Below are 144,179 nucleotides of genomic sequence, written 5' to 3'. Positions count from 1 at the left end.
AAATTGGCTAGGCTGGGGGCAAATTTTGCCCCCATAGCCACGCCCATAGCCTGTAGATAATATTTACTCCCAAACCAAAAGTAGTTGTGGGTCATGGCAAAGTTAAGTAGTTCCAAAATAAATGTTTTCTGTGGTTTAGGGACATTCTCTGTTGCATTAAGGTAAAATTCTGCAGCATACATACCATCACTATGTCTGATGTTACTATAAAGTGCTGCCACATCAGCTGTGACCAAGTATGTTGGTTGATGTATATCTATATGTTTGATATCAACTAAGACTTGTTTGGTGTCTTTAAGAAAGGCCGGTGTTTTAGTAACTAGCGTTTGTAAGTAATAATCGGTATATTCCCCAATACGCGAGCAAAGGGAACCTATACCGCTTACTATTGGCCTCCCTGGTGGATTGGTGGAATTCTTGTGTACTTTAGGTAGGCAGTATAGGATAGGTAGCTTAGGAGCCACTGGACAGAGATAGTCTTTTTCTTTTTGGTTAATGACTCCTGCATTGAAGCCCTGTTCGATTATGTTTTTTAGGGCTTTTTTATATGGAATAAGTGGATTACCCCTTAATTCCAAATAGGTGTCTTTATCGTTTAAGATGTTATAAACCTGTGTCAGATAATCCTCCTTATCCATCACCACTACTCCGCCCCCTTTGTCCGCGGGGCGGACTACTAGGTCATTCTCCTTTAGTAACCCGTTAATGGTTAAATCAAGTTGTTTTGGATTAAAGTTATTGGGATTCCTTATTCTTATATTATCAAGGTCTTTAAGCACCATACTTCTAAAGATGGTAATGTATGTGTCAGGGCTCCCGGGTATGACCAGAGGTGTGTGACTGACGCAGGGAAACGCAGACTTCAGATATGTTATAAACAATGTAATTTATTAACACTAACCATACAAACATAAACGCAGTGCAATACTAAAACATAACACAGTGCAAACAAACCAACCAACCACCCACAGATAACAGTACATACAATGCAAGCGTCGTGAGGCAGGCTGGGTCAATACCAGTCGGGCAGGTAGGTACAGGGGGAGCAAGCGGAGAATGGTCGGGGTCACAGGCCAGGTTCAGCAGGTAGCGGGCAGCGTGGTACAGAGGGTCAGGCAGAGGAGAATGGTCAGACAAGCCAGGGATCAGAGCAGGGTCAGCAGAGAATCAGACAGGAACAGAGAGCAGGAACAGGATACAGGGCCCAAGAGAAACACAACACCAAGGCAGAGTCTGCAGGTCTGAATGTCCCTTAAATACACCAGTATAATTAGTTCCAGGTGTTTGACTGGCTGCAAGGTTGAGTCTCTGATTGCTGGGAGCACCTGCTGGCCAGCCCTGGTACTGCAGCTCATAAGGAGTCCCACTATTGCTGGCCAGTCCATTCCTGACAGTACCCCCCCCCTCAAGGAGCGGCCTCAGGACGCTCCAAACAGTCCTAGCTGGGCAAAATGTTCCACCGCCCGGGTCTGGTAACTGGCGGGATATCAAAGACTGGCACACCGGGCAGGACTCCGGGCAGCGGCACACCGGGCAGAGGCACATCGGGCAGGACTCCGGGCAGAGGCACATCGGGCTGGACTCCGGGCAGAGGCACATCGGGCTGGACTCCGGGCAGAGGCACATCGGGCTGGACTCCGGGCAGCGGCACACCGGGCAGAGGCACGTCGGGCTGGACTCCGGGCAGAGGCACATCGGGCTGGACTCCGGGCAGAGGCACATCGGGCTGGACTCCGGGCAGAGGCACATTGGGCAGGACTCCGGGCAGAGGCACATCGGGCAGGACTCCGGGCAGAGGCACATCGGATTACCAGGCGAAGCAGCAGGCAGCGGGCCACCAGGCGGAGCAGCAGGCACCGGGCCCCCAGGCGGGGCAGCAGGCACCGGGCCCCCGGGCGGAGCAGCAGGCACCGGGCCCCCTGGCAGAGCAGCAGGCACTGGGCCCCCGGGCGGGGCAACAGGCATCGGGCCCCCGGGCGGGGCAACAGGCATCGGGTCCCCAGGCGGGGCGACCGGCATCGGGCCCCCAGGCGGAGCGGCGGGCGCCGGGCCCCCAGGAGGGGTGACAGGCATCGGGCCCCCAGGCGGGGCGACAGGCATCGGGCCCCCAGGCGGAGCGGCGGGCGCCGGACCCCCAGGCGGAGCGACAGGTCTCGGGCCCTCAGGAGGAGCGGCGGGCGCCGGACCCCCAGATGGAGCGACAGGTCTCGGGCCCTCAGGCGGAGCGGCGGGCGCCGGACCCCCAGGTGGAGCGACAGGTCTCGGGCCCTCAGGCGGAGCGGCGGGCGCCGGGCCCCCAGGCGGAGCGACAGGTCTCGGGCCCTCAGGTGGAGCGGTGGGCGCCGGACCCCCAGGCGGAGTGACAGGTCTCGGGCCCTCAGGCGGAGCGGCGGGCGCCGGACCCCCAGGCAGAGCGACAGGTCTCGGGCCCTCAGGCGGAGCGGCGGGCGCCGGACCCCCAGGCGGAGCGACAGGTCTCGGGCCCTCAGGCGGAGCGAGGGGTGCCGGACCCCCAGGCGGAGCGACAGGTCTCGGGCCCTCAGGCGGAGCGACAGGTCTCAGGCCCCCAGGCGGGGCGGCGGGCGCCGGACCCCCAGGCGGAGCAGCGGGCGCCGGACTCCCAGGCGGAGCGACAGGTCTCGGGCCCCCAGGCGAAGCGGCGGGCACCGAGTCACCAGGCACGACAGTGGGCTCCGAGTCAACTGGCATGACCGCTGGCACTGGGTCAGACATTGGATCGTCTGGCTGGACAGCGGGCATCGGGTCACCAGGCATCAGGTCATTTGGCTCGACAGCGGGCACCGCGTCATCTGGCAAGGCAGTGGGCTCCGAGTCAACTGGTATGACCGCGGGCATTGGGTCAGACATTGGATCGTCTGACTGGACAGCGGGCATCGGGTCACCAGGCATCAAGTCATTTGGCTCGACAGCGAGCACCGCGTCATCGGGCAAGGCAGTGGGCTCCGAGTCAACTGGCATGACCGCGGGCACTGGGGCAGACATTGAATCGTCTGGCTGGACAGCGGGCATCGGGTCACCAGGCATCAGGTCATTTGGCTCGACAGCGGGCACCGCGTTATCTGGCAAGGCAGTGGGCTCCGAGTCAACAGGTACGACAGTGGGCACCGGGCATCAGGTACCGGATTGTCTGGCTCGACAGCGGGCATCGGGTCACCAGGTATGACAGCAGGCACTGGGTCACCAGGCATCAGGTCATTTGGCTTGCCAGCGGGCACCGCGTCATCTGGCAAGGCAGTGGGCACCGGGTCACCAGGCATTGGATCGTCTGGCTCGACAGCGGGCATCGGGTCACCAGGTATGACAGCGGGCACTGGGTCACCTGGCATCAGGTCATTTGGCTCGCCAGCGGGCACCGCGTCATCTGGCAAGGCAGTGGGCACCGAGTCACCAGGTACGACAGAGGGCTCTGAGTCAATTGGCACGACAGCGGGCACCGGATCAGGTACCGGATCATCTGGATCAACAGCGGGCATCGAGTCAACTGGCCTAATAGGATCGTCAGGCTGTATCAGTTCACCATGCTGGGTAGAGGCATCAGGCTGAATGCCGGCGTCCGGCTGAATAGAGGCTTCAGGCCGAGTAGAGGCTTCAGGCCGAGTAGAGGCATCAGGCCGAGTAGAGGCATCAGGCCGAATAGAGGCTTCAGGCCGAGTAGAGGCTTCAGGCCGAGTAGAGGCTTCAGGCTGAAGAGAGGCATCAGGCTGCGTACAGGCATCAGGCCGAGTAGAGGCATCAGGCTGCGTACAGGCATCAGGCTGAGTACAGGCATCAGGCTGAGTAGAGGATTCAGGCTGAGTAGAGGCTTCCGGCTGAACCACGGAAGGCAAGTTCACCGGTTTGGATACTGGCAGGATGGTACTGGTTGGAAAGAATTTTCGCTTTTTTCTGGTTTTAACTACTGGAGCACTGCAAGTAAACGCAGGTCTGCAAACGAATGGAGCAGCTGGAGACAGAGAAGAACTGGAGGATGGAACAGGAGAGGGAGCAGTTGCTACAGAGGGCTTTTTTACAGGGTTAAAGGCAGGATAGGTGCAGCGAGTGGGAACAGGGTACTGACATGCGGTAGATAGCAGGGCAGGAGGAGCTGTTGGGAATGCAGGAATAGAGTTTTGAGGAAATAGATTAGAAGCAGGACTGGGTTTTTGTAAGCTGACTGAGGCTGGGTGTAACAAGTCTGTCCATGTCTGCAGTATGGGTTGAACAAAGCTGAGCTTACACAAAGCCTGTCTGGTCAATGACTGCACTGCGTTTATACAATCTCTTAGTGTCTGTGGTGAACATGTGGAATAACGCTCCAGAAAGTAACCCACATCATCCTCTAATAACCACACCAGGGACTCTACCTGGTCTGCACTAAATGGTAGCAAAAATTCATCCCTGCATTCGGGGGTACCAGATTAAACCAACTCAGCACAAACCTCAATCAATGGCTGCACCTCAGAGAACTCTGTGCCCTGATCTACTAGAACATGAGCGAGCCGTATACATTCTAGCAGTTCATCCCGGGTATACTCCTTCAGAATTTGATAAGCATACTCCCTGTCATCAAACACTAGCAGATATAAATACGCAACCTCATCCAGATCCATCCTTCCCATCAACAAGCCAAGATGGCTTCCCTTTGCAGCCACTTCTGGTCAGGATTGGCCTTGGTGTAATGTCAGGGCTCCCAGGTATGACCAGAGGTGTGTGACTGACGCAGGGAAACGCAGACTTCAGATATGTTATAAACAATGTAATTTATTAACACTAACCATACAAACATAAACGCAGTGCAATACTAAAACATAACACAGTGCAAACAAACCAACCAACCACCCACAGATAACAGTACATACAATGCAAGCGTCGTCAGGCAGGCCGGGTCAATATCAGTCGGGCAGGTAGGTACAGGGGGAGCAAGCGGAGAATGGTCGGGGTCACAGGCCAGGTTCAGCAGGTAGCGGGCAGCGTGGTACAGAGGGCCAGGCAGAGGAGCATGGTCAGACAAGCCAGGGATCAGAGCAGGGTCAGCAGAGAATCAGACAGGAACAGAGAGCAGGAACAGGATACAGGGCCCAAGAGAAACACAACACCAAGGCAGAGTCTGCAGGTCTGAATGTCCCTTAAATACACCAGTATAATTAGTTCCAGGTGTTTGACTGGCTGCAAGGTTGAGTCTCTGATTGCTGGGAGCACCCGCTGGCCAGCCCTGGTACTGCAGCTCATAAGGCAGCTGAGTCCCACTATTGCTGGCCAGTCCATTCCTGACAGTATGAATGCGCAGGGGGGTTGAACAAAGAAGCATTTTTAAGATGAGAATTCTTAATTGCTTTCAGGTTTCTAGTTTCACGAGTAGGAGGATTACTTAAAAAATGTCCTTTCAGGGCCAATCTTCTGGTGAACTTGTGAATGTCTATAAATGTGTTAAACTTGTTAAGTTTAGCTGGTGGGGCATACTTAAGTCCCTTACTTAAAAGGTTAATTTCTTCACTGGTAAGTGGGTGTTTACTTAAGTTAAAAATGCCTTCCTCACTCACATTTTCCTTCTTTTGTCTATTGCACCGTTTTCCTCCTCGTCTTCCTCTGGTCTTATGCTTCTTTTCCTTATTGGACCTTTTCCTAAAAAATGTCCATATTGCTGTTGTGGGTATTGGTTCGGGTTCCCCTGATTGTAATCATTGTTCCAATGTCCATTATTTTGGTTATGAGTGTAATTAGAAGGTCTCTGTTGTTGGTAATGTGATTTGTTATGATTCTGGCCTTGTTGTTGGGAGCGGTTAGTATTGTGTTGTGTATTTCTTACAGGGGTACGGTAATATGGTTGATCATATTGGTTGTTGTCTCGTGAGTAATAATGACGTTCAGGGTAGTCATCATAATCCCTCGAATATCTCCTTGTGTTATGTCTAGAAGGTGACCTAGATCTATATTGTGTGTTAGGTTTATATTGTCCTCCCCTTTGTTGAGGCCCATTGCCCCCCATAGGGTGTGTTCTCATATTCCTGTCCCCAAACCCTGGGCTGTTAATATTCCGCAGGTTTTCAAATCTATTCTGAGTAGGCACTCGGAATCTAGGTTCGGGCGTGCCAGTGGTGTGATAACTTTGTTTCTGTTTTGAAGGGTTAGGGGGTCTGTGGGAATCCCTCCGTGAATGCCCTTTAGAATTGATATTCGGTGGGGCCTGTATGTTCTGTATGGTAGCAAACTCATATTTGGAGGTTTCCCATTTAAAGACCTCCTTCTCTTTATAGTCATTCAGGTCTCTCATGTATTTCTTCTTCTTTTTAATCTTTTGCTCTTTTTCAGTTTTGTCTAGAAGGAGTTTGAGTTTGTCTGATTCAAGTTTATACTCCTCTTTGTCCATATAGGGAATTAATTTATCTTTGGTTTTGTTTATTTCGGTATCTAGGTAAGTAAGTTTGTTTCTTTTTCTAGAATTGTTGAACCTGTCTAGAATTGTTGAATTCGGGCTTATATACTGATTTTAAATGGCTTGCAATTGTGATATTAAACCATATCGGGTTTTTATTATGATGGAATATATGTCTACTCAGTTTGAGGGTAGGTTCTCAATATATGTTATATTCATCTTAGATCTTGTCTATGGTATTCCACCCCAATTACTGGGACGCAATAAGTTCACGCACCACCCCCTTTACTGAGTACATAGACACATATATCGCACTCGGTTAATAGAAGTCGGTGCGTTTTATAAGGGATTGTTTTTGCTTATTTTAATTTTTTAATTTAATGTCTATAACATATATATATATCTTGAGTTTTGTGCACTGATCTTTTAGCAATAATTTATGTACTATGTACATCCTCACCAATTAAGAGGTGAGGTTGTAATAGTATTGAGGTTGTACTATGTTTTTTGCGACAACCAATTTTATTAATACATGTAAGCTGTGTTTTTTACTTTAATTTATCTTATTTTTAGTGATTTGGTAATCCACCAGTGAAACTGAGTTTATGCAGCCTATAACCCCCCCCCCCCCTTTTGGGTGGATTAGATGGCTCAAGATCCCGGGCATGCAATGTATCAATCATCCCATTGCCACTGGTAAGCTATATCGGGCTCCAGGTTAATGGCCGGTATCGGCGCTTACTGCGCATGCGCGAACCGCTCGTAATGAGCGTAACATTATATCTTCCCCTTTTCCTTATATTCCCTGGAGGATGATATATTCATTGTGAGCCCTTTTATCTAGTAAAGTTATCTTTGGAAGTATTATCACTTCATCCCCTGGGTGATTGATTCTGCCCAGCAGCCAGCTTACATGTCCTGTTATTTCACATACTGCTTGTTCTTCTATTACTCGCAATGTGCTCCAGTAAAATGGCCGCCGTCCGCACGCATCGCGCATGCGCGAACCGTCCGCGATGACGTGACACGGCGGGACTGCATACGCTATTTAAGGAAAGCTATTACAGGAGGCACACTCCCTTTGATAATGTGCCATCGCACGAAACGCGTTAGGGAGGTGCCTGCATACCCTGTGACGTCACTCTGCTTGGCCCCTGTGGACGGCCGGCGGCCATTTTGGAATTCCCTGCTACCAGCTGCTCACTACACATGTGAGTAAGATTTTCAGCTATTTGTTTACTGTTCTAATGTGGATAATAAAAGTACTACACTATCACATCATTAGTACTCCTGGACTTTTTAGATAACTATTAAGATCCTTTCTAATATCAAGTGGTGTTCACTTCACTAGTTATTACCTGCACCAAATGATTATTTGCATGCATTATTGTACGTATTAGCGCTGCATGGTTGTTGGATATATATTACTTTTGAGGCTCCTGGTATTTGCCTTTCATGCTAGCCGCTCTCTGGTCGATTATCCAGCGCTCGTATTTTTTCTATTTCTATTTATTTACAAGGACTTCTGCTTTGGGGGTTGGCAGTTCCAAAGCTGTTCTTAATATGTCCACAAAACCTGGGATAACTTTCTTCCCATCAGCAACTGTCTCTTTGAATGTTTCTTCAATTATATTATAGCCGATAACACTGTTCAACAGGTAAAAAGTTTTGGGCATAAAATTAGCTAATCTTACATAATTTTGGGGTGCTGAAAACGAAAATGACCCTAAAAAATGTTGTTTGGCTCTAGTTTCCATGATATATTCACCCATCTAATGACGTAAGCCATTCAAAATTATGATGCAACTTCAGCTGCATATTGCGCAATTGATACTGGTGACCAATAGAAAATTGCATGTATACTGAGATGATGCAATATTAGCCTTTAATTGCATCACTTCACTGCATAAAAGCTGCAGTATCTGTAGCTGATTGTAGTTCGACAGCGTCTTTACATTTCGTTTTATGCTTATATAGGCTACTCAGTAATGCCTCGAACTTGTGTGAATAAAGCAGATAATTTCTGCTATATCTGCGGTGAAATAACTTTTATCTCACAAAAAAGGAGGATAACAGGAATGATTAAGAAAGCCTACAACTTGTATTTTGGCTGCAAGATAGGAGACCAGGACAAGAGCTGGGCACCACATATATGCTGCAATTCTTGTGGGACGGCACTGGAGCAATGGTTGAATGGAAAAAAGGCATCTATGCCTTTCGCTGTGCCAATGATTTGGAGAGAGCCAACAGATCATGTTAGTAATTGTTACTTTTGTATGGTGCCTCCAACAAAAGGGCTAAATAAGAAGAAAAAGTTATCTGTGCACTATCCAAATATTCCATCGGCAATACGTCCAGTTCCTCATGGAGAGGGGCTACCAATTCCTAAAGCACCAGAATCCTTCCTGATTGAGTCAAGTGAGGAAGAACCTGAAGCGTGTAGTCATCAACCGTCAACCTCACATGACCCAGACTTTCTTCCATCCACACCCACTGAACCACACCTCATTACACAAGTGGAATTGAGCGATCTTATCAGAGACCTGGATCTTCCGAAGAACAAGGCAGAGCTTTTGGGGTCAAGACTACAACAGTGGAATCTCCTAGCAAGTGATGTTCGTACGTCTTTCTACCATCATCGTCAGAAAGATCTGATCCCATTCTTCGTCTAGGAAGGTGATATTGCTGTATGTAACAATGTTCATGGTTTAATCTCAGCCATCGGCGTATGCTATGATCCCGATGAGTGGAGGCTGTTCATTGATGCTTCAAAGGCAAGTCTTAAAGCTGTTTTGCTCCATAATGGCAATCAGCTGCCGTCAGTTCCAGTTGCTTACGCAGTTTCAATGAAAGAAAGGTATGAAAACTTGAAAGAGCTTTTAAGGTGCATCAACTATGATGAACATCAATGGTCGATTTGTGGTGACCTGAAGGTGATTGCTATCCTACTTGGACTTCAAGGTGGATATACTAAGTACTGCTGCTTCCTCTGTGAGTGGGACAGTCGTGCGAGAGAAATGCACTATGCCAAAAGAGACTGGTCATTACGCCAGTCATTGCAGCCTGGAGAAAAAAATGTTAACTATCCAGCACTTGTAGACAGCAATAAGATCTTATTACCTCCATTACACATCAAGTTGGGATTAATGAAAAACTTTGTTAAGGCAATGGACAAGAATAAAGCAGATTTCAAGTACCTGATTAGCAAATTTCCAGCACTTAGTGCTGCAAAAATAAATGAAGGAGTCTTTGTTGGGCCACAGATTCGTAAACTTATTCATGATGATGAGTTTCTTTCTCTGTTGCGTGGAAAGGAAAAGGCTGTCTGGACAGCATTTGTATCAGTGACATCAAATTTTCTTGGAAACAATAAAACACCAGACTACAAGAAAGTGGTAGAAAAACTCATCCAGACTTACAGAAATCTGGGTTGCAACATGTCTCTAAAAATTCATTTTCTACATTCGCATCTGGATTTTTTCCCACCAAACTGTGGAGCAGTGAGTGATGAACACGGAGAGCGCTTCCATCAAGACATTGCAGCTATGGAAAGAAGATATCAAGGTAAATGGAGCCCATCAATGCTTGCTGACTATTGCTGGACAGTTGTAATAGATAGCCCTTTCCTCAAACACAAGAGAAAAGCCAAGAGAAGCAAAACCGACACAAACTGAAGACAAAACTAGTGAGAATCCTAAGTATTAAAATGATTCAACTTAGCTTATGGCTATAATTTTTCTTGGTAATCCTATGCAATATATTATGCCATTTAGGCTTTGTTATGTAGTCAATATCACTTGCTTTATATTTGTGGAAAGACATCTATCTATATAATTATTGTGCATTATGTAGTCATTACGCCTATAGTAGAAAACTTTCCGTTTACAGAAAAACTAGAGCCAATTGACAAATTTCATTGTTATATTTGAACTCAGAATGTGAAATTCATTAAGAAATGGATCCTTTTGTTTCCAAAACTGGCAAAAAATAAAAATTTGTTGAACAGTGTAATTGGCTTCTCAGCTACTTTCTCATCCTCAGAGACTACTAGTGATGCTAATAACTGTTTGGTAGTATTACTGCTCGATGTAAGCTGAAAGGTTACCTCAATCCAACCTGAGAACGGAATCTCTGTCTCATTGGCTGCTTTCCCTTGGAGTACCCCTGGTCCTAGCAGTTCTTCAAACGATCGGAGCACAGTGTGTGGCAGTACTCGCTGTCTCCAACCCTCATTGATAATGCTAACCTGAGAGCCAGTATCCCATAAGGCCTGGACAGGAGTTTTGTCTATTTCACAGTTCACAAGGCATCTCTTTCCAATAAGACCCAGTAGCTTGTTGTGCTTTTTCAAAGTGATGCCATTCACACTGTTTGGCAATTTTTCAGCTGTCGGGGATAGTCTTTGAGCAGGGCAGGTTGGCGTTTTCCTCCAGTAGTCTGCGTTTAACTTTCCAGCCAGGGCTCTGATGGTAGGTTGGGGACTGGTTTCTTTACTACTGACATTTGCACTTTGGGACGCAGGTGTGGTTCTGGCACAGGTTACTGTCGGTCCCTTAACAGCAACCTTCTCCCGTTTAACTGATTTTGTTTGGCCGCTCTGCATTGTCTCGCCCTATGTCCAGCTCGACCACAGTTAAAGCAATGGTCACATGCAGTTCTTTGATCAGTCTTTTCACAAGATTGACAAGTCCCTGTCCTTCGTCCAACAGTTGTTCTAGGTCCTCCAAAGCCATGCTCTTGTCGAGTTCTCGAACCTTGGAGATGTGTTTTCTTATCGAATATTTCTTGTTGCAACTGTATTACTATCTTTTCAAGGTCAGAGTTACTCTTTGAAGGCTGTTGGATTGCCAGACTACTTGTTTGTGATGGAAGCAAAGGGATAGTGCCTGGTACCTGAGAACAATGGAGGATGTTGGCCTGGCACTCTCTTCCCTTCGTCAGGTGACTGTGCTCAGATTTCTTTTGTTTCTGCTCCCTTTCCATCTCCATGTTTGTAGCCTCATTCATCTTCTCTATGAGCAACTCATCTGAGACTGTAGGATCGTCCAAGTGTTGTTTTAGTTGAAACTTGATATGGTCACTTCTCAGTCCGGTGCCCACTGACCTTAAGAATTTCTTTTGTATAAATTCAGTGCCAAAGTGTTCATCTGAACCTTCCCCTTGTGAAACGAACAGCAAACGGTCTTTCAATGCAATGGCCCTAAATAGGAAGTTCTGGGGAGTCTCTTTACTATTCTGTGATATATTGATCAATTGTTGGTATAGTTCGGAAGCATTTTCCTCTTTATAATGGCTTTTTAGGATTCTCTTGAGTGGCACTAGGGTCAGTCCACTCTTCAGATCTAGCATGCCTCTGAGACTTGACCCAGGACTAATGGCATTCACCACAGCTTCCACAAGCTCTGACTTGGGATATCCCTTTTGCAGTCCCATGTCAATCTGGTGCATGAGGTTAGTATAGGACAGCTTATCTTTCTGTTCCTTTTCACCTATCTGACCAGCAATTTTAAAGTCCTTTCTGATTGTAACTTCTGGCAAGTTAGTATGGGAAAGTCTCTGAGCAACTAGATTAGGGTCTTGATTTGCAGGACTTCCTTTTGAATCTTTGTCTTTAGTGCTAAGTTCTTTCATCTGTCCCTCTATCATCTTGGCCGTTTCTTGAAGTTTTTCCTGGATACTGTAGTATTGCTGTTTTAGATCCTTTAACTGTTGTTCTGCTTGAGGGTCTTTGCCACTATCGCTTGGTGCTTCCATGTTATCTCTCTTCTCTAACTCACCAATGAATTTGTTAGTTGCCTGCAGAAATTGTGTCACCACTTCTTCACTTTCAGTCTCTACCAGTTCATCTAACACCTCATTCACTATCCGCATGTAATGGCGCCGGGTTTTTCCTTTTGCCATACTTGCTTCGGAGGCCTTTATAAACTGGCAAGTCTCCATGAGATCATCGACTGTCATGTGAATCAGATGTTCACTGATTTCATCTTGCAACTTTTCGATATCCATACTCCTAATGTTTTTCTTTAACTTCACCACGGACAGTGTAGTCACTCCTTTTCACTTCCGGACCTTTTGGCGTTCCTTTCACCCGGCCCCACATTGGGCGCCAATTTTGTTGCACATACGGTAAATAATTCAACTGTGCGAAGGATGGGTCGGGTGAAACCAGAAGTGCTTTATTAGGAATGGCTGTAACAAACACAGAAAACTCTTAATTACATGTGACTGGATATGTTCACTGTAATCACTGTCCTCTATACCTTACTAAATATTTCCATATACATTAATAAGTTGTTGTGGTGGTTTATGTAAGGATATATATTATTTATAAAGGGCGTGTCCCTTTCCCTTAGATGAAATATTACAGTGCCTCCAGCCGTTAAAATACGGCAAATATTTAATAAACCAATAATTTGGACACTTTGATAATTTGATCACCACTTATTATTATACCTTGAATTCTTTTAGCCAATATGATTTCGTACCATACACACAAAATTTGCCTTATAATAGATAAATATAAAAATTTATTTATGTACAAAAATTATATATATATTAACACAAAACGCAAAAGACTGGTGATAAATGAATATTGGTACACACAATCAAAAATATATCCTACCAATGTAAGACACGATAATAAGGTCTCTAACTAATTACGTCAATCACAAATTTTAAATGATATGATATTTATTAAATTTATTAATAATTAATAATTTCGAATATCTCAAAGGTTATATTCTTACAAGCCGTGGCCATAGGATTGCAAGAAGGAATCCCTTGATATATGATACTCTGGTTATTAATATTCAATAAATTATGAAATATGAAAAAATTTATAATATGGCAATAAACAATTTTTAACAGTAACACAGTATCTTTCTACATATATCTAACTACCCAATATTGTTATGATACACTGAGGTAATTTTATGATTCCACACAACAGAGAAAATAATTAATACAAAAATCAAATAAATATCTCACCACACCCGGAATTCAGACTAGGCAACTCTCCCGTGGATTTAGCTGGCAGTGGAACGCCTTTAGACTGATTTATAGGGCAAGTGAAAGATTCTCAGTAGGGGAGAATGTAGGGAGTTATAAGATTAGAGGTTTAAAGTTTTAGGAAGTTTGAAAAAATGGAAGAGTAGTTATTCAGCAGATCTTCTTCAGATGTCAGGTCTTTCCATGAGGTTTTTTTATGAGGGATCCCTTTTTCCTTAAAGCACATGGGCTTTTATATCCACTAGTCCATTGTTCTAAGATACCTTCCCACCAGGCTTCCTGATTGGCTAGTTGAGAAATGTGTGTACATAAGCTATTTCTCACCTGCCCGCCAGGTGGCGGTCATGTATCACAGAACAATGTGAGTATTTGAGATGACTCATACCTTGGGTGGAATCTTCAGGTAATTTCAGGAATAAAATATACGGCTCTATCCAGATATAGCAGTGATACCTATATTATTCTAAATAGGGACCATGGAATATAGGTGTATATTCGGTTATTCCTCCTTGAAGTACCATCCTGTTTGTTTCCTGATAAGACATGTAACTAATGCTAGTCTATAATACATCTTACTTCCCATCATCTCAATACTCAAATTAGTGATATATAGTTCCCATTGCTGAGTATTTAGTGGTGTTTAAAATCTATAACATCTTATTTATGATAGGTTTTTGTAGTATATTTTTGTCATGATATACAGTGAACTTTTAAACTTAAATGTCCTGAATTTCACCCCTTTGTTTCAGAATCAACATTTTCTCTGTGTAGGGAAAAAAAAACTCTCTATTTGCATGGCCCTTGTATTGGGCTCATGGTAAACAATTGTTAATGCTTTCACCCTTGGTGAACAATAGTATATGGTAATAGTTTCAGAGGTCTGTTAGTTCATCACACTCTACAAGGTTTGGGTAAGCTCTCAGACAATCAGTTTGGTTCCTCTATTGTCATGTCCAGACCTTGTATATGTTTACCTGCTTATTGAAGTCTGAATAATGGTGTTTGATCACCTGTAGAACTTCAAAATAGTATTGTCTCTAGGAGGAAAGAAAAACAATCCCTTCACCCATTACATTTCTCTAGCTAGATGGTCATTGACTTTCCAACCAAGACAAATTAACCCCTTAACATCCGGCTATGCTGACTTGATGTTATATAGGATTATGTCTTGATAAATCATGTTTTTGAGACATAATTCAAAAGCCCACAACAAAGTATTTTCATATACATTAATAAACATCTTTAATTGCAATACTGAATATCTAGACCTCTGCAGATATGCTAGTAAACTATTCTGCATAACAATAGCGTATTACAATAGAGAAATCACATTCCCTGTATCTTAACGCCAAATCACATACAGTAGCTGCAATATATATTCACATTTATGCTACAAGTAATCTGATTGCATAATAGTAACAGCGACATTTACTAACCACCAGGGCACATGTTAAGTCATTTTGTCCTATTTATCATGTTAAACAGCCTCCTGCTTACCTGTAACAAACAGAAAACCCTTAATTACATGTGACTGGATATGTTCACTGTAATCACTGTCCTGTAGGAAACAAAGTGTTAGACTTTTTGTTCCTACTTCTGTGTCTTCCTATTATCGCAGGAAGTAGTTCTGCCCTCTTGTGATGGTACAATAAAAATGCAATCACTAATATCTTCTATTGACAAAGATAGATTACTGTTATATTAGGCTTTGGATTTAAATTTTATGGGGCTGCCTATTTTCTACACCTCTTACACCCGCGATCACCGCGGGAGCGAGAATTACATATATATACATGATTTTGCGCACCGCCCTGTAGCAGTATTTCTGCTATAGGACGAACGTGCTTTAATTCCAGCCTTTAGTCTGTTGGGATATGTTGGGATAGGTCTCTACTAACTTTGCACATCTAGACTTTGCAATATTTGTCCATTCTCCTTTGAAGAAGTGCTCACGTTCAGCTAAATTTCTAAATTTGATGGTGATCATTTGTGGACTGCAGTCTTCAAGTCATTTCACAGATTTTCAATGGGTTTTAAGCCTGGGCTCTAACTAGGCCATGCAAGGACAATTCACGTTTTTCTCCTTCAACCACAGTGTGAGCATTTTTTGCTGTGTGCTTTTGGTCATTGTCATGTTGGAAGGTACACCTTCTTCCCATTGACAACTTTCTGGCAGAGAGCAGCAGATTTTCCTCAACAATTTGATGGTATTTTGCCCCATCCATTTTTGCTTCTATTCTGACAAGTGCTCCTGTCCCTGCTGCAGAGAAACCCTCATAACAGGATATTACCACCTCCATGCTTCACTATAGGAATGGTGTTATTTGGATGGTGAGCTGTATTGGATTTTTGCCAGACATATCGTTTAGTGTTGAGGCCAAACAATTACCGTATTTGCCGGCGTATAAGACGACTGGGCGTATAAGACGACCCCCCTACTTTTCCTGCTAAAATTTAGTGTTTGAGCAGGGGACTGACATGCGGTAGATAGCCAAGTATACTGGGCTGTAACTGGAGGAGCTGGTGGGAATACAGGAGTAGAGTTAGAAGCAGGACTGGGTCTTTGTAAGCTGACTGAGGCTGGGTGCAACAAGTCTGTCCATGTCTGCAGTATGGGTTGAACAAAGCTGTCTGGTCAATGACTGCACTGCGTTTATACAATCTCTCAGTGTCTGTGGTGAACATGTGGAATAACGCTCCAGAAAGTAACCTACATCATCCTCTAATAACCACACCAGGGACTCTACCTGGTCTGCACTAAATGGTGGCAAAAATTCATCCCTGCATTCGGGGGAACCAGATGAAACCAACTCTGCACAAACCTCAATCAATGGCTGCACCTCAGAGAACACTGTGCCCTGATCTACTAGAACATGAGCGAGCCGTATACATTCTAGCAATTCATCCCGGGTATACTCCTTCAGAGTTTGATAAGCATACTCCCTGTCATCAAACACTAGCAGATATAAATACTCAACCTCATCAAGATCCATCCTTCCCATCAACAAGCCAAGATGGCTTCCCTGTGCAGCCACTTCTGGTCAGGATTGGCCTTGGTGTAATGTCAGGGCTCCCAGGTATGACCAGAGGTGTGTGACTGAAGCAGGGAAACGCAGACCTCAGATATGTTATAAACAATATAATTTATTAACACTAACAGTACAAACATAAACGCAGTGCAATACTAAAACATAATACAGTGCAACCAAACCAAACCAACCACCCACAGATAACAGTACATACAAGCAAGCATCGTCAGGCAGGCCGGGTCAATATCAATTGGGCAGGTAGGTACAGGGGGAGCAAGCGGAGAATGGTCGGGGTCACAGGCCAGGTTCAGCAGGTAGCAAGCAGCGTAGTACAGAGGGTCAGGCAGAGGGATGGTCCGGGTCACAAGCCAGGGATCAGAACAGGTAGCAAGCAGCGTAGTACAGAGGGTCAGACAGAGGGATGGTCAGGGTCACAAGCCAGGATCAGAGCAGGAGAAGTCAGCAAAGGAACAGAAACAGGATGCAGGACAGATACAGGGCCCAGGACAAACACAACACCAAGGCAGAGTCTGTGGGTCTGGCCATCCCTTAAATACCCCAGCATCATCAGTTACAGGTGTTAGCTGGCTGCAGAGTTGAGTCTCTGATTGCTGGGAACACCCGCTGGCCAGCCCTGGTACTGCAGATCAAAAGGCAGGTGAGTCCCACCATTGCTGGCCAGTCCATTCCTAACACCTCTGGTCACAGTGGAACACCGATTGTCGGACGGGACCTCGCAGAGATTGGCCAATCAGTGATCACATGCAGAGTAGTAAACAAGATGTCACTTGTGACATCATTGCTTGCTACGTATGAAATCTGTGAATGATCAGAGGTCACATGGTACAAGGCTATTCACAACAGCCTTGTACCGTGTGACAAGCTGTGACCAATCACAGCTTACACAGTAGTTCTCAATGGCTGCAAGAATGCAGCTAGAGAGAAGGAGGAATGATTGCTTTTATAGCCTTTATGGGTGTAAAAGTAACCAGTGTAGAAAAAAAAAAAATCTTCATCACCCCCCACAAGTAGTACAGTGTCACCAGTGCCAGGGTGACAGTATGTAAAAAAAAAAACATAAATAATAATATAAAAAAATATATAAAAATTATAATTTTGGTTATAAATTAATTTGGGTTTTTTTTTTTTACTAAAAGATAATGGAATACATTTTGATTAAGATTTATGATGAAATACTATTTATTTGCAAAATTTTATAAGAAATTTTTTTTTCAAAATTCTTGGACGTTTTCATTTACATAGCAAAAAAAATTAAAATCCCAGTGGTGAATAAATACCACGAAAGTAAAGCTTTATCTGTCTCAAAAAATGCTAAAAAATTCATATGGGTACAGTGTTGCATGACCGCGCAATTGTCATTCAAAGTGTGATAGCGCTGGAAGCTGAAAATTGGCCTGGCAGGAAGGGGGTAAGAGTGTCCAGACTAGAAGTGGTTAAATAAAAGCTGTGTATGTGTATATATATGTACACTGTGTGTGTATATATATATATATATATATATATATATATATAGATATATACAGACACAGCATATATTGGACAAAATTATAGAAACACCATGTAAAAGAACAAAATTGTTACCTAATATGGTGTTTGACTGCATTTTGTATCTTGAATTGTGGATAATGGAATCTGATACCACTCTTCATGCAGAAATCGTTCCAGTACCCGCAGAGTTGCTGGAAACAGAAAACGGGCCCGAACCTTGTGCTTCAAAATTGACCATAGTGGCTCTATGATATTGAGGTCCATCGACTGTGGGGGCTCAGGGAACTTCATCTGCATACTTGTCAAACCACAATTTGACAACATCAGCTGTGTGAATTGATTCATTATCATCGTGGTAAATTATGCTGTCTTCAGGGAACAATGTCTGCACAGTGGGGTGCACATGGTCGCACAAAATTTGTACATAGTCACTGGCAGTGACTCTACCTTTCAAGATGATGATGGGGCCTGCAGAATACCAAGATATGACAGCCCAAACTATGATTGTGCTGCCATCATGCTTTACCATTGGCACAAGACAGTCCTGGTTGTAAGATTGGGATGTTGTTTGCCACAAGTAAACACGACCATTGGTTGGGAACAGTGTGAAACTTGATTCATCGGACCATAATTACAGCTCGATAGTGAATGTTTTGCATATGGAGATCCCTCTGCAGTTTTTGTGAATATGGGTTTTGGAAGACTGAGCTCTGCAGTCACTTTTGCAGCAGTTGCTTTCTTATTCCGGGTCCCAATCCTGCTCAATGTCCTTTTGTCTCTTTATTCAGTTGACCATGTCGACCGTACGTATGCTTATCAGATGTCATTTTCCTGGAAACTGTATATGTCGTTATAACCTCTGATATTGTACCTCATGACACAGTAAATAAATTGGCAACATCAGTCACAGAGAGTTCCAGCTAAGTGGACACAAAAAATTTGTCCTCTTTGAAGCTCAGTAAGCTCTGACATGACTGTATTACTAGCAGCGCGTGCAGTGAATGACAAAAGTGAGTTTTCCCACCACTTAGCTAGCTGTCTCATCACACAGTGGAAGCAAAAGAATGTTAGATCACTTCCACTTTCAACTTGAAACATGTTGTCACTTTCACACCTGTCACTTTCGCAGCAATCATATAGTGTTTCCATATTTTTGTTCAACCCCTGTAAATGCTGTGTATACTGTATATACAAATGTTTTGCATTTCACATATACTTTAAGGCTATGTTCACATTTGTACACTGTAGGAACATACACAAAATCGTGTGCTTTCCTACAATGCACAAAAACATGCGACAGTGCCATTAATTCTTATAAGCACCCCCACGCACCTTGAGTTGCGTTGACGCATAGGGGTTTATTTACTAAAGCTGGAGAGTGCAAAATCAGACTCCCTTCTGCATCGAAACCAATCAGCTTTCAGGTTTCATTGCCAAAGCTTCATTGAACAAGCTGAGGTTAGAAGCTGATTGGTTTCTATGCAGAAGGGAGTCTGATTTTGGACTCTCCAGCTTTAGTAAATAAACCCCATAGTAACAAGATACCATGTATTATGATGCAGCATGGTTTGTGTTTTTCATGCATAGGGCAGCCCATTGAAATTAATGGGCTTCCCTAAACACAACATGTGGGAAGGCATGGAAACACGAGTGCGTTCTGTGGCACCTACTTAGATGAGAAGGGAACCTAAGATTTGGGTAAACCTATAAATGTGCTGTTTTATCACCTTTCAATAAAAATTCCTTAGAAGAAGGAAGTAAAGGCAGCAGATCTACAAATTTGCCTTTCCACTTTTTTTTTCTTTAACTGAGAGCGGTAAATGAAAACCTAATGGGGAAATGTCACAAGAAACAACTTCTTTAAAACTTGTTCCAGGAAATCTAGGTGGTTTACTAATAACAATATTTTCAGGCGCCACTAAAGGATGTGGTAGATTGACAGGGGAACTGATAGTATTATCCACAGAAACCTTTCACATTTGCATGGGAAACAATAAGAACATTAGAAAGAGCCTGAACAGAAGAAAAACTTTCAGCAATCTTGGATAGAGAACCATTTAAAAAAACCATAACCTTACGGTCCGAGGGGATTTTGCTGTGGAAGGTTGGGGGGGTTCTTGTGGGGGGTAGCTCTTTTGCAACAGGGAGACGGTTCTGCTGTGTGTGTGTGTGTGTGTGTGTGTGTGAGGCAGCTTCTGGTGGAGAGCTCTTTCTTGGGTGGGTTGAGTTTCTGCAGTGTGTTGGGGAATCTTGAGGGGAGGAGCTCTCTGCTGGAGGGGGATTCTTGTGGGGGTTAGTTCTTTGCAAGAAGGAGACAGTTCTGCTGTGTGTTTGTGGGGGGGCTTTTTAGTGGAGATCTCCTTGTTGGGGGTAGGAGTGTGCCCAGGGCTGGTGCTTCCACTAAGCAAACTAGGCAGCCGCCTAGGGCGCACTGCCACTTAGGGGCGCTTGGACGCAGCACAGGCCAGCACTCTCCCTGTGTGTGACGCTGCCACGTCATGAATGATCCTACAGCTGACAGGAGGGGCGGCAGAGGGGAGCAAGAAAGGACAGAGGAAGATGCCCGGTGTCTGGGGCCAGTGTAGCAGCTGAGCTTCAGCTCCTTCCAGTGTTCCTCTCAAACTCAGTCTCTTTCTGCAAGCCGGCTGGTGGCTGCTGATCACTGTGGAGTTCCAGCCCCCATCTTCCCATTCATCAGCAGAGGCGGAGCTGTGCCTGCGGAGGAAAGTAATGTCTGACTCTGATGTCTTGTGTCTGAGTCAGTGTGACCCTGCTGGCCAGCCATCCATCACATGTGCAATGTGCCAGTGAGTGATGACATCATCACGATCCCAAAGCCTGCTCTTCTAGTGCCTGCTGATCTCTGTCAGTGTTGGTGATGGTATGTTGGGTCAGACCCGGGCCGCACCGGGTGACACCATCACAGGGGGTGCAGAAGCAGGATGCCGGCAGAGTGACAGCTGCCCCCGCCCCGGTATAGTAGTAAAATGAGTATCCCCTGATGCAACTGTGCATGTGCTTGTTTCAGGCTGAAGAAGGCGATCGCCGGCTCTGTGCTAAAGTCGGAGATCGGCTTCTTCGGCCTGAAACCGGCACATGCAGGTTGCTTCAGGGGATACATATATTCAAGGGATACTCATTTTACCGCTACACCGGCACCGCTCCTTCCTCTCTGGAGGGGTGACAACATGTGTTACTGTACTGGGTGACACCAACCCTAGGGACGCCTCTGGTCGGTGTGGGATCGATCAGTTCAGGTGTTCTCTCTGTGTGTGTGGGCTGGGCTTCCTGCTGTCACAGCATTTTATCTCCTCCATTGCCTGGGGAATTCCAACCTGGGATCTGTTTAGAGTGTGGATCCATCATCCTCCACTCACTGCAACTGTCACCCTGCCACTGCCAGCCACAGATACAGTCCATCCATGAAACTTATTTTGTCATTAATATTGGTTCTGGTGGCATCTTACGGCACTTATTTTATGGCAAAATAAAAGAAATTTACCAGTTTCATGTTTTGTTTATTTATTATTTTTTACTGTTTTTAACAATGGTAGCTGGTCTTGCCTGCCTAGGGTGCAAAATAGTCTAGCACTGGCCATGGTTGTGCCTCTGCAGTGTGTTGAGGGGTTCTTGTAGGGGAGGAGCTCTTTGCTGGAAGAGGGTGGTTCTTGTAGAGTAGAGCTCTTTGCCTTCTTGCTAGGGGGTTTATTCTCCTTGGGGTGGGGTGGGGGGACACCTTTTTGCTCAGGGGTAATTTCTGCTCTGGGAGTTCTTGTGAATAGGAGCTCTTTGCTGGGGTGGTATTGCTGCATGAGAGGGTCTTGAGGGGAGGAGCTCCTTGCTGAGTGGGGTTATTCTGCTGTGGTTAAAGATTTTTGTGAGGAGGAGCTGTTTGCTGCGGGTGAAGGTTTTTGCTGTCATGGGTTATATGTGGGGAGTAGCTCTTTATTAGAGAGAGATGATTTTACCATGGGGGGTGGTGTGTTCTTTTGGGAAATAGCTTTTTTTTGGGGTGTAATTTTGATGCATGTTGGGGACCACTTGTGGGGAGGAGTGACAAACATGGGTCAGACCATTGCCCTTTTCACCAACAAATGGCTGGTCAGCCCCACACTGCAATGTCACTGATTCGCAACCAAGACACTCTTAGCCTCACCCTGCACAAAGATTTTCCAGCCTGTGGGACCACAATCTAAGTGCCAACAGACTGAGAAGGATTGCCACTGAGTTTAGTTAATTAATCATTTAACCCTTTAAACCCCAAATTGCCATCAGATAGCTTTGGGCCTATCAACCCTTAAAAAAAAACAGCAATGACAATTATGAATCTAAATAAAATTCTGTAAACACACTGTCATTGTAGACAGGTATATCCAGAGATTTACCATGTAGTAGTGCTCTTCAAGATACAGGGATTCTTTATGTTTTGTGTTAGTGCATTAGAGACAATTGTAGTTCTTTTCAAAACATGATTTATTAATGAAAAGGTAAAGAATGGTGCAAAACAAAATATTTACAGATAAAAGGTATTCCAAAGGTATTCCAAAGGTAACAAAGAGACATCAATGCAACAGCAAACCAAAAGGGTTGAAAAATGAAAAGCTTATTGAGTCCTATTTCAGCAGACTTCAATCACTGGACAAGATGGTACAGTGACCCTCATAAAACTTGACAGATTTTCCTTTTTTTTAAAGGTACACAAGAGCTGACACCTTTTTCTTGTCCGTGAGGGGTGTAGCTCTACTCCCTTATGAGTTGCTGAAGTTTAGTTCCCCCCATAGTCCTGCACAGCCAGGCAACATGCATTTCCTTCACTCAGACTTGCAGCCAGGAGACAGTAACCAGTTCTTGAGCTTTGTTTTGAAGTTTTATTAGGAGATTTGAACTGGGATAGGGGTGTACAGGGTGCACAATGGAACTGTGAACCCGAGGACAACTTCCTGGAACTAATTAAAAGTCTTTAAAGCAAAGAAAAAAATATCCTCTTCTTGGAGAGCTAGCCAGCTTCTCCAGCTGTACCACCCCAGACCCTAGATACTCCTTATCCAGCCATTTTGGGTGAATCCCTGAGCAAGGGATCCAGTACCTGTCACTTTAAAGCAAGACATTCCCAGGTAGTTGCTAATCTGGTTTCCCATCAGAGTGCTCCCTCCTCTATCTGGCTCAGGGGGTGCATGTTTACTCACTCGGTCCTTCTCCTGTGTTGCAGGTGGATTGGTGGCTGCTACCAGGCCCTCTAGCTGGGCTGCTCCTTCCTTGCCTCATAGGTGGTCCGCTATCAGGGGGACCACCTATGCTTCATGCCTGGATGTGAATCCCTCTCCATCTGGGCTCCCTCCCAGGCTCCTGCTCTCCAGCCTCACTTCCTCTCTATCTTCCTCACAAACTGTCCTGCTGCTGAATAGGCTTGGTTACTCTTAAAGGCGTGTGCTTGGCATAATTGTCCACAAGATTGTCCTAAATTAGGACTATGGCAAAGCATCAGGAGCGTGAAATGCATCATCATGGTAACCAGGACATCTGCAATTTAAGCCTTGCTTCTTTGATTGGCAGCGGCTCTCTTCCACCAGTTCTCGGGCTCTGCAAATGTCACTTCCGGTGCGCCGGGTTGGCAACAGTCGTTTCCTGCCTAGCAGTAACTGTATTATTAGCACCAGTCTGACATCTCTGGGAACTCCACGGCTGACATCTCTTTTGGCTGGAATGAGAATCTTTTCCATCTTTGCCTTCACAGATCACATTAGCTTGTGCTTGCTGACTTACATGCTTTTTTTCCTTTTTTTTGGAAATTCTTTTTATTCAGTGCATTTTGTAATGGATTACAAAGCAGAGTCATTGGGCATTCCCTGGCTTGGCACACATAATAGACAATACATAAAACAACCAGGGGCGGACTGACCATTTGGGTACTCGGGCACTGCCCGAGGGCCCGGGGTCAGTAGGGGGCCCCATGAGATGCCCCTGGTACCTTTCATAGGCTTTTTTGGGTGTGGTTTGAGTGGGGGTGAGGACACAGGGGCTCCCTGATCCCCTATTGCCCGGGGGCCCCCATGAGTTGTCAGTCCGCCCCTGAAAACAACAATACACAGGTAAAAAACCTTAAGAACCAAACCATAGCAGTTGCTCAGCATAGGAAGAAGGAGTAAAACACCTGGGATTATCATGTGGAACACCAACTCCTGGACTCAATGTGCAAGGGAAAGGGGCAAGGTAACACCATAAAGCGCTAGCAGTAAAGGAGCATACCACTTATCCCTAATTGACTTATATGCTTTATGATGTTTCTTATGACTGTGGATTTTAATCATGATTGTTCTGTCCATGGGATCTTGAAGCTTTATTAACAAAACAGGGTGGGTGAAACTGTCAAAAACAGATGAGAAATACAATCAATAAAAGAATGTACAGAAAACACAATTAATGGTTAGGCTATAGATGGCGATAAGTGATTCTCACCAGCGATGCTCCCATTAGTGGATGCAAAAGGATGTAAGTTCCAGTTCAACATGTGACCTGACAGCTGGCTCCTTTTCTCCTAGTCTCTAAGATGGAGTCTGGATTCCCAAGAAGCATCTCTTCCCTTTCTCTCAGAATTATGGGGATTTTTTAACTCTTATGCCCCGTACACACAATACGAAAATGTTCATATGAGGACCGATCGTCTGATAATCGGATCATTAGTACACAGCTTTTGAGAGCCAATCACGACAATTTGTTCTACAATATCCGAAGGGACAAGTGTGAAAATTGTTCTCGTACGATACCAGATCGTACGATTTTCGTTTTAATCAGTACAGTAGGCGTCCGAAAATACAATACAAATACATGATATCAATTTCAAAATTATTTTCTTTCGTACAAGAATTTTCATATCTTTAGTAACCTTTTCAATTTCGGTGTGAGACTAGCAGGTGAAAAAAAACGGATGATTTTTTTGTCCGATATTCTCATTGTGTCTACGGGGCTTTAATCTTATCTAAACAGTCTCTAGTTTCTGTAAAACAGTACATTTATTACTGGCTCTATCTATTGGCTGAATTTATTATTTCAGGCTGAATTATTCCTGCTGGAGACAGAACAATGATTGGAATTTGTTTTTTTTAATGTAACAAATGCAGCCAGGGATTACATTGGTGAGACTGGACAGGAATTACAAAAAAATTAAAAAAACCCTACATAGACACACCATAAAAGAGCACAAGAACATTACTGCAAACCTTCGGGACATCATTTCTCACAACAAGATCACTGTTTGAAAGACATTAATGTTTAGGTTCTTAAAGGAAATTTAAAGAATATTCAGGAAAGGAAAACCTTTTAACTGTGAATGATGATTCTGTGTGACACAAGAAAGAGTGAATGTGGACCTCAGTTTTCTAAATCACTATCAAATAAAATACTGTAGTCTTTTGACCATTCTCACCTCTGGAATTTTTTTCCCTTCCTCACATTCCACAGCCCACCTGTCTAACCCTTTTTTTCTCAGAAATTGTTGTTTGTACAGTATTTTTCATAACGACTTGCTAAACCTTTCGTGTATCATTAGTTCTTGGACCTTAGCTCGAACGTTTCTCCTGAAAATGTAAAGCTACATACACAGAACAGTAGGTGAAGTTTGAATAAAGTTGTTCTATAGGATTCTACAAGTGAAAGTGTCCATTAGTACCTATCTATATCCATTTGCATCTAAGGTGTAGGAAGCACCCAACCTAACTGATACGTTTGATGTAGATAGTCCAGATACTCATTTTGACATTATAAAGAAACCAGTAAAGGGATTAGATTGAGAAGTCCAAATAAACAAATCCTGCTAGGACTGGATCTAGTGAAAAAGAAATAATTCACTTTTGTAAACACTAGTAGACAATTGGCTGCCCTGTAGCTAGGAGGATGTGAACGTGGAAGGAGGATGTGAACATTGTTCTGGAATCAGATGCATTTATTGTAAACAGCTGAGCCAGAGACCATCCCTCTCCTTTAAAATGGCTATAAAACTTCAATCAAGCTTCCTTCCACATTCTGCACAGCAAGACGACTGTGAGGTACAATAATCAGTGAATGTGAACACTATTGTATATCATGTCTTGGAATGCTGCATTAATGTTTTTGTTTCTTCTAGGTATTTCAAGAACACAAACATGAGTTTTTTTACAATTCTTATTCTTTCCACTGTGGCCAGTAAGTACAGTAAATTTAATAAGGTACACAATTAGTTTATTTTTTAGTCATCATCTGTAATCAAATATGTAGTGAAATTTACAAATCTAAAATGAAAAAAATGCTCCATTACCATTGATATACATGTACATATGCTTTGATACTGACAAAAGGAAACGGGTATAGCAATGAACTGTTTTAGTCTTGGCTTCCAGGTTAATAAAGCTGAATTCTAGGCAGGGCACAAATGATTTGTCACATATTCCATAATTATGTGTTTGTGTGTATGATGGAATCCTTTGCAACCTCTCCCCACCCACAATGATAGGACCACATTCCTGTCTACAGAACATCTTCAACAGAAGTACTTCGCAGAAGCCTCTGCACTCACCTAAGCCAGTTAAATACAGTCCAAACCCAAATAGGGACAGCCTCTTCCACCCTAATCCATTTAGTCACTAGCCACACAAAAACACACAAATATATTTTTTTAAATAATGCAACTAACAAGGTGTAATAAGCTCTATCGATTACTCAGAAATCATGTGTTTGCTCTGCACACCTAAATATTGTTGCTTTCTGCATGATGTTAATCATCTTAGTGCATATGCCTAGGGTTGCCACCTCATCCCTTTAAACCTGAACACATATTAATTACACAGGTTCTGTGGCTGATTACGGTGGTAATTAAACTCACTTAGTGCCTTACCTGCGTTAATTTAGCTTCACAACCTGTGCAATTAATATGTGTTCGGTTTTAAAGGGGTGAGTTGGCAACCCTACAAACACCCCAAGATGTTTTCTACCTTTTAAGGTCCACCAAGGATCAGAGTATAAAGCCTAGTAAAAGTGCACATTAGCATGATTAATGGCAGCCTTTGCCACCCCTCTGAAAGCAATCTGCCCTGGACCGCTTTCTAGAGAGCATTATGAGTGTTCCTGCCCAGTCCCCATACATCAGGTGCTATTCCATATTTCTAATAATCCCCTGATCTCTATGCCAGCCCGAAAAATTATTAGGGGGGGGGGGGGTGACACCGTGTTTTATCACACCAGGTGACACGAACCCTAGTGATGCCACTGCTTGTGTCTTTCTTTCAACCTGATTAATTATGTTACTAATACCTTTGGGCAGCATAATCTCTAAATGGAGATTTGACCGTGTGTGTTTTCTTTTCTAGCCACTGTATACACATCTGGAATCTATGGGGACATCAATAAAGTTCCCACGACTGGTGCTACTTGTGCAACAGCCAAGCAAGACAAGTTGAAATCTTGTGGTAAGTTATTACTAATCTGATTGTAGTGACTAAGGGGGCTACTTATATTATAAACCGATAACATTTTCTACAGGACACTGCAGCATTTTGTCCATGCTGCGTGCTGCATTTTACAAATCATTCATAAAATACAGGCTGTCGTGTGGAGTCTGGGGGGTCTTCTGCATAACTCTGCAGGGAACGCTCTATTATAGGTAACAGTCATGCCTTTCCTAGATATTTTCTTTTCTTTCCTATTCAACAAAATGAGTGGAGCTTCTGTCCCAAAGCAAGCAAAGTGGAGTGCTATAAACTGGCAGATTTGCAGTCTATTAACAAAACAATGGTTGAAAAAGGCAAGAAAACAAATATTGTTAGTAGTGCTAAAAGAGACCAGTACTGAAAAAATACGTAGGCTACTATTGCTGAACTCTTCTTTTGAAAATTATAATATTTTGTCTTTAGGCTGATCCTAATACTTTATGAGTTGCTAGTCTTCATTTGCTGATGACATACAAATTATTGACGCCAAGGACAGCATTTTCTGCAAGAGGTCAGCAATGGCATATTTCTCTCAGTAACTTTCCTTTTAATCATCTCAGCTGTCTATTTGTTGGCTGGAGTTTCACATCAATTTTTCTCCTTTATCTAGTACAGTGAATATATTATGTGATATTAAAACCCAGCTCTTGGAAACTTGAAAACTTTCCCTTGTAGTGGAGCTGCACCCATACTGCAAGGATCAATTGCTTGTTTAGTCTAGGGGAGAGTAAAAGTGCTTTTACTTACCTGATCCTCCTCTTCTCCAGCAGATGGAGCTTCCCTACTCTGTGCTGGTGGACTGTCCTTTGGCGTCATCACATCCACTGCAAGGCTATGAACCCTGCATTGGTCTTGATGACATCAGGACATTCAAATATTAGAGCAAAGGAGAGAAGACACAACAGGGACCAGTCTAGCAGCACTGAAGAGCCGAGGATTGGGTTAGTAAATCTACTTTAACAAGTCCCACTGCAAGGGACAACTTTTTCCTTTTCCGGAGTTTAGCTTTAAGTAACAGAAGGGTTAAAAGGTTAAGCAATTGCGTGAAATTTGCAACTAAATAGAGGTTGCCTTGCTAGGACTGATAAGACAGTTACAGTGACCTAACTTCCTACTGGTGACCCAGAGAGCAATCAGATGCTGACAGAGCTACTAACTCTTCTTTTGCTCTGTCAAAAAGTAAAAAATACGTTTTAGCTGAGTTCCACTTTACCTGTAATATCATGGCCTATGAATATGAAATGTTTGTTATTGCATGATACTACTACTACTATGATGTAAATTATAGCAAACATTTTCTCCACATGTGAAATATCCTGTTACTTAAACTGCACAGTCACTGCCATTGCTACAAAAGTATTTAAAGAGCTGGTGCTGATTCATTTTGCTATATGTTACTCACTACTACTGTATTAGGTTTTCATTGCATTTCCAATACCAATATAAAGATTACTACTGACATATTTTCATCTTTTCTTTGTTATGAAGGAGTTGAGGCTTCAAAAAGTCTGGCCCGGCATGACTTAGGACAAATAAATAAATACAAAAGTAAAATTCTCTCAGTGGCTAGACAAAAACAGATGGATCCATCTATCATTGCTGGTATTATGTCCCGGGAATCACGTGGAGGAAGCATTCTGATAAATGGTTGGGGTGACCATAACAATGGCTTTGGCCTGATGCAGGTACTAGGATTATGTCTACTTATAGAACATGTGAAGTGGTGCTGCCTTTGTTCTATATCTTTATTCATTATGCTCACTGTTTGATATTTTCATATGTAAAATGACATTTTAAATGTGTATACAGGTTTATTCAATAAGCAAGTTATAAGATGTAATAATTTTGTACAAAGATTTGTAAGTTCTGTCAGGTAAAGAGACTTTTCAGTGTCATTGGTTCCACACACTAGCCCCAGAATTGACGCGGGGGTTGACAGACTGAACCTATGAAGGGGACCAGGAAATTGACACTCCCAAAAGTGTCAAATTTTACAATTCTCCAGGTGGCACTTTCTCTTTACTAGAGTAGAGATCGGAGGCAGCAGGAGAGGTGAGTATTACATTTCTTATTTGAAGGGAGTCCTCTATTTACACTATATACACAATTTTGCTCTACATAAACAATTTTACTGGTGGTCAGTACACAAAGTAAGCAGGAGACCAAAAATGACCATGCATTACAAATGATATTTTAAACATACACAAATATGCGTGCAGCCTCACAAATCTGGAAGAAATGTCTATGTATATCACTAATGAGGCTGATTTACTAAGAGCTCATTTACACTGGCTGCCAAGCAAGTGGAAAAACAATCAGCTGAGCCCCCAATCCCTGGGCAGCAAGTTAACCAGGCCAGTGGCCATGTTAGTACACAGCACTAGAGTTGGGGCACAAGAATATTATAAAGCCTAGCATGTTTGGCAAGCAGTACAATTGCCAAACATAACCAATTTAAGTGCACGGGACTGCTCCGCAACTGCTATGCAACAGCAAATTAGTACTGCAGGCTTTCACTAGTCAAAACACTCAGGATCACTCCATAATTTGTGTGGACATTTATTCAATAATGTGAACGTGTAAATAAACAGGGATTTGCTTTTCACGCCATTGGATAATTGAAGTGAACATTCTCCACTATTTTTGCCCATTCAGGGCAAAGTGATAGCGTCTCTTAACTGCTTTCACACCGCCCTATAGAAGAAATCACATATATATGTGAATTTGCAGTTCCGGGTAGGGGGCACACACGCGCCCTACCCACACCACCGCCATTTGCGGCCTCGACTGTCAATCTCTGGCACCCAGTGATCGCTGAGTATCTCTGACGGGGGAAAGACCTGTTTATAAACAACACAGATCTCTCTCCTGTCAGCTCCTGCACACTGCTTTGTATGTCTCTGCATAGTAAAGCCATACAAAGCAGCGCGCTTACAGTGAAACACACACACAGCCCACATAGTGAAACAGCACACAGCTGACCCTTTGATCGCCCCAGATTTTAACCCCTTCTTGCCCAGTGTCAGTGCTTTTTATTAGCACTGATCACTGTATTGGTGTCACTGGGGATGTCAGTGACACCAAGTCAGTTCCCCCCAGTGTCAGAATGCCTGCTGCAGTCCTGCTATAAGGTTGCTGATCGCCGCCATTACTAGTAAAAAAAAAAAATTCCAGTATATGTACCGTCATTTGTAAATGCTATAACTGTCACGTAAACCAATTCATTTACATGTATTGGGATTCTTTTTTTTTAGCAAAGACATGTAGCAGAATACATTTTGGCCTAAATGTATGAAGAAATTTGGTTTTAAAAATTTTTTTACTGGACATGTTTAATAGCAAAAAGTTAAAAATATAGTTTTTTTTCTCAAAATCGTCGGTCTTTTTTTGTTTATAGCATAAAAAATGCATAGGCAATCAAATACCACTGAACAAAGCTCTATCCTCTAAAAAGGATGTAAATTTCATTTGGGTGTAGCATTGCATGACCGCACAATTGTCAGTTAAAGTAACGCTGCACCGTATTGCAAAAAATAGCCTGGTCAGGAACGGGAGTAAATCCTCTGGAGGGCGAGTGGTTAACCTCCAGCAACTTTAATATTCCCTGACCTTCCTTTGCTTTGCCCTTGGAAAATACCCAGTGTTTCTAGTGTAGCAGGCTCCTTGTACAAGAGGATTCAGAAGGAATCACATGATCAGCTGTCAGTACTTTCTCTCTCTCTCTCTTCTGTTTGTAAAACCTGGGCATTCTGCCAAGTTGATGACTCATCCACTACACAGCAAAGAATGCAGGGAAGGGGAGGAAGCAGAAAGTGAAGGGGGAGAACAGAGAGACACGGAGGCTGGAGAAAAGACAGGGACATGTGGAGCCCGTCCAAGGAGAGGAGGAGGCACTACAGCACCCAGCGCGGATAGAGGGACCCTGCTGTGTGTTCAGAGTCTGGTGAGCTGTCCCACTGGAGAGAGTAAGACACACCATTCACACTTTGCATATAGACTGGGACATCCGCCCCCCACTGCTGGGATCTCACCCATCCGGGGCCCTGTGCAAGCCACAGATCCCTCTGCCTGCTTTGCCCCTCACCACCAGTGTAATTGAGACTGTCTGCCCCGGGGACTGACACATACTGGGAGATTGCATCCTGCGACTGCTCCTGGTCTTGGGGTGCTTTGTGTTGCGTTTAGACACTGAGGTTGGACCCTCTCAGCCCAGAAACCTAGTGAAATCTGATGTAACCCACACCAGCTGAAACTCCAAAGAAGCCTTCAGCTGCTATTTACTTCATTATAAGGACTAAACGTGCACCAACTAAAGCTCCACCGTTACAAGGACTGACCGGTGTGGGTAATACATTTCATTGATAGAGCATAAGTAAGTTTATTTGTTTGATATCAGTTGTATTCTGCTTAAAGTGCAACTCTGCCATCCGGAGACTCTTGGCTGTGAAGCCCTCTAGTGGCAGACCAAATTTACTGCATTGCATAAAAGAAGAAAAGTAAGTTTTGAAGTTGAAAGGGGAACCCCACCCCTCTACACTGCATTTCATTCTCCGTAAAATTGTTCTTGTTTCATTTAACCCTGTGTCAGCAAATTTCTTGGCGGGGTATTTGCTATTCATTACCAGTTGTGCCAGAGGGATTGGGTTTGCTTAGGGTTGGATCTATTGAGCGCAGGACCCATAATATATTCCAGCTTGTCCCGAGGGGCAGTGCTACACGTGGGGGCTCGTCCGGGATTCTTGCTGCTCAATTACCCAACAACCACTCAAGCAGTGCCCTATACCAACTCCTAAGATGGACGTCGCAGCCGCAACCAAGTGGTGCAGCAGGGAAAATGCTGGCCCTGAAAGAGTAGATGAGGTTCGGGCGCAACAAGTCCTACGGGGAGCCAGGCCCCTAGACCCCATTGCCATTCTATTACGAACTCGGCGAGATGGTGGCCTCCTGAACTATCCAGACTTGATTCGGACTGTGAGAGAGGAGGAAGCCATGTTGGATGACAAAGAGAGACAGTCAGACTCTGTTGTAGGGGTCCGGGTAGTCAATGTGGGAGGTGACACCCCTGAAGTTGAACTCCTTAAGACTCAGGTGTCCCAACTAATGGAGATGGTGACCTTACTAATGGCGGGACCGTCGGGATTAGCGAGAGAGACGAGAGCAGTTTCTGAAAACCTGTCAGGAGTTGCCCCAACGCAAGCAACTAGTCCCACCATTCAAATGACCTGCTTTAATTGTGGAGGGACCGGACATGTCAGAAGAGTCTGTCCAAGCCCCAGGAAGCCTGAAGCTAAGCGCCAAAACCCGGCGGAAAACTTCAGAGGGCCCTGGTGAAGGAGCAACCCAGGGACCCCACCACCGCAGCTAGCTCCACTCAACCAAGTAAAAGGGGGGTGAGGAGAAAATCTGGCCCTATCCAGAAGGACCCCACCATCCCTTACAAACAGCCTAGGGAAAATGCCACTTCACCTCAGGGAGTCGGTGCACACCTCAAACCTGGGAGTCAACCACGGCTTAGGCCGAGCCAAAACTCCCCCAGGAGGAGAGTACGGATAAGAACTGCAGAACAGAAGAAGACGACTACCTGTTCACCACTCCCTGAGAATTTAGTGGGACCCTCCCCTGTCGTCCCGATTCAGGTAGAAGGGATTTATACCAGGGCTCTTCTGGACACCGGAGCCCAAGTAACCCTTCTGTACCGAGACTTCTATGACAAGCATCTGAAGCATTTGCCCTTGCAGAAGCTGGAAGATCTGGAAATATGGGGCATAGGAACCCAGAAGTTTCCCTATGATGGTTACCTATCGGTCAGACTAACTTTTGATCCTTCCATGACAGGGAAGGCTGAGACTTTCGAAGCCTTAGCCGTCATCTGTCCCCGGCCGCCTGGGGCCAATGGGAGTCCCCTAATCATAGGGACCAACACCAATCTTGTCAGAAGGCTGCTGGCGCCATTGGTCGAAGAGCCCAATGATCAACCCACTTCTGTACATCCCATGCTGAGGCAAGCATATCAGCGCCTGGTACAAGGAGAGGAGAGCCCCAGCGGAAAGAATAGGGAAGATATGGCGCCTGGATCAACATGAGAAGGTGCTACAACCCGGAGAGGTGGCGTGTTTACAGGCATCAGTCAAATTGACCTGGAAGCAGCCAGGCCCCTTCATTGTCCTTGAGGCTGGTGGCTGTGAAGAGAACACAGGAGTGGAGATCCTCCCGGAGGTAGTGTCAACAAAAGCGCTACGGAGGAGCCATGGAAAGTTTTCGGTCAGTGTTCATAATCCAACTGCTGCCCCAGTGAAAATCCCAGCTCGGGTGCTGTTAGGACATGTGGATCCTGCAACCCCAATCTTGCCCACTGAGCTAGGGGACGGAAGAGAGAAAGAAATCCCTGTCGATGCATTTTACCCAAGGAACACCCCCCTTTCCCCGGAATGGAGAGAGAGAAGCGAAGAATCAACTCCTAAGGTGGCGGGCTGCATTCTCCAGAAGTGAGTTCGATGTGGGGTGTGCAGAGAGTGCCCATCATCGGATCCGGCTTCGAGAAGACGCCCCATTCAGGGAAAGGGTTCGACGAGTTCCATTGGGAGATTTGGAAGACCTGCGTGAGCAATTGGCAGAGTTGAAGAGGACAGGCATCATCAGAGAGTCCCGAAGCCCATACGCCTCTCCGATAGTGGTGGTCCGGAAGAAGAACGGATCTTTAAGATTGTGCATCGACTACCGGACGCTAAACCGAAGAACTGTTCCTGATCAGTATACCACCCCCAGGATAGAGGATGCTTTGCAAAGCCTATCAGGGGCAAAGTGGTTCAGTGTGCTGGACCTGAAGAATGGGTATTACCAGATCCCCATGCACCCGGAAGACCGAGAAAAGACAGCGTTCATAACCCCAATAGGGTTCTTTGAATTTGACCGGATGCCTCAAGGTTTGTGCAACTCTCCAGCCACCTTTCAAAGGCTGATGGAGAAGACGGTGGGTGACATGAATTTAGTTGAAGTACTGGTATACTTGGACGACATCATTGTGTTCGGGAAGACCCTGGAGGAACATGAGGAGAGATTGGAGAAGGTGCTCAAGAGACTTCATGATGAGGGACTGAAGTTGTCTTTGGAGAAGTGCCAGTTTTACCAACCCTCGGTCAATTACCTGGGTCATATCGTATCTGCCGATGGAGTGGCCACTGACCCCAAGAAGCTGGAAGCTGTCACCTCATGGCCGAGGCCCACAAATGTCACAGAGCTCAGATCTTTCCTGGGGTTTTGCTCCTATTATCGCAGATTCGTCCAGGGCTTTGCTCGGATAGCCCGCCCACTCAATGAACTGCTCAGAAACGAAGAAGACAATGATGATGCAGATCTTTCTAGACCTGCGAACCCAGCAGTGGGACCCAGGAGGCCTAGGGAATCTATTCAAGGACAATGGACAACCCAGTGTGAAGAGGCCTTTGAACGGCTGAAAAAGAGTCTAACCACCGCCCCAATCCTGGCCTATGCAGACCCAGCCAAGCCCTACGAATTGCATGTGGATGCAAGTAGAGATGGGTTAGGGGGAGTCCTCTATCAAGAACAGAATGGATGCTTGCGACCTGTCGCCTATGTGAGCCGGGGTTTGGCGTTCGCTGAGAAGAACTACCCCACCCACAAGCTTAAATTCTTGGCCTTGAAGTGGGCAGTAGTGGACAAACTTCGAGATTACCTATATGGAGCAGAATTCGTGATAAAAACAGATAATAACCCCCTCACATACATTCTCACTACAGCTAAGCTAGATGCTACTGGCCACAGGTGGTTAGCTGCCTTATCGGAGTTCACTTTCAGCCTCAGTTATCGGCCAGGGATTGGGAATAGGGATGCAGATGCCTTATCCCGAAGACCTCACTGTTCCAAGGATTCTCCAGAAGAGTGGACTCAGGTGCCCTCTGAAGGGGTACGAGCCTTATGCCAAGGAGTGGAACACCGAACAAGAGGTGGGTCCAGGGCAGAAGACATTGGGATTTCGGCGTCTGGCGTTCCCAGGTGTTATTGCAATGTCACCCAGGTTGGGGGTGAAGGCCTGCCCAAGCTTTCCAGGAAGGATCTGCGAAGAGATCAGTTGGAAGACCCCCTCTGCGGCCTAGTATTGAAGGCTTTAGAAAGCAAAAGCCCTGATTTGCTTCTTACATCGTCAAGGGAGGCCCGGCGGCTACATCGTGAGTGGGATCGGCTACAGTTACGCCACGGAGTGATCTACCGAAGGGGCCCCTCTGATGATCCTGAAGAGAAATGGCAGCTATTTTTGCCCGCAAAACACAGAGAAACGGTGCTGGCCGCTCTCCATGATGACCATGGCCATCTGGGACCAGAAAGAACCTTTTGTTTGGTAAGAGACCGCTTCTACTGGCCCTGCATGCGGACAGAAGTTGAAAGTTACTGTCACTCCTGCATCCGATGTATTCAGAGGAAGACTCTGCCTCAACGAGCTGCCCCAATGGGCCACCTTCAAAGTCAGGGACCCATGGAGTTGGTGTGCATTGACTTCCTGTGCCTGGAGTCGGATCAGAGTGGACAGGGAAATATCCTGGTAGTGACTGACCATTTTACCAGGTATGCCCAGGCTTTTCCTGCTAGAGATCAGTTAGCATCAACTGTGGCAAAGATTTTAGTAGAAAGGTTCTTTGTGCATTACGGACTACCACAACGTATCCACTCAGACCAAGGGAGAGATTTCGAGAGCAATCTCATCAAGAGACTCTTGAGTCTACTAGGCATCCAAAAGTCGAGGACTACTCCATACCATCCTCAGGGAGATCCTCAGCCAGAGAGATTCAATCGTACCCTCCTGAATATGCTCGGGACTTTGACTTCAGTGCAAAAGCAACACTGGAGTAAGCATGTAGCAGCCATCGTACATGCCTACAATAGCACTGCCAACGACGCTACAGGATACTCTCCTTACCGGCTGATGTTCGGCCGGGAAGCCCGACTGCCAGTAGACTTGGCTTTTGGAACCTCTGTAGACCATACCTCTGCAGCTTCCCATAGAGGATATGTGGACCGCCTAAGGAAAAGCCTGAAGATTGCTTATGAGAAGGCTCAAGCCACCTCAGACGCCAGGGGACAGAGAAACAAAGAGAACTTTGATCTCAGAGTGCGAGAACAGGACTTACAATCTGGAGACAGAGTCTTACTGAGAAATCTGGGTATCCCTGGAAAACACAAGTTGGCGGATAGGTGGCGATCAGAGCCCTATGTCATCTGCAAACAATTGCCTGGATTGCCAGTTTACCAGATTCGACCGGAAAAGGGTGTTGGCCCACTCAAAACCTGGCACCGCAACCACCTTTTGCCTTTGTCAGATGCAGTCCGTCTACCATCACAATCTGATCCACAGTCTACCCCCTCAACTTCTCAGAGGACTAGACCTGTGACCAGGTCTCAACCCATACCACCTCCTGCAGATGCAGAGGACAGTGAGAGTGAGGAGGTAGGGACAGATTTGCTGTGGCCATCTGACATTTCCGAACCCACCATTCCTTCTTCCACTGGAGTGACTGACGTAGTTCCTCTTAGGCCAGAGGCTCCTGAATTTGTGCCTCAGGCCCAACCTGCAGAAGACTTGCAAGAACCTGAAGACTGGTGGTCCATTGTTGATGAGGGAGAAGATGTGGAGGAAGCTGAACTGGGAGAGACAGAGAGCGTCGAGCAAGAAGCAAGGGTTGATGAGTCAGTAGTGTCAGAACCAACATCGGAAGCAACGCCAGAACCATTGCTAGAGCCAAGAGAACAGAGAGAGCGTAGAGTTATTCAACCCCCAAAGAGACTGACATATGATGTGTTGGGTGAAAACTCTGAGGAAGTAGTACATGCTTCTCAAAGGAATCTCGTGACGCCTGGTTCTCCTACAGCAGTTTCGGTAGAGAACAGCCCCAACTCACCCCCTGGCACATCTGGTTGGGCCATTCCCATTAGTGTGGCCTATGGGCAGGACAACCCTCACTCTGCTACATGGTGGGAGGTTCCTCTGCCAGATTCTTATGCAAGTGTGAATAATTTAATTTCCTGTGTGTACTAACTTTGCTTTTTCTCCGCGTGTATATAAAAAGCATGTAACAGGTTGCTTTTACTGCTGTCTTTGGAGGACCAAAGCTTCTCTGGTGGGGGGAGTGTGTAGCAGGCTCCTTGTACAAGAGGATTCAGAAGGAATCACATGTTCAGCAGTCAGTCCTTTCTCTCTCTCTCCTGTTTGTAAAACCTGGGCATTCTGCCAAGTTGATGACTCATCCACTACACAGCAAAGAATGCAGGGAAGGGGAGGAAGCAGGAAGTGAAGGGGGAGAACAGAGAGACACGAGGCTGGAGAAAAGACAGGGACATGTGGAGCCCGTCCAAGGAGAGGAGGAGGCACTACAGCACCCAGCGCGGATAGAGGGACCCTGCTGTGTGTTCAGAGTCTGGTGAGCTGTCCCACTGGAGAGAGTAAGACACACCATTTACACTTTGCATATAGACTGGGACATCCGCACCCCACTGCTGTGATCTCACCCATCCAGGGCCCTGTGCAAGCCACAGATCCCTCTGCCTGCTTTGTCCCTCACCACCAGTGTAATTGAGACTGTCTGCCCCGGGGACTGACACATACTGGGAGATTGCATCCTGCGACTGCTCCTGGTCTTGGGGTGCTTTGTGTTGCGTTTAGACACTGAGGTTGGACCCTCTCAGCCCAGAAACCTAGTGAAATCTGATGTAACCCACACCAGCTGAAACTCCAAAGAAGCCTTCAGCTGCTATTTACTTCATTATAAGGACTAAACGTGCACCAACTAAAGCTCCACCGTTACAAGGACTAGAGTGGGGGAATCTGGCTTAGTAGCCTTATTAGAGGTACCTCTTTATTGCATTCTGTTCTGACTCTGAGGTGATTTTTGGCTAACGCCCCTCAGAAGCAGAATCATACACCGGTGTGGGTAATACATTTCATTGATAGAGCATAAGTAAGTTTATTTGTTTGATATCAGTTGTATTCTGCTTAAAGTGCAACTCTGCCATCCGGAGACTCTTGGCTGTGAAGCCCTCTAGTGGCAGACCAAATTTACTGCATTGCATAAAAGAAGAAAAGTAAGTTTTGAAGTTGAAAGGGGAACCCCACCCCTCTACACTGCATTTCATTCTCCATAAAATTGTTCTTGTTTCATTTAACCCTGTGTCAGCAAATTTCTTGGCGGGGTATTTGCTATTCATTACCAGTTGTGCCAGAGGGATTGGGTTTGCTTAGGGTTGGATCTATTGAGCACAGGACCCATAATATATTCCAGCTTGTCCCGAGGGGCAGTGCTACACTAGGTATGGGGGAACATATGACCTCCTCCTAGGATGAAGGGCTCAGGGCTTAGTAGCCATTGAGCAGGCCCGAACACTGTCATGTGAAAGAGGGAAGGAATTCATGAAGACTGTCCAATGCTATCATAAACATAACTTACACAGGGTTTGACTTTCAGCTCCAAAGGAGGACAATGTGGTGCTGTAGTATGGTGAAGGTAAGTATAAGTGGGTCATGGGTTTTCTTTCAAGAGACACATAAATGGGTGAAGTAACAAATTGTCTCTCTAACTGTAGTTATCTCAAAAAGGGGGCCCCTTCTAGCAATGGCCATAACTGGTTAATATATCATTTTTTCAGAAACATGTATTTGTTAATAGAGGTATGCAGAAATTAAAGTGGTTGTAAACCTCTGTAATAAAAAAAATGAACCAAGCTAATCCTTCTATAGTGTGTACTTGCCTCATTCCAAAACACCTAATGTGATCTCACCTCCCTCTTCTATCTGCATAAGTCACTTCTGACTCAACACCATAGAATCCCTGGTGATACCCTGTCCCCTTCTCCTCCCAGCACACAGCAGGTGTCGACAGCCTCAAATGTCCATGTTTTTCTCAACTGTCTACGTTTTCCTATAATAGTGTGAGAGAGTGTGTGTGTGTGGGAGGGGGGTGTCCATTCCCTTCACTCAGTTCTCAGATTACACTCAGCTCTCCCCTTCTCTCTATGCAGTGTGTGACATCAGATCCCAGGCCACTGTCTGGTGCTGGGAAACAGCTTTTGATCTGTGCGTTTTAGGAGGAGGTAGAGACATGGGGATGCAGATAAACAAGTATAACTTATGTAGCAGGATTTGATGACTGTGTATCACCTGAAACTAGTTACTTCAATATATGTAAGGGTTTACATTTTAAAAGGGACATGCATAATCTTGCTTTTTTTTTAACTTATATTTCCAAAAGATTTACTTTGTATCAGGTCTAAGTTCAGAGATAAATGTGCAGCCTTTTGATCTAAAAATTATGTATATACTGTATTTGCTATGCTAAATGCTTGTGAAGGTCATGAAATCCTCATTTGTATATCTGATAATTCAGTCATTAACCTCTTTAGGACCATCCAATCCATATGTGTGACGGTTAAAGAGTGGGCTTTAATGTCTACATGCAAAACATATGCGTTGCTGGGTGCCTTTGTTTATGAATGTGCGCTCCCATCAAAACACCGAGCTGTCGTAGACAGCTCTCAAGTCTGGGCTACAGACTGGTACCTGATGGGAAAGGCTTCATAGTGGTCACATGATCACTGATCCTTCCTGCCTCCTACGTATTCCAAGAGTTTCAGGTCACTCTGGGGTGGGCAGAAAGGGATTTTAAAGCATGTAAAATAAAACACAACAAACATCCATTCACCTCACAGGTATTTATTAAACCTCTACAAAAACGTCCCTGCTGTACCCAGCTTGTAATAACTATAAATGGTGGCATATGTAATATACAATCTTATCTTCTTCTGCTCTCTTCATGTTGCCATTATTTGTGTGTTAGATAGCAAACTGGTTTCTTCTCTTCTAGTGGGCCAATATACCATTTATGTCATTACTCATGTCATTAACATAAAAAATAAAAGGGTTTAGCTGTAGCATTAGCTGTGTTGAAGATTATCACTGTTATTTGATGGCATTGATTAAATCTGCTTATATGACTTTCATTTGCTTTGGTAGGTTGATAAAAGGTACCACATACTTCAGGGAGCCTGGGATAGCGAAGCACATATTGCCCAGGCAGTAGATATTTTAATTTCAACATACAATCAGATTAAGCAGAAATTTCCAGGGCGATCCAAAGAAGTTATACTGAAAGGTAAGAACTATTAAAGCAAAAACCCTATAAAATGCATTGTCTGTATCACACTCAAGATTAAGCACACCAGCAGCTGCGTTAGAACGTGGCTGCTGAGGTGCTGTAAACAGCACATTGCACTGCTAATGTTTTTTGGCAAACTTTATTGAAATGTCACAAAGTGACATTGCATATTGGCCACAGCATGGTGTGATGTAATGGATTGTGTTGCACCACTGAAAAAAAGTACTGCATGTCATACTGTTTTCAGTGCACACCACTGCAATGCGGAGCTGTGAACTAGAATGAAAGGGAATAAGGCTTTGGCCTTGTCTTGCATTGGGACAGTGCTGGGCAAGGCTGGCCAGCACAGTCCCAACACACAGATACAGTGTATCTCCTCTCAAAATTAGCTTGCAATAACATTTTTAGTGTCTATACTGTAAGTGCTAGTCTAGTAATGGCAGGAGTCTAAGCAGCCAGACCAATATTTGCACTCACTCAGTGGCATGTAGAGATCTGGAGGTTCAGCCTCACCCCTTCTTTGCCACCACATACTTCCCCACCTCCTCTATTTTCACTGCTCCCCTATGTCACATTTGCAAGGACATGCAGAGTTGCTAGCTGGAAGAAATGTGCAGCGTCTGGGATGTTTGGGTTCTGTGACAGGGGTGCAAGGAGGTTTAGAGTCAAGGGTACAAGGGGGTGCAAAGTAGGAAAGTGCTAGGAGACAGGAAGGTTCAGAGTCAGGCGTACGGTGGGTTGGTAATAGGGGGTGCTGGGTGACAGGGAAATGTCAGGGTGCAGAATGTCAGGGGTACTGACCTGAATATCCAAGCTGTCAACCTGTAAGCATGCAGGGATGGTCCTCTTACAGAGCGCCTTCCAATATGGGCAGGCTTCTGGACCAAAGCAACCACTGATCAAGGTAAGTGCAAAAGAGTTTAGTTAGCATGGGGAGGGAGGTCATTAGGACTAAATTGTCTCAAAGTATCATTAGCCTTTAGGTCTCCTTCAGACCGATGCATTATGATAATGTATGTTTTACTGCAATGGCACCACAAGGCCACCACCACTTCTTTAGAATGGCAACCCTATGCACAAGTACAGTAGGCAACGGCCTCGCACCACAACTTATGTGCAGGTATGTTTTTTTTTTTCCCCTTGCTGTACATTCTTAGCCAATTCTTGATCAAATTTTAATGCAACACACCGCAATGGAATGGCATGGTATGAAGGGGGCTTTAATATTTTTTCTGTTGGCCTTGTGTTCTGTGGACTGAGGAAAGTGCTTCTGAAAATTGCGGGCAGTATATGCTTTCCATGTATGTTTTAAGAAACGTTCAGCTCATTTATTATCAGCTACTACAGTATATGTTTGAGATCCTAGTAAATACATTTTAAAGAACTTCAGAGTTTAATAAATTGGAGGTGTAATTTGTTTACAAAAAAAAAAAAATCGTCATGCTATATTTTAAAAAAACTCAAGAATTATTATTATTATGCAGGATTTATATAGCACCAACAGTTTACACAGTGCTTTACAACATAAGGACAGACAGTACAACTACGATACAAATTAATACAGAGGGCCCTGCACGTTAGAGCTTACAATCTAAGAGTATAAATGCCTTATGATTGACTTTTAACTCGCAAGATAAGGAAACTTTCAAACATTATTTTCTGAACGTTTCCTCACCCTTGCTTCCTTCCATCCCCACTAGGCAGATTTAACACACCCTTCCCACTGTATACTAACATAGTTCCGGCAGCATTCTGCCACAATGTTTAGCTGTGGCCCGTGCATTTTTAAATTTCCGCTGCCTACACTTGTGAAGTAAAATCCCATAGGCCTCTATGGGGCCAGGAACTGTTAAGGAATGTAGTCACAGGCCCACCCCATGTGGTGTAGATGATACAGGGAGTCAATACCACACAAATGTAAACTAAAATGTCTGTGAGGTCTGGATTTGTGGCTGATAACAGAACTTAACAATTTAGTATACTATACTAGGTTTATAATTGCCTTTTGTAGCAGACAACACAAAAGGATCATGGTATGACAGTAATATTTGTTTTGTTTAAATTCACTATAATGTGAGCAAAAGCTCAGAGGTGGGCTTTTAATTAAATCCACAGTGTATATATACACTAGAAAATGAGTTTCCCAGGCTATACTAAGTGGAAGCTGCTTTGGTAGATTTGGAGCATATGAGTGTGTGTGTGTGTTTATATATACATACACACTCCTTTTAAAAACCTGCCCTAATAAAATGAGACTAGTGCCAGAAATGTAGCTATTCTGGTCACAGTAGGGGAGACAGAGGGATATGTACTAGGTACCTCCAGGAGAGGCCATCATCACTTTACTTCTAATGTTCCATCTAGAGATTCAAAACCAGGGATTGCTTTGTTATGCTAATTTTGACCAGAAATCACATAGTTGTGTTCTATCCTCCTTCTACTTACCCTTGGCACCTCATTAATGCTCATTGAGACAGCTCATGTCCAGTAAGTAAACACTAGGAAAGGCACAACCATGCAAATTCGTGTCAGAATTAGTGGAATGGCAGGGTTTACCCACTTAAATCCCATTGATCTGTTATTTATACAGCTTTAAGGCTATAGACGTACACAATTCTCCTCAACCTTTTCCAGGATGATTCCGCTCTGGCCTCACAGACCCATTGTTTGTTGTTATTATAAATGATATCCTGAATTTATGCAATTATCACGCATTACACTAACATAGTATGCATAACCTAACTGTTGTAAACTTCTTGCAGGAGCTATTGCTGGATACAACGCTGGAGTTGGAAATGTGAAGGACATAAATGATGTTGACCGTTACACAACTGGAAAAGACTATGCCAATGATGTTGTTGCACGAGCACAGTTCTTCAAAAGTAACGGATATTAAAGCTGAGGTTCAAAACTGAACTCCAGCCTTAATGCTTAGTCTTGCACAGTTGTACAGGCTCTTCTAATGTACTGAAATTGTGTGCTCTGATTTCATTGTACGCTGTGAGCTTCTCTTCCTACGTATATATGGTTCATAAGTATTGTTGACTTATTGTTTATGTCCCACATTCATGCTGAACATCTTATACACACATTATTTTAGTTCTCCTGGTCTCAGGATATGTTGACTGTAACCAATACTTGCCTAAGGCATACAGTGCATAATATTTTTTTTCTGGTGCACCAGAAATTATTCCAGCTTTACAATTTGTAACCACCATCTGGTGAATCTTTTCAGCTTTATTGGCCTGATACCAGTGTCAATCCTAAATATGACATCTGCAATTTAATTCATTTCTTTATGTCTTAAAGTTGGTATTTTTATCAAATCAAGTGAAACCACACTAATACCTTATTATTTGCAAAATGATTTAACCAAATCCTTGTTTTTATTATAGCATTAAAATCCAGCTGAAAAAATTCCTTTCCCTGGCAATCAGAGATAAAAGCTGAAAAAAAGTGTATTGTTCACAAAATGCACTGGAGCCAAAACTGTTAGCACTACTTTAATTGCATGCCAAAAAGACAGCAGTTACAGCAATATCACCATTATGAAAGTTGTGTTAAATATATATTGTTTAATTCAGTCATAGTTTTTTCACATATATTACAGATATCCTGTTACAGCGCAGATCATTTACATTTTTTAAAGCAGATGTCTTTAAGCCAGATATCATTTTCCCTGATAATTAGGTCTCCAGATAAAATTAATATCTTTCTTTTGCCTCTGCTCTGAAAAAAAAAAAATATAATAAAATGAGTATCTGTGTAAGCAATCATGCCTAAATGTCCTAATTTATACATGTGTATTTTTCTCCAAGTTCAGCTCTCTACTAATATGTGAATATATAACTGTACTTTTAGTAAAGGTAACTTTTAAAGCGGGATTAAACTCCACCGCTGCTGCCATAATGTTCAAGTATGCATAGCTATTTACACATTATGGCAAACTTACCAAAGCGCCTCCTCCAGTGATGCAACAATGTCCCTTCTTGCTTTTTTGCCACTGCTGATATCTTCTACTTGTCTTTTTCGGAGTTTTGCTCTCAGAAGCCCTTCTGCCAGCAATGTTTTTAAGAGGAGTTTCATTACACTTAAAGTAGCCACTTCCCCAGTATATGCCCCAAAATATAAATACTTACCAGTCCGAGGTCTTTGCAATGCAGCTGTGGTCGGGCTCCTCTTTATTCCTGCAAGTGCTCCACAATCTGTTTTCATTTCTATTGAGGGACTGACTATTATGTATCCCAGAAGCCTGTCCATTGAAATTAATGGAGTATTTTTTATGAAGTAGAGCTCAGATCAAAGATTTCTATAGCAGTGCCTGTGTAGTTCCCAGCAGGCCACACAGCAAAGATCTTTGTGTTATAACTAGTTAATATAAGGCTTATGGGAAGGGTAGGGGGGATATTTAATGGATACCTGTACTAAAAGGTACAATTATCCTTTACTGGTACTTTCAAACCATTTCTATCCCACACTAAAGTGATTGTAAAGCTTCTCTTTTTTAATAAAATAACAAACATGGTATACCCACCTACTCTGTGCAGTGGTTTTGCACAGAGCAGTCCTGATCCTCCTGGTTCCACCCTCCCACTAAGGTCCATAAGACACAGAGCGAAGCCCCCCCCCCCCCTGTGTACATCATTGGATCGGGCTCAGGTATGTATTTAGTGCAAGCTGTGGGAGGAGCTGCACGCAGAAGGATTTTTTTAAAAAAAACCTTCTGCTTTTACAAACACTTCAAAGCAGATCTTATTGCACTAGAAAGGTCTGCTAAGGCCTACTGAAGGCCTCTCCCCCATGAGAAATACCTGATCTAAACCTAAGGGAGAAATGAAATAAGTAAAATAAATAAACCTTTATACTTACCTCCATGCTGCAGCATCAGTGTCGAAATGCAGCTGTCTCAAGCCAGCTGTAAGCCTGAGAATTGAGCCATCATATGACCAATTGTCTGCTCCAAGTGGAGAGTGGTGACTGTCAGCCACCACTCTCTGCTCTGCTTCTCCAGTGCTCACTGGAACCCCAGGCTGGGGAGGAGGCAGGAGTGTCTGGCTTCAACTCTTAGCCATGCACTGGAGGAGCAGGGCTAACTGTTAGTCAGGCAGCTTAGTAGATCCTGTTGCAGAGCCTGGCTTGGCACTGCCCCATCAGCTGATAGTGGGTAATATCCTTGGCCATAATTCTCTTAAGAAAAAAATGGTTAAAAAAATGAGTTAACATACTTATCATTACCACCAATTGCTGTCCTGCATGGAGTAACATCACTACAGGAGGGTTTTCTCACAAGATTTGGGATACTCAGTATTCACTTGGAAACTAGCTAGAATGATGGTGACATTACCCTTCCTAGGCCCCGCAGGCATAAGTCAGAGGTAAGAGAGGTATATCATTTAGCTTTTTTCCTATTAGTGTTTAAGTTTTGTAAATGAGCGGAACTTGAATTTTAACTGCAAGCCCTGCTTTAAGGGGGACAAAGTGATGCCATTTCTTTGCCCCTACAGAAAAAACCCCCATAAAGATCCCTAAGTTCTTGTTTAATAGGTTTTATTAAATGTTATAGAAGGTAGAGGTGAACAACAGCAGGTAGAAACATACAAACACATTCATGCCAATTTCTGCAGTGTCAAATTAGGGTCTACAAGACCTTCACATAAATTAATAGATATTATTTGACCAAAATATTAACACATGCTATTGAACATACTATTTTTGGTCAGTGGGTCTTACCAATTTGGCCTCAGGGTTCTTTCACACCACGCTGTAGTAAATTATCAATATTAATAAATACCAGTAATTAATAATATCATTGTTATCGTGGAAACCGGAAGAGCAGGTTTAGAAAAATACCTCTTCAAATAAATTTCAGTCAACCTTGGTTCTTTTCCAGAGGAAGTAGCATGTATTAAATCCCAGCCACATGTGGGAGGTGCTTAAGATGTCCTGAAGAGGAACTCTGGAAACATCACTTGCTAATACCCAACTAATGAGAAATCTTCATTAAGGTGGAACTCCAGCTTACAAGCGGGCACACTTTATGGCACAATTAACTCTTCTTGTCTCATTCACTTCACAGCAGTGTTACACTTGACTAACTGTACACAGTCTTCCTTCCAGGGTGCAACACTTTTGAGGGGATACCCCGGAGCCTGTATCCCACTATCTAGCTCAGTTTTGATGTCACCTCACTCCCAGTGACATGCTACTTGAACTAAGCCAAATCTTGAGAATCCTCTTCACACGCTTTTCCCATGACATACAGCTAGATACATAGTGACTGTTTGATGCGGGTCCGGTCCCAAATATAAAGGAGCACTGGCCACTAGGGAGGAGGTTGCATTCAGTCACCCCCTCACTGCACATCGTCACCCTTGCTAGTCACACTGTATACACCCTGGCTGGCAGCTGAAAGTGTTACTAAACCCAGGACCCTGCATTCACTATATCTGGTCTCCCACAGTACACAGAACATGGAAATGCAATTACTTTAGTAAATATAAACTGCTAAATACCTTTTCTCATCAGCAGTTACAGCAGTCTTGTGACTTCTATCAGTGTCCAGCAGAGCACTGGTTAAAGCTTGTAGGAGGAGTTTTCTTTTTGCTCTAGGAGGATGCAAAAGCCCTGACCTCTGTCTGGACAGTGCTGACTGGCCCTGTGCTGATCACATGCACTCTCCCAAGAAAAAAAAACCTCTCTAGCAACACACAGCAAATTGAGCATGTGCAGAATGGCTACAGATTCAGTTTGTCTTATCAAGAGATAAGACGTGGACATTTGAACAAGAGAAGGAGCAGAGAAGTCAGGATCAAACAAACTTTTTACACAATGCAGAGGATTAACCCCTTAGGTTCTACAGTGAGTATAACAAGCATGCTTCACTGCATATACAGACTGATTTTATGGTTGGGGGTTTAGTAACACTTTAAGCACACTTCCGGTTACTCATATCAACGGCAATCAGATCTTCCACTTCTGGCATTCTCCACTTGTAGACCTTTTGTAGTACACATCCCCTGATGTAAATCTTGTTCTTTTGATACACCTGCTTTACACTTACTCTTTTGCAGGAACTTCAGACCAGACATTTCGTAGCTTAAAGTAATATTAAAGGTACATTTTTTCTAAAAATATAACAAACATGTCATACTTACCTCTTAGCGATGGTTTTGCACAGAGCAGCCCTGGTCCTCCTCTTCTCGGGTTCCCCGCCAGTGCTCCTAGCCCCTCCTCTTCTCCGAATGCCCCCATAGCAAGCCACTTGCTTCAAGGGAAACCTCTGTTTACTCGCTACTGAGCTGCACTCAGTGTGTCCATAAAAAAACAAAGAGGGCTCAGCCCTACCTCTGCACCCTCCCCACTGGCTAAGATTGACAGCAGCAGGAGCCAATGGCTCCTGCTGCTGTATCTCAGCCAATGAGCAGGCAGAGACCTGGGAGAGCAGCCGCTTTCATACACATCTTTGGATTGCGATCGGGCTCGGGTAAGTATTAGGGGGCTGCAGAATGGGGACCATAGAATGCATGAAGGTAAAAAACTTTCAGCCTTTAGAACCACTTAGTTTTACTAAAGTTTCTTTCAAGAACAGGATTACCAGATCGCAGTCTTTCACAGTTCATTCTAAGTATTTCAGGCTGCCCATATCATACCTCTAAGCAAGAGAGTGTCATTGTCTAAGGTCCATGTTCTGATTCCAATTCTCCAAGAGGGTGGCCACATATTCCCAGAGGAACTACATTTTGCAGCACAGCTTCCTGTCAGTTCCCATGAGGAAGGGGAAATAGCTTCTTTTTATTAGCCCTCCACAAGGGGGCAGAGCTTTGAAAACCCAGGAGTCAGCAGACTTAACCCCTTCCTAAACTTCCTGGCCAGCCTGTACACAAAGCTCACTAATACACAGTGCAGTACAGACATAGTGTGCACCCCAAAAGTAGGCGCCTGCCTACATGCAGATGACAAGTCCAGCAGAGTAGATAGAAGATACAATAAATAAGAAGCCCAATGAGCTTCAATACTTAGTTCTTCAATCATATTTTAGTCAAATCAGCTTCCACTAAAATACATCTACTCTCCAGCTACTAAAATGTAGAGGAAACTGATTGGTTGATCATTCAGACACTTTTGGTCTTATTATTGACAAACAATGTTTTTGTGCCAGTACTCAGAGCGACCATGCCTGTGCTGGGAAGCTGTTATGTATGCGTTTCCCATACAGCACTGTATCCCTGGCCTCATTTTGCTGTCTGCCGGGTATCACGTACCTGGTAGCAGAGCCTGATATGATGAGGAAGAGGCCTCTCTTACACCTCTGACTCGGGGCCTCTGGTAGTGTAAACAGAAGGAGTGCAGAGTGGCACGAGTGTCTTGCCAGCAGCAGAGCACGTGTCCACCCTGGACAGGTGAAGTCGTCAGGGGTCTTCAGAAAGGCAGGCAAACTGGCAGACAGCTGGGCAGCAGACTGAAGAAGACTGGTACAGCAGGCAGATGGTAGCAGACTGTAGATCAGCAGGAACATCAGGGTGGTAGGCAGGTGCCAGTGGCAGCAGGCAAAGTAGAAGAGTCAGGCAGGCTGGATTGTACACAAGCAGGATGGATAAGGTAAAAGGCACAGGCAGAAGCATGGTCTAGGTACAAGCTGGGTCTGGAAGCCAGAGTGGAGGTCAGAGGACAAGCCAAGGTCAGTGCAAGCAAAGTTCAGGGGGGTAGTTAGGACAATCCAGGTCAGCAACATGAATCAGGATACAGGACCACAAGATACACAGGAGGCTGAAGACATAGCAGCACTGATCCTGAGCACTAGGCCAACTTAAATAGTCTGTTTGGCGCCAGCATCTGTCACAAGTGCACACGAGCGACGGCGCGCACAAGTACCAGCACCAATGTGCACACGCATTTGCAAATACACATATGCATGTGCCCAATTTCTGTGCGAATGAGAGGCAACATGTATTAGCAGAGCCATCTTGTCTATTAGCATGCCCTTCCTGACACTGGGAGATTCACCAGCCGAAAGCTAAATGTAAGCAAAAGGGCCAGGGATACAGCTGATGTCATTACCCAAATACGGGCAATGCCCATATTTGAGAGATGACTTGTCACTGGGTGGGCAGAGGTTAGTTCCCCATCTTATCGCTTTCAGGCAACAGTGCACAACAGTGGGCAGATTTGAAAGCCACTATTTAACAGAATAGTGGCTAAGGATCTGTCCACTTCCATGCGCTGCAAATTAAAAATGGAGTATACCAAATGAGGAACTAGTCTCTCACCTCCCCATCAGGTTCCACCCACCCTTAGTATAAAGCTCCTTGGCTATGTGCCTGTCATTGTGATGGGTGTAGTGGCTTGGGAGGGAGGGCATAAGTAAGTGCACCAAGGAAGGAGTGTCCAGTGTGGAGAATCCCTCCCCAGAGTGGACACAGACAAATTCATGTACCTATCTGACAGGTAAAAGAATTAAAGGCAAGCATCAACACTTTCAGTGTTGCGCCCCAATGGAATTCTAAAGGGTGTCTACAACTCCCCTGGTTGACTCTTAACTTCTTTCCCTGACCCTTAAAATGGCACTAAACCCATCGGTTTAACAGTTTTTAAAAACAGTTACATTCCAACATGTGTCGGGAATGTAATTGTCCCATTTGCTTGTGCTCTCAATCAAACTATCAAACCATCAAATGACTGGTATCAAACCTGATCACAGGTACAGCATCATGGCAGTTGCAGATCAAACAAAGGCTAAGATGGCAGCTTCCATGACTTCCTTTAGTTCAGCTTTAAATTATATCTAAAACCAATACCTTTTTTGTTTTGGACAGAATGTGAAATGTGAGGTTTTCTGATCTTATTGCAAAATTTCCGCTTAGGCTACATGTACACTGAAGCTCCCGTGGACGGCAAGCTCTCCTGGTCACTGAAAAACACTAAATGCGGCAAAAACACATATAAGCACAGTGCCCACTCTCCCCCAATGATCAGACTTGTCCTGAAATCACCCTCTGCACAGCCATTCACTAGTAAGACCAATGCCCTGCTGTTTATCCTCCCCCACCTCTCTGAACAGAGATTATGAGATCACTTATTTAAAAAAAAGGGGGAAAAGGTATTAATAATGATAATGATATATATACATACATAAATGTAAAAACGGGGAATATACATAATAGACTAATACCTACTTAAGACAATGAAAATATTTGAAAGCGTACAATGCTTTTGTATTGTGATTCTGGGTTCCTGAATCTTTACCTTACATTGTTAAAGTGGTTCTAAAGTTAAATGTTTTTACCGACTGCATTCCCTACATTAGGGTAAAAAGCGCCCCACTAACTACTCATGACCTCCCACAAACACTTACCTGGCTCCTCTCATGATCCAGTGCTGTGCTCAGCTGTAGCTTTTCCTTCACTTTATGGTCCCACAGGAGGCACAAACAGTGGTGGGAGCCATAGGCTCCTGCTGCTGTCAGTCAAGTCTTGTAAAGGAGGGAGCTGGGAGTGTGGCTGAGCCGTTATGTGTGTGTATAGGGATGCACATAGCTGGGCTTGTGAGTGTGCTCGCATGGGTGGCCCCTTAGCACATGGTTTGCTGAGGGGGGTATCCACAGAAAACAGCAGCAGACAGCGCTGGCAAGGGACCGAAAAAGAGGAGGTAAGCCACCACTCTGTTCAATATCCTTGCACAGAGCAGATAAACTCCTACAAAAAAAAAATAGTATTGCTTTAATCCCTTCCAACCAAACATCCACCAGCACGATGTCATGTGCCAGGGATATATTTATAAATGACCCCTCATTAAAGCTAACAGCTGAAACTTTGCAGCACTCAATCGCATCTGTCACTGACAGCTCATGCCGCCACTGATGACTGGGAACCAATCAAACTGGTTCCCAATAATGGGATTACTCTCAGCTATGACAGTGATTGTGTGCAGGTTGGAGAATTTATTGAGAAAAAAAAAAAAAATAAAAGCCTTCAGCTTGTGAATGAATACTGCCACCCTCAGACTACAGTGTCATATGTCTAATCAATGGCTAGTCCTGTATTTATAAGATTACAAGATTTAAAAAAAAATATATATATATATAGAATACACACACACACACATTTGTATGCATTTGTCTACCTGTAAAAGCTTTCTGAATTAGTATAGTTATCTGCATGGATTAAATTATTAGTTAATTTGTGAATTATTAATTTGCAACTGTAACATGTCTTTCGCAGCCAAACATGGTAATCCCAATTCACATTTCTTCCATTGGTTCCTCAGTTGAAACTGGCCATCAAGATGGGCAAAATGCACACAACCATACGGTGAGTACCGTAATGGTTGTGTGCATTAGGCACATGGAAGCTGTAGGTGAAAGCCATCAGTCAGGTCTCAACCACTTCTTTTTTTCATGAGCCCAGTGATCTTACCCCCTCCATCCTCCTGCAAACTATAGAATTCATAGCTTTAACTTTTAACACACCTCAAAAGAACATGTTATCTCAACTTAGGGATAGCAAACACCAGCACACAGACCTTTCTCAGAGCTGTAAACTACTTATTAAGGCCTGGCAGGATATCTGTTTCTACGAACCATAAAAAACTCTATAGAGTAACAGTTCCCTCTGACCTATCGTAAAACAATGAAAAAATCCATCCGTTCTGTCACACATGATGTGTAGGGTAATTAAAACACTAAGAATGCATAGCAAGCCATAAAATGTCTACCCAGAAAGCAGCTGGTTGTGGGCGACCTCTCTGAGATCTGTGCCCAATTCACAATTTAACAAATCCACACACAATTCATAAAATCCAACAGAACCAAGACACAATATTAAGAATATATTTGAATGGGGAATATCAAACCAAACAAATCAAGGTCATACATGACTAAGCTAGCACATACAGAGGGTGGGATAGCAGTTTTCTCCCTCCTGGGTGACAGGCTCATCCGAAATACTGTGTTTGGTATCCCTGGACATGAAATATAATGCTAAACAATAATCTACCAATTCTAGAATACAGAGAACCAGCAAACACAAATGCTCCTGTGCTTGGAGATGGACTCGATGCAGGCTACAACCACATTAAGAATGTCCTGGAACATGCACACCTTGCTGCCCTCAAATGGACCGGGGAAATCCAAATATACTGAATGAGGAAAGACAAAACAGAGGGTGCACAGGCCTAGTGCATTACCATAAAAAATGTTTAATAAAAAGCCTCTGAGGAAGAGGCAAGTCCTCGAAACGCGTCAGCCTTTTGGATGTCTAAACTCCCTATTGCGGACTGTTACTCAGCGCGGTGTTGACCCAGCTGTTCTTTATGATGTGCCTTGACTATATTGTCGTTTGCGAGTACAAAACCTACTTTATTTCTTATTAAACATTTTTTATGGTAATGCACTAGGCCTGTGCGCCCTCTGTTTTGTCTTTCCTAATTCTAGAATACACCCTGCACATATTGGAAGATATGTGCAAGGGAGGGCCTGATACAGTCATAAACATGTTGACCTCCCAGCCACTCCCCCTTAAACCGGGTAATTGGTCAGATGGCCTTTGTCAACACCCCTTTGATATGGCCAGGGCCGGGAGGAGGGGTGGGCTGAAGGGGCACCTGCCCAGGGCACAGTGCCCTTGTGTAAAGGCTGGGGCACACTTGAAGCTGCAGCAGCTCCCTTCTCCGGCTGGCCATACATCATGCAATTTTCTTTCCTTCAACCAGAGGTTGGCGGAAAGAAATTTGCTTGATTTCTCTCACACTTCTATTGTATTCTGACAGTGGCAGGTTTTCCCGCTGTCAGAATACAGTGATCACTGCTGCCAGCTATAGACTGTAGCAGTGATCATATGAAAAATGACAGACTGCATTAACCTTTCAATCAGGTTCTCCTGAACAACTGACAGGCAAACCTAAATGGAATGGATATGTAAAAGCTCTTTTGGCCCTACTTCTCCTATAGGATTTGGGCTAAATCCTGCAATCGGCTGATGTCAGTTTGCTACAGTGTATCAGAAATATTGCTATATAACTGCATGCCACAACCATTTTGGTGCATGGACCCGCCACTTTCTTTATCCAACAGGGAGCGGGGTTTGGTGGGGGTGATAGGCGGTTGGGGGGTTGGCGGTGCAGTTTCCCACTTTAGCCCTGGGTACTGGATGACCTTGTCCCAGCAGTGGATACAACACAAAAGAAATGTCAGCACCCTCTGACAGTTCTAGTTTTAACATCAGCCAAGGAACACGTAACCAGACTTGAGAGAGCCATTGCACCATTTTCGCTCGGACAATTGGACTCTGCTAAAACCAAGGACTTGGCAAGTATTCTTCCTTTTCAACTCCTCTTTACTTCTCTGTTGCTTTATGGTCTTTGTTTTGTAACACCTGTTTTCTGTATATATTTTATTTGCACAATTTTGACCTTTCATTAGCAAACCTTATTTTGAAGTGTTAAAACAGTCTCTAAGGCTTTTAATGCAAACTAAAGAATCATTGTCTCCTGAAGAGTGCTACTGTACACTCACCGGCCACTTTATTAGGTTCACCATGGTAGTATCGGGTTGGACGTCCTTTCGCCTTCACGACTGCCTTAATTCTTTGAGGCATAGATTCAACAAGGGGTTGGAAACATATTGACACGAGTTACTGTTGCCTCTCTTTTTCTTTTTTTTTATAAATGTTTATTAATTTATCCAAATACAAATCACAATCACATCCCCCCCTTCCTCCCCCTCTTACCCCCCCCCCCCCACTCTGCGTTTTCTCTCTTCTCCGTTACGCCATACCTATCTATTATTTCTAAAATCCATTTTAATTTCATTTCATTTCAAGGGGTATTACATCCTCATATATTTCACTTTTTCTCTATACTCTTCCCATTTTTTCCACTTTGTATTATACATCTCCATCTTATCTATGTGCATATAATACAATCTTTCTGTCCCGCAGATCTGATTCATTCTGCCCATCCAGTCCTCCTCTGTTGGCACCTCCTTTTTTTCCAAAACCTAGGTATCAAGCTCTGCGCTGCACTCAAATAATGCCATATCCCCATAACCTTATATACTTTCACTGGAAGCTCTGTGACATGGAGAAGACACAGCTCTGGGTCCAATCCAATACTAATCCTTGTGATTTTCCTAACTAAATAAACTATTTTCCGCCAGAACACCTGTATTTCTGGACATTCCCACCACATATGACACAACGTGCCCACCTCTCCACAACCTCTCCAACAGAATAGTGAAATCTCCCCATTCAGTCTATGCTCTATATTAGGTGTAATGTGCCATCTCACCACTTATAGTTTATTTCCACCCCCCACATACTAATATTTTCGTGAATTAATCTAAACATTTTCCTTTGCTCCTCCTCATCTACAGTGGGGCAAAAAAGTATTTAGTCAGCCACCAATTGTGCAAGTTCTCCCACTTAAAAAGATGAGAAAGGCCTGTAATTGGCATCATAGGTAGACCTCAACTATGAGAGACAAAATGAGAAAAAAAATCCAGACAATCACATTGGCTGATTTGGAAAGAATTTATTTGCAAATTATGGCGGAAAAGAAGTATTTGGTCAATATCAAAAGTTCATCTCAATACTTTGTTTTATATCCTTTGTTGGCAATGACAGAGGTCAAACGTTTCCTGTAAGTCTTCACAAGGTTGGGACACACTGTTGCTGGTATGTTGGCCCATTCCTCCATGCAGATCTCCTCTAGAGCAGTGATGTTTTGGGGCTGTCGCTGGGCAACACGGACTTTCAACTCCCTTCAAAGGTTTTCTATGGGGTTGAGATCTGGAGACTGGCTAGGCCACTCCATGACCTTGAAAAGCTTCTTACGAAGCCACTCCTTCGTTGCCCGGGCGGTATGTTTGGGATCATTGTCATGTTGGAAGACCCAGCCACGTTTCATCTTCAATGCCCTTGCTGATGGAAGGAGGTTTGCACTCAAAATCTCACGATACATGGCCCCATTCATTCTGTCCTGTACATGGATCAGTCGTCCTGGTCCCTTTGCGGAGAAAGAGCCCCAAAGCATGATGTTGCCACCCCCATGCTTCACAGTAGGTATGGTGTTCTTTGGATGCAACTCAGCATTCTCTGTCCTCCAAACACGACGAGTTGTGTTTCTACCAAACAGTTCTATTTTGGTTTCATCTGACCATATGACATTCTCCCAATCCTCTTCTGGATCATCCAAATGCTCTCTAGCAAATTTCAGACAGGCCTGGACATGTACTGGCTTAAGCAGGGGGACACGTCTGGCACTGCAGGATCTGAGTCCCTGGCGGCGTAGTGTGTTACTGATGGTAGCCTTTGTTACGTTGATCCCAGCTCTCTGAATGTCATTCACTCGGTCCCCCCGTGTGGTCCTGGGATTTTTGCTCACCGTTCTTGTGATCATTTTGACCCCACGGGGTGAGATCTTGCGTGGAGCCCCAGATCGAGGGAGATTATCAGTGGTCTTGTATGTCTTCCATTTTTTAATTATTGCTCCCACAATTGATTTGTTCACACCAAGCTGCTTGCCTATTGCAGATTCAGTCTTCCCAGCCTGGTGCAGGTCTACAATTTTGTTTCTGGTGTCCTTCGACAGCTCTTTGGTCTTCACCATAGTGGAGTTTGGAGTGTGACTGTTTGAGGTTGTGGACAGGTGTCTTTTATACTGATAACAAGTTCAAACAGGTGCCATTGATACAGGTAATGAGTGCAGGACAGAGGAGCCTCTTAAAGAAGAAGGTACAGGTCTGAGAGAGCCAGAAGTCTTGCTTGTTTGTAGGTGACCAAATACCTATTCTCCACCATAATTTGCAAATAAATTCTTTCCAAATCAGCCAATGTGATTGTCTGGATTTTTTTTCCCATTTTGTCTCTCATAGTTGAGGTCTACCTATGATGCCAATTACAGGCCTCTCTCATCTTTTAAAGTGGGAGAACTTGCACAATTGGTGGCTGACTAAATACTTTTTTGCCCCACTGTATTTCCCTTCCTTTATCTCTTTCCCATTTCTCTATATATATTAATTTTGTGTCAGTGTCTAATTCAGTTAATATTTTATATATTTTTGCAATTCCGTGTCTCCCATCTCCCCATGCTTCTAACAATCTTTCCAATGGATTCCACTCTTTTCTAGTTCTCATAGGCTTTGGGAGGCTCTCAAAGAAATGTTTCAGTTGGTAATATCGTAATCTATCCATTCCATTGAAAACTTCTCCCTTTTTTTTTCTCCAACTCTCCATATGATCCTAATTCCTCCCCAACCATTATATCTCTCAATTGCACCTCCTGTTTTATGTTCCATTTCCCTGCAATGTTTTCCTGCCCAGGAGTAAAATATTCTATATTCCTTAGTGGCATTAACTGTGAATTAAAAACCCATCCCTTTTGTCTATGTAACATTTCCCAAACTCTTAAAACGTTAAAAGTGTACGTACTTGTGCTATCATCTAATCTCCTATATTGTGCGGGCACCCATATAATCTTACCCAAATTTGTTCCACTCAGTGTATTTTCAATTTTGACCCAGCTTTTCTCTGGATTATGAGTCCAATCAAAGATTCTCGCAATTATCACCGTTTTATAATATCTCTTAAAATCTGGTACACCCAAACCACCTCTTTCTTTGCTTCTAGTCAACATTTCATAGCGTATTCTAGATTTTTTATTCCTCCATATGTATCTTATTATCATTTTTTTAAGTTCTTTAAAATATGCCTCTGGAAGTTTGATTGGAATCATTTGAAATTTATGTAATACCTTGGGCACAATTACCATTTTTATTAAGTTTATACGACCTATCCAGGACGGGCTTCCACCTCCCACTCTCTTCAACTCCTCCTTAAGCTTGTTTAGTAGTGAAATATAATTAACTTTATACAGATTCTTAACTGAGGCTGACAGTTTTATCCCTAGATATTTTAATTCTTTATCTCTTCAAACAAATGGGAATTCGTCTTGTATTTTTTCTTTTTCACTATTTTTAAGGTTTATATTTAAGGTTTCGGTTTTTGTCGGGTTAATTTTTAGATTTGATAATTCCCCATATTCCTTCAATATCGTCATTAATTTGGAAGTGACATCCTAGGATTTCCAACATAGAACATCAAGTCATCCGCATAAGCCGCAACCTTATGTTCTCTATCTCCTATCCATATTCCTTTTATATCTTTGTTCTTCCTTATCGTAGACAGCAATGGCTCCAATGATAAAGCGTATAACAGTGGGGATAATGGGCATCCCTGTCTTGTACCATTTGACACCCCGAAAAGCACCGATCTTCCTCCATTAACCATGATAGCGGCAGTAGGCCCTCTATATAACTCTCCAATCCACTTTCTCATTCTATCTCCTATTCCAAACACTTCCAAGGTATCCATCATAAATCCCCAATTCACTCTATCAAATGCTTTCTCAGCGTCAATTCACATCAGTACCATTGGGGTTTTCCCTTTTTTACCTTCCTGTATAAGCAACAGTGATCTCAAGCCATTGTCTCTACCCTCTCTCCCCGGGACAAACCCCACCTGATCCCCATGTATCCACTCCGGCATCAGATCCTTCAGTCTATTTGCCAAAACCTTTGCATACAATTTAGTATCTACATTCAGCAGAGCTATTGGTCTATAACTTGCACACTGCGAGGGGTCTTTATCTTCCTTATGGATTAAAACTATATTAGCCTGTAAGGATTCTCCCCTTATTTCCATTTCATTTCCCAAAGTGTTCATATATATCTTCAACTTAGGTATTAACAGCTCTTTATATTTTTTCTAATATTTTACCGTATATCCATCTGGACCCGGGCTTTTCCCCACCGCGGTACCTTTTAACGCTGTTTTTATTTCCTCTGATGTAATTTCTGCTTCTAGGGAATTCAATTGTATTTAACTTAATTTTGGTAGACCTTCCTCTTTTAAGTATGTTCTTCTTTTTTCTCTCTTTACTCTTTCAGTTTTTTTTTAATGTATCCTGGGGTGTAATATTATATAACTCGTTATAGTAACCCTTAAATACTCTAGCGATGTCTTTAGTTGAGTGCACTATTTCGCCCTTGGGATTTCTTATTTTTTCTATATAATTCCTATTTTTCTTTTTCCTTAAAGTTCTCATTAAATACTTTCCCGGCCTATCTCCCCACCTATACCTTTCACTTATTACTTTATTAAAGACTCTTCTTTTTTCCTCCTAAATTACATTCTCTAGTTCTTCTTTCTTCTTTATTATTTTCTGCATTATCTCCTTAGTCATTTCCCTTTTATGAGTCTGTTCAAGATCATATATTTCATTTAGCAGTCCATTAATCTTTTCCCTCCTTTCTTTTTTCTTTTTTGCCCCCATTGCAATGAGTAGTCCTCTAATGTAGGCCTTGTGGGCCTCCCACACTGTTGCAACCGACACATCCTCTGTTTCATTCTCCTCAAAAAACCATTTAATTTCCATCTCGATCTTTCGATCGAATTCTTCGTCCAAAAGGAGTGCCTCATTTATCCGCCATACAAAACCTTCTCTCTCCTCTCTACCCCATCTTGACTTCATTGCAACAGGGGCATGATCTGACAAAGTACTTCCTCTAATTTTTACTTTTACTACAGACTCTATAAATCGATGTTCTACCAATATATAATCCAATCTAGAGTAAGTCTCATGTACATGTGAGAAAAAAGTATAGTCTCTATCTTTTATATTCCTAATTCTCCATATATCCACTAATTGACACTCATGCATCAGTTTCTTTAATAATCTCAAGGACCTGCTCTCCTCCCTCCTCACATCGGAAGTAGTATCCATCCGTGGGTCCATACAGACATTAAAGTCTCCAGCTATTACCAAACAACCCCTTTTGAAGTCCATCAATCTCTTTAATGCACCTCTCAAGAATATCTCCGGTTTCTTATTTGGACAGTATATACTAGCTATTGTACACTCAATTCCCTGTAGTTTACCCCTCAAAAACAAAAACCTTCCCTCTGGGTCTGTTACTCTCTTCTCCACCTCAAACCTTATATTCTTTGCGAAACCTATTGCCACCCCTTTTGCTCTCTTAATTGGTGAATCCGCATAATACCATGTCGGAAAATATCTAGTCTTCAACCTAACCCTTGACTCCATCTCCAAGTGTGTCTCCTGTAAAAATACCACCGAAGATGTTCTATGTTGTAATTCTTTAAATAACCTAAATCTCTTCCCAAGACAGCACAACCCCTTTACATGGTAGGTTATAAATTGGACATCTTCCATCTTACCCTACTCTTAACTCCTTCTTCTTCCTACCCTTCCTCTTTCTCTCTTCTCCCGCAGAGTGTTGCTACCCCACTATTTTTTCCCCTGACCATATCCCTCCCTCCCTCTCCCAATAACCCCCTCAGCCTCCCCTTCCCCCCTCCACCCCCATCCCCACTCCCCACCCCTCCCGCCCACCCCCCTTCCTCCCTCCTCCACCTCCCCCCATCCCCGCCACCTCCCACTTTTAGGCTTCTGATATGCCTATTAATCATTTGTGGACCTAAACGCCACTATTGATTGATATTCGGGGGTTAAACTCCGCCCATGGGCAGCTCCTCCTCCCACCCACCTCCCCAGCACTCCCCATCTGTTAAATCAGCTCTTTAAAGTTAAAGTTCCACGATATCCCCCTGGGGAAGATCTCAAAAAGGTCTCTATTTAAGTAGTGACTATTTTTTTCCTCTTTCTGCCCCTTTCTTTTCTCTCTCTTTTTCCCTTTCCTCTCTTTCCTCTTTTCTATTCTGTATCTCCACTTTTCCTCAAACCTCCTTATATATACTTCCGAGGGGGGATATTAAAATTCCACAAGAGCGGAGAGAAGAGGAGCTAGAGGGGAGCAGAAAGAAACCAGGAGAGGGAGAGAGAGAAAAAAAAAACAAAAAACAAAACTTACCCTTCCTCACTCTCCCCCTCTACCTTCTCCCCCTAACCGACTGCCAGTCTTCTTGTCTTATCTCTCCTCGATCTCTATTTTCTTCTTCCCATCCGGCAATCTCCGTTCTTTGCAACTCAAGTCTTTCACAGAATTCCCTCATATCCTCTGGAAATCTCAAGTGAGCTGTTACTCCATTTTTCCAACCAATCAGGCATACTGGAGTTCCCCATCTGTAAGACACATTCTTTTTTTTCATCTGCTCTATCAGAGGTTTCAGAGTTCTTTTTCTCCACAGGGTCTCTGGGGTAAGGTCTGCAAAAATCTGAATGTCCATTTCGCCTTATTTAATTGTTGTTTTCCCTTTAATCTTCCTCCAGATCTCCTCTCTATCCCCATATCTATGGAGTTGGACAATTACATCTCTCGGTTTTCCCTTCCCAACATTTTGATATCGTTTTCCTCTTCTCAAACACCGTCCATTTTAATCACTTCTATTTCGGGTCTGTCCATTATAAAATTTTAAATTTTGCATATTTCTTTTTGCAACCTTTCCCCTTCTATAGTCTCTGGGACCCCTCTCAACCTCAGGTTGTTCCTCCTGTCCCTATTTTCTTGTACTTCCAATTTATACAACAATTTTTCCTGGATTTTCTCCATATTCTTTATTTTTTTCTCTAATTGAGAAATGGTTTGGGCCTGATGTTTAACTATCTCCTCCGTTTCCGCCACTCTTATCAGCACCTGCCCCAGATCATTCCGGATTGTTGCCATTTCATTCTTTATTATTTTTTCTAAGGCCCCAAACATTTCTGCCATCTCTTTTTTGTTTGGTGTTTGTAGATCACTTGCACTTTCTCTCATCTCCACCATTCCGATTATTTGCTGATTGCTAACATTCAAGCTCCGTGATAATATAGGGCTATTTTCCAGACTAGTATCACCTTCCCCTTTTCCGTTTATACCTTGTAGCCTTTCTGGGGTCACATTTCCCTGAGACGTATATTTTTTAATTGTTCCTGTTTGGGACCCTTTAAGCCCACTTCCTTTAGTACTTTTACTCTTCATATCTTCTGTATAGCTTTTTTCTCCTCTATAGTTTCATAAAATAGTAGATATTACAACTATATGATAGGGTCTCCTCTTTGCCTAATAGATTGTCCACTAGGTTTCCTTTTTTAGTTGCATAATTCCTTCTTTTTATCTCTCCTTCAAAGCCCCTGGGAATCCCCTCAACTCTCCATCTTGTGCTCTTTCAGACAATATCATTAAAATGACTTGAGGCACAATAAAACATTTAGTTCCTTTCAAGCTGTTTCAACTCACCCAGCTCTCCCCTCCTTCTCTTCAAAATGGCTCCAAGCTGCTGACATCCAACTGTCGACCTCATAGCAATCTCCAGGGGGATTCCACAGGATTTCTTTTAGTTGTATTTCCCGACTCCTGGGTTTGCTAGGGCATTCCTCCTCTCTCCGGTCCGGGTATCCAGCCAGGGGGTACTCGGAGAAGCCGACTCGCCCCACTCCTCTCCTTTAGGGACGCCGGCTTCCTCCTTTCCCAACACTCATTTGCGGCTGACCACGTGGCCACACCGCTCTCTTGTCACCTGGCAACCCGGCTTCCCGGCTCTCTCACTTGCCGAGCGCCGGGTCTCCGGATGGATCAGTCTCCTCCAGCCGCTCCCTGCTCTCCTCATCCCCGGATCTCCGTACCACCACCGAGGCCTCTGCACCCCAGGCACATCTCATGCCGGCATATCCCGGCTCGGGTGGGGTTTGTTACTGTTGCCTTTCTATCATCTTGAACCGGTCTGCCCATTCTCCTCTCACCTCTGACATCAGCAAGGCATTTTTGTCCACACAACTGCTGCTCACTGGATATTTTCTCTTTTTCAGAACATTCTCTGTAAACCCTAGAGATGGTTGTGCGTGAAAATCCCAGTAGATCAGCAATTTTTGAAATACTGATACCAGCCCGTCAACACCAACAACCATGCCACGTTCAAAATCATTAAAATTACCTTTCTTCCCCATTTTGATGCTCGGTCTCAACTTCAGCAAGTCGTCTTCACCATGTCTAGATACCTAAATGTTTTGAGTTGCTGCCATATGATTGGCTGATTAGCAATTTGTGTTACCAAGCAATTGAACTGGTGTACCTAATAAAGTGGCAGATAAGTGTATATGACAAATCTCTGAACACACCTGTCTGTGGAGACCGTGTATACAGACATTTAATTTTCATATTTGTTATTATTAACCCCTTGGCACTGGTGCCTCCCAGCCCTTTAAAGGTTTCAGAAGCTGGGAGGCGGGTGGTGTTTTAGGGTCATGTGACCGCCGTGATTCGCTGGCACGGCAGTCACATGATCGGGAAAGGTCCCGATCACAAGAAAAGGTTGGGACCTTTCCGTGAGCATCGGACATGTGTGATGGGAGCGTGCAGGGCGTGCGCTCTCAGCACATATGTTTTTTTAATTGCATTCAAATGTGTGTCCCAGACGCCAAGAGGTCGCACATTTGTGTGCGCTTGGCGTGAAGAGGTTAGGATTATGAGTTTCTGCCTTCTCAGTCAAAAGGTGGTGCTAGCTTAGAGTTAATTACTTAGTTAACTTAACCCAGTGACAATTGCTCCTTAGGCTGCAGCCCCTAGATTGTGGTCCTGCGAGCTCATAAATATTTGTGCAGGGTGCAGCTGAGAGTGGCATTGTTGCATAAGTGACAGCGCAGTGTGAGATTGGCTGGTCCTTTGCCACGCGTTGGTGAGAAGGGCTGGGGTTGGGCACCGCGTTCGTCACAAGTACCGCCACTTCCTGTATTTTTAATGTTAACTGTTTAAATTATCTCAACTTGATTCAAAACTTGCAATCTATGTTCTATGCAAATGTACATACTGGCACAGAACTAATAAAGTATAAAGAAAACATTTAACTTATAGTTTCAGATAGAGAAAAGGAGTTTTAGAACCCGTCCCAGGTGTTTCCACTGGAGAGATTCACCCTCTCCATTTTTTTCCTGGCGAGCATTGTCCTTTAGATAGATACTGATGGGAAATACAAATTTTACAGTAGTCACCATAACAGTAGGTGTGGGGAAAGCTTGTAGTGGAGACAAGTGTTTTATAAAAGGGGGATTTTTTTTCTTCCTTCATTCATAAAATGAGATTTATTAAAGATTTCTTCGGTCATTGCATAGACTGTTACCTTGCCTGTGAAGGGTAAAGTGACAGTGTCTCAGCGAAGAGGCTTCCCCACCCAAATCATACTCATCTTGCCCCGTGCTACTCTTCCACTCCTTCCTCTTTGGGGTATGCGGGAGCATGTGACTGCCTTCACTGTACCAGTGCTCAAGTCTAGCAGCCAGTCACTAGGACTGAGCAATGTTGCATAACTGAGGGAGTGACATTACTACTTCACATATTTAAAGACAGGGGATTCAGCTATTCTGTAAAAACGTGCTATCCCTTTAGTAAATCAAGCGGAGTGTCTGTGTAACAAAGGACATTTTTATGGCAGTGATGGGTAAATATATCGTTATGTTCGGTGCATGGGAAAACAAAAATAAGCTCACCAGAATAGTCATGTGTACCTAAAAGTGACATTAAAGGCACAGAGCAGCATCGATCGTCCTCTTCTTGGATTTTGCACAGAGCGGCCCCAATCCTCCCCTTCTCGGGTCTCCCGCTGGTGCTCCTAGACCCTCCGACCCTCCCAGCAGCTTGCTATGGGGCACCCGAGCAGGCTCGCTCCCGAGCCACTGCTCTGTGTGTGCCCACACGGCTGCGTCATTCATTCAGATTTCTGTGAATGAATGAACTACAAGTACCAACATCTTTAGCGGTTGTCGGCTTGTAGTTCTCAATGAACCACCAGGGCGCTGTTGAGTACTCTAGGTGGTTCATTTATTCTTCCTGTGAGTGTGTAACTGCCTGCCTGTACGAGGTACGAGCAGACAGCTTATACTGACAAAAAAAATGGTAAATGTACATTTTTTTTTACCTGCAAAAAAAATGTGCATTTATTTTTTTAAGGGTGAACTTATCCTTTAAAGCCCAGACTATCTGAAATGCTGCTGTAAGCTTGTTTTAATTTTTGAGCTCCTGGCTTTAATATAAAAGTGATCTGGGTGGCTGTGGAGCCATCTGATCACTTTTACATGGCTGGCACGTGCTGCCTCCAAGGAGCTGTGAGACATTGAAAAGCATCACTCATTGATAATTTGGGAGACCATAATTTTGCACCATTTAACGAGTGCACACAGTTTAGAGTCCTGATACCTATTTACTCTACATCTTTTATTTTGTACAAAAAAATTTAAAATTTTATTATATTATTATTATACAGGATTTATATAGCGCCAACAGTTTGCTCAGCACTTTATAATATAAAGGGAGACAATATAGCAACAATACAGTTCAATACAAGAGGGTTAGGAGGGCCTTGCTCCTTGGAGCTTACAATCTAAGAGGGAGGGGCTGATGGTACAAAAGGTAATAACCGTGGGGGATGGACTGGTAGGAGGAATAGAAGATTGCGTTATTAGCTGAAAGCAGGGTAGGCTTCCCAGAAGAGATAGATTTTCAGAGATTGCCTAAAAGTGGGCAGAGTAGGCGATAGTCTGATAGATTGGGGCAGAGAGTTCCAGAGGATGAGGGAGGCTCAGGAGAAGTCCTGGAGATGAGCATGGGAGGAGGAGATAAGGGAGCTAAAGAGCAGGAGGTCGTACGAGGAGCGGAGAGTATGGTGTGGATGATGTTTGGAGACAAGATTGGTGATGTAATTTGGGGCAGAGTTATAAATGGCTTTATATGTTATTGTTAATGTTTTGAATTTTATTCGTTGGGCAATGGGAAGCCAGTGTAGGGATTGGCAGAGAGGTATGACAGATATGGAATGGTTAGTAAGGTGGATAAGTGTGACAGCAGCATTCATGATAGACTGAAGAGGGGATAGCCTGTGAATAGAATTTAATTGTTTGTGTGCACTAAAATTCATTTTAGTCTATTTTTTCTTAAAAATATAGATTTGAGACCGTTTGCAAAATATCGTGCAACATAAACATTATTTTTATTCTACAGGGCCTCTGCTTTGAGAAAATATATAATGTTCTTGGGGTTTTAAATAATATTATAGTAACAAATGCAGATTTTAACGTGTGCAAAAAGTGAAAAAAAATGCTCAATAGGGATAGCAGTTATGGTACGTGCGGAACAACATGCACTTACATACAGAAACACCAGATGAGGTTTGCGCACTTGAGCATTACTGTTAGAAATCAGGAAATAAGTTCCTTTATATGACCACATTCACAGTCAGCGCAATACAAATGTATGTGAGGGGTTAAAAGGAAAATGTATATATTCACCAAATGAATTACAGAAACTTTATACCTGAATGCAACTTGCAATTTCCGCTCAGACTTCACTAGTCTTATTTGGTGGGTTTCCGCTGAAGGGTGCAGGCTGGAAACAAGTGTGGCCCAACACGGCATACCAGAGGCATAGGAAACATTTCGATAACAGCTCACCATACCAAGCTGTATGTCAGAGAAATGGTTGCAGGCTCAGTTCACTCTGTCTAGGCCACATATCCCAACATGTTTCACCCCACCCCTGGGGCTTAGTCAAGGGGGCATGGCCTAGATGGAGTAAGCTGAGGTTGTTACCATTTCTCTGACATACTGTACAACTTGGTATGGTGTGCAGTTATTGGAATGTTTTCTATGCCTCTACAGAAACTTTATACCTTTCATATCTTTGTTACTGTAAATATAGAGCTTTAAACAGGCACATAATACAATGGTCTCCAAACTAGGAAGTGACCCTATGCCTCTGGGTAACTTGCATACCATTTGCATAAATATTGATAAGATATTTTACCAAGATCTTGGCAACTTGGCCCACAGGGATGATCTCCTGTTTGACCTCCACAGATAAGAACCAGTTGATGAACAAGGAGACTCATAAACATTGTCCATGCTAAGACAACAAAAGTTAGCCTTTGGTTGAGCTTGGCTATAGCTAAGGCTCTTGATACTGTTCGATGGGGAATACCTACTGGTTATGCTCCTTGATTTTGATATTACTGCCCTTTCTTGATTTCTTTAACCCTTTTGTTGCCTCTGATGTATGGCATACGTTGCTTGGCAGCAGCTAGGAATGTATGCAAACCTGACAAGCCCAATCACTTCCATGCACCTGGTGCATTTGGCCACGCCTACATGTTTTCCAGCCATGCATCCCAGGCTCTGTGCTCCCATCTGCGGAGCCAGGACCAACAATGGCAGGTGCTGCCAAGTAGAGGGAAGAGACTAGTGAATCTTTAATTGATCTCCCCTACTTGGTAAGAAGTCGTCAGCAACATGTATTAAATGACTTTGGGGTTTGGCTGTCACTTTCCCCAGATGTTGTAGCTGAGGAAGAAGCTAATGGGGGCAAGTGAGACATCAGGTGTTGAAAAGACCCCTGATGTCTCATTAAGAAGAACCTGTCACAATCATACAGCATCACATAGGGGTCTTTTGGTCCCCTACATGATTAAAAAAATAAAGTTTAATGAGAAAAAAGTCACACCCAAGTACTTAAACACACAAAATATTGAGCCCCACCTCAACATACATGCACATTTGAATGTAAACAAATGTGTCAGGGCATGTACATATGAGAACGTGCATTGCATATTGCCGTGCACATCAGAGTAAGGGTAATAATTCTAGGACCATTATTCATTGTTAACTCTAAGCTTATGACCTGTAGGGGCTTTTAAAGTGCTGTCTATTGAAAATTTAGAACACCAAAGTTTGGTGTCGTAACGACCACATACAATTTTAAGGTTTTTTTTTTACTCTGCGCAACCTCATCTTTCTTTATTTTACCAAAAATATGATCAATATTGGGTTTGTGCTTGGCATTGTCGTGCACCAGGAGGACCACTGTACCCACTGTAGCAGCGTAGGGTCTGACAATAGGTCCAAGGATGTCATACCGATACCTAATGGCAGTCAGGGTGCCAAGGTCTGGCCTGTAGAGCAATGTGCGTCCCTCTATGGTAATGACTCTCCAGACCATCACTGACCCACCAGCAAAACAGTCATGCTGAACAATGTTTTAGGCAGTATAACGTTCTCCACGGCTTCTCCAGACCCTTTCACGTTTGTCACATGTGCTCAGGGTGAACCTGCTCTCATCTGTGAAAAGCACAGGGCACCAGTGGCGGACCTGACAATTCTGGTATTCAATGGCAAATTCCAATCGAGCTCTATGGTGCCGGACAGTGAGCACAGGGCCTACTAGAGGATGTCGGGCCCTCAGGCCACCCTCATGAAGTCTGTTTCTGATTGTTTGGTGAGAGACATTCACACCAGTGGCCTGCTGGAGGTCATTTGTAGAGCTCTGACAGTGCTCATCCTGTTCCTCCCTGTACAAAGGAGCAGATACCAGTCCTGCTGGTGGGTTAAGGACCTTCTACAGCGCTGTCTAGCCCTCCTAGAGTAACTGCCTGCCTCCTGGAATATCCTCCATGCTCTTGAGACTGTGCTGGGAGACACAGCAAACCTTCTGGCAATGGCACATATTGACATGCCATCCTGGAGGAGTTGGACTGCTTGTGCAACCTCTGTAGGGTCCAGGTATCGCCTCATGCTACCAGTAGTGACACTGACCCTAGCCAAATGCAAAACTAGTGAAAAACAGTAAAAAAAAGATGAGTAGGGAAAAAAAATCGCAGTGGCCTCCACCTGTAAAACCATTTCTGTTTTGGGGGTTGACTCATTGTTGCCCATAAAGTGCACCTAATTTCATTAACACCAAAGCAGCTGAAATTGATTAACAACCCCCTCTGCTACTTAACTGACCAGATCAATATCTCAGGAATTTAATTGACTTGATGCTATACTGTGATTAAAACGTGTTCCTTTTATTTTTAAATTTTTTTTTGAGCAGTGTATAACTCCTCCCACTCCAGCTAGCTTGTGTTTTTGCAAGTTTGCTACTGAGCTGCCCTTTGAAGAAGATTATCTTTGGTAGGTGTACTCCCCTCCCCAGTATAAAGTGGCTGATGTTGGTGCAGGTAGACCTTTCACTCCTTTTGTCCCTCTCAGGCCTCCAGCTTAAAGTCTAAGTCTGGAACAGACTTTCAGTGGAAGATTTTGACTTCTGATTTCCGAGGGCTAGAAACTGGCATTTTATCAATTTTTTGTGACTTTGTCCAGGGAGCTCAAACTTGGCATCTTCCATGCAAAAATGGGCAGATCTTCATGCTTCTGTTCAGCAACTCCTCCTGCAGAGTGTGCCTTAGTCCTGAACAAGGAATGTATTTAGGGAAACCTGTCAACAGTTTCCAAGTCAAATGGAGGCCTGTTTTGGATCTGAAGATTCTCAACCTGTTACTATGGATTTACTATCTCCACATTGAATCAGCCAGATCAGTCACGGTTTCTCTTCTTTGGGGGTATTTTTCTGGGCTCGGTGGATATCAGGGATGTGCACGTGCACGTGCACATCCCCATTTTTCCTACTAACCAATACTATGTGGTTGATGCTGGAAACATTATCAATTTGTTGCCCTTTTCATAGTCCCCCAGGTTTTATCAAGGTGCTTGCCCTAGTCCTAGCTCTGTGTGCTCAGGGGATACAATTGTAGGTTACATGGATGATCTCCTGCTAAGGATCAATCCTCCCTATCTAAGTCAGCCAATGTTCAGTGGACAGTGCAGACTTTGCAATCCTCAGATGTCATTTCTGAAATCAACACACCCCAATGGAGTATTATATTTATTATACAGTGGATATAAAAAGTCTACATACTTTCAGAACTTTTTTTACCTTTAATGTGACCTATAAACTGTACAACTCAATTGAACAACAAACTGACAACAATTTCCCGTATTCTTCATATATCTGGGCTACGGGGTAGAGTGGCAAGACAGAAGCCTTTTCTTATGAAGAAAAACATTTAAGCCTGGCTAAATTTTGCAAAAACACATCTGAAGTTTCCCAAAACCATGTGGGAAAATGTGTTATGGTCTGATGAAACCAAGGTTGAACTTTTTGGCCATAATTCCAAAAGATATGCTTGGTGCAAAAACAACACTACACATCACCAAAAGAACACCATACCCACAGTGAATCATGGTGAAGGCAGCATCATGCTTTGGGGCTGTTTTTCTTCAACTGGAACTGGGGCCTTAGTCAAGGTAGAGGGAATTATGAACAGTTCCAAATACCAGTCAATATTGGCACAAAACCTTCAGGCTTCTGCTAGAAAGCTGAACATGAAGAGCAACTTCATCTTTCAGCATGAAAACTACCCAAAGCATACATCCAAATCATCAAAGGAATGGCTTCACCAGAAGAAGATTAAAGTTTTAGAATGGCCCAGCCAGGGCCCAGACCTGAATCCGATCAAAAATCTGTGGGGTGATCTGAAGAGGGCTGTGCACAGGAGAAGCCCTTGCAATCTGACAGATTTGGAGTGTTTTTGCAAGGAAGAGTGGGCAAATATTGCCAAGACAAGATGTGCCATGCTCCTAGACTAATACCCAAAAAGACTGAGTGCTGGAATAAGATCAAAAGGTGCTTCAACAAAGTATTAGTTTAAGGGTGTGCACACTTCTGCTACCATTTTGTTTTGTTTTTTATTTTTACTTCCCTCCACCTAAAAGATTTCAGTTTGTTCAACTGAGTTGTACAGTTTATAGGTTACAGTAAAGGTGGAAAAAGTTCTGAAATTATTTATCTTTGTTTCATTTTTTTACATCACAGAAACCTGACATTTTAACAGGGGTGTGTAGACTTTTTATATCCACTGTAGGTATTTATATAGTGCTGACAACTTACGCAGTGCTTTACATCTATATCATACATTTACATCAGTCCTTGCCATCAAGGAGTTTACAATCTATATTCCCTAACTCACATTCATACATGCACATACTGGTCCCTCCTTTCCTTGCATCTAACATCCTGCAGAAATGTTGTTCCACTATCTGGACTGTGAGAGTCTACCTTTCAGTTACAGCCTTTTAGGCAGTTGGATTCCCACTTTCTTGCTCCATCATTGCTAAGTAGATTAAGCGAGTCATCATTGCAGCCTATGTTCTAGACCAGTGGTCTCCAAACTGTGGCTCGCAAGCCGATTGCGGCCCTTTGCTTGCCTTTATCTGACCCTTGGGGTACTGTTCCTCTCACTCTTATGAGGCACTATTTTTTCCTCTAACAACAATTATAGGGCACATGTCTTCCACTGAAAACAATGATGGAGCCTTATTCCTTCCACTGACACCAACGATGGGGCATAATTCATCCCACTGATTTATAGACAAGTTTGTGCACGCATGCACACATATGCTCTCAGGTTGAACTAGATGGACTGGTGTCTTTTTTTTTTTTTTTAACCTTACCAACTTTATGGGTAATAAACAATGAGGCACTGTTCCTCCCACTGACAGCAAAGATGGGCACTATTCCTCCCACTGACACCAATGATGGGACACCACTGCTCCCAGTGACATCAATGATGGGGTACTATACCTCCCACTGATATCAATGATGGGGCACTATTCCTCCCACTGACATCACTGATGGGGCACTATTCCTCAACTGACACCAATGCTGGGGCACTATTCCTCCTCCTACTGACCATAGGCCATATATAATTGTTTTAATCCTACTGACCACCAAGCCTGAGACTTTGTCTACTTCCACTGATGTCAGAGCATTTTCCACTCCTGCTGGTCACAATCCGGCCCTCCTAACGTCTGAAGAACAGTAAACTGGCCCTTTGGTTAGAAAGTTTGGAAACCCCTCTTTTAGACAATGAGATTCTTCCCTTCTCTAGTAAGGTACACTTTGACAGATTAATTAGTACTTTGTGGACTTACCAGCATCAGATATTCATTTCTTAGATTTTCAAAGCTGCCACCTGCACTTTTTGGTTCACACATTTAAGTTTTACATGGTGGATGTTAAGCTGCCAGTTGTGGGCATGAGGTTCTACATGACCCCGAGTCTGTCGAGTCCTTCTTGACCTGTCTTGTTAGGTTGGCTTGCTGGTGTTTGTTTACTATGTTTCCCACCCTTCAGTTGGGCTGCTTTTGAAAATCGGTCATAGGGAGGGAAGGAATCCTGTGAGAATAACGTGTATGGTAAGTATTTCTGCCTATTCTCTTCCTCATAGTCAAGACTAGCATTTAATCCTCTTATTACCGGTGTATACATTTTATTTATTACAGGTACTTACATAGGGCCGTCAATTTACGCAACGCTTTACATATATTGTACATTTGCATCAATCCCTAACCCTCAAGGAGCATACAATATAAGGTATTAGGAATATAGCTTTTATTATTGCTACCGGTGCTGAGGTTTAATAGTATATTATTGCATTTTAGTGTGCAGTGTGATTAATTTAATATTATGATTGTTGGTATCTCTGCTTTAGTACAGGCCCCCTTTATTTATTAATCTCCTAACTGTGAGCACCCTATTTTCATCATACTCAAATACGGTGGATATAAAAAGTCTACACACCACTGTTAAAATGTCAGGTTTCGGTGATGTAAAAAATGAGACAAAGATAAATAATTTCAGAACTGTCATGTTTCACATGACTGCCATATGCCTTTAAGTGTTCTCTATATTTTGTCTCTGCTCCTCCTTTTCCTCTGGTTTAGTTAATGCTGTATAGATAGCCCACCCTTTTTCCCAGAAATGCATTGCAGCTTCTAGCCTCATGTCATGAAGCAGGTCACATTATGATCTTTTGACCTATCAGATGTTCATTGTTGTAAGATTCTCTCAGTTTATGGAATAAACTTCACAAGATCTACAAGATCTCATCTGATTGAGTCACTGACTGTGGTATCCAACTGAGATTGGAGTTATCGCTATCTCATCACAACTGTAAGTTACAGAGATCACACTTTCAATGCTTAGATTGGAGAGACAGAACAGTCAAAAGATCAGTGAAATGTCTTCATAGAATCCTTGCTAGCTTTGGATACACAGTGAGATGTTATATGAACTGGATATAGCAGCTAACAGAGCGCAGCCATCTCTACACAAGCCTGTACATGTCTGCAAGTATATCTCAGCATAACACTCATCAGTGTCAGGACAAATTATTGATGTGAACGTCTTACAACTGCACGTTTATACACTGCATCTGTATGCATTAGCACATGGCTTGTCTGTGAAATTATAAGAAAGTTAAATAAAACTTTTCTGCAACCATTGCCTAGGAAACCTGAACTCACCCACAGAAAAGCGGATACATTTCTCTGTAAACTTTCTATCAACCCCTCTCCTTAATAACATGATGTTTCAGGAAAGTAATATACAGTCTGGGAAAACATACACAACCACAATCAGAGCTTCATCCAGAGCAGGACTTAGATAAAAGAGAAAACCATCCTGGAAAGAGCAAGATAATTTTAATGCTGACAAGTTAGAATTGCGGTCTAATATTAATGACTTATGGTCTGATACTGTTAAATGCATGTCTGCTCTCTCTCAACAATCTCATGAGCCAATACAACTAGAGGGCACTATCCAGCAATTGAATGTTGCTTATGAGAATTATCAAAAGACTGTGTGTTAAATATATTGCTCTCTTAAAGCAGTACAACATTCAAAGGTCATTGGAAGAATTAAAGCGTTTTGAGGAGCTCAATCTTGAAAGACAATTTAGTGGTGAGAACAAAGACAAAGGCAGAAGTGAGAATAACACAGCTCCATGAATCCAGATCTTATCGCTCTGCATCTACTAGATGCTCCTCAAGATCTTCCAAATCCATACACTCAAGGTCTTCTACACTCAGTCATCAACTAATAAAAGCCCATGCTGATGCTGAAGTTTCTAAAATTCAGGCAGCTTTCGTCCAAAGGAAAGCAGAAATGGAGGCTCAGTCCACAGAAATGGAGGCTCAGGCCGCACATAAGAAAGCAGAAATGAAGGCTCAGGCTGCACATAAGAAAGCAGAAATGAAGGCTCAGGCCGCAGAAATGGAGGCTTAGGTCGCAGAAATGGAGGCTCAGGCAGCATATCAGAAAGCAGAGAAAGAAGCTGAAGCCACACGCCAAAAGGCAGAAATTGAAGTTTTGGAAAAACAATGTGAGCATGCCACTGCCATGGCAAGGTCAAGGGTCTTAGAACAAGCTGCTAGTGAAAACGAAAGAGACAGCAGTTCCAGACACTCAGTTGTATCTTATGTCTCAGATTCTTCACACGCCTCTCCAGAACGTCAACTCCCTGTCACAGCAGCCAAAGCACTCAAAGTCTCTTCTCTGCACCTACTGTACCTCAAGACGATTTGCCCTTATATCCTCCAATACATCAGACTGCAGCATCTCAGCTAGCCGCTGACACTGGTATGTATTTAATAGACCGTCCACCTTACTTTGGCACCAACAGAGTACCTCCTAGCAAACGCACTACTCTACAAACCAACATGCCAATGGACTTTAAGCCAGCTCCGGCACTGAATGCCTTAGCAGCAACATATGTTCCCAAGTCACTCCACGGAAGTCCACCAACCGTCACAACCAACTCTGTTCCACCTGCAGTCATGCACCCAAAATCTGAAAACACGGACATGTCACAGTTTGCTAAATATATGCTTCACAGATGGCTTGTTAAGGCAGGCCTCACCAAGTTTGATGACAAGCCTAAAAATTATAGAGGCTGGAAATCCACTTTTAAGGCCACAATGAGTGACCTAGACATCAATGCCACAGAGGAATTAAATCTACTCATCAGATGGCTAGGTCCCCAGTCCACTGAACTCATCAAGAGGCTCAAAGCAGTTCATATTGACAACCCTTCTGCAGGCCTTAATGCTGCTTGGGGCAGACTTGAACATACCTTTGGCAGCCCAGAGGCCATTGAAGAAGCTTTATTCAAAAGATTGCAAAGCTTCCCAAGGACTTCTGCTAGCGACAATCTAAAGTTTCAAGAACTCAGCGATGTTCTATTAGAGCTTCGACTTGCTAAGGCTGACATCAACTTTCCTGGTCTAAGTTACCTTGACACCTCTCATGGCATCAAATCTATTGTTCTCAAGCTACCATATGGAATTCAAGAAAGATGGGCAGCGCTTGGGTCAAAGTATAAGGAAGAACAGAGTTGCTTTTCCTCCTTTTTCCTACTTCTGCGAGTTCATCAAAAGAATTGCAGACACTAAGAATGACCCAAGTTTCTCATATGGGGACTGTAACCTTCTCAGTACACTCTCTCCAAGACCTACAAACACACGTATGTCACACAGAGACCGTTACTAAAAGTACTAATGTTCTACCTGCGCCTGCTACAGTTCTTGAAAAGACTGATCAATACAAGGAAATTGAGGACCCAAATCGGCAATGTCCAATACATAATAAACCACATCCACTTAAGAAATACAGTTGCAAGAAAAAGTATGTGAACCCCTTGGGATTACGAGGAGTTTTGCATGAATTGGGCATAAAATGTGCTCTGAACGTCATCTAAGTCACAACAATAGAAGAACACAGTCTGCTGAACATAAATCTACACAAACATTAGATGTTGCCATGGTTTAATTGCACATAACATGTAAACATTCACAGTGCAGGGAGGAAAAAGTATGTGAGGCCCTAGCTTAATGACTTCTCCCAGAGCTAATTGGAGCCAGGAGTGAGCCAACCTTGACTCCAATCAGTGTGATGATATTGGATGTGTTACTGACAGCTGTCCTGCCCTTAAAAAACACACACCTGTTTTGGGTTTACTGGTTTCAAGAAGCACTGTCTGATGTGAACCATGCCTCGCAGAAAAGAGCTCTCAGAAGACCTACGATCAAGAATTGTTGACTTGCATGAAGCTGGAAAGGGTTATAAAAGTATCTCCAAAAGCCTTGATGTTCATGTGTCCACGGTAAGACAGACTGTCTACAAATGGAGAAAGTTTAGCACTGTTGCTACTCTCCCTAGGCGTGGTCATCCTGTAAAAATGACTGCAAGAGCACAGCGCAGAATGCTGCATGAGGTAAAGAAGAATCCCAGAGTGTCAGCTAAAGACCTACAGAAATCTCTGGCACATGCTAACATTTTTGTTGACACATCTACAAGATGGAAAACATTAAACAAGAATGGAGTACATGGGAGGACACCACGGAGGAAGTCATTGCTGTCCACAAAGAATATTGCAGCACGTTTGAAGTTTGCAAAAGCGCACCTGGATGTTCCACAGCACTACTGGCAAAATATCCTGTGGACAGATGAAACCAAGATTGAGTTGTTTGGGAAGAACACACAACACTATGTGTGGAGAAAAAAAGGCCCAGCACACCAACATCAAAACCTCATCCCCACTGTAAAACATGGCGGAGGGAGCATCATGGTTTGGGGCTGCTTTGCTGCCTCAGGGCCTGGACGGATTGTTGTCATTGATGGGAAAATGAATTCCAGAGTTTATCAAGACATTTTGCAGGAAAACGTACGACCATCTGTCCGCCAACTGAAGCTCCGCAGAGGATGGGTGATGCAACAGGACAATGACCCAAAGCATACAAGTAATTCAACAAAACAATGGCTGCAACAGCACAGAATACGCCTTCTGGAGTGGCCCAGTCAGAGTCCTGACCTCAACCCAATTGAAATGCTGTGGCATGACCTTAAGAGAGCGATTCACACCAGACATCCCAAGAATATTGCTACACTGAAACAGTTTTGTGAAGAGGAGTGGTCCAAAATGACTCCAGATCGTTGTGCAGGTCTGATCTGCAACTACTGGAAACGTTTGGTTGAGGTTATTGCTGCCAAAGGAAGGTCAACCAGTTATTAAGTCCAAAGGTTCACATACTTTTTCCTCCCTGCACTGTGAATGTTTACATGTTATGTGCAATTAAACCATGGCAACATCTAATGTTTGTGTAGTATTATGTTCAGCAGACTGTGTTCTTCTATTGTTGTGACTTAGATGACGTTCAGAGCACATTTTATGCCCAATTCATGCAAAACTCCACGTAATCCCAAGGGGTTCACATACTTTTTCTTGCAACTGTATATCAGCTTCAGAAAGAAAACCCTCCAAGAACGTAAGGAACTTTTGAAGAAATTTGGGGTTTGCTACAAATGCTGTGCCTCCACAGAACACTTTGCGAAGGACTGTAAAGCAATCATTAAAATGTATAGAGTGCGACAGTGATGACCATATCTTCATTAATATTTGCACAACTCTACTACGCTCACAAACAATCTTCCTGAGGAAAAGCAAGGCGGGGAGCACCCAGATAAAGCAGCACCTACCACCCCAGTGTTCGCTACATGTACAGAGGTCTGTGGAGAAGGATTCTGCGACAAATCCTGTGCAAAGATATGCTTGGTCCGTGTATACCCCAAAGGTCAATCTGAAAAGGCCATAAGACTGTATACTATTCTGGATGATCAGAGTAACAGATCTCTTGCAAGAACTCAGTTTTTTGAACTGTTGAACATAACTGGAAATGCTCTGCCTTATACTCTAAGCACTTGTGCCGGCACTACAGAAGTCTTAGGTAGAAGAGCCAGTGGTCTTGTAGTTACTCCTCTGAATGACAAATGTGGAAATATCTTTGCCCACTATCACTGAGTGCAACCAGATTCCAAACACCAAAGAGGAGATCCCTACTCCTGAAGCTGCTTTTCACCATTCTCACTTAAAGCACATAGCCAACCAAATACCAGCCCTCGATGAAAGTGCCGATATCCTGCTGTTACTCGGTTGAGACATTCTAAGGGTGCACAAAGTTCGTCATTAAATTAACAATCCACACAATACACCATATGCTCAGCGTCTGGATCTAGGATGGGTCATCATAGGCACGGTCTACCTAGACAAGAACAGGAGCTTCTACTTAGTCTCTTCCTTTAAAACACATGTCCTGTCAAATGGGCGAACAACTTGTTCTGCACAACGACCACATAAATATATTGTGAAAGAAAGATTGTTTGAAAAAGGTGCACAACGGCACATCATACAAGACAATAAGAAAGCTCTTAATCTTTGGAATGACAACATCGGCAACACAGTGTTTGAGGTATCCACTAAAGACAATGAGTTGGCAGCTACTATAGAAGACAAAGAATTCTTGAAAACCATGAGTAAAGAGTTCTACCAAGATGATTCCAACAGTTGGGTAGCACCTCTCCTATTTCATACCCCAAGAAAGAGATTACCAAACAACAGGGTACACGCAGAATCACGGTTTGTTTCTTTAAATCGCAGTTTGAACCAGAAGCCTGAGATGAAAAAGCACTTTGTGGACTTTATGCAGAAGGTGTTTGAGAGAGATCATGCTGAGCCTGCACCTCCGCTTATGAAAGGAGAAGAATGTTGGTACCTACCATGCTTTGGTGTCTACCATCCTTGCAAGCCTGATCAGATTAGGGTGGTCTTTGACTCAAGTGCTCGTCATGAAGGTGTCTCCCTCAATGACAATCTTCTCACTGGGCCTAATCTGAACAACAATCTTATAGGAGTTTTACTTCGCTTTAGACAAGAGCCAGCTGCTGTTATGGCTGACATTCAACAGATGTTCCACTGTTTCATCGTCCGTGAAGACTACAGACACTTCTGCAGGTTCCGATGGCACCGCAATAATGATGTCAACGATGAAGTCATAGACTACCGAATGAAGGTACATGTTTTCGGTAACAGTCCTTCTCCTTCCTACAGTAGTAATTTATGGACTGAGGAAAACAGCTCAAGAGGGTGAGAAAGAATTTGGATCTGATGCAAGACAGTTCGTTGAAAGGAATTTCTATGTAGACGACGGACTCAAATCTCTGCCCAATGAAGAAGAAGCTATTGACATTCTTACTAGAACCCAGAACATGCTTGCTGCTGCAAACCTCAGACTGCACAAAATCATCTCCAACAGCGACAAGGTCATGATAGCTTTTCCTTCTGAAGACCATGCTGTCAGTGTGAAGAAATTCCAACTAGGATCTGACCTGTTAAACAACGCAGTCTTGGATTGCTTTGGAATGTTAAACAAGACACATTCACATTTCAAGCATCAGCCTGTGACAAACCCTTCACAAAGCGAGGAGTATTGTCTACAGTGAACAGCATTTATGATCTGTAAGTTTCATTACATTTCTCACCATTCAGGGTAAGATACTGCTGAGACAACTGACTTCCGAAAGCTCAGACTGGGATACTCCCTTACCCAAGGAGAAACAACAAAAGGTGGGAATCCTGGAAACAGTCTTTAAAAGCATTAGAACAACTCCATATACCACGCTCTTACACCCAAGCATCCTTAAAGAATGCCACCAGAAGAGAGAATCATGTCTTCTCCGATGCATCCAACGAAGCCATTGCTGAGGTGTCTTGTCTTCGAGCTACAGATCCCAGCAGTAAAGTGGGTGTAGGATTTATCATGGGCAAGACCAAGCTTACACCAAAACCTGCACATACTATTCCAAGGCTTGAACTTTGTGCAGCTGTGTTAGCTGTGGAAATTGCTGAGCTTATAGAATTTGAAACAGATGTTGAGATAGAGTCCTTTGACTTTTATACAGGCAGCAAAATAGTGCTAGGATATATACAAAATCACACAAGACAGATCAACGTGTATGTCCACAACAGAGTGGAACGCATAAGGAAGTTCTCTACGCCTTAACAATGGCACTATGTTCCCACTATCCTCAACCCTGCTGACCGTGGCAGTCGTGCAGTATCTACTACTTCATTTCTGGACATATCTTGCCTATATCCACCAGTACTCTTGAATGATAAACTTCTCAAGTTCAACAAATTCTACCTTTGAACCGGTTCATCTGGAATCTGATAAGGAAATCAGAGCTGTTACCATTATACTCAACACCTCTATGAAAGCAAGGGTAGGGCTGAGTCCTCACCATTTTGAATGCTTCTCTAATTGGTTCTCTGTTGTACGAGCCATTGCACATCTTGTTTACATTGCTCATCAGTTTGCAAACAGCTCTAGCACTGAAAAAGTGTGTCACAACTGGCACATCTGTAAATCTCCCCCCCCCCCACAATTGAGGAGGTCTTTTAAGCAGAAAGGGTCATTATTCAATGTGTCCAACATGAAGTGTACTCACAAGAGATTGCTAATATATCAAGAGGACTCAACCGAAGGATAGCTCTCTGTACAAATTAATTACAATAATTGATCACAACAAGCTATTGCGGTTTGGTGGTCGCATTGGAAGATCCGAATCATCCAGTGAAGAGAGAAATCCCCTCATTATTCCAGGACGTCATCACATTACTGTTCTGTTAGACATTTTCATGAGCAAGTTCAGCACCAAGGTCGTCAATTTACTGAGAGAGCAGTAAGGTCTGCAGGTTTCTGGATCGTCGGGATGAAAAGGTGTCCATACTCCACAAATGCGTCAAGTGCCAAAAACTAAAAGGGAAGCACCTACAACAACAAATGGCAGAGTTGCCAGCTAACCGATTAAGTACTGAACTACCATTTACTATTGTTGGCATGGGCATATTTGGCCCCTGTACTGTTACACGCAGAACCCGTGGTGGAGTTGCTAACAATAAGCGATGGGCTGTGCTGTTCACTTGCTTGAGCATTTGTGCAGTGCACATTGAAGTGATAGAATCAATGGACTCTTCTTGTTTCATTAATGCTTTCAGAAGATTTGTTTCTGTACGAGGACCTGTAAAGTTACTTAGATCTGATTGTGGGACCAATTTTACAGGAGCAGAAAAGATAGTGAACTTCTTGAATGGCAACAAGTGTAAATGGAAATTCCACCCACCTCATTCCTCTCACATGGGAGGCTCTTGGGAACGCATGATTGGAGTTGCAAGAAAGATCCTGGACTCTATGCTACTGGACCAGAAAACTTCTCAATTTACTCATGAAATCTTAGTTAATCTTCTTGCAGAGGTGTCTGCTATAATCAGTCCAAGGCCATTGGTCCCTGTGTCCTCAGATCCAGAGTTACCAGTGTTGCTCACTCCATCCACTCTTCTTACCCAAAAAATTGGGGTAACCACTATTCCCAGAGAGGAACTTGATTACCCTAACATTTACAAGCATCAATGGTGACGGGTTCAACATCTTGCTAATGTGTTTTGGAATCGCTGGAAGATGGAGTACTTTTCTAACCTTCAAAGTCATAATAAATGGCAAACTAGCAAACCCAATCTACAAGTGGGAGACATAGTTTTCCTGAAGGAGACAGATTCCCACCGTAACCATTGGCCCATGGGTCTTATTACAAAGACTATGCCAAGTAACGATGGAAAGGTACGCAAGGTAGAAGTCATAAAAGAAGGTTCTGCACACCTTTACTCCAGGCCTATAAAGGAACTAGTACTTCTTTTGCCCAAAGAGGAAGACAAGTCATCAACCTGAATTAAAGGGAAGTAAGAAGGAATGTGCATGTTGCTGCCTACCCCTCTAAATATGGATTTCCATGTCTCAGCCTGGACTTTCGAGACCAACATCTGCAAGTATTATGTTAAATGTTTACATTGTTTTCCTTTGTTCTTCCCTTGTTTTGCAGATGTTCCTGGAAAGAATCTTCATTACTTATTTTGGACTTGAACTAAAGTTTATTATAATAGAAATCATAGATTTCGACGGGGAGTGTCATGTTTCACATGACTGTCATGTGCCTTTAAGTGTTCTCTATATTTTGTCTCTGCTCCTCCTTTTCCTCTGGTTTAGTTAATGCTGTATATAAAGCCCACCCTTTTACCCAGAAATGCACTGCAGCTTCTAGCCTCATGTCATGAAGCAGGTCACATTATGATCTTTTGACCTATCAGATGTTCATTGTTGTAAGATTCTCTCAGTTTATGGAATAAACTTCACAAGATCTACAAGATCTCATCTGATTGAGTCACTGACTGTGGTATCCAACTGAGATTGGAGTTATCGCTATATCATCACAACTGTAAGTTACAGAGATCACACTTTCAATGCTTAGATTGGAGAGACAGAACAAGAACTTTTTCCACCTTTTAATGTAACCTATAAACTGTACAACTCATTTGAACAACAAACTGAAATCTTTTAGGTGGAGGGAAGTAAAAATAAAAAACTAAAAATAATATAGTTACATAAGTGTGCACACCCTTAAACTAATACTTTGTAGAAGCACCTTTTGATTTTATTACAGCACTCAGTCTTTTTGGGTATGAGTCTAGGAGCATGGCACATCTTGACTTGGCAATATTTGCCCACTCTTCCTTGCAAAAACACTCCAAATCTGTCAGATTGCGAGGGCATCTCCTGTGCACAGCCCTCTTCAGATCACCCCACAGATTTTCTATTGGATTCAGGTCTGGGCTCTGGCTGGGCCATTCCAAAACTTTAATCTTCTTCTGATGAAACCATTCCTTTGTTGATTTGGATGTATGCTTTGGGTTGTTGTCATGCTGAAAGATGAAGTTCCTCTTCATGTTCAGCTTTCTAGCAAAAACCTAAAAGGTTTTGTGCCAATATTGACTGCTATTTGGAACTGTTCATAATTCCCTCTATCTTGACTAACGCCACAGTTCCAGCTGCAGCTGAAGAAAACAGCCCAAAGCATGATACTGCCACCACCATGCTTCACTGTGGGTATGGTGTTCTTTTGGTGATGTGCATTGTTATTTTTGCGCCAAACATGTCTTTTGGAATTATGGCCAAAACATTCAACCTTGGTTTAATCAGACCATAACACATTTACCCACATGCTTTTGGGAAACTTCAGATGTGTTTTTGCAAAATTTAGCAGAGCTTGGATGTTTTTCTTCATAAGAAAAGGCTTCCGTCTTGCCACTCTACCCCATAGCCCAGACATATTAAGAATACGGGAGATTGTTGTCACATGTACAAAACAGTCAGTACTTGTCAGATATTCCTGCCACTCCTTTAATGTTGCTGTAGGCCTCTTGGTAGCCTCCTATACCAGTTTTCCTCTCGTCTTTTCATCAACTTTGGAGGGACGTCCAGTTCTTGGTAATGTCACTGTTGCGCCATATTTTCTCCACTTTATGATGACTGTCTTCACTGTGTTCCATGGTATATATAATACCTTGGAAATTCTTTTGTACCCTTCTCCTGACTGATACCTTTTAACAATGAGATCCCTCTGATGCTTTGGAATCTCTCTGTGAACCATGGCTTTTGCTGTAGGATGCAACTAAGAAAATGTCAGGAAAGACCTACTAGAACAGCTGAACTTTATTTGGGGTTAATCAGACACACTTTAAAATGATGCCAGGTGTGTAATGACTCCTATTTAACATGATTTTGAATGTGATTCCTTAATTCTGAACACAGCTACATCCCCAGTTATAAGAGGGTGGGTGTGCATACTTATGCAACCACATTATTTTAGTTGTTTTATGTATACTTCCCCCCTAAAAGATTTCAGTTTGTTGTTTGAGTTGTACAGTTTATAGGTCACACTAAAGGTGGAAAAAGTTCTGAAATTATTTATCTTTGTCTCTTTTTTTACATCGCAGAAACCTGACGTTTTAACAGGGTGTGTAGTCTTTTTATATCCACTGTATATGTGCAGCTTTTCTTGAAGTTTAATTATATGAAATATGTGGACACGATGATCAAAATTAATTCTCTGATCATGAAGTAGTATTTCATTGTGATCTCAAGACATTTAAATATTTAGGCGCTGGCTTGTCAAGAAGGGTTGAGTAGTGAGGCAACTGCAAAGTGCTTTTAAGGTGCATTCAGCCTGCATGCTTCCGAGTTCCTTCACAAGTGCTTCTGACCTGTCTTTTTTTCCTTCTATTTGCATCTGGTGATCAGGCCAGTAAGTCTGTTCTTCAAAAAATAAGTTTTCTTGCAGATGTATCAGTTACAGGGATGAGACAAACAATTCAACACTGGCATGGGTGCTTACAATGAATAATTTTATTTATGTAAAACCTTTATCCCAAAAGGGAAACGTTTGCTGTAAAGTTTTAGCTGGAGTTCAGTTTCATTTTGTTAGTGTACTTAAACCTGCTAGTACATATAATACTCCCCTGCCCCCCAGAATGACAATGCTGCTTTCTGCTGTGCCTCCTGTGCTTCTTCATCCAGAGTAGGGGTACACTAATTCAGGAGGTGTGTTACTGGCCAGATAACCAGGTGAAAATAGAGGGGGGAAAAAACCACCACAGCTAATGATTTTGGGTCTAATACTGCATTATGTAGACTTTCATGGAGACAGAGTGCACTCTCTTCTTAATGTGCTGCAACTCAATGTGGCAATACTAAATGTATGTACTTTTAACGCTCAACTAACAAATGATATGATTTTCTTAACACCAGATCAACAAAGGATGGCATTCGCCACAAGGAGCATGGGACAGCGAAAAGCATATTTTACAGGCCACAAAAGTACTGTGTTCCATGTTTAAAGCAATCAATCAAAACTTTCCAAGTTGATCAACATGGCAGGTTGTGAAAGGTAATTATCTACAAGAACAAATGTGTAATTCACGGAGATGCTTAAAAATATCCAACTTACTTTATGTATAAAATGATTGCATATCTTAATAAGAACATGTCAGGTTAAATATGGGAGCAGTTGGCGCTTTATGAAAGCACTTTCCCTCCTTCATCTTTCCTAATTGTCATGTCATTAACCCCTAGCAGAGTATTATCTTGTATTTTAAAATGGACAAACTACAAGTATGCTTTAAAGTTAGTTTTAATGCCCCATCTTCAGCAGCACAATCCTTTTCCACACCATTGAGACATCAGAAGTTTAAAAAAAAAAAAAAAAAAAAAGACTCCTTACTTTCAGCCATCAGAAAGGAAGCTCTGTATAAGCCCTCAGGTTGCTCAGAGCTTTCATAGGACTATCGGCAGTGGAAAAGAAGGAAAGGTGAGCTTATAGGGTTTAGTTACTGAAGGCAAATAGACTTCTCTTTGTAAGATAATTTTTTTTTTTATAGAGAGCTCAGTGAATGAGATGAAACTCTATGATTGGGTGACTTGAATCATCCAATCATATGCAAGCAAAAAAGCTGTTTTTGTTTTTTCTTTTCCTTGAACGCGATCGGGTATTCTTTGCATAGGGAATTTTCACCACATTCGCTAAGCTCTGGGGAACATTCTCTTGCAAAGTGCAACTTCCCTTTGTTCCTTAGTAGGAACGTGATATTTCCATTTTTAAACTGTGTTGACCAATTTTTATACAATATAACTTTTATATTACAGGTGCTATTGCAGCCTACAACGCTGGTCCAGGGAACATCAACAGTTTTGATGCAATTGACAGTCGTACAACTGGGAGGGACTACTCGAACGATGTAGTTGCACGAGCAAAGTTTTACAAACGATGTGGACTCTAAAATCCATGCTGTTAGGGTTTAGCATCTATCATTAATACTCTGCAATACATAAATAAACAAATTATGAAACAAACTAGCAAAAATGAATTTGTGTGTTGCATTTTTCTTTATTAAAAATATTGTTACATATAAAAATACAGTAATAATACCATTCTCAATATGAGAACACACAGAGTAAAGATATATGTAAATAATTAATGTGATTATAGAAAAAGCTCTGTATGCATACCTTTCACTTCCATATATGTATTGAGTGACAGTTCTAGGATATGGTAGTCTGTGCTCCAAGGTGACCAACCACAATACAAAATGCTACACGTGCCAATTTTTAGATGAATTTAACTAGCTTGCAATCACAGAAAAAAGTGAACAGATCAAGGCGACATACTACCAACAGTTGCTTTCAAAATCCTAAAACAATCAAAGCTATTGATGGCAGGTTACAGCGATCTATGCCATCAATGGCTGGTGGCTACATATAGCTGTGTGAGCAGCATAACATTAGATGCTCAATGACTTTGCTCTACCACTCATACCACCGAATGCCTACAGTGTATTTTTGGCACTTTTTAAGCAGCTAGTACTTTTTAAGCAGTCTGAAAGCATCTCAAATGCTAACAACATAATGAAAAAACAGAATACACTCAAGAAGCAATAGTGAACCACTTCTAAAATGTTTCAAAACAGTTTGGTAACCACTCACACTGTGATAATTGGGGGCTGATGGCAATGGAAGGTTTTGAGAAGCATATCGGGGATCATCATTCAAACCTGTGCAGTGAGCAGCTAGCAAGCTTCTCAGCTACATACTGAACACCATTTACTAGCAGCAGTCTCTAGGCTCATCTCCACATACAATATCTGATCATGCAGCTGAGAGATTAAATAGGAACAGTCACTGAGAGATCTGAACTACAATAAAAAAAAAATATTAATTCAGGATTTAAATGTTATGCTCCACAGATATTTTCTGCCTTACTGTTGCAGTTGTCTTCCCTGTGCACAATTGATTACGCTTCTCCTAATCATGTTAATGGTAGCCAACATTTAAAGAGTATGCTACCTCAACATTTCATATTCCTGATATGTGTGTTGCCATGTGCTTGTATGAAAAAGTTGCATGTTTTCTTTGCTTCTCTTCCTTTGTGTAAAATACCTGGTGCTCCTGCTTTTCAATTTCAAATGACCATGCCAGACATGGAAGTACATCCATCTCCGCATGGTCAGTTTTCTCTTTTGCATTCTACTTGATGGTCAGGCTTGTGTTGACATGCCCCCCCTGCACAGCAAATAACTGGGAAGGTGTGTGTGTGTGTATTTTAACCTGAGAGGGTTCCCATATACTTTAAATGGAAACCTGTACTAAAATATGTAAGCTGCCATTACTTGCCTCCTACTGGAAAATTCTGGTTGCCTGTTTGACTTCAAGAGTTTCATTGACACAGAACAATTAGGCAGCCAGGAAAACAAATATAAAATGAAGAACTCCTGATCTGCATACTTGTCCTGGGCCTGTCAGTCAAATAAAAACTAGTCTTGAAAACATTTACAGATCATGCTCTTCTGTCCTATAGGCTATCTCCCAGTGTTAGAATGACAATGCAAAAGACCCTTGATTATCCCACACTATTCCCACTCACTTGTAGACTTCCATTTTTTTCCTGCCTGGAGTCTTGGGTATTTGTTCTGTTAACAGTGCGTAGAGTACACTATGTAAAGGTTTTTCTGTACTGCTTTTCTGCAGGGGTGGGGGCAAATAGTTTTGAATGTAAATGTAATGAGGATTCTGAGGTATGAAATCACAAGGAATCTTCCAGATTAGTGATGGTTTCTCCACAACAGAATATCCATTAAAGCATGGGTGTAGCTCATTTATGAGATCACCAATTATATAGTTTTATACTGAATGGAGATATACCAAAATAAATACATCTATGTACTGTATATGTGCACCAATAATAATAGTCCAAAATCAGGAATATGAATATGTTGCAAATATTACAACACTACAATTGGCCCATTCTAGATGGGACTTTAGAGGCCCATTTTATGCTACTTAAAAAGATCTTCAGTGTATTACCCTTATTAGCCTTTAACTCCGGGGGAAGGCAATAATAGAGCGAATACCTGTTCATATTTTAACACTCAGCTTGGTGTCTAAGGCTGGTCGTACATTATACAATCTTCTTGTTCAATTTCTGCACAATCTCATTTAGATTTACTTTCAACTATGTAGTGCTAGGGCCTGCCTGATTGGATACAAATCAAAAGTGTTGTTTAAGATTGACCTCATATTATATGGTTTTCGGTAAATCTAGAGGAAAATTCTACAAGAAAATTGTATATTGTATGGCCAGCTTAAAGATGGCATTATGATGTTCAGGGAATAATTGCAATTCCCACAGATGTCCTTGAGTGCAAATAGTAGGAAGTTTCTGCAGTTTAGAAGAATAGCTGCCTGGCATAGCCGCAAAAAAAAAAAGTCAGTTATCTCAAGTTTCATTTGTCAACAAAACTGACAAAACAGGATTCGCCACAATTATACGCTACTATATGCTGGGAAAGTACCAAAAAGGAAGTTCTTTATATTTTATCTCAAACACATCACTTCATGAAGTGTATAGACATATAAAGTAAAGCTCAAGAACACATGCCAAGTAAAAAGCTGTGTTTGCATGCTTTCATATTACATAATATAATTACTAAATTTTCAACAAACACAATTTCATAAATAAAATATAAAGGCATAAAACACAGGTATGGTTTCCCTGATAAAACAGATTATGTTGAATGAATGTCCAGTGTACTAACATAGCAACAGAAGCAGCAATTGACAGCTGTTGATTCTTCCAACGCGGGTATTTTTTGTGCAGCAAAGCACACTTATACCTTCGATGGTTCCTGGGTTAGATTTCAGGACTGCAAAACAAGACAAACCAAACTTTCCCACCACTTCAAAGTTACTTAGAACACCTCTTTAAAATTACTCCATCGTACAGACTTTAGTCATGTTTTTCTTGTGTGATTGTTGTGGAAGATATCGACTGATGTTTCATAGCAGGGCCGCAAGTCATAGTCACAGGAGCCAATAGAAAAACGACTCTATAAACACATGGCAAACAGCAGACTTTTTATAATGTTATATAGTTACCTATGTTAAATACTTAACACAACGTGACAAGATAAAAGTTAAAATGGGAAGATCAAAACTTGATTAGACACACAGCCGGCAAAAAAATAAATACCAGACACATATACAATATATAGTTGTGAACACACTCAATGGAATGAAGATTAAAGGTTAAGACATAAAATGATCAGCATGTATATGAAGCAGGCATTCTATCCTGATCAACAGCTTACATTAGGGGTAGGCAACCTCTGAGATGTAGAGATCTACCTGAACAACATGAAAGAGATCCAAGATCACCGGGGTTTAGTGCCCTTTTTTTAAGAAAATTAACTAGCAAAGCCTAACTAAATAACAAGGAAAATTTGGAAAAATATAATAAAACAAATGTCACTGTAAAAAGCTATAGACTTTGCCTACCTTACAAGTGGACAGTGTCAGTCAGTAGGAAGGTGTCAGTAATTTTTTTAAATTTTTTGGGCTTTAGTGAAATATCAGGGGTCTAAACAGACACCCGATGTCTCAATTTTGAGAGAGAGAAAGGGAGTGAAGACAGAGATTCCCCAGTTCCTTTCTCTGCAGCTTAGCTGCACTGGACAGAGAATAAATGGGAAGTGCTTTGTGCTGAGCAGCTTCCTGTTCATTCATAAACTGAAGAATAGTAAAGACAGTTTATTATACTTCAATTCTCAGCAGACAGCAGGAGAGGAGGGAAGCCGGCAGCACTGTAGAGATGGGGGAGAGTGGAGCAGCAGAAAGAGAGGAGAGGCGGCGGGGGCAACATTTACTAGAATCGACTGGCTGTAATTTCCTCCTGCAGCTGCTGAATGCAGTGAAGAGGAGAATCTGGCTTTCAGTGGCTGCAGGAGGAAAGTACAGCCAATCAGTTCTAGTAAATATCATCCCCACCACCTCTCCTCTCCAGGTGTGACAGGGAGGCCACAGGGACCCGCCTGGAGCATGGGGATGCCAGCGCTGGGGGCACGTGCTGCTTCGTAATGGCAAATGTGCCCCCTAGTAACAAATTAAATGCCTTCTCTCCCGTAATTTAAAAATGGAGGCCCTCCTTCCTCCCTCCTGGTACTGACAGATTCCACCGGCCAGCCCCCTCTGCTGGTTCTAGTGATTTTTGGAGATTTTTCTGTCAGTGTCAGGGAGTGGGGGGCAGTGTGTATCTGTTCCCAGCTGTCAGTATTGTGAGGTTAGCAGGGTGAAGGGTACAGAAAGTCCCCAATAGGCAACATAGACCCAAGAAGTGTCTTTCCTCACCAGTGACAGCAGTCTTGGTTACCAGTCAGTGCTCTCCTCCTCCTCCTGCCTAGCTCAGCCCTGTGGCAGTTTGGTATCTGTCAAATATATTTTTCAATAAATGTCACGCTCCTAATTATTACCCATATAGTAATTATGCAACTATCAGAATATATATTTAGAGCAAATGACAAACAAATCAATAAAATTAAAAAGTAGAAATAATAAAAAACATAAAGTCTCTGGTACCAACTTAATAGTGATAGTCCCAAAATATAATGTGATCCAAAAAAAACCAATTGTGAAAGTGAATAAAAAATAAACAAAAGTCTCTATTGGTATAAAAGTGATAAATCCCAAAAAGTGATCAAAAATAGGTAATTGCAATTCCCAGTGATTTCTTATTGTGATTAGGTTATGCGCTCGCCTCCTTTTCAGCCTGTAACAGGCTTACTTCGCTTTTTGCTCACATATGGAACTTTTAGAAACACTGTTGCACCATATGAAGAGTGGTGGGTATCCCTTAATTGCTTCCCAATGCTCTTATCCTCCTTGCCAGTATCCCCGCAGGGATCTTTCACTCCTTCTCCTGCTCTTTATCTCCTCCTTAGATGTTCCTCAGTAAAAAGGATAAGGAAGTATGTCTGTACTTTTTTCTAAGGACTAAAATGCTTTATAGCTTGCCCAAATGCACTCACATTAGAAAAGATAAGAAACCGCTTTGTTTAAAATCAACTGCAGACAACTGTGTGTCACAGTTGTCTCCTCCCTCGCTCGCTCCATGCGCCCGGCCCTCTCCTGCCCCGCTCCATGCGCCCGGCCCTCTCCTGCCCCGCTCCATGCGCCCGGCCCTCTCCTGCCCCGCTCCATGCGCCCGGCCCTCTCCTCCCCCGCTCCATGCGCCTGGCCTCTCTCCTCCCCCACTCCATCTGCCCAGCTCTTTTCTTCCCTGCTTCGGCAATACAGAGATGCAATCTACTTGATTTCATCCCTCATCAATGTTTCATGCACAGCGCCAATTAATCAATTGCATATATGAACAGCTCTAATATAGAAAACAAACAACTAAAAAGAAGTGCCCTTCATACACTCCAGGCAACTGGTCACCAGTGATTTTAGTCCACATACATTCACCAGACACTTTATTAGGTACATCTGTTCAATTGCTTGGTAACACAAATTGCTTATCAAGGAGTCACACGGCAACAACTCAATGCATTTAGGCATCTCGATATGCTGAAGACAACTTGCTGAAGTTGAAACCAAGCATCAGAATGGGCAAGAAAGAAGATTTACGTGACTATAAACATGGCATGGTTGTTGGTGCCAGATGGGCTGGTCTGAGTATTTAAAAAACTGCTGATCTACTGGGATTTTCACACGCAACCTTCTCTAGGGTTTACAGGGAATAGTCCAAAAAAGAGAAAATATCCAGTGAGCAACAGTTGTGTGGACAAAAATGCTTTGTTGATGTCAGAGGAGAATGGGCAGACTGGTTTGAGATGATAGAAAGTTACTCTTAAACGCAAAAAAATTCAATGGGTGGATCTTGCAAATATCAGGAGTGTCAAAAAAAGGTTTCTACAAATTAAAGCATTTTTGAGGAAGTTTTTTTTATTAAATGTCTTTTCCTCATTGGTTCATTCGGTATTGAAATGTCACTGTCCTTACCTGAGGTTTCTTAAAATAGTCAAGACCTCGACCAATTTTAATCAACCAACCGTTGTTAAATCTATCACAAAGAAAACAGAAGTACATTTTACTAAATAAGAAATACAAAGCATATATATTGAATATAATAATAGTGTACTACAAACATGGTTATCACTTTTTGTGGCAAAAGTAAAAAATAAAAAAAAAATCAGCATCAGTCCTGGTTTTCTAAAAACTATACCTGGATGCTCATCCAAAACAAGAAATGTAATGGCCAAAAGCTTTCATTCACAACAGGTTATAGTTGTTGACAAAGAACATAAATCATCACCTTACAATGTACTAAGCTGCAATGAACTTCACTATACTCCAGTGATGAAAAAATAATAATCACAGGCTTGCAATATAATAAATGTTTGCTTTTGGGTTTAATACTGCTATAAGCATTTCTCAAGTGCTCTCAACTTTGACAGTTAGGGCCAAGGTCTTGAAGCTCCAAATGCAGCCCCATCCCCAACCTAGTCTCCTTTTTCCAAGACCACCAACTGCTTCCTTCTACTGGTGCCTGGTAGGGTAATGGGAGGACAGGAATTTGAGCCATTTAGTAGAATTCTTAATTTGGCCCCAAACTGTGGTATGGAAGAAGAGGAGGGCAATTTAAAGCAGAACTCTATGCAAATAAATGTACAGCTGAAATACATATGGGTGAAATCCTCCACTACCAAAAAGTTCTGCAGTGTAATTCTATGCAGCCTGTCACATAATCCAGGTACTCAAGCAAGGCAGCATAGCCAGGTGCTGGACTCAGCATGTTGCCACTGTCCTGGGTGTGATTAAATAATTTCGGAATACCAAATTAAATAAAAAAGCACACATCAAACACTTACACGATAAAAGGTAAGAACAGGGATAAAAAGTCCATCAGATGGCAAAGTCCATAATAAAAAGAACTGATCCTGCAGACCCAGACTCCTATGACTTTAGTGGACTTACTATGTTTTAGTGCAAAATGCCTTGGTATACTATGTCATTTTGCAGCTTGCTGGAAATGTATCAGTGCAAAAAGAAAGAATGCCTCATGTGCAACTCTGTACAACAAAGGCAGAAAATGTTTTCTGATGATAGCAGTAACGGTACCATCTTCAGGCCTTTTACAACTGCTCGGCCGACCTTGTAATCGATTGCCTTACTTGCCCCACGGCTTTCTGTATGCAGGTCACACTATTAGAAAGTTATGTTGCAGGTTCACTGAACATTGTAGGTAAACTGAACAGGGGGATTTGGACAATAGTGTACCAAGACACATTGCACTAAAACATAAAACCAGTCCACTAGAGTCTGGGTGATTGAAGCCATCCCAAAATGTGTTAAGCCCTGTGTTTATTGCAGTGCTGCACATCTCCTAATTATCTCTGTATAAAATATCCCTGTTACCAGCTATGAGCAGGCTTGACAAAGAAGGTGGTTTCTTTGAAATGCATTGCTGCCCTGTCAGTACGTGTCGCTGTTCCGCGATTATACAGTGGCAGCTGACGCTGCTCCCCAAGGGGTTATAAGGCATTTCACTTCTGCATCTCAGAACTTCTGCCTGCCTGCAACACTGTACTTTACTTCAGCAGGGTACAGGCTACTGTAAGTCTGCTATTGTTTTATCTCAATAAATTCATTTACTTTTTTAACCTGGATCCTGCACCCCCTGTCTGCTTTTCTTGTTAATAATTATGGAGCAGCAGCAGACAGCTCTCAAAGGTAAACTAAGTTAGACCATTGTCTGTATTAGAGTACTGTCCTTTCCTCAGTTCAGAGGGATTACACAAAGCTAATGTAAACAGAATAAAAAAGGTACAATAGGCAAGTATGATTTGGGGAAAAAACTAAATCCCAAACTTCTTTTAAGGAGCACACATTGCTGGATAATTACACGAATGTGGATATCCTCCAGAAGTTCTGGTTTTCAAGGCACTAAGTATGGAGCTACAGTCAGGTCCATAAATATTGGGACATCGACAATTCTAAAATTTTTGGCTCTATACACCACCACAATGGATTTGAAATGAAACAAACAAGATGTGCTTTAACTGCAGACTGTCAGCTTTAATTTGAGGGTATTTACATCCAAATCAGGTGAGCGGTGTAGGAACTACAACAGTTTGCATATGTGCTTCCCACTTGTTAAGGGACCAAAAGTAATGGGACAGAATAATAATCATAAATCAAACTTTCACTTTTTAATACTTGGTTGCAAATCCTTTGCAGTCAATTACAGCCTGAAGTCTGGAATGCATAGACATCACCAGACGCTGGGTTTCATCCCCGGTGATGCTCTGCCAGGCCTCTACTGCAACTGTCTTCAGTTCCTGCTTGTTCTTGGGGCATTTTCCCTTCAGTTTTGTCTTCAGCAAGTGAAATGCATGCTCAATCGGATTCAGGTCAGGTGATTGACTTGGCCATTGCATAACATTCCACTTCTTTCCCTTAAAAAACTCTTTGGTTGCTTTTGCAGTATGCTTTGGGTCATTGTCCATCTGCACTGTGAAGCGGCGTCCAATGAGTTCTGAAGCATTTGGCTGAATATGAGCAGATAATATTCTCGAAACACTTCAGAATTCATCCTGCTGCTTTTGTCAGCAGTCACATCATCAATAAATACAAGAGAACCAGTTTCATTGGCAGCCATACATGCCCACGCCATGACACTACCACCACCATGCTTCACTGATGAGGTGGTATGCTTAGGATCATGAACAGTTCCTTTCCTTCTCCATACTCTTCTCTTCCCATCACTCTGGTACAAGTTGATCTTGGTCTCATCTGTCCATAGGATATTGTTCCAGAACTGTGAAGGCTTTTTTAGATGTCGTTTGGCAAACTCTAATCTGACCTTCCTGTTTTTGAGGCTCACCAATGGTTTACATCTTGTGGTGAACCCTCTGTATTCACTCTGGTGAAGTCTTCTCTTGATCATTGACTTTGACACACATACACCTACCTCCTGGAGAGTGTTCTTGATCTGGCCAACTGTTGTGAAGGGTGTTTTCTTCACCAGGGAAAGAATTCTTCGGTCATCCACCACAGTTGTTTTCCGTGGTCTTCCGGGTCTTTTGGTGTTGCTGAGCTCACCGGAGCATTCCTTCTTTTTAAGAATGTTCCAAACAGTTGTTTTGGCCACGCCTAATGCTTTTGCTATCTCTCTGATGGGTTTGTTTTGTTTTTTCAGCCTTATGATGGCTTGCTTCACTGATAGTGACAGCTCTTTGGATCTCATCTTGAGAGTTGACAGCAACAGATTCCAAATGCAAATAGCACACTTGAAATGAACTCTGGACCTTTTATCTGCTCATTGTAATTGGGATAATGAGGGAATAACACACACCTGGCCATGGAACAGCTGAAAAGCCAATTGTCCCATTACGTTTGGTCCCTTAACAAGTGGGAGGCACATATGCAAACTGTTGTAATTCCTACACCGTTCACCTGATTTGGATGTAAATACCCTCAAATTAAAGCTGACAGTTTGTAGTTAAAGCACATCTTGTTCGTTTCATTTCAAATCCATTGTGGTGGTGTATAGAGCCAAAAATGTTAGAATTGTGTCGATGTCCCAATATTTATGGACCTGACTGTATATGCCCAACTCATTGGTTACCTTGAGCCCTCAACCCAGCGAAGTCATGCCATACCAGTCATGACTACATTTTTGGCTGCATTACATTTTTTGGGGGAAAGCATCCTATCAAATATTAGCTGGCAAGATAGTGGGAAATTTTGCAGGCATCATTTTCCCGTCTCATCACTAATATATTGCACCCAAATATATTAATTTGTAATAGAACCCAAATATATTAACTTTCCGGAATCTCGTCAGAAGTGGGATCAAATTAAAAATGATTTGTATCGGATTGCCAGATTCCCAAATGTGCTTGGTGCAATTGAATGTACACGTTGCTTTTTTGCACCATCTTTTAAAGAAGCATATCTACTTCAGCAGGAAAAGTGACCACTGCTTAAATATCCAAGTGCTATGTGACAGAATGTCACAGGTATGTCACAAGATATAACTTTTTTGCGATATGTTTGTGATAATTTAAAGGCACGGTTTCATGTAGTAATTACAGCATAATTCGAAAATATATAACGCATGCGATATATAGCGTTTCTTAGTGAATTACAGGGGTTTTTTTTTTTTCAAAAACAATGTGCGTTATTTTACGGCATACTCGGTTGTGGTAAAATATCAATTAGGGAATTTTTCTTTGGCCATGTGTTCGCTAGGTGTAAACACATTTTACAAAAAAATGTGGGCTGCTCTCAACACTCAATGGTGTAGAAAAAAAACCCAGAACCCAAACTCTTGTGTTTGAGTAGGGGGGTGCAGGGAAATGGCATGCAAACAAACATCTCTGCCTATGTAACCTATCAAACAATGCATAGTGTGCTAAATAATGTTTACCTACATAATCACTCGTTGCTTTTATTCCAAAAAGTTTACAGTCCTAGAAAATGGGTGTAATTAGGGGTAAACATTGGTTCTATAAATTTTAGGTCTTGGGAGGACTGCAAATGCAACACTGCCTTAGGAGCAGTGGTTCTTAACCGTCAACGACCCCTTTAAAAATCTGTTGAAAGCTATGGACCCCCTCCCCAGAAATATTTACATAAAACATACACAATGAATATATGTACTTTATTTTATTATGTGATTGCCTCATTCATATATGACATACACAAGGTTTGAACAAACAATCTAAACAAAAAACTCACTCCTTTTCTTGCAAAAAATAAAGGCCACTCATTACAAAAATTAAATACTATCATCTTGTGCAAGTTAAATAAAACAATTTACAGTAAATTCTGTTAAACCTGCTGCTACTACTACCACTACTACTTGCTATGATGGAGTCGCACAAGATTTTGGCTGTGCAAAGAACAATGATATAAATTGAAATGGTAAAAAATGGCCAACAAGTCAAGAAATGATTAGCTGCCAGAGCTATAAACAGTAGCAGGGAACATTTTTTGTCATTTCCTTCAATAAGAAACCTTTGAATTGAACAAGTGGAGGGCTGTATAATAAAAGGTAAATGCTATTTTTTATCTGACTCTCACGGATCCCCTGAAACCCATCCATGGGCCACTTAGGAGTCCATGGACCCCAGGTTAAGAACCCCTGCTGCTTCTGATCTGTGCCTAAACATCCAAATCACATCAGTCTTCATTTGCATGGGGAGCCATGTATGAGGAGCCATTGTACACCAATGGCTCCAATATATACTAAGAACATATGTTAGGCAATAGGAAGATATCAAATGTCAGTCTGGCTGATACTAAATAATGAGGATTCTGGAAATGCAGCAGTACTTTGTATCAATTAATACCCATAAGCAAGACAGGTTTATGTTGTTGTCTACCTGATTTCCCGGTCGTGGATGGATTGAGAGAAGCTGAAGTCTAATAGAACGCCATAATCCTGAAGGGAGATTTTTATCTCTTGCAGAATGCACATCTGTTGATCTTTCCCATTTTCCTGCTTCAAAGATAACAGTAAACAAACCTGACATGTGTTTAATTTTTGTACTTGCAAAATAAAGTGTTAACAATAAATCTACATCTATATATAAACTGATAAAAATAGATGTTATAATGTTAATAAACATGAACGTGTGGGAACAGAAATACAAGAGGCATTGTTTTGATTCTGTCTTCAGCACTTAGTGTAGGCAAACAAGAACACTGCTGTTACTTGAATCATACAAAAATATATATACACATTTCTATAAACAGCAAGAATATAAAAATGTGCACCCAAAGTTCTCTTACACACTATCGAAGTGCCTAAGATCCACCAAGACAACATCATAGTGTAATAATAATAATGAAAAAACAAATCTGCTACCTAGGTGGCTTATTTATTAAGTAAATATGTACATCCTGATACAACATTTACATTTTCTAGATATTGTGCAAACCTTTTTTGTATTAAGTTAGTATTGCTGCCCCACAAGCAGGCAACAAAACAGTCCATTCACCCTTTTAGCAGCTCCAGTTATAACTGGTGCCTTGTTTTAAAATGTATGCAATATACAACGTTTGTGAATTCACTGGTATATGTCCATTTTGAATAGTAAGGTTCTCATGTACACGGACATTTGAAAAACTCTTCTGTATGATGGAAACGGACTGCTGGAAAATGTAGGTAAAAAACATCTGTTTAGCGTGTTTGCATATCACTGTGTATGCGTGTTTTTTTAACCATTTCAATACCGGGCACTTTTACCCCCTTCCTGCCCAGGCCATTTTACAGGTTTCAGCGCTCTCACACTTTGAATGACAATTGCGCGGTCATACAACATTGTACCCAAACTAAAATTTTATCATTTTCTTCACACAACTATAGCTTTCTTTTAGTGGTATTTAATCATCACTGGGATTTTTATTTTTTGCTAAATTAACAAAAAAAAACGAACATTTTGAAAACAAAACACGTTTTTCTTTGTTTCTGTTATAAACGTTTGCAAATAAATAATTGTTCTTCATAAATTTAGGCCAAGATGTATTCTGCTACATGTCTTTGGTGAAAATAACCCAAATTAGGATGTATTATTTAGTTTGTAGAAAAGTTATAGAGTTCACAAACTATGGGATAGATCTGAAAATTGATCAATCCTGAAGTACTGATGGCCAATCTAATTTCTTGAGGTCCAAGAATGTCAGAACAGTGCAGATATCCTCCAAGTGACCACTTTTTTATGACGTACTTCATAAGAGGCATGGCGAGTTTTTTGAAGTTGTATTTTTTTGTCATAATTTTTCAGAAAATTAAAAAGATTATTTTCACTTTTGTTTTTTACATACTGTCACCAGTACAGTACAGCGTCATCATATAACTGGCATGGCGGTGATCAGGGACACTGACTGGTGACAGTATGAAAAAAAAATATATAATTTTTTTATTATTTTTAATTTTTTTATTAAATTTTTTAAATTTTTTTTTCATATTTCACTATGACCAAAGTAGTACAATGTTACCAAAGTAACACTGTACTACTTTGGGGAAGTGATCAGTATTTTTTATTTATTTATTTTTTTACACAATTTGCTTATAGCAAAGAATTACTTTGCTATAAGCAAGCATTTACCTGAATGACATTGATTCATTCCGGGTTTATTTTTTTTTTTGTGCTTAGCTGTGATTTGGCCACGGCTAAGCACATGACACAGCTGGGCTGTGATTGGCCAAGCTTGTGCATGTGATTGCTGTGACCAATCACAGCTAGACACACTAGTATACAATGGATGGCATGAATGAAGCCAACCATTGTATACAAGTGTCATGTGACCTGCTGTGATTGGTCATAGCAGGTCACATGGTACTGGCAATGGGGCCGGTACTCAGAACTGCTATCGGCCGTGTCCGAGGTACACGGCCGGTGACAGATCGCGCCACTGCGCGGCTCTACAGGCGGTATGCTGAGGGATTTTGCCGGCCGCCAAACGGCCATTGGCAGGGCGGCAAAAGGTTAAGATAACCTCAGGAGACCTTCCAAAATGCCCAGAATGCACTGAAAAACAGTAAAAAATTTACTATTTGAGACATTTTGAGAGAAATAGAGAGAGCAGAAACAGAGAGCAGTATGTGTTGAGATTACCTTTTCTGGTCGTATTCACTATGGATCCCATCATGAGCATAATGCGACACGTTCTAACATTGTTTCCTTCACGCAAAACCTGGAACTGACTGCGCTGGTGTACCGGGTCCATTTGAATACATGGAAAACACTTTGTATGCATTTCTGATGATGAAAAAAGGCTGTGGACAGCATCTGGAAATGGAACAGTTAAAAAACGCTTCTAAACGCAAAAGCTTATAAATGCGGTTAGCTGCGTTTACAAGTGTTTGACTTTTGAAATGCTGATAAAATCTACTCCTGAACGCAAGTTTGGTTTATCAGCTACAGTGTACATAAGCCCTTATTTAGTAATTAAAGTATGTGTTTTTGCAACCTATAATAGGGATGTCTTATCTTTTAATTAATTGACATTTACAACATTAAAGTATCCTGATTGACTCTTATATAAAATAATTTGTTACACTTGTTACAGCTTGCATTGAACAAACTGTTCACATATCTTTTGGGTCCATTCAAACACCAGTTCTTCTTTTCATGATTATGTAATTGGTATACCCTGAGATGGATCTGTTCTTATTAACATATGTCCCATCATACAAAATTGACTCTTTCCTAAATTGTATAATCTCTTTTTATGCACAGAAAAAAATAAAATTGAAATCAGTCAGCTCAATGGATATCACATATTATAATCAATAGATGTTCTAAAACGAGCAGTCGTACTTGTATTCCGGGGGACTCCCCCATTCATCCATATGTATCTCACTGCTTTTTTGGTCCTATAGTAATCAGTCATGTTTTTATCAATCCCATTGAAGTCACAATGTCATTGAATTATATCCACAACGTGTAAATGACTGGAAGACTTCCACCACTTCTCATCACCAAACATCAGAGTCACACAACTCCAAGTACCTAATTAAAATACCATTTTGTCTCACTAAGAGACTTTATCAGGGCATGGACTTCTAACAACACTCCTCCCCTAAATAGGGAAGCACGAGCAATCTCTCACCTCACTCATATGTGTACATGTGTATATATTTAACTAGCCTTTAGAAAATGACACACCACCTGGAGAGACTTTTTTTTTCATAAGAAGTACTGTGGATCAACATTTTGTTGTTACTATTATACAACAAGGTATCTAACTAGATCCACACTGTTTCTTTTTACAATAATAACTTGTCACAGTCACTTCTCCTTTGCACAATATTTAATCTACAAATCTCCATTACTTCCTCTAACTTTCCTTCATGACTCTTGATTCAGATAACAGTAGTGCACTTGTTTGCCTATCATCTTTTTTTGTATTAATATGTTTGATTGATAGAAGAAAGTACACATCTGACCTATGAAGAGTCTGTTTCTGATATGGGAAATAAAATATGCAGTAAAATGTCTTGTAATTGCATTTTGTATTGATTCGCTACCTAGTGTCCATGACCCAGAACACATATGCTCCAAACTCACCCTATGTGCAAGTTCCAGATTGGTAACGTACTCAGGTAGTGAAGCTTGGATCAGCATGAAAACTCAAAAGTAATATTTCTGTAGTTATTGGAAAACCAAAATTACATGGCAGCGTCCTGTATGTTCCTTTTAAGGCCTCATTCACATGCACATACTTAAGCGCACACCTGTGAGAATGCCCTGTTTGTCTACACATCTTTGGTCACAGTGTGTACTTGGGGACCTGCACAGCTGTCAAACTGGGAGCAGTGACCATGTCCCACATGACATGAATGGAACTGCCTACACAGAGATGAACAGAATATCTGTGCATTTCCCCGTGTAGGCAAACCTGGCCCTCACACAGGTGTAAGCTTAAAGTATTACTAAACCTACAACAGTAAAATCAGTCTGTATATGTAGCAAAGCATGCTGGTTATACTTACCATGGAACCTAAGCGGCTAATCCTCCGCATTGTGCAAAAAGGCTGTTTGATCCTGTCTTCTCTGATCCTCCCTTTCTTCCACTGTCCCCCATCCATCTGCTGATAGAGCAAGGCCTTGGGGGCAAGCTGCACATGCTCAGTTTAGTGTACATTGCTATAGCAGTTTTTGTTTTCTTGTGAGAATGCATGTGATCAGCACAGGGCCAATCAGCGCTGTCCAGACAGAGGGTGAGGGGTGAGGCAGCCTCATCAGACAATCGGGGGAGACTGAAAACTCCTCCTTCAAGCTTTAACCAGTGCTCTGCTGGACACTGGTAGAAGTCACAAGACTGCTCTAACTTTTGATGAGAAATGGTATTTAGCAGTTTATCTTTACTAAGGTAATTGCATTTCCATGTTTTGGGTACTGTGAGAGGCCAGCCATAGTGAATGCAGGGTCCTAGGTTTATTAACACTTTAATTATACCCCTGTGAATGAGGCCTAACTCTCCAGCATGTAGCAAAGCTAAATAGTTTTGGGTGGAGATTAGCTTACTCCTATATAGCAAAAGCATACCAGAAATATAAATACTATTTGCATTTCTGTTTCATTTGGAAGCAGGCAATTATGTCACACACCTGTATAGGTGCATTGGGATTTATATTATAACATAGAAAGGAAATATTGTGATTTGTAGAAATCAGATTTCATTGGCCCGTCCACACGAAGCAAATGAAAGCTACAATGTAATTGGTTACTGCTCTTTGTAACATGTTACGATGTAAACTATTAATTTTTAAAGACAAGAATGAACATCTCATAGCTTTGAGGTACACAAATAATAAAACTGATAAAATGCTACTCTCAATAATAACAAAAATGAGGACAAGAGCAACACTTCCAGTATGCTGACAGATTACTTCACAAATTCCTATTCCCAGCACTTTAGGGACATGTATGAGTAGTGGTGTCCATTCTCCACATAGATGGACCTCCTAGCCCTAAAGTTTGGTGCATAAAGTGTGTTGTGGAAAAAAATGCTCACTCTAAATAAGGCATTATTTTACATAGAAATATATCACTCAATTGGGCATTTTAACCTCTTCTTGTCTGGCGCATGCGGATAAATAGCCAGACGAGAGCGCTGCCGATGTGGGGGGACATTTCTAAACGTCTCCCCGCATCCATTGCCTGTGCGCGCCGCGATCTGTGCCTGTGTCCACCGGACTCAGCAGAACACAGATCACTGTAGGGGACCTGCCACAAGGTCACATGGCACAAGGCTATTCAGAACAGCCTTGTAGCATGTGACAAGTTGTGACCAATCACAGCTCTCACAGTATTTCTCAATAGCTGCAGGAATGCAGCCAGAGAGAAAGAAAAATGATTGCTTTTACAGCCTTTAAGGGTGTAAAAGCAATCAGTGTAAAAAAAAAATCTTCATCACCTCCACAAGTAGTAGTGTCACTATGGTGACACTGTACTGCTAGGGTGACAGTATGTAAAAAAAAAAAAAAAAAAACTATCATTTTTCTTTTTTTATAAACTAATTTGGATTATTTTTGTTTTTACCAAAAATATAGCTGAAAAAAGTTTGGCCATGATTTATGAAGAAACATTATTTGCAAAATTTTATAAGAAAAACGCTTTTTTTTTCAAAATTTTTGGTCTTTCATTTATATAGCAAACAAATAAATATCCCGCAATGACCACGCAATTGGCATTCAAAGTGTGATAGCGCTGAAAGCTGAAAATTGGCCTGGACTGGATGGGGGGTGAAAGTGTCCAGACTTGAAGTGGTTAAGTGCTGGTTCACACCATGCCAGCACATGAATAGCAAAGGGAACTTACATTCACTCTGCATGTAAAATGCACTCCATTTGCAATCTGCAGCGGGTGTCTATACGAAGTTAACGACATCCAAACACAGGTCGCGAACGCAGTATGTTGCAGTGTGTTTTAAAAAGTAGTGCAAGCATTACTTTTGGTGTGATGCTGTGCAATTTTAGTCCATTCAAAATGAATGGGCTGACATCACAACACACAGAACAGCATGTGAATCACACAAAAAAGTACAGTGCATTCCTTTGTAGACATGGTATGAACCAGCCCTAAATATTATTCAAACAGAAATTATTCTACTAGAAATGTAAGAACTGACAACTTTTGAGAGGAATACAAAGAACACACATGAACAACCCATGGGGAGGCAGGGATAAATGCGAGTTTGTATATAGGTTACAGTATATGATCAGAAATACTAATAAACTTACTTCATCTCTTGAAGTCAATAAGTTGATTTTCTTGATCTTGGAAGGACCCTTAATAAGCATTTCACAAAATCGTAGAAAGTTATACAGCTGTAAAAATAAAGACAGCTCTGAGTATGAAATACAAATAAAACTATCTTTTGCCATCACTTTTTACTAGAGTGATTTAATCTGCAACATGAACAGTCAAAATATCCAATATGTCTTTGTTCATTTATATAATGGGAAACAAAAATAATCATGGAATTATTTTCTTTTTAAAGGTCATAACTTATAGAGGTCCTGTATGCACTCTTACTGTATATTAAGCAGCAACAATCTTTACGGGAAATAAATTCAGATTGACAAAAAAGGTATAAATAAAATTACTGAAGATGATCAAAGGGATCTGTCACAATGTAAGAGAAAGCTTAGTTTTTTGATGAGGACACATTTTTAAACATTTTTGCAACATTTACCTGGGAAGTAATATTTGATGTATCTCTAACATTTTACAGGCTTACTGTTCAGTTATTTCAAACACAGAATTTCAGATTCTGCTTAAAGTGGCTATGTACATATTAGATAATGGGGTTGATTTACTAAAACTGGAGCACTCAGAATCTGGTGCAGCTATGCATGATATCCAATCAGCTTCAAACTTCAGCTTATTCAATTAAGCTTTGACAATAAAAACTGAAAGTGGATTGGTTTCCATGCAGAGCTGCACCAGATTGTGCACTCTCCAGTTTTAGTAGATCACCCTTAATTTATTCAGCATTCATCCATGCAACACACCTGTTGAGATCACAAGGTTTAGCGGGAGTCCCCCAATGACAGCAGGGATAATCATGGTTGTTAGGACGTTGGCAGGTCCCCGCTCCTTAACAACCAGCATCCCTGAGCCCAACTGTCACATTTAGCAGTGGTAGGGCTAAAATGTTTCACTTCTAGCTGCAGCTGGGGGTTCAGTCTGGGATAAAATAAGATGGAAAAACATGCACGCTAAATATAGCAAAATAAAACATTTAACGCATGTGGTATTTATTGTGCATTTTTTTGTGAACGACCTGCTTTTGAGACAATTACCATAGGAATTATGTTAATTCTAATACTCAACTTTTAGTGAATTTAATTTGCAATAGATTTAAAATTGTATTAAAAAGTGAAAACTACAGTAGTTTGGGGTTTTGGGTAGACAGTAGAATTGTTAGAACACGTCAGGTTTAATTACTGTTTGGGATGATGTCCTCTCACTCTCTGTTCCCTAGACACCTACATGAAAAAAGGGGAGAGAAAAGTTCCCTGGGACATGAAGACACAGACTGCACTAAAACTTGGCAGTGGCTATTACTCTTCCCTACCATTCTCTACTAAAAGAGAAAACATTGTATTTGTTGTTGTCATTCCTGGTTCCAATGAAGAGATCACATTACAATATGCCCCTGTGACAACATGGGACAAGAAGTGATGAGGAATCTAAAAAACACAGCTCACATAGAGCTCCAACACCCCTCATACTCCTGAATTGGATTTATCTGTTTGTATTTTATAAATACTCAAACTCCTAATGTAACTTACAGGATAGTTAAATCTTCATTACTGAACTGTGCTAGGGGAGCAGCTAAATTCTCTGACTTTCCGGTCTCCCAGGCACAAAGTATTATTTTGTTTTTGTACAGGATTTATATAGTGCCAACAGTTTGCTCAACTCCTTTACAAAATGGAGGGAAACAGTACAATTACATTAAAATTATTAGCATTCAACACAAGAGTGATAAGAGGGCTCTGCTTATCTTACAAGTTAAAAGGAAGGTAAGTTAGGTCACTCATGGTGCAGCTGAATAGATTCCGTGCCCGGAATCAGCATGCTGCTCCAAAAGGAGAAAAAAAAAGGAAATGGCAACTTCAAAAGGCAACTCTGTGGTAGGTTTCCTTGGTACAGGACCACATTAGAGGCCCTAAGCCTCCATCCAACTTAAGAGAGCTAAATTCTGTTGGTGAGATATTACACAGATCTCTCAATGCCAAAGAACAAATAAAATGTAGCACAACAAAATATATGAAAGGAATGAAAAGAAATCACAACTGAATCTGAGGTATCTAGTAGTTGGAACGAAGCTACAATGAAATACATGATAATCCACATAAACACATACATACATACATACATACAGTGAAGGAAATATGTATTTGATCCCCTGCTGATTTTGAATGTTTGCCCACTCACAAAGAAATGATCAGTCTAAAAATCGAATGGTAGGTGTATTGTAACACTGAGAGACAGAATAGCAACAAAACATTCAAAAGAAATACATGTCTAACAAATGATGCACTGATTTGCATGTTCATGAGGGAAATAAGTATTTGATCCCCTTCACAAAACATGACTTAGTACTTGATGGCAAATCCCTTGTTGGCAATCACAGAGGTCAGATGTTTCCTGTAGTTGGCCACCAGGTTTGCACACATCTCAGGAGGGATTTTGGCCCACTCCTCTTGGCAGATCCTCTCCAAGTCATTAAGGTTTGGTGGCTGACGTTTGGAAACTTGAACTTTCATCTCCATCCACAGATTTTCAATCGGATTAAGGTCTGGAGACTGGCTAGGCCACTCCAGGACCTTAATGTGCTTCTTCTTGAGCCACTCCTTTGTTCCTTTGGCCGTGTGTTTTGGGTCATTGTCATTTTGGAACACCCATCCACGACCCATTTTTAATGCCCTGGCTGAGGGAAGAAGGTTCTCACCCAAGATTTGACGGTACATTGCCTCTTCCATCGCCCCTTTGATGCGGTGCAGTTGTCCTATCCCCATAACAGAAAAACACCCCCAAAGCAGAATGTTTACACCACCATGTTTGACAGTTGGGATTGTTAGATAATGAGTTTATGTGAAATCTGCATTAATGGATGTAAATAATGTTATAATTACAAGTATATTTTAGTTAGATGGAAATATACAGTATTTAAACCATTGAGTGTTTTGCAGCATCAAAACTTTCTAGCTACCATACTGGTGTAAATATATATATATATAGGAGTTTTCCACTATACAAGTTCTGGCCTTTTGTATTCCCCTTAGCATATCTTACATAAGTGGTAAACAGCATACTTCTTTGAACTTCCAATCAGGCTGTGTCCAATATACATTGGCTAGGTCCAGTTAGAGAGCATTATATTAGCCACAGTACAGACAGGAGGGGATATAAGGCCTGGTCACCCAGCTGGAGGGCTCTTTGTGATGAGACACACACTGCAGGAAGGATAACTAAACCTGAAGTTGAGAGGTAAACTAACTTTATACTTGTATTGTACATTGTATTTTAAACATGGTTTTGTGGGTAAATTGTAAATAACTGTACATTGTGTTGTAAATACTGCATAGCGTGTAATTTGTATATATTATGTACCTCTATCATCAAATGTATATTGCAGATGGAACTACCTCTTTTGTGTAGGAACTCTCAGATCTAGCTGGATATATGTAAATATGCCTACAAGGATTGGGGTGTATTCACAAATACACGTAACCTAGTCAACAGGATGGTGTTCTTGGGGTCAAAGGCAACAATCCTCCTCCTCCAAGCACGGCGAGTTGAGTTGATGCCAAAGAGCTCGATTTTGGTCTCATCTGACCACAGCACTTTCAACTAGTCCTCCTCTGCATCATTCAGGTGATCAGTGGTAAACTTCAGACGGTCCTGGACATGTGCTTTCTTGAGCAGAGGGACCTTGCGGGCACTGCAGGATTTCAATCCTTGTCAGCGTGGTGTGTTACCAATTGTTTTCTTGGTGACTGTGGTCCCAGCTGCCTGGAGATCATTGACAAGATCCTCACGTGTAGTTCTGGGATGATTCCTCACTGTTCTCATGATCATTGACACTCCACGAGATGAGATCTTGCATGGTGCACCAGACCTAGAGAGACTGACAGTTGTTTTGCGTTTCTTCCATTTGCGAATGATTTCACCAACTGTTGTCACCTTCTCACCAAGCTGCTTGGCGATAGTTTGGTAGCCTTGTGTAGGTCTACAATCTTGTCCCTGACATCCTTGGACAGCTCTTTGGTCTTTGCCATGGTGGAGAGTTTGGAATCTGATTGTTTAATTGCTCCTGTGGACAGGTGTCTTTTATACAGGTAACAAAATGAGATTAGCAGCACTCCCTTTAAGAGACTGCTTCTAATCTCAGCTTGTTACCTGTATAAAAGACACCTGGTAGCCAGAAATACTTCTGAATGATAGGGGATCCTTATTTTCCTCATGAAAATGCAAATCAGTGCATCATTTGTTAAGCATGCATTTCTTTTGAATGTTTTGTTGCTATTCTGTCTCTCAGTGTTACAATACACCTACCATTCGATTTTCAGACTGATCATTTCTTTGTGAGTGGGCAAACATTCAAAATCAGCAGGGGATCAAATACTTATTTCCTTCACTGTATATATATAATTATACAAGCAGCAGTATAAACACATTATATATAATTAGACAAGTAGCATTATAAACATACTACTATCTCTTACATCACTGGAAATATAGGAAGGCTGTTACATATGCATAATTCTCATGTGTGAAAATAACTACCGCCTACCTGACAACCCTGTTCATACTTACTTGATGAGTGTACCGGATATATGGGTCCTCCACCCACACTTCTGTTAGAGTTTCATCCACATATGGCTTGAAAAGATTTTCATAACTGTAACCCGTTGCATTTTCTACAATCTTGATTTGCTTGTGATATTTTCCCTCTGCGTCAAAATAAGATAAGTGTCAATCGCCAAAGCAAAATTAATCTGGGCTACAACCTGAGTGCATAATTCCAGCTAAATTACATGGCAAAGAGGTTCTACAGCCAGAAGGCTTTTTACCTTAATGCATTACCTGCATTAAGGTAAAAAAAAACTTTCTACTAGTATTTCCAACCGCCCCCTTCACTAAATATTGAGTCCTGTATCGATCCACCATTCTGACCGTGTGCAGCAACACTAGTTTTCTCTCTCCCCTCTCATAGGCTCAAAGACAGTATTGGAAGTCATAGGCTCCCACTGCTGTCAATCAAATGCTGTGAGGAAGGAGTGGGGGGTGGGGGTCGAGCTGCGCTGTGTATGTCAATAGATGCACACACCCCAACTCAGGAGCGAGCCCGCATATATGCCACTATAGCAAGCAACTTCCTATGGGGGCGCACTGAGAACAGGAGGAGCCAGTGTAGGACAAACTCAGAAAAAAAAATTAGGGGACTCTCTTTGCAATACCATTGCATAGAGCAAGTAAGTATAACATGTTATTTAAAAAAAAATTATATTATAAAATAAATTATATATATATATATATATATATATATATACATACATACACGCACACAGTATCTCACAGATATGAGTACACCCCTCACATTTTTGTAAATATTTTATTCTATCTTTTCATGTGACAACACTGAAGAAATGACACTTTGTTACAATGTAAAGTAGTAAGTGTACAGCTTGTATAACAGTGTAAATTTGCTGTCCCCTCAAAATAACTCAACACACAGTCATTAATGTCTAAACCGCTGGCAACAAAAGGGAGTACACCCCTAAGTGACAATGTCCAAATTGGGCCCAAAGTGTCAATATTTTGTGTGGCCACCATTATGTTCCAGCACTGCCTTAACCACTTCCTGTCCGGACACTTTTAGACCCTTCCTGTCCAGGGCAATTTTCAGCTTTCAGCGCTATCACACTTTGAATGACAATTGCGCGGTCATGCAACACTGTACCCATATGAATTTTTTACCATTGTTTTGAGACAGATAAAGCTTTATTATGGTGGTGTTTATTCACTGCTGGGATTTTTATTTTTTTTTGCTATGTATATGAAAAAGTCCAAAAATTTTGAAAAAAAGTGTTTTTCTTATAAAATTTTGCAAATAAATAATATTTTATCATAAATCTTGGCCAAAATTTATTCCGTTATCTTTTTAGTAAAAAAAAAAAAGCCAAAATTAGTTTATAACCAAAAATTATAATTTTTAAACTTTTTTTTACATTTTTATATTATTATTTATGTTTTTTTTTTTTTTTTTACATACTGTCACCCTAGCAGTACAGTGTCACCATGGTGGCCCTGCAGCCCAGTCTCCGAAGGGAGGGGATCATGCTTTGCTTCAGTATGCCACAGTACATGTTGGTATTCATGGTTCCCTCAATGAACTGTATCTCCCCAATGCTGGCAGCACTCATGCAGCCCCAGACCATGACACTCCCACCACCATGCTTGACTGTAGGCAAGACACACTTGTCTTTGTACTCCTCATCTGGTTGCCACCACACACGCTTGACACCATCTGAACCAAATAAGTTGATCTTGGTCTCATCAGACCACAGGACATGGTTCCAGTAATCCATGTCCTTAGTCTGCTTGTCTTCAGCAAACTGTTTGCGGTCTTTCTTGTGCATCATCTTTAGAAGAGGCTTCCTTCTGGGACGACAGCCATGCAGACCAATTTGATGCAGTGTGCGGTGTATGATCTGAGCACTGACAGGCTGACCCCCCACCCCTTCAACCTCTGCAGCAATGCTGGCAGCACTCATACGTCTATTTCCTAAAGACACCCTCTGGAAATGACGCTGAGCACACGCACTCAACTTCTTTGGTCAACCATGGTGAGGTCTGTTCTGAGTGGAACCTGTCCTGTTAAACCGCTGTATGGTCTTGGCCACTGTGCTGCAGCTCATTTTGGCAATCTTCTTATAGCCTAGGCCATCTTTACGCAGAGCAATTCTTTTTTTCAGCTCCTCAGAGAGTTCTTTGCCATGAGGTGCCATGTTGAACTTCCAGTGACCTGTATGAGAGAGTGAGAGCAATAACACCAAACTTAACACACCTGCTCCCCATTCACACCTGAGACCTTGTAACACTAAACAAGTCACATGACACCGGGGAGGGAAAATGGCTAATTGGGCCCAATTTGGACATTTTCACTTAGGGGTGTACTTACTTTTGTTGCCAGCGGTTTAGACATTAATGGCTGTGTGTTGAGTTATTTTGAGGGGACAGCAAATTTACACTGTTATACAAGCTATACACTCACTACTTTACATTGTAGCAAAGTGTCATTTCTTCAGTGTTGTCACATGAAAAGATAGAATAAAATATTTACTTTAAAGAGGTATTAAATCCAAACCAAAAAAAATGTAATATATTCTGGTGGCTGCATTAGATTTGTTTGTTTTTTTTTAATCTTTTTTTCCCCCCTGTTATCACCTGGTGATCTGGCCACTAATACACCCCCTGTATCTCAGTGTCCCTACTCTGGATGATAGAGAACAGATACACCTTTGGACAACAACATTGTCAGTCTAGGGGGAGAGTAGAGTTAGATGTACTAGCAGATTTAAATATACTAACAATTTGGAGCCAAAGTCCAGCTAATACTTCATAAGCAGTTACAACAACAAATAAAGGTTTTACATAAATGAATAAAAACTAATTATTGTAAGCACCTCAGGACAGCTTGTTCTGTTGAAAAACAACAGACTTACTGGCAGCTTCACTAGGTGAAAATAAAAGAAAGAAAGCCTAAAAAGAACACTAATGCACTAACACTAATTTTATGACTAAAAGCTCTTTCTTGCCCTGTGTTGAGGGAAGGTCTTGAATCATTCTGTATTGTCTATATAGACCCGTGATAACCTGTAGCTGCTTTTGGTAAAGCAGACTTAACTCTTTGGTAAGAGTTACAAAATAGTGCACTATAATATAAAAAAAAAGGTGTTTTGGTAAACACAGTTCTCTGTTTTTGGTAAAACAGTGAAGAGATAACTTTGGGAAGTTATCAAGAGGTTAATAAGTCTGTGGAGCAGATTCTGGTTTATCTGTCTTTTGCTTTTTCTTTCTGTTGCGTAGAAGTATAAGATAATTTGTTGTGTGGAACAAAATAAGATTTTAAGCTAAAATTGTTTTATCCACTGTCTAAATATGGGTCAAGGAGGTAGTTACCCACCAGGTCCCCCAGAAAAGGGAGAAAATTGTAAGGATTATGTTGCTAGAGTTTGTGGAACGGACTATTATTTAATAAATCCCTGGGTGGATTGTATGGCAGGCTGGACAGAAGCTATGGGGAGTACAGACCCATTCCCAAGAAAGGGGGCAAATGATCCTTTTCATACAGATATGATTAAGGGATTATGTATGGGGGACAAACAAGCCTTTCCTTGGTATGAGGGGGACCCACAATGGGACCAAGCTTATATGAAGAAAGGGGGAGAAAACTGGTTAAAATGGTCACCGTATTGGGTTGATAATAGCAAGGGAAAGTTCAATTTGATTTTCTCTTTAAAACAAAAGAGGAAGTTGAAATTGGATACATTAAAAGTATGCCAGGAAAAGCATCAATCTGAAAAGACATGCAGACCCAAGATTGGACTGAAAACAGTTCAGACACCAACCCCACCCCCTCCGTATAATATATATCCTTCATTAAGTGGTTTTAAAAATGCTGCTGATGATGATTTTTTGATTAGTTTGGGGATGATTACTCCCCAGCCTAATGCCCCTCCAGCCCCTGCTCCTGTCTCTGCAGTTCCAGCTCCTGCACCCTGCCCCTCCAGTCCCTGCCCCTGTCCCTGCGCCACTTCCCGTCCCGGATCTACAACCAATACAGCCAGGCCCCTCCACTAGACCCAAACAGATCATTAGTATAAAATCACCAGAGGAGGGTAACCAAGTTCAAGGCATCCTTACAGAGAATAATGACAACGAGGGAGAGTTGGAATACGAAGAACAGGGACAGGTAAATATAATAAAATTACAGAAAAAGGATGGTCAATGGAGGAGAAGTGACACCAGTCATAGAAAGGGCAGAGAGGTGGAGGAATTTAGAATGCAGCTTAGATCCATGGATAAGAAACTAGAGGGAAAAAGAGAAGATGAGGGGGCCGTAGGAGGAAAGGAGTTGGCTATATTGACACTACCTTTTCTCACAGCAGGAGAACTAATTCTAAAAAAACCCATAGAATTAGAAGATATTAATAAGATTGTTAAACATTGTCCCAAGCCTACAGTATCTCCTGGAGGTACACTTGTTTATTTAAAAAAGGTATGTTTAGGAAGAAATTACATACAGGAAGATATGAGATTGATCATTGATGGTATTCTGGGAAATAATCCAGCTTGGGATTGGATAAATGTAAAAAGCATTAGTCACATAGAACCAAGTAATACACAGGCTACTGCCTATAAACTGAATACCACAGAAGGGAGAGAAACTATGTGGGGGGAGCTTGACACAGAATTAAAAAGGGTTTTCAAGAATAAGGCTTCCCTCCCTATTGCTACAGCATGTAAACAGAAGGTAGAAGAAACTGTTTCTCCTTACAACACACCTATCAATCCTGTTAAGAAGCCGGATGGCTCTTACAGGTTTGTACAAGATTTGAGGGCCATAAATAATTTGGTGGTTCCATTAGCCCCAATAGTGCCTGATGTGCCATCACTCCTAACCTCCATTCCGTCCGATGCAGAATATTTTACAGTGATTGATTTAACAAATGCATTTTTTTCGGTTCCTGTGGACCACCAGACGAGGGCACTATTTGCATTTATATTCTGAAAATTGCCAGTTGACCTGGTGTAGAATGCCTAGGGCTATGTAGATTTGTTTGCAGTCTACTCACTTGCCCTCCAGACCACACTGAGGTCCTGGACCCCTCCCAATGGTTCGGTCCTCATTATATATGTGGATGACCTATTGATTTGTAGTTCAAGTCAGGAGGCCAGTCAGGAGGATAGTTGGTCTCTGTTAGAATGGTTGTCAGGGAATGGTCACAAAGCATCTAAAAAGAAATTGCAATGGTGCCAAAAACAGGTTGAATACCTTGGTTTTATTCTGGGTCATGGTGAGAGGAATGTCAGTCACAAAAGAGCTGCGGCTCTCGTGGGTCTGCCCCGCCCACAAACAAAAAAGGACATGCTAACTTTTCTTGGTATGATTGGTTACTGCCGCCAATGGATACCTGATTGTTCATTCTATGATCACACTCTGAGGTCTGCCACACTTTCAGAATCACCTGACATTCTCACATGGTCAAATGAAATGGTTGATGCCTTTGTGTACCTGAAGAATGCTATGGTAACGGCCCCTGGTCTTGGACTACCTGACTATAAGAAAATGTTTTATCTGTATGCTAGGGAAAATTGTACAACTATGGGGGGGGTCCTGGCTCAGGAACATGGAGGCAAGCTCCGCCCTGTAGCTTTTTTTTCTAAAGTAGTGCCAACTCAGGTTCAGGGCATGCCTGCTTGTCTGAGAGCTGTTGCATCGTGCGCAATTCTGGTGGAGATGGCTATTTCTTTCACATTGGGACATGAAACTACCCTACACACCACACATCAAGTGTCCTTACTACTGAAAAACATACACACTCAACACATGTCAGCACAAAGGTTGAGCGGATATGAAGTGATTCTTCTATCTGATCCCAACTTGATTATTAAATATTCTTCAGCCAATTCAGGTCCTGCTCCAATTTTGAATGCCCTACTGGGGCTAAAGGGGGAACAGGATGAAGTGGCACCAGAACACAATTGTATAACCCACATACAGCAAGACACTTCCCCTAGGTCCGACATGTCAGCTGTGGCTCTTGATGGGGCCCCAGATGTGTTTGTAGATGGCTCATGTTCTAGGCCAAATGATAGTACTTACCATGCAGGATACGGCATTGTGCAACTTCCTGACAAAATACTCGAGGCAAAGCCAATTCCATATCAGTCAGCCCAAGCAGCCGAACGGATTGCCCTTACAAGAGCATGTCAATTATTTGCAGGACAGGATGTCAACATTTACACAGACTCCAAGTACGCCCATGGTGCTGTACATGATTTTGGGGTCATTTGGGAGAGAAGAGGATTCATTGCTGCTGATGGCAAAACCATATCTCACTCTTCTTTGATATCTGATCTACTCAAAGCCATACAGTTACCAAAAACATTAGCCATTCTCCATTGCAGGGCACATACAAATCGCAGAGATCATATTGCCAAAGGAAATGCATTAGCAGATAAGGTAGCAAAGGAAGCCGCATTACAACAGGTGGCCAGTGAACAGATGCCTTTGCTCACTTCAGGCGTCACAACCACCCCACATGACCAGATGTATGCAGATTTACAGAAATTTGCTACAAAAATCGATTTAGCAGACTGGGATGGTTCTGGAGCACAACTAGATCCAGCTTCTGGTCTAGTGTGCTTAGAGGGGAAACCATGCATTCCCATGTCAAGTGCCCCATTGTTCATTGCACAGTACCACGGTCTAAGACATAGAGGATGGAAAACAACATGTGAAACATTATTGCAGGATTTTTACATTACAGGTTTATCTAGGTTGGTGAAAGAATATGTTTCCAGGTGCATTACATGTATAAGGAACAATCCACAGAACCCAAAGAAATCACAACACCAGCATCTAGTGTACCCAACTACACCTTTCACCCATTTACAAATAGATTTTACCCACATGCCAAAAACAGGACAGAGGCAAGAGTTTTTGTTGGTAATGGTGGATATGTTTAGCAGATGGGTGGAAGCATTTGTCACTAATAAAGAAGATGCGCAAACTGTAGTCAGAATTCTCACACAGGAGATAATACCCAGATGGGGATGTCCGCTGCAGATAAATTCTGATAACGGACCAGCCTTTGTGGCCAAGGTATGTCAAGATTTGGTAAAAGTACTTAAGATAGATTGGAAGTTTCATATTCCCTATCATCCTCAAAGTTCGGGTATAGTAGAAAGGATAAACAGGACGATTAAGGATAAGTTGAGGAAGGCCACTGGAGGAACCTATACCCACTGGAAGAAGATGTTACCTGCAATTCTAGCAGAGGTAAGAATGACACCCAATAAGACTACAGGGTTATCTCCTTTTGAAATATTAATGGGAAGACCGTTCCCCACTCCTTGGGCTAGACAGCCACTTATGTTAGAAAGAGGGGACCTTGACCTGGTACAACAAGAATATGTGAGAAAATTGATTCAGAGTTTAGATAAGGTTGAAAGAAATGATGCTCGCACTTTTTCTTTTATTTTTCAGGAACCAACCCACCTTTTCCAAGTGGGAGATGTCGTAGTGGTCCGCCAACTCGCTAAAGACAAGAAGCAAGGCTACCCCTTTGGACCACCTACTACGGTGATAGCGGTTACCAGAACGGCTGTTCTGGTGGAGAATTCCCAGTCCTGGATCCATGCTAGTCGAGTGAAGAAGGTGAACCAAACACCTGAGAAACACGAGACGGAAAAAGGAGGTGAAGTATGAGAGAAAAATCCTCGAAGAGTGGGTGAAGTAAGTGAAAAAGGCCCTGAAGATGAAATTTTTTACTGCCCCTCATGGTGTTTTGAAACTCTGGGTCCTATTGGGCACACTGACTGTGCTCTTTTTCCTGCCAGTATGGATCCTAACTAACTGTATTTATCACCCTGAGGACTTGGGCCTAATAAAAGGTATCTGTGGTCAAGGACTAGATTTAAATGAGACCCAGATAACCAAAAGTGAAAGAAAGTCAAAAAGAAAGTTTTGAAGAGAACAATCCTTTTTCAGGAAAAATGTTGATGATGCAGTTTAAATATGCTTATGCTCAAAAGTCAGGTTCTGATAAATGTTGGATATGTAGTAAGTTACATCCGAGCACATAGGAAATTCCTCTTCTGGCCGCTCCAGTCAAAATATTTTTGTTAATAAAAGGGAATGTAAGTATTGGTTTGACCAATATTACTTCTAATGCCACCATATCTTTTCCAACTCTGGGAGTCACTCAACTCCCCGATTGGTGTTTTAGACTGGGGAATACTTCTCACAAGGGAAGGGGAATGTGCTCTCAGTCCATATTAAACATATCTGATCCTGGAAGGAGGGATGGAACTTCTTCTGTGAAACTCTGGCAAGTAAATGGTAAAACCCTGAATGAAAGTTTAGAAGGGATACAAGATAATGTGGGGAAAACTATGTTTGGAAAACTTCTTTTTTATTTTACACTTGTTGTCACCCCTGAATTTCGCTCTGCAATACAAAAATTGCCGATCTCCTTGGGAAACAATACCTATATCTGTTGTGGTAAGATCTGTTACCCTTGGATACCGAGTAATGTCCAGGGCTGGTGCTATGTAGCCCAATTAGTGCCAATTATGGCAGCTATAGACCAAAAGGAACACCAGGTAAAAGCCAGTACATACCCAAAATACCAACTAACTCTGAGACAGAGAAGGGAAACCAAACAAGAAAAGGTAGATCTATTCTCTACAGGGGATAAGGTTTGGTCATGGTTTCCTACCTACACGGGATGGGGAATAACACTTATGAACAAAATAAATAATTACACAAACATTATTGATGACATACTGGAGAGGAACTCTAAGGACATAGGGTTGCTAAATACCGAGACCAGAGCTATTAGAAAACAGCTGGAGATGCAAGAATTAGCTATTGAAAGTATGAGTGCTGCTCTGACAGGTTTGTGTGAGATGACAGAGGATTATGAATGTTGTACTTGGATATATAATACCACAATGACTGTTCCAGATTATTATGAAATAATAAAGCAACACAGGGAACAGGTAGATGGTTTGATGGAAGAAGCTAGAGCTATAGGAAAAGATGGATGGACTCCTTTTGATTGGTTAGGATCAGGATTTGGTTCCATCTTTTCATGGAAGAAAGGTATCGCTGTAAGCATAGTCATGATATTGTTTTTTGTTTTATCTTTATATCTATGGTTTAAATGCTCATTATATTGCATTGCTAGAGCTACAAAGCTGCAAAATACAAATGAAGGTTATCTGGCTATGTAAAGAATTGAGATCATGTTCATGATCTTAGAGAGGATTGAAAGAATCTAGATAACTTCCATTTTGTATTATGTACGCCATTTTAAGTATTAAGTATTAAGTTAGTTTTTTGTAGAGATATTAGAAGTTTAATGAAACTGTTTTCAGTTGTTCAAGGATGTATCAACAGAAGCTAACACGACCCTGACAATGTCTTTGTCTGTCTGTTTTCTCTAAAAGTTAGACAAAACAATTTGTACCAAGAAATGTATATGTCATGTTTCATGTAGTTAGCTCATGATGGAAAGTTACAAGTTACAGTTTTGAAACTCGCTCCCCCCTCCCTTATTATTTTCTGTATCCTATATAATCTTATTAATGTCTAATAAACTTTGAACATCTCTGATAATAAGCTGTCGTGATTTCCGTGTTCAAGGGGTGTTCCCAGAATTCTGCTGATAAACCAGGAATCTCTCCACAGACCGGGGGTCTCTGAGGGGGAAAGAAAATCATTCCTTTCAGCCATCACATCCAAGAAATGGTAAGCTAAGAATTCTAAAAATGGCCTGAAACATTTTGATTTTCATTTAAATAAATTCAGTGAAAAAGGCTAGTCTAAAGCTTCCACTACTCACGTGGATTAACCTATTAGTGACATGTCTTTCTCTGAGAGGAGTAATCAAATAAGAAACTGTAATGGATAGACACAGTGATGGCAGAAGAGCGGTCTGAATGGGTTAAAACTATTCATATTGCATTTTATATCCCCACTGTTCAATCAGATACATTTTATATTTACTTTGAGACGTGGCTGAGATTTCTCTACAGCTTATCTGTGTGTGTGAACAACTATGGATAAAATACTAACAGAAAAAGCTGCCTTACATCCTTGAAAGACAGATGAGGAAGAAGGGGTGGGGAATCTGTGTTTCATTACCTGGTGTATTCCTGGTGTTCTAATGGGTAAAGTTGCAGTGCCTGCATTTCTTCAGAAGTAATTAACCCTTAGGGAGTATCTAAACAAAAATGAAATTCCTATTGCAGAGAATGCCTAAAAATATGACTTCTATATTAGCATGGATGAAAATCAGTGAGCCAATCACACGAGCAGGAAATGACAATTCTGGGGGCGTTCTGTACATCAATTGTGTACAGAATGCCTCTGGTTTCCCATATTGCACTGGATTTTTTGATAGTTGTAAACAATTATAGCAGCTTCAGTGTGAAATGGAAAGGTAATTTTCAATAACATTAAATCATATAATAGTTTGTGGGGCAATGTTTTACACTATATTATTATTTTTTTTTTAAGTAAAAGGATTTCCCCTTTAAGGTTTGAGGTTTGTATGAGGAGAGGGTTAAAGTCAGCATAAGAGTAAAGCTGAGGAGAATCAGTGCTTTGCTCATTCAGGCTTCAGGTTTACCTTTTCTACCTGTCCTAGAAGCAGCAGTAAGTGAGAGGAAATCTCTCATCTTAGAGAGCTGCAATATGAACACGTGACACCACAGGTATATATTTTTTCTCACTTATTGCTCTGATGACAACTCAAAATGTTTTGATTCCCCATACGTTCTCTCTCTATGACAATGGTCACCAGGACCAATAGAGGGGCAACCCCCCCCCCCCCAATGGGAACACAGCACCTAAAAAATTGACAAAAGATCCTACTCTATCCAAAACTAAAACAAAAAATGCCTTTACATAAGTTTTTGGGTCGACCAGTGAAAGCACGAGTGTTACTAAGTGCATTTGCATTATAGGTTTCCTACCTATATAAGCTAGCCAACTAAAAAAAACAAAAAAAACAAAAACAAATCACATAAAATACAAATATGAACAAAAACTGAAAGGGATGATGACATTTACCTACAGAACAGCTGATTGTCCTCAAAAACCTTATCGAGTAGATTAGTAGAAACATGGAGTAACAGAATTAAAATATCTCTTTTTTTTTTTTAAATAAAACAAAAACAATTGTCAAATGTTCTCAGAAAATGACATTGTAAATATATCAGAAGATGACATTTAACCTTCTTTCTCTTTTACCACATGATGTTTAATTTGTTCAGCTCTGTCCATGTAGCTTCGCAATTTCTGTCTATAGTGTGTTTTCTTTGGTTCATCTTTTGTACCTACAATTAAAAAAAAAAAAAAAAAACACAAAACAACAACTTGTGTAAGACAATGTTTAAGGGAAGGCTGCCCTAAACCAGGACATTTCACACAATAAAAGTGTTTATGCAATGAAAAAAAATCATGTTTAAGGCCCCTTTCAGACAGCCGTTCTGATCAGGTCCATCTGTCTGTTTTTCAGGTGAACCTGATCAGAAGGTCCATTCATGCATATGGACAGGTAGGTGTAAACAGACCTGTATCCATTTACACTTGCCTACCTTTGGGTCTGTTACAGTCTGGAATACAAAAAAAAAAAAAAAAAAAAAAAGAGGACTGCGTCAGTGGGAATTTATCAAAGAGGCAGAAATTGCTCATTGCTCAAGGAATATATATATATATATATACACACACACATTATATATATATGTTGCGTTTCCCAACTGCTCTACGGTTTTGAGGGGTGAAAGGCAACAGGGCTTTTCCACTGTCTTGGAGGCTTTGAAGGAAGAAGTCCAAAAACGTCCTCCTTCCTCCCCAGTACTCCAGCGATTCACTCTTCTATCCCAGAGGGGAGAATTCTCAAACAGATTGACAGTGAAGGGCTGACTTTGTACCTTCATAAACTGGCCGTTTCTGTGTCTGTCAATGACAGATTCTCAGTGTGCTGAGAAGATCAGCAGAGAACATGTTCTCTGCTGATGATCGGTTTCATAAACCGCTAATGAACTGAGATGAGCGGCGATGCTCAGGATTTCTGCTGATCTCAGTTTCATAAACAAACATCTAAAGACGTTTTATGTTTCTCAATAGACGAGATATCTTTCTCGCAAAAATTCTGTGTTTGTGTCTCGCCCTGTGCACAGTATGGGTAATATATTTTTACAGTATATACAGATTACTTCTAACTTTAAAGTGTTATTAAACCCATTACCCTGCATTCACTATATCTGGTCTCTCACAGTACACAGCACATGGAAATGCAGTTATTTTAGTAAATATAAACTGCTAAATACCTTTTCTCATCAGCAGTATGTGGCAGTCTTGTAACTTTTATGAGTATCCTTACAAACACTGGTTAACCTTGTAGGAGGAGTTTTCATTCTCCTCTGACTGTCCTATCAGGCTGCATGACCCCTGGCCCTCTGTCTGAACAGTGCTTATTGGCCCTGATCACATGCACCTCCCCTCCAAAAAAAAAAAACCCAACAAAAAAACCCCAAAAACCTCTCACAATACACACCAAACTGAGCATGTGCAGAGTGACTGCTATAGCTCTGTACTCTCAGCGGATGGATTGGGGACAGTAGAAGGGGAGGATCAGAGAATACAGGATCAAACATAACGGAGGATTAACCTCTTAGGTTCCACAGTGAGTATAACAAGCATGCTTTACTGCATATACAGACTGATTTTACTGTTGTGGGTTTAGTAACACTTTAACAGTTACAGTTTGACGTTCAGCAGTAGGCAGGGCAAAGCAAAACTAAAAGTCCAGGGATATTCAATTCCTATCACCCGACATGTAGTTCCGGGTGCCAGGCAAGTATTGCTTTTTTACCTTTAGCCCTGCTGTGGGCAAGCAGAAAGTTCACCTATCAGGTGCCGCCCAATTGGTTCCACACAGTGCCAGCCTTACCCCCCCCGTGAGGTCTCCAGGCTTTGCTTGCCCATCTGCAGGCCTGGGAACGGCTCACCAACGTCAGCTACAGGGGAGGGAAAAGAGAGGACACATCCGCTCCCCTCCCCTTCTTGTCCTTACCCGGAAGTGATGTTATGATGTAACTTCCGGGTCACCGTTGAGAGATTCCCGACCATGGAAGCTGGGAAAGAATGTAATGCGGTGCGATGTGCACCGCATTACATTCAATGGAGCACAGGAGGAGACATGCAGGGTCTTTTAGACCCTGGATGTCTCAAAAAGAGAACCTTTCACCAAAAAAATCATCACATAGAGGACTTTGTCCCCTATGTGATGGAAAAAAAGTAAAAAAAAACCTTTTTTTTTTTTAACTGTAAAAAATGAAAGTTACACCCAAGCACATACCATCCACCCAAAAAAAATATTGAGGCCCCTCACATCCACATATACGCATGTAAAAACACACACTGCGGCACCTAAGCATGAAAACGTCAATTGCAATACACATGACACATATCGCTGCGCACAACAGAATGAGAACAATCATTCTAGCAGCAGACCGCCTCCGTAAAGCTAAACTGATAACCTATAAAGAGCTTTAAGAGTGTTGACTCATAGAAAATATAGGGTACTGAAGTTCGTTGCCATTTCACGAGCGCACGCAAATTTAAGGTTTCACATGTTGGATATCTATTTACTCACTGCAACCTCATCTTTTATAATTAAAAAAAAAAATAGGGTAATATATTGCTCTTTGTGCCCTAAAATTAAGAAATGTTGCAGTAATATCATGTGACATAAAAAAATTGGAACTACCACTATTTTATTCTCTAGGGTCTCTGCTTTCAGAAAATATATAACGTTTGGAGTTTTATGTAATCGTCAGGCCTAAATGATATTTTAAATGTGTGCAAAAAAATGCAAAACTGGCTCTGGCAGCGAAAGGGATAAAAGATAAGACCCGACCCTGAGGAGCAGCCAATCGGTGTTCATTACACTGCAAGGTCTCTCCCCTCCCTGCTAGTCCCCGGGTGTGGTGCTGGAGATAACCAGCGCAATGTTAAAATTATTAAACGTTTAAGTCTCTATAAAGCCTCTTTTGTTTTTAAAAGCCCCAGACATTCCTAATATCACCTCCGATTTAAATACAGTTTTGGTTCAAAATTTTTTTTTTTGTTCCATCAGGACAAGCAGATTGTCACGATTTGGGCGCAGATTTAGTCCCTGAACGAATAGTTTTTTAAAAAATGTCCACACCCCTGAAGTCAATGTTTATAAATAACACGAGCTGCCTATACTGCTGGATGCGGTGGTGATTCTGTAGTGATGGTTCTGACATGCACATTTTTAATGCCTGCTCATATACTTTCATTATATGCTCAGTTTGTATTGTTTGGGTGTTCACATTATGGAGTACACCTTTCCTGTACAGACTGGCATAGCTGATCTCTTATGTTTCTCTAAGAAAGTTTAGACTTTATACTAGGCAACCCAAACTACATCCCTGCCCACTCATATACTCACCCTACCCCCATTCACTGCCCTTTCAGAACCCCCGTATACAACCATCCATCCTGTGCCCCCCTTAGTACTTCTCCCATCCCATACACTGACCCTTCAGCACTTGCAGCAGCAGCTCGATGCCTTCCTGGTAGCAAACCAAACTCTCCTGGAACCTGCCACTGTTGTCCAGCTCCACCGCCCTCCTGAGCACCACTCCTGCCGAATTCTCCACACCGGACAAGACAGACATAACGAGACTTGTGACTGCGAACCTCCTCCTCGCAACACAGCCACAATGAATCACTGAGCGAGCCAACCCTGGAACGTTCAAACTTCCGCGTTCCACAGACCGGAAATGGCTCAGGTCACATGTCAGTGTGTTTGTGAGTAATAGCTGTGTGCAGATGACATCATCTCCGTGCGCCGTCTCCTTTGACAGGTTCTAGGAGAGAGGACCTTGTGGGTGCGGAGCTCCTAACCAGACATCGGGGTGATTGTCCACAGCTCATACAGGTAGGTCGGGCTTTTCAAGGGGCCTCAATGCCCAGCAGTTACACATGACAGGAGTACTTACCCATAAACGCTTCTTTTAATATAAAAATCGTGGTTATACTTCACAGCTGCAATATTTAGTCACTGAAACGGAAATTTCTTACAATTCAAAAGGGTTTCCATCATGTATCTGTTACAGCAGGAGGAAGCCCATTGATTTCAGTGCCTGAAACGAGCAGAAATAACTTTTAACCACTTGAAGACCAGCCCTTTTCTCTCACTTTTTGTTTACATGTAGCAAACAGTAGTTTTTGCTAGAAAATTTCTTTGAACTGCAAACATCTATATTATTTTTTTTAAAAGTTGAGGCCCCAGAGAATAAATTGGTGGGTGTTGCAGTTTTTTATGTCACGCGGTGCTTGTGCAGCTGTTTTTCAAAGGAATGTTTTTTGGGAAATAATACACTTTTTTTATGTTTTTGTTTACAAATGTTTTGATTTTTCGTAAGAAATAAGCTGAAAAAACAGCAGCAAATAAAATATATGACAGAAACAAGGCACATCTGTAATATTCCACTTTTTTAAATTTAATGCAGAAAAACAATACATAACCCAGTTTTTTTGGTAAAAGATGATGTTACACAGTATATAGATAACAAACGTCATGCTTTATAGCTGCTCATGCCTGTGCAAGGGTGAAAGAATACAAAAATGTTACTATCCATAAGTGACGGTTACCACTTTAGATTTACAGAGGAGGTCTGGTACTAGAATTACTGCCCATGAACTGACGTTCATAGTGATAGCTCACATGTGAGGGACAATTGCTGCTTGCATGCGGGACCGACGCGTGCATTCGCCTTTGTGTGCGAGCATGGGGGGGCTGGGGGAACTTTAACATATATATATATAAAATTTGTTTATCACTTCCATTGCTGTCACAAGGAATGTAAACATCTCTTGGGACAGGTGCTCTTTATAGAGAGGTCTGGGGTCAATAAGATCCCCAATTCCTCCTCTGTCCTTTAAAATCATTTGATCACACCAACAACGGTAGAAATGGCGATTCTTACGTGATAACATCGCAAGGGAGGTTCTGCCCGACAATTTCATCTTCTGGGGAAGACACTGGTCCTGTAAAGTAGAATATTATATACTTGCCTTACCCAGGATGGTACGCTGATGGTCATGATGTCATTATCCTTCCCTGGAGATTCCTGGGGAGTATTAAGTACCCTAAATATCTCAAGACATCACTTCAGTCCTATGCAGGAGCATCATTTTGCAAGATTTGAGCTGCTTTGTATTCCCAAGGATCTTACAGAGAGTAGCATGGCGTCATCCTCACATAGTTGCGGTGGGCAGAAGACAGGGGTAAGGGTAGTATATATTCTCACTCTTTTTCCTTACAGATATATTTTTGCAGTACTTTCTGCTACGATTAGTAATGTTCTGCTTACTTTCTTTATAAAGATAACTAAGTTGTTTTTGTTTTTTTTTATACAAATAATGTTTTATCAAAAATCTGTTTATGTTTTGAATAAAATGTACTTTTCTCAAAAACGTCTTCCAGGACAGCCTCTTGAGACATAGAGCTCCTCCCTCCAGGACAGGAAACATGTAAACACAGAACCTTAAAAGGTGGACCTCCAGGCTCCCCTCTTCAGTATTGTTGTTTTCCTCTGGAAGGATAGGTACACGTTTTTTAGGAACCTGTATAGGAGCCCTGGTGAATTCAGATAAAAGGGCATTATGGTTGAAAACCTGGACAGGGGACTCTGCATCCAAGTTACACCTTTGTACTTTACCCTTTTCAGGCGTTAACCTTTTCAGTCCAGGTCTCTAGGAGGCCTTGGCGCGTACAGCTGATAAAAAGAGGGCATTTCCAGAGAGTAAAAAGAGATCTTACTCCAGGAGGGTCTTTAGCCAGAAAACTCAGGGCCAGCAAAGTAAGCATGTTCAGCCCAAGAAACATTGGACAGGGCACAAGAACAAGGGTAAGGGGGGATCTTATTCAATCCTCCTCAGGGCCTCAAGTCTCAATGACTCGATCGCCCCAGTGGGAGGAAGACCTTTCTCTCTGTGGGCTTCAATCTCCTCAAACCCATACATTCTGGACTTGGTAGAAAAGGAGTATTATTATTATACAGTATTTATAAAGCACCAATAGTTCGCTCAGCGCTGTACATTACAAAGAGGGACAGAACATGTGACAGAACAATAACAATACAATGCAAAACATGAGGGGATCGAGGGCCCTGCTCTTTCGAGCTTACAATCTAGGAGGGAGGGGATGGTGGCACAGGAGGAGAAAACTGTGGGGAATGGAGTGGTAGGAAGGGTGGAGGAGGTCGGCAAGTTAGCAGGGGGTGGGGTAGGCTTCCCTGAAGAGGTGGGTTTTCAGGGTGCGCCTAAAGGAGAGGAGAGTAGGTGATAATCTGATGGGTTGGGGCAGGGAGTTCCAGAGGATGGGTGACACCCTGGAGAAGTCCTGTAGGCGGGCATGGGAGGAGGAGACCAGGGAACTAGAGAGAAGGAGGTCTTGTGAGGAGCGGAGTGTGCGTGCTGAGTGGTACTTATATATTAGGTCGGTGATGTAGTTCGGGGCAGTATGGTGGACGGCTTTGTACATCAGTGTTAGGAGTGTGAGTACAGGTTGGAGTTTGACTGCAGTCCCCCCGCCTGGTATCTGGTAACCAACCTTCCCAGGAATCAGGAGAAGGCACAGGCTCTATGTTGCGTGATTGCAGACCTGGTGGATAAACAGGTCCTTACCGGGTTCCCCGGAACGAGAAGGGGATGGGATTTTATTCTTTTCGTATTTTATGTTTTCGTAGTCAAAAAGCCCTCAGGCAAGTTTAGCCTTATCTTAAACCTGTACCCTCTCAATCAGTCTTTAAGATACAAACATTTCAGGATGGAATCAATCTTCTCTGTAAAAAAACATTCTTTAGCCAGATTTTCATGGCTGCACTGGATCTGAGGGATGTGTATCTTCACATCCCCACACAGCAGACATGTCAGAAATACTTAAGGATTGGTACAGAGATCCATCACTGGCAGTGTCGAGCTCTACTTTTTTCATCTGGCATCAGCACCAAGAATTTTTACAAAAGTGCTTGTAGAGGCCTTGGCCCCCCTAAGAATGAGATCTATTACGATCATTCCCTATCTGGACGATCTCCTCTTTGTGGCCAGGTCTCCCAAATAGTTGACAGAGGATCTGCGGGTTGCCCAGGACTTCCTTCAGAATCTGGGGTGGCTCATATACAGAGACAAGTCATGTTTAACTCCCTCCTAGAGAGTTACCTACCTGGGGTACGAGATTTTCTCAGTAGAAAGAAAGATCTTCCTTCCCCTGGAAACAATTCTCAGGATAGATCAGGTGCTGGCAGAGCTGCAGAACAATTTTGCCATTTCAATAAGGGATATCATGAGGGCAGTAGGTCTCATGATATCATGATTCCTGGCTGGTACCTGGGTAAGATTCCACCAGCACCCACTGCAGTCTTTCCTTCTGAGGGTTTCGGAACAGGTCTGCATTGGATCTTCCTGCCTGGCTCTCTACCAGGATCAAGAGATCCCTTTGGTGGTGGTGAATGCAGTACAATCTAGCCAGGGGTCTGGAATGGACCACACCATATTCGGTTATCTTCATGACCGATGCCAGCAGCTTTGGATGGGGAGCCCATCTAGGCAACAGAACGGCCCAGGGGTCGAGGTCCTCAAATCAGAGGGAGCTTCTAGCAGTCCAGTGAGCGCTGGATGCCTTTCAAGCAGATCTAATAGACCGTCACCTGTAGATCTGTTCAGACAATGTGGCATACATCAACAAACGGGGGTACAAGAAGCCCTCCTCTCCAAGCAATCGTGGATAGCATACTGTCTTGGGCCTAGCAAAGCTTGTGTTCGATATCTGCCATCCATCTGAAAGGAGCACAGAACTACCTAACGTACATCCTAATTTGGCATCCAGTCAAGCATGACGAATGGTCTCTCAACCAGGAAGTGTTTGCGACCATCACTATGAAATGGGGCATGCCAGAGGCGGATCTCGTTGCTTCCTAAAAAAATGGAAAAGTCAGCTGGTTGTTCTCCCTAAATACACGGGATTGGGCCTTGGGTGTAGATGCCCTCGAAAATTTGTGAAAATTCAATCTCTGTTATGCATTTCTTCCAGTGAAGCTGATCCCAGCAGTCCTGCAAAATGTTTTGTGGAAAAGACAAACCTCATTCTGGTTGTTTTGGCCGAAGAGACCATGGCTTTCACTGCTGCGGTGCCTTTCCTCTGTTTCCTCTTCCATAGAGGGAGGATCTGGTCTTTTAGAGTCCGGTACTGCACCCTCAGGTGAAGACTTTGAAGTTGGCAGCATGGCCAAAGTGAGGACTTTGGTGATCTGCCGCAAGCCAGTAACCAGAGCTTATATGAAGGTCTGGAAAAAGTTCAACTCCTGGCTGTCGGAGCCCTCTGGATATTCCGGCGGTCCAAGATTTCTTCCACGATGGGGCAGATCAGGGCCTTTCGATTAGTACTTTTAAGGTGCAGGCCTTGGCCCTTATTGTTTTCTTTCAGGTCACTCTCCAGCAGGATCTTTTTTTGTAGCTGAATTTTTCAGGGTCCTTTCCAAGTCCAAGCTGGCGGTGGTCAGGTCCTGTCCAATTTGGGATCTGTCTTTAGTCCTTAAAGTGCTACTAAACCCACACCAGTAAAATCAGCCTGTATATGCAGTAAAGCAAGCTTGTTATTCTCACTGTGGAACCTAAGGGGTTAATCCTCTGCATTGTGTAAAAAGGCTGTTTAGTCCTTTCTACTCTGCCCCTCCTCTTGTTGACATGACCACCTGATACTGATACAGACTGAACCCGTGGTCACATGCACACACGTCAGTTCTCGAGGATAGAAATGTTTGCAAAGAAACCCAGGATCCGTTTTGAAAAGTTTCCTTCTCCTTTTCATAGGTCCCAAGATATCATTTTGCTGACCTTCTGTTGTGCTCCCACAAGCGAGGAGAAAAGATTAAAATTGTTAGAAGGAGCTTTTTGGCCTCTTAGGTCTAGAGAATTCAGAAAATCAGATTCTGTTTTTGTTCTTTTAGTGGGAATGTGGAAGGGTTTTAGTGCTTCCATATCCACCATAGCTAGTTGGATTAAGATGGCTATCGCAGAATCGTACAATTTATTAGAGATTCCGCCCCTGTTTGTTAATGGACACTCAGCCAGATCCTTGTCAGCAACCTGGGCAGAGAGAGCTGGTGTCTCACCAGAATAGATTTGTAAGGCATCCACCTAGTCCAGCTTTTCTACCTTCATGAAGCATTATCGTCTGGATCTGCGTTCTAGTGAGAATCAGGCATTTTGGGCAAAGTCCTCCAGTCAGTAGCCTCGCCCTAGTGGGTAAGTTCTTGAATATCGTCTCAAGGGGCTGTCCTGGAGGATGTTTTTGAGAAGAGTTAGACTTACCGGTAACTCTATAAATCTTCCAGGACAGGTAGGATTTCCCACCCTAAGATTGTACAGTAATGTATGTTTATGCATAAATGGTTATGTCTTTTAGTGTCTTCCTGCGGTTCTTGGGAAAACTGAAGAGGGAGGCCTGGAGGTCCACCTTTTTAAGGTTCTGGACTTGTGTGTTTCCTGTCCCGGAGGGAGGAGCTCTCAAGGGGCTGTCCTGGAAGACTTATAGAAAATGAGTTACCAGTAAGTCTAACTCTGTTTTTTTTTATTATATAAGGAAGTAAAATCTAGATTCATGTCTGTAACAACTGTTCATTTTGATATTTTCTGTAAGATGTCTTTATTAATGTGTTTTTGTTTTGTTTTTTTAACTGGGGCCAAAAGACAAATAATCATGTCCTCTATTATTATTATTATTATTTTTATTATGATTTATTTGTTATAATTACTGTACTTGTTTTTTTTTTTCCTAATTATTATTGTTATCTCTCTCTGAGAACATTTAGAAGCTGAGTAAATAAGAATGGCATTGGGATTCTATAAAGCTGTGCAATCAAGGACAGGTGGATTTAAGGTAGATCTCAAACATGTTCACTGGATATAGTGCTGCTAGCAGAGCATATTGATCATGTAGTCACATCTTCTTGCTTGATTCCCCCACCCCCCCCCCCTTTTTTTTTTTTTTCCTGTTTTTGATAGCTTACCTTGAGCAAAGCTTTCACTATTCATGTTTTTAGTGAGAGTTCTATAGAATAAAAAGGCACTTGTACATGTTATGTGTAAAAGTTTTCATAGTCTTTTGTTTTGCTTTTAGAGGGGGCTGGTCACATTAAATTTTCTTCCTTAACATGGCAACTTTTTGTAATTTTGGAAAATCAAGCAGGTCTTCTGTATGACTATGCTTTTTGAGTGCAGTAAATCTTTATTGGGGAGCTAGCCTGCTAAAATAGCTACTGTTAATTCCAGCTTCTCTGCCTGTACTGTAATCACACTGGAATCAGTATTGTCAAGTTGCAATATGACTTTCAGAGGAATTTGAAGTTTTATTTATCTTTTTTATTTAGCAGCTAGGGCATGAGTGAAGCAGATTAATGTAGAGTGTCTGAGTCTATTGGGGCTGCAGACATCACATCCAAGATGGCCAAATCCAGCAGCCATCTCAGACTTTTTTTATTTAGAGGTAAACAGGTATAAAATATGTTAAAGAACAGGTTCACCTTTTCAACATGTTCCATGTTACACCCATATTTAGGGTGTAGCATGTTCAAGCAGAACACCCCAAACCCCCCCTCCCGCGCAGCTGCAGTCACATTTGAAATCAATGTGGCTTGGTAGGGCTCTGCAGTTGCATCATTCATTCACAAAGATCTGTGAATGAATAAACGAACAGTCTCATCTACCACTGCAGCAGATGGACTTGGACTTGTAGTTTCAATCAACTGCAAGCTTGCTAACTAGCACACTGGTAGTCATTTTAATATTCTGACAGCTCTGAAACTGATAGCCCTAACAGAGGTGCCTGACATTGCACCACGATCTACTGAACACAGGTGCAATACTCTGTAGGCTCCAGTGAAAAGACCTAATAAATGCACAAGGTGAACTTATCCTTTTAAATACACATATAACCTTGTAGGAATATTGTTCAAATAAATGGCCTGATGACAGGGTCTCTTCAAGATTAATTTGTTATGAAGTAAAATGCCATTGTAAGAAGTCTGTGATGGAAGGTAGCATTATCTGACTTCTGGCCTGCATACCAGTTCTGGTTCAGTCATATAAATTTCTTGGAAGATGAATAGTTTGTGTCACTGTCCCGAATTAGTATGTGACTCGAGTCCAGAAAATTGCAGCCTCCTACAGAGTATTCTTACATGGCATTTTTTTTTTCTTTTTGATTGCTACCCTTTTAATGAATAATGCTTATTATTGCTGATATGTTTTGTATGCAGCTTTTAACAGATCACCCTGCCCTGTCACTGGTATGGCCAAGTTCAATCCGCCATAAATTCACAAGATCTCGTCTTCCTGAAGAGGTGAGAGTTTACTGTTCTCTTCTGAAGTCATATGTTTGCATGTACCTTCCGTACAAACAGGTAAACATTATAGCAGTGGTCAACGGTATTAAAGTGGTTGTAAACCCTTACATAAACCCAGTGAATTGACTGGCCTCAGGTGATACACAGAGATGAAACCTCAGAAATTGTACCTGTCTATCCCCTATATCCATTTAAAGTGCAAAATTTACATAGGACCTCTGAGCTCTGAAAAGCAGGGGGCAGGGAGCTGAAGTTGCATCAGTGAGGAGAACTCTAAGATTGGAGGTAAGGGACACACACCCCCTTCACACAAGACACAGGAACAGTGTTGAGGCTGTCAATCACAGGTTGTGTCCTCCCCTGTCACCATTTTTCTCTTGGAGTCAGGAAAACTTGTCAGAAGTGACCCATACAGATAGCAGAGGTACGAGGCAGCAGACAGAAATGACACTTGGTGCTATGGATTTAGACAAGCTCACACTATAGAGTGATATGCTTTGTTTATTTTTCATTTCAGGGGTTTACAACCACTTTACAGTAATACCTTGGTTTATGAATTTAATTTGTTCTGCAGGACTTTTCGTATAGCGAAAAATTCGTAAATCGAAATGCTGTGTCCCATATGAATGCATTGAAAACCAAGTAATCTGTTCCGGAGGTCAGCAAAAAGTAAACGCTACAAAAATACTGCATAAGTTATTTTATCAAGTCATGCGGTATTTTAGTTATAACAACCATGTGTTAATGTTTCAGCTGTCAGCGGGGTCGGTGGCAGACATCGTGATTGACGTTGGATCTACTGCGGGGGACATTCTTTTAGTTTTTTTCTTTTAAAGGACTTGTCAAAGACCATGTCTTGTCTGGGTTTTTTTTTTTTTTTTCCACACTACACTTTTTGTTTATTGTGAATGTGTAAGGGTACCGTGTACCCCATACTCATTCACATGGGGAGGCTGGGGATCTGAGGGCCCCCTTGTTAAAGGGGGCTTCCAGATTCCGATAGGCACCCTGCCCGCAGACCCCCCACAACCATCGGCCAGGGTTGTGGGGAAGAGGCCCTTGTCCCCATCAACATGGGGACAAGGTGCTTTGGGGGGGGGATGATGTGACCTGGCATGGTCCAGGGGGGGGGGGGCACTCGTCCCTCCCTTTCCTGACCTGCCAAGCTGCATGCTCAGATAAGGGTCTGTTATGAATTTGGGGAGGGACTCCCACGCGGCCTTTTTTTAATTTTAGCGTGGGAGTTTTCCTCAAAATCCATACCAGACCCGAAGGGCTTGGTATGGATGGGAGGGGGGACCCCAGGCCTTTTTTTTTTTTTTTTTTTTTTTTTTTTTTTTTCACCATTAATCAAATTCAGCTGTCAATTTTCCCCCCAGCTAAAAGAGAGAGTTTTCTTTTTAGTTTATTTCCCATAGTTAAAAGAAACATAGTTTCCGTTAACTCAGGGGAATGTGACAGTCCTGTGAGCTATAGTAAAGAAAGAAAAAAAAAAAAAGACGGCAATTGCATTTAAAAATCGGCACCGACATACATTTCGTATTGCAAAAAAAATTTTGTAAACCGAGGTATTACTGTACGTGTTTTCAGATTGGGATAGTGTTTCCTGTCAATACAGTAATGTTTGAAGGGGTAATGTACAAAGGGTCAGTGGGCAGTAGCATAAGTAATCAAGCACAGTTGTGTCAAAATTTGAGATTTGTAAATTTACAAGTCTTTCCTATTTCTCAAAAGCCCATAATCATAATGGATGTATCTTGCAGTGGCTGACTGTATATCTAACAACATTGTTATGTGTAGGATTTGTCCTCTAGAACAAATATAGATCTCAAGTACAGCTACTGAACATACCTTTTTTGATATTAGTTGTAGTGTCTGAGGTGCATTCAACTCTCAGAGAAATACAGTTAGTATGAAGTCATTAAAGGGTTGGCTATTTTAAAGGGTTGTGGTTGTTAAGACAAGTACCAATCGACCATCAGAAGATCTCTTTTCACCTATTTTCATGTTTCATTGCATGCTGACTTCTTGTACTGGCATACATTCTCACTTTCCATCTCAACCCTACTTATGGTTTTAGAAGTTTCTTGAAATTAATTTGCTTCTCAGAAAACAAATATGAGCCGTAATCTTAGGTCTTTATGCACCCCAACTTCTCCAGATATGTGTGGTTGACCTATCTGACAGATTTTCCTGATTGATTGCTCTTGTGTTCCCTCCAAGACAAGCCCACTCCATAACAGTTTTGCAGTGATCCTCCCTCCTCCATAAACATGCTTATTTGACTGATCCAAACATGTATGTTTATGAGAGATCTTTTTGGTGGACAGATGGCACCTACATTCTGGGCCACAAGTGCTGTTTTAGCCACAGAGGTACTGTATATACCTTCATCTGACGTGGGACCCAAGGTGGAGTGGCTTTATTATCTACTAAGTTAACAATTTTTAACAACTTTTCCATATACCTAGAAACATCAGCTTTTGTGTACATACTGAAGAGGTTGTCAGTTTTTTGTTTCAGAAAGTGAAAGCAAATGTTTTAAATCTATATTGATAAATGACTCTTGTGTCATTGGGAGTATGAAACAAGAATGCAAAAAGGAGTTTATTGGTTGGCAAAAAAGAAGGCACACTTAGTAATCCTATATAAAGATAAGGCGATTGAACTATTGTTTTTGGTCATGCAATTGTAATATTAGCTTTACCTCATTGATGAGATGCATATGAGCCTACAGTGGTGGCCAACCCAATTGTATGGAGGTTGTCCATTGGAGTGCTGCAGAATAGCAGACTTATTTCACAATGTTAAATGGGAGTCTGTAATGACTGTTGTATCTCACAGCTGATGCCCCTGTTAACAAGAAAAAATACAGAATTTGTAAAAACCTGGCTACACAAACCTTATATCTGCCTAACTGTCAAACACGTGGGCAAACGCTATATTCCTTATATGAAAAAAGGAAATCTTTTTGTAGGGCTACTACAGATCCTGACTTTTGGCAACATATAAGAATGAAAGTGTCAAAAAGAGGATGCATCTCTTAGAAATGTTCTTTATTATATATGGCACATACCAAAACTTTAAAATCACACCTAAGTAGAATTCCAGGCTTTTACTAACTATGTTTAAAATAAAACGCTCCCTCCCCTCCTAACACCTATACTAACTACCCTAAGCAAGAAAGATCTGTAAAGCTATCCATTGTCAGACCACTCCAGTCCAGTCACGTGATTGGTGTCTGACAGCTGCCTCTGCATATTAGAGAAGGAAGCACTGACAACGGATTGGCGCATAGTAAACCTATGGGTGACATCTCTGCTCGGGCATTTCCAGCTGTTTATTGCTTTTTCCTCTCCCTTGTACCATTTTTATTAAGATGTTAGAGTTCCACTTTAAACCTGGCTGTAATACAATATATAGCTTACTTTTTTTTACTAGTCTCTTGATAAATACACTATATTGCCAAAAGTATTTGGACACCCCTCCAAATCATTGGATTCAGGTGTTCCAATCACCTCCATGGCCACAGGTGTATAAAAACAAGCACATAGGCATGTATGATGTAGACTGCTTCTACAAACATTTTGTGAAAGAATGGGTCTCTTTCAGGAGCTCAGTGTATTCAAGCGTGGTACCATGATAGGTTGCCACCTGTACAACAAGTCCATCCAGGAAATTTCCTTGCTACTAAATATTCCACGGTCAACTGTTAGTGGTATTATAACAAAGTGGAAGCAACTGGGAACAACAGCAACTCAGCCACAAAGTGGTAGGCTACATAAAATGAAAGAGCGGGGTCATGCATGCTGAAGCGCACGGTGCGCAGAAGTCACCAACTGTCTTCAGAGTCAATAGCTAAAGACCTCCAAACTTCATGTGGCCTTCAGATTAGCAAAACAGTGCTCAGAGAACTTCATGGAATGGGTTTCGATGGCTGAGCAGCTGAATTTAAGCCTTACATCACCAAGTGCGATACAAAGCATTGGATGCAGTGATGTGAAGCATGCCACCACTGGACTCCAGAGCAGTGGAGACGTGTTCTCTGTCTGATAATTGGATGGATGTGTCTGGGCTTGGTGGTTGACAGGAGAACGGCACTTGCCTGACTGCATTGTGTAAAGTTTGATGGAGGGGGGGATTATGGTGTGAGGTTGCTTTTTCAGGAGTTGGGCTTGGCCCCTTAGTTCCAGTGAAGGGAACACTTAAGGCATCAGCATACCAAGACATTTTGTACAATTTCATGCTCCCAACTTTGTGGGAACAGTTTGGGGATGGCCTTTTCCTGTTCTAACATGATTGTGCACAAAGCAAGGTCTATAAAGACATGGATGAGCGAGTTTGGGGTGGAAGAACGTGATTGAGTCCTGACTTCAACCCGATAGAACCTTTGAGATGAATTAGAGTAGAAACTGCGAGCCAGGCCTTCTTGTCCGACACCAGTGCCTGACCTCACAAATGTGCTTCTGGAAGAATGGTCAAACATTCCCATAGACACACTCCTAAATCTTGTGGACAGGCTTCTCAGAAGAGTTGAAGCTGTTATAGCTGCAAAGGGTGGGCCAACTCAATATTGAACCCTACAGACTAAGACTGGGATGCAATTAAAGTTAATGTGCATGTAAAGACAGGCAACCCAATACTTTTGGAAATATAGTGTATATTGATCTACCAGTTTCTAACCTGTAAAATAAGGATTTCCTCTACACATCTGCCCTGGTAGATGTGCAGATATTTCCCCATAGTCCCTGAAAGTTCCGGGAAGCCATTTGATGATTTAACCTTTTCTATATCTCAAAAAAGTTAATAAAATTTAATTGTTTGAAATTTTAAAGAAGAAATCCGGGAAAAGTCACCCATTAGTGTACACAAAACACTAAACATTTGTGAAATTCCTTACTATTGAAAAGAAAAGTCTAATTGAATTTTCAGGAAGGCTTCATTGTAATTCAAAAGATAACAGCATCTACTCTGCCAAGGAGGAAACTACAGTTCCCATCACCAGAAAATTGCAGTGACTGTGGGTGGGTGCACTAGGCCTGTACATGTTGAATGTATACTCGCCCACTTGAACATAAAACACGTCCCCTCATCCAGCCACACTACTCAGCATTACACAGTAGGACAGTTGGATGACAATCTTATAACCATGCATGTGCAAAATGTTTAGCTCATTCTATGTAGTCTTTCATTAAATATTTAATTATCCCTCCTCTAGGTTCTCTGTTGCTAGGTGTGGCTGCTGTTGTCACATGCGATCTCTCCACCTCCAGCCGATAAACTAATTGATCAGAGGCTGTAGCCATGCTACAGGAGATGACTCCTGTAGCATGGCAGTGTGGTCAAAAGGCACAGGAAGTGAGGGGAAGTCTCCCAGTGCTGGCACAGGAAGTGAGGGGAAGTCTCCCTCCAGTGGGTTTACAAAAACAGGCTATCTCCCTCCAGTGGGGTTACAGAAACAGGAAGTCTCCCTCCAGTGGGGTTACAGAAACAGGAAGTCTCCCTCCAGTGGGGTCACTAAAGACTGTTCTAGGCAGCAGCAGTTGTGGTAACTAAACCTTGTTTAGCATGGATTGGCATGTATGGTGGCACAGTATAAATTGTCAGGGTCAGCTTGATTTTGTAGATCTACAGTAACTGGAGAGGTAGCTGTGGTACGGTATATCACTTATAAATTTTATTAACATTTTATTCCAGAGGAAAATGTCAGTGCTAAGAATGTCCTACTTACACTGGTCAGTGTGAAGAATGTCCCTGTTCCATCATCACTGCACCCTCCCTGCACACATGTTCCACTACCACTGTACAGCTGTTTTGCTACCACTACACTATCGGCCACCACTGTACCCCCCCTCTGCACACATGTCCCAATGCTGTACCCCCTCTGCACACATTTCATCGCCTTATTGCAGTGGGTGCTTTTAGTAGTGCAATGTAAAGGTGTCTGGCAACTGAAGGGTTAACTGTTATCCACGGCTCAGCTCCCTCTCCGATCAGCTATGGGGCTAAGGGTGTGTAGCAGCTCAGCTCCCTCCCCATTCTCCCCTACAGCTGTTACTATTGGATGAGAAGAAGGGCACACTGCCTCTGTCGGCAGTTCAGATTGGGAGTTTGACTGGTCCGCCCACTACAGCTAGCAGGAATTGCATCACTGCTCTCTAACATGAGAACTACAGGAGGGATGTGCCAAGCCCAGTGGCTGGGGGATTGCAAAGCATAGCAGCCACTGGTCTTGCAAACGGGAAGACACAGGGGATTAACCCCATGATTTAAAAAATGCACATGCTGTCAGAAACAACAGAGTCAGCCAGATAACAGACTACAAATTCTAGGAAGGTAGGAAAGCAGCAATAAAACTATCTACATTTTTGCACGAAGTTCTGCTTTAACCTTTTATTAGCTTTATATTATTTGAATTTGCTTTTATAATTTTTAATATGAATTTTATTGTGATCCTGTTTCATGTTGTATGTATGTTTTTCTTTTTGTTATGCGCTTTAGACTTTTCAGCCAAAGCCAGAAGACCATGAAAAATATGGAGGAGATGCTGAACAACCACACAAGTTACATGTTATCACTAGAATACGATCAGTTGTTGGTAGGCCATATTGGGAAAAGGATATAGTAAGGAAACTTGGACTTCAAAAGGTAGTGTACTTATTTTCATAGTTGTGCAACAGGATATACAGTTAGGTCCATATATATTTGGACACTGACACAATTTTAGTTTTTTATCAGATATTTACAGCAATAGATTCCAAATGCTAATACCACACTTAGAATCACCTCCAGACCTTTTACTTGCTTAAATGATAAAGAAATAACAAAGGAGTAGCCCACAGCTGGCCATGAAACAGCTTTTAATTCAATTGTCCAATTACTTTTGGTCCCCTGGAAAAAAAAAGGGGGGGGGTGCTAATCTTAAGAGCTGTAGTTCCTAAACCCTTCCTCCAATTTGGATGCACATACCCTCAAATTAAACCTGAGAGTGTGCACTTTCAGCCCATATCCATTATATAACTATAGCTTGAAGACGTTTTTGGTAAATACCCAAAAAAAAACAATTGTGCCTGTGTCAAAATATATATAGATGTATGAAATCTGCATTGTTTTTATATTATAAACCAATATAATGTGCATTGCTTTTAACAACTAGATTTTTTTTTTTTTTTTTTTTCAGGCTCAAAATCCAGTAATACATAAGAACATCCCAGCAGTCAACGAATATCTTAAAATTATCAAGCACTTGATTAGGTATATTTTATGTCTTTCTTAGATCTTTGCAAGTAAACCTAAAATACTGGACACCAAGATAGATGTTTTGTTTATATCGTGTGTGTGCCTCTCCTAGACTTCAAAAACAGTTTTCTGGGTGTCTTTCATATTCAAAATTAGCCCCAATAAGTATGAGCAATAACTTCATGTCTTGGTTGTGTTGGATACATTGTTCACTATTTTTGTTTTGACACTGTCCATTCACAGTTTTGTAAATTTTTAGTCTAGAAAAAGTCACATGTCCTTTTTTAGCATTCAACAAGAAGACCAAAATAAATACATTAAAAGAGAAGATTGTTTTGTTTTTTTTAATTAAATTATACTAACCCAGGTGGATGCAGCATTGGGTCGATGCTGCATTTCTCTCCTCGGGGTGAGAACTGAGCGATCAAGCACCAACCATTGCACATTTCTCCCTGCTGCTCTGAGCAGAGAGCCGTGACTGTCACCGCCATCCCATCTGCTCTGCCAATCCCCTCCCCCCCCCCCCCAGTTAGCGCTGGCCTGTGGAGGAGGTGGGAGCGGCTGGCTTAGGGGCTCCCAACAGATCACTGAGAGGCTGAACTAGGTGCCAGTGTAGGCTCCTTGGTGGTTTTTGCCCATATGGTAGCGATCTTTCCCCAGCCTGGACTGTCTGAGTGACATCAGCCAACAGCAGACTTTAGCCCAATGTTAGCTGAAAATAGATCACAGGAGTGCCTTCGTTCTCCACAGGAGACATACAACCAAACGAGCTTTGGCTGTGTGTATTCTTTTAAAAACCTTGCATTTGCATCCTCAGATCCCTCATACCTCAGTTGATACATAGGAATGCAAAAACCATTTAAAAAGCACAAACTGGAAAAAAATAATGCCTTGAGCTAGGATGCTCTTGGATTTCATTAGTCCCACTCAACCTAAATTGTATATGAACATATACTGGAGATGCGTGATACACTCCTCTTCTGTGTTTGTTTACATTCTGGTAGAAGTCTGAGGTTTTATTTCCCGGCATCTCCCTTCATCTCTGGCATTGGAACAGAGTCCCATAGAAGTCTCTGGGGCTGTAAGCTGCAGGTGCAGCTGGAGAAAGTTGGTATGGGATGTAATCAATCATTTAAAGTATTTTACAGTATATTTGCCAATTGACAAGATGAAATTATATATGGTATTTTAATTTTTACTAATAAACCTAGTAAATGCATAAATATAATCAAAACATTTTTTACATTTTACAAGTGATCTTGTGTACTTGTGTATGGTAAACTATCCTGAATATACTAGATGCTCAGATATCACGCTGCTCCAATAGCTTCAATGCAATCATCATTATCTGCAATTCATCCTTTAATATCACTCCACAATGCCCCAACAAAAAAACAAGGCCTTGTACAAATTGAATGTGGTGGCTCAAGATTGTCTATAAGGGCACAGGTAATACAAGTAAGCTGGAACTAGTATGTGGCCTGGATTTTGAGGCATCTGCTGCAGGCTATTTACACACAAATGATATGTTTGTCTATGAACGAAATCTGTAGTGAAAGGATCAAGAATACTGTCTTTACTTATGTCACTTTTTGAAAATGCTAGTTACTTTGATGCCATGTTGATTCATTGGCCTTTCTACTTGCTGAATTACTGACCTTGGGACCATTTGGAGTCCTTTAAGAATATTCATTGATATGTTTTCTTTTCTTGTACCCCAGAGTTAAGCCTTTGAAACTGCCCTATGGCCTTCCAACAGAAGAGGAAATGTCTAGCGCTTACTTGAACAGTAAGGACGAGCTGGTGTTTTGTAAAAAGCTGCAGCCATTGGAAACCAAATCTGTGGAATCATAGTGCCTGTTTTTTCTGTGTAATTTGTTAAATAAAACTTTGGAATTTTGTGCTCTTATAATTTACATATTTACAGCTGCATTTTGTATGATGCATATTTTGTAATGGAAGTGTTCACAAAATGTTTACCTGCTTCTGTCTCTTGAAGGTGTGTCTGAGTATTGAATTTACCATGGGAATTATATTACTATAAAGCCCCTTACTTGATGAAGAAGCTGCAGCACTTGGCAACCTATTGACACAGCGAGCGGCAGCCTGGGAGCCCCTGATTTCACCTGCTGCAACTAGAGGAGGAGGAGAGCACACCAGGCATAGTGTATTGCGGTGTTCACTGCATTGCAGTGTCAAGTGTGTTACAGTGCATTGCGGTGTCCAGTGCACTACAGAGTACAGTGCATTGTGGTGTCCAGTGCGTTAGAGTACAGTGTCCAATGCATTACAGTGTACAGTGCATGGCAGTGCCAAGTGCGTTACAGAGTATAGTGCATTGCGGTGTCCAATGTGTTACAGAGTACAATGCATTGCAGTGTCCAATGCGTTAGTGTACAGTGCATCTCAGTGCATCACAGAGTACAGTGCATTGTAGTGTCGAGTGCGTTACAGCGTATTTTGTTTTCTGCACTACAAATAAGATATGTACGGTGTGCATAGGAATTTGTTCATATTTTTTTCAAACTATAGTTCAGCCACCCAACAGTGTGAAGGTCTGTGAACTGGCCCCTTGTTTCAAAAGTTTGAGGACCCCTGGTTTAGACCTTCAGATGATATATTATTATTTTTTTATTTTTTTTTTTGCATGCAAGTAGTTAAAGTACCTGCATTTGACTTGATATTAGCCTCTTTAACCACTTCCAGTCTCGACACTTTTACCCCCTTCCTGCGCAGGCCAATTTTCAGCTTTTAGCGCTATCATGCTTTGAATGACAATTGTGCGGTCATGCAACACTGTACCCATATGAATTTTTTAGCATTTTTTTGAGACAGATAAAGCTTTATTTTGGTTGTATGTATTACCCACTGGGATTTTTATTTTTTTGCTATATAAATGAAAAAGTCCAAACATTTTGAAAAAGTGTTTTTCTTATAAAATTGTGCAAAGAATAGTTCATAATAAATCTTGGCCAAAATTTATTCAGTTCTCTTTTTATTAAAAAAAACTAAAAAAATAACCCAAATTAGTTTATAATCAAAAATTATAATTTTTTTTTAACTTTTTTCTACATACTGTCACCCTAGCAGTACTGTGTCACTATACTACTTGTGGGGGGTGATGAAGATTTTTTTTTTTTTTTTTTTACACAGATTTCTTTTTACATCCTATATGGGTATAAAAGCAATAATTTCTCCTTCTTTCTGGCTGCATTCTTGCAGCCATTGAGAACTACTGTGTGAGCTGTGATTGGTCACAGTTTGTCACATGGTACAAGGCTGTTGTGAATAGCCTTGTACCATGTGACCTCTGATCATTTACAGATTTCACACGTAGTAAGCAATGATGTCAGAAGTGACATCTTGCTTACTACTCTGCATGTGATCACTGATTGGCCAATCAGTGATCACATGATCGGGACCGTGCAAAGAGGTCCCGTACGACGCTCGGTGTTCCACTCTGTCCGGAGGACACAGCGGGCACTGGATCGCGGTGCCTCGTGCTCTCAGTCCATAATGGCGGGTGCCGTTTATGAACGGCAACCCGCCCCTGAAGTGCCACCATCCTGCCGTTTATATACAGAGGCTGGACGGCAAGTGGTTAATCCTCCATACAGTAAAACTTGGTACTAGATAGATGTGATGAAAAATGCATGCTCTTGACAGGTGCAGACCAAATTGATGAGCTTCTTGGCCTACTGCTGCTCCTTCCACAGGCTGGGGGTAAGGAGGTGACCCAGCTGTACTGCTTAATTGAGCAAAGTCAGGTTCCCAATCTGCCTGTGCTGTGTGGTCAGGCTTTTTTAAATGTCAGAATTTGATGGGCAGAAGTACAGTTTATTTGACTGGTAAAAACAAATTCCATATACTGTTTGTGGTTTCAGCTGTGTATTTACCTGGGTGCCTGGAGTTCAGCTTTAAACTTCTAGTAAGCTTTTCATAATTGTATAAACCAAATTAGGTTTTTGTCTTGCTATAAAAACCTTTTTAAGAGACACAGGATGTTGTATGCAGGTACATTGGGGTATTCTAGTGCCTTCAGGAGGTTGGATGCTGGCAATCAGTACTGCAAGAACAGCCCAGTGTAACCCCTTCCACCTCCAGTCTTCCTCCTGTTTTTGTAGCACACAGTAGTAGGACATAAGAACAGAGGAGAGGGCCTGGCTCTCTTGATGTACTCCAAGAACAGCAAGGGCAACCTGGCAAGGAGACAGACTGTTGAAAGGGAGCTGCAGCACTGACAGATGCACTAGAACAGCATGTGTGGTACTTTTTTTTTTTTTTTTGAGGGAACACAGAAAGATACCCTTGTAATAGTGGATTGCAAGCTGGCTTGGACCACGGCACTTGTGATTATAATGTCTTAGAAAACATGGCCGTGCACTGGGGAAATTGTGGTGTACTACCAAATCTCTGCAAGCCTTCACCCTATATAAATCTGCTCTCCTAAAATACAATTCCTCTCTCCATGTTGATAAACAAGCCTACTTCATCACTTTCATTATTACTCTGTCATCCAGTCTTCATTGGCTCTTCTCTACCTTTAACTCTCTACTTTGTCCACCACCATCCCCACACAGTAACTCCCCCTCCGCACCGGAGATTGCCAGTCACTTCAAAAACAAGATTGATGCAATTCCTGGGGACATCTCCACTGCACAGATATCTATCCTACTTCACATACCTTGTCCAAAATCACATTTAATATTTTCCTCTTTTGACCTCGTTCCTACAGAAGAGATCCCCAAACTTTTCTCACAAGCCCGCCTTACCACCTGTACACTAGACCATGTTCCCCCGCAAGAAATACAGTCAGCCTCTTGCTCTATTTTATGCTCCCTCACTCACTTTCTCAATTTCTCCCTCTCTACTGCTACCTTCCACTCCTCTTTAAAGGATGCACTGAACATCCTCATACTGAAAAAGCCCTCACTGGACCCCACTAAACTGAACAACTTAAGATCCATCTTCTTGCTTCCATTTACATAGAAACTTTTAGAAAGCCTAGCCTACAACCATCTGAACTCCTACTTCACTGACAACAACCTCACTAACAACAACCTTGCTGACCCCTTACAGTCTGGCTTTTGCTTGCAACACTCCACAGAAGCTGTCCTACTAAAACTCACTATTTACTAACTGCTAAAACCAATGGCTACTGCTACATACTCGTACTACTAGACCTTTCGGCTGCCATGTATACTGCTGACCACCTGCTTCTCAAAAAATTCCACTCCGTTGTCCTCCAAGACTGCTGATTCCTGGTTTGCCCCCTGCCTATTACAGTATTCCTTCAGTGTTGCTGACAAATCTGTCTCTTTCTCTCCACTCCCTCTTTCTGTTGGGGTCCCCAAGGGTCTGTCCGTGGACCTCTTCTCTGCTCCACGTACACCTCCTCTCTTGTACAAAGCTTTTTCCCCTTAAGTAAATGGGACTTTTAGGCCAACTAAACGGATAAGTTACATAGTTAGTCTGGCTGAAAAAAAGACAAAAGTCTATCCAGTTCAACAATTAAAAAAAAAGTTAAAATCCTATACCCATAGTTCATCCAGAGGAAGGCAAAAAAACCCCAGCAAAGCATGATCCAATTTGCTCCTGCAGGGAAAAAAATTCTTCCTGATCCCCTGAGAGGCAATCGGATATTCCCTGGATCAACTTTACCTATAAATGTTAGTATCCAGTTATATTCTGTGTATCTAAGAAACAATCCAGGCCTTTTTTAATGCAATCCACTGAGCTTGCCAGAACCAACTCTTGAGGGACTCTATTCCACATTTTCACAGCTCTCACTGTGAAGAAACCTTTCCATGTTTGGAGATTACATTTCTTTTCCTCCAGATGTAAAGAGTGCCCCTCGTCCTCTGTGATGACCTCGGTGAATAGCTCTACACCGAGTTCACTATATGAACCACTGATGTATTTATACATGTTGATCGTATCCCCCCTTAATCTCCTCTTCTCAAGAGAGAATAAATTCAGTTCCTCTAATCAGAACATCTTAATTCTTTCATCAGGGGAAACTGAAGAGGAAGCATGGCTGAATAGAACTTCTTTAAATATAATATAGAGCAGTAAGTGTCTGCACATATATAATTACAAAATTATATTGTTCTACATTAGATAGATTACATAATATCCATTCAGAATAATGATCTTTGCAACCACCAAGGAGTTGAAAACTTCCTTAACCTCCCTGGCGGTATGATTATTTCAGATTTTTGGTGCTGAAAGCGGTACCATTTTTTTGCATGGAAATATGTATTTTTTTTATTGTAGGCTGTAATTTTTAGGAAAAACTCACTGAAATCTGTCCGAACAAGAGTCTAGTAAACATCCCGGGTATGATAAAATTTGAAACACAAAATCATAAATTATAATTTAATAAATAATCATAAAAATAATATAAAAATAATAAAAAATTTAATTCAATAATATAATCAAACCAAAAACACTGAAATGTGAAATAGAGCGCCAAGTTCGCACATTGCTGAGCTCAGTCGCAAAATCGTTTTCAGTTTCTGATGACGAATTTCCCCCACGAATCATTATCACTCAATTCTGCAAGTGGTTCTGATTTACTATCGCTGTTCTCTAGCTGATCTAAACCGCTTTTGACCTAAAGGGACACTTTTTGGACGCCATGGACATTTCTCAGTTTCCAAGCAGAAAGAACAGACAAAATGCAGGCAGGGCGCATGACAAAGCACTAGGGACAATATGTATGTGAAATAGGTTGAAACAGCAATGTTTTACTGTGTAAAATGTAAAAAAAAAAAAATGACATTTTTTAAAATTTTTAAATTTCCCGCCGCCAGCGGCGGCGGCGCCCGTACGTCCCGACGTCACAGGGACAGGACACAGAAGCCGGATGCCGGCATCGGCCGGAGGAGATGGCCGGGGACGCTGCAGGGGACACATCGTGGGAGCGCAGGGTAAGGTAAGTGAAGAACGCATGCCGGAGCAGCGCTGCATGGTATTCCCGAGTGTAGCTCGGGGTTACCGCTTTTGGTACTGAAATGTTACCCCGAGCTACACTCGGGAATACCGCCAGGGAGGTTAATTATCCACTGAAACCACCAGATGAAGACACAATGCCACAGTCCCCAGAAAAAGGGGCCACGAAGATCTTACACTGAGGTCAACCCTCAACATAGTAAGCCATATTGAGGTCTGCACTTCCAAAAAGAAACTATAAGTACCACTACTTGGGCTTGATATATGAATTTTAGTTGAGAGAAATTCCAAACATTTCTTATTGTATTTCTAATATATATATCAGAATTACGGGTGGTTGTTCGTCATGCACGTGACGTCATTCCCCCCATAGTGGATGGGGTGGCGCCGTGCGCTTTTAATCCAGGAGTTTGTTTCCCTAGCAACCAGGGCTGGCCATGCGCGGTACACACTTTCTACTGCACATGGCGTCTGAT

General features: G+C 42.1%; 3 protein-coding genes across 10 annotated transcripts; 2 read left to right on the top strand and 1 right to left on the bottom strand.

Annotated features, from left to right (window-relative positions):
* Positions 1 to 25,895: 25,895 nt before the first annotated feature.
* On the top strand, positions 25,896 to 44,307 carry LOC149453599 (lysozyme g-like). The gene is made up of 6 exons (XM_089688105.1): positions 25,896 to 25,961; positions 26,039 to 26,097; positions 27,258 to 27,356; positions 28,866 to 29,062; positions 40,393 to 40,531; positions 43,297 to 44,307. The coding sequence occupies exons 2-6, from the start codon at positions 26,058 to 26,060 to the stop codon at positions 43,428 to 43,430; spliced, it is 609 nt and encodes a 202-aa protein (XP_089544231.1). The 5' UTR covers positions 25,896 to 25,961; positions 26,039 to 26,057; the 3' UTR covers positions 43,431 to 44,307.
* A 40,458-nt stretch (positions 44,308 to 84,765) lies between these two features.
* MITD1 (microtubule interacting and trafficking domain containing 1) lies at positions 84,766 to 122,017 on the bottom strand. 5 transcript variants are annotated; one of them, XM_089688100.1, is made up of 8 exons: positions 121,638 to 121,929; positions 118,300 to 118,401; positions 107,080 to 107,216; positions 102,489 to 102,575; positions 96,118 to 96,260; positions 90,728 to 90,788; positions 88,042 to 88,078; positions 84,766 to 87,780 (listed from the first exon to the last, which is right to left on the bottom strand). In XM_089688100.1, the coding sequence occupies exons 1-7, from the start codon at positions 121,774 to 121,776 to the stop codon at positions 88,043 to 88,045; spliced, it is 705 nt and encodes a 234-aa protein (XP_089544226.1). In that variant the 5' UTR covers positions 121,777 to 121,929; the 3' UTR covers positions 84,766 to 87,780; position 88,042. The 5 variants fall into 5 exon arrangements, with proteins under 5 accessions (XP_089544226.1, XP_089544224.1, XP_089544222.1 ...); XM_089688098.1 differs by lacking the exon at positions 88,042 to 88,078 and having other exon boundaries at positions 96,118 to 96,233; positions 121,638 to 122,017; XM_089688096.1 differs by lacking the exon at positions 88,042 to 88,078 and having other exon boundaries at positions 121,638 to 121,925.
* MRPL30 (mitochondrial ribosomal protein L30) lies at positions 121,897 to 138,665 on the top strand. 4 transcript variants are annotated; one of them, XM_089688102.1, is made up of 7 exons: positions 121,900 to 122,039; positions 127,572 to 127,714; positions 127,978 to 128,045; positions 129,424 to 129,507; positions 136,012 to 136,158; positions 136,691 to 136,764; positions 138,471 to 138,665. In XM_089688102.1, the coding sequence occupies exons 3-7, from the start codon at positions 127,995 to 127,997 to the stop codon at positions 138,601 to 138,603; spliced, it is 489 nt and encodes a 162-aa protein (XP_089544228.1). In that variant the 5' UTR covers positions 121,900 to 122,039; positions 127,572 to 127,714; positions 127,978 to 127,994; the 3' UTR covers positions 138,604 to 138,665. The 4 variants fall into 4 exon arrangements, with proteins under 4 accessions (XP_089544229.1, XP_089544228.1, XP_089544227.1 ...); XM_089688101.1 differs by having other exon boundaries at positions 127,969 to 128,045; XM_089688103.1 differs by lacking the exon at positions 127,572 to 127,714 and having other exon boundaries at positions 121,897 to 122,039.
* Positions 138,666 to 144,179: the final 5,514 nt, after the last annotated feature.

This window comes from Staurois parvus, unplaced genomic scaffold (genome assembly GCF_062004578.1).
Source record: "Staurois parvus isolate SC_StPar_1 unplaced genomic scaffold, SC_StPar_1.0 ptg000446l, whole genome shotgun sequence".
Classification (NCBI taxonomy): Eukaryota; Metazoa; Chordata; class Amphibia; order Anura; family Ranidae; genus Staurois; species Staurois parvus.
This window is presented reverse-complemented; position numbering and strand designations above follow the sequence as displayed.

What these genes read in the sequence shown, in the direction of transcription:
- LOC149453599 (XM_089688105.1), top strand. Translation starts at nt 26,058, where the DNA reads ATGAGTTTTTTTACAATTCTTATTCTTTCCACTGTGGCCA. An exon ending in TATTCTTTCCACTGTGGCCA is followed by an intron (nt 26,098 to 27,257) that starts GTAAGTACAGTA and finishes TTTCTTTTCTAG; the next exon opens with CCACTGTATACACATCTGGA. An exon ending in AGACAAGTTGAAATCTTGTG is followed by an intron (nt 27,357 to 28,865) that starts GTAAGTTATTAC and finishes TTTGTTATGAAG; the next exon opens with GAGTTGAGGCTTCAAAAAGT.
- MITD1 (XM_089688096.1), bottom strand. Translation starts at nt 121,776, where the DNA reads ATGTCTGTCTTGTCCGGTGTGGAGAATTCGGCAGGAGTGGTGCTCAGG. An exon ending in ATATCCGGTACACTCATCAA is followed by an intron (nt 102,576 to 107,079) that starts GTAAGTATGAAC and finishes TTATTTTTACAG; the next exon opens with CTGTATAACTTTCTACGATT. An exon ending in ACTATTTTAAGAAACCTCAG is followed by an intron (nt 87,781 to 90,727) that starts GTAAGGACAGTG and finishes ATGTGTTTATAG; the next exon opens with AGTCGTTTTTCTATTGGCTC.
- MRPL30 (XM_089688103.1), top strand. Translation starts at nt 127,995, where the DNA reads ATGGCATTGGGATTCTATAAAGCTGTGCAATCAAGGACAGGTGGATTT. An exon ending in GATCTCGTCTTCCTGAAGAG is followed by an intron (nt 129,508 to 136,011) that starts GTGAGAGTTTAC and finishes TATGCGCTTTAG; the next exon opens with ACTTTTCAGCCAAAGCCAGA. An exon ending in ATTATCAAGCACTTGATTAG is followed by an intron (nt 136,765 to 138,470) that starts GTATATTTTATG and finishes CTTGTACCCCAG; the next exon opens with AGTTAAGCCTTTGAAACTGC.